The 121,896-nt window shown below is 39.6% G+C and overlaps 4 protein-coding genes across 7 annotated transcripts; 3 read left to right on the top strand and 1 right to left on the bottom strand.

Annotated features, from left to right (window-relative positions):
• The first annotated feature begins 8,068 nt into the window (after positions 1–8,068).
• On the top strand, positions 8,069–38,485 carry phf24 (PHD finger protein 24). Its single transcript, XM_056404361.1, has 8 exons — positions 8,069–8,691; positions 19,770–20,197; positions 21,973–22,158; positions 26,721–26,799; positions 28,626–28,828; positions 29,784–29,950; positions 35,038–35,115; positions 36,955–38,485. The coding sequence occupies exons 2-8, from the start codon at positions 19,772–19,774 to the stop codon at positions 37,049–37,051; spliced, it is 1,236 nt and encodes a 411-aa protein (XP_056260336.1). The 5' UTR covers positions 8,069–8,691; positions 19,770–19,771; the 3' UTR covers positions 37,052–38,485.
• A 5,907-nt stretch (positions 38,486–44,392) lies between these two features.
• prkab1a (protein kinase, AMP-activated, beta 1 non-catalytic subunit, a) lies at positions 44,393–53,077 on the top strand. Of its 4 annotated transcripts, none has more exons than XM_056404209.1 (8): positions 44,393–44,503; positions 46,849–47,031; positions 47,172–47,341; positions 47,670–47,763; positions 48,345–48,459; positions 48,809–48,942; positions 49,354–49,422; positions 51,154–53,077. In XM_056404209.1, the coding sequence occupies exons 2-8, from the start codon at positions 46,882–46,884 to the stop codon at positions 51,229–51,231; spliced, it is 810 nt and encodes a 269-aa protein (XP_056260184.1). In that variant the 5' UTR covers positions 44,393–44,503; positions 46,849–46,881; the 3' UTR covers positions 51,232–53,077. The 4 variants fall into 4 exon arrangements, with proteins under 4 accessions (XP_056260184.1, XP_056260183.1, XP_056260185.1 ...); XM_056404208.1 differs by having other exon boundaries at positions 44,413–44,521; XM_056404210.1 differs by having other exon boundaries at positions 44,453–44,503; positions 46,871–47,031.
• Positions 53,078–56,070: 2,993 nt separating this feature from the next.
• On the top strand, positions 56,071–57,404 carry LOC130186816 (phospholipase A2-like). The gene is made up of 4 exons (XM_056404107.1): positions 56,071–56,119; positions 56,225–56,372; positions 56,463–56,596; positions 56,832–57,404. The coding sequence occupies exons 1-4, from the start codon at positions 56,071–56,073 to the stop codon at positions 56,948–56,950; spliced, it is 450 nt and encodes a 149-aa protein (XP_056260082.1). The 3' UTR covers positions 56,951–57,404.
• A 1,392-nt stretch (positions 57,405–58,796) lies between these two features.
• ppp1r3c2a (protein phosphatase 1 regulatory subunit 3C2, duplicate a) lies at positions 58,797–62,727 on the bottom strand. Its single transcript, XM_056403809.1, has 3 exons — positions 62,565–62,727; positions 62,310–62,387; positions 58,797–62,144 (listed from the first exon to the last, which is right to left on the bottom strand). Exons 2-3 carry the CDS (start codon positions 62,321–62,323, stop codon positions 61,136–61,138), a joined length of 1,023 nt encoding a protein of 340 aa, XP_056259784.1. The 5' UTR covers positions 62,324–62,387; positions 62,565–62,727; the 3' UTR covers positions 58,797–61,135.
• Positions 62,728–121,896: the final 59,169 nt, after the last annotated feature.

Below are 121,896 nucleotides of genomic sequence, written 5' to 3'. Positions count from 1 at the left end.
ATGTGTAATTTTTCCAGCACAGATTGATTGTCGCTGCCAGAAAAGTTCATTTCATCACAAATGCTCAGACAAATCTAATATGGATCCATAAAGTCTCCCTCCGATTTATTAATGTCCGAGCAGCATTGTGGTACCATCACAAGACATCACAAATGTGTGACTTGGGTCGGTGGATTCGAGCTGTTTTTACTCACAAATATTAGCTCCAGATTTCTAGTTTAAGGGAATGTCTTATCTAAATCCATGAATTAAGTCATATCATTAAGTTTTTTAAAGAATAACAATATTGTTATTAGGAGCTGACAAGCAATACTCATCCTGCAAAGTGTGTTTTTTTTTATTGACCTTATCTCCTCTTGAACAATTCATTTCACGAGTCTGGCATGTTGTTAAAGCTCCAGCGCCAAGTGCTCACATTTTGAAAATATGTACGCAGCTCTCTGTTCACAGTGGGAGATAAATTAGGTAAATTTTCATGCTGCGCTCACTGGAGTTACAGCCTGTCCCTATTACTCCATCCAGGCCATAAATAGGCAGAAACCTGTGACACATTTAATTAAATTCAAAAGCTCAAGCTGTCAGACGTTGTGTTGGCCCTCCCTTCTTTTGGTCCTAATGGATGCTTGTGGTCCATTATACATCGGTGCCAGATTCACTGTGTCAGTTCTGGGGGGGTGGTACTAAATAATGGGGCTTTGTCAGATCTGGTAATCAATCTACATCGCCAGAAGAAGACGTCAAATTGTCTGAGGAAAAGACAGCATCTCCAAATGATTAATCAGGCCAAGAGGATTGAGGAAATGACCATATACGTGCAATTCAATTTAGAAAATGGCAAGCTTGTGTAACACATGACGGGTAATTTGCTAAACCAAAGGTAAACAATGCTCAGTCTGACAGAGCAAATCCTGTGATCCGCCTTGATGAGGCGGGGAAAGGACAGCGCTTCTATATAGGCTTTACTTAATAGGGAGCAGCATCAGTTGGCAGGTAGCATCTGGATAAAATCACACCAACTGTGCTTAGTCAGGAGGTAAGCCACATGGTGCTGAACGGGCTTCACGATGTGACAAAGAGCAGCTGTCCTCCAGAAGTAGCACTGACACCAGATTAGTCAGTGTTCTTCATCTCTAGCTTTGTCATACTGCTCTGCGGTGATGGACAGGTAGATAAGAGATTAACATTTGGCAGCAGTTTTATGGATTTCATCGCGAGGATGGAAATCCAATTACTTCATTCTATCATACCATGCAGGGGTGTACGAGTGTGGGATAAGCTACTCCAAGAGGAGAGATATTAGGAGTAGTCTTAAAGAGGGACAAACACAGTTTAAAGCTGCAATATGCAGTCACTTTCACATTTACATAATAAGAAATATAAATATTACATATAATCTGTAAAAGCTGGAATATCCCAACTTTCCTGACCTTGGCTTTCAAGGATGTTTTCATTATGGCTGTCAACTTAAAACCATAGTAAAATGGCAGATCGTCTTTAGCTTTAGACATATTTCTGAGTGAAACTGAGTGAGCTATAGATTAGGAGGGTTTTGATGAAATTGTTCAGGGATTTGATTTCCCTGCTTACTTACTGTTGCGACGTCTGTACCTTTTAGCTGGATTCCAAGAGTTTGTGTAAAACTATCGAGCCCATCACCATCTACACGATTAGATATGCAGTTAGCCAATGTGGCTATTTCAGGGTATCCTCTATGTTTTTACTTTCATCTTAGGGTAGAGGCTCCCCTCTACAAAATCACATTTGATTGGCTATTGTATGTTTATGCTGTCGACTGTAGGATGAATCAGCAGAAATATCGTTTCACAAAGATGAAAAATACAGAAACAAATATTTAGACATGGTTTTTATGACATACATGCATGCAGTACGTCTTTAACCCCACATTAAACAGATTTTGGCTCAAGCTATAAAACAAATTGGTTACAAACTGTCACCTTTTAAAGGTGCTATTTATAAATTTTGCTATTGCTACATAGCCAGCGTTAGCATTAACACTTGTTTACTTACCAGTCTAGAAGAGATGTTGTGACTGCAGCACTCCATCAACTCTTGAGGGAAATATTTGTCTCTTTCGCTGCTAAATGCGCCACTTCTCTCACCCGCTAGTCGCTACTTTATCTGCTCACCATTTCCCCCAGGATAGTTTGCAAACAGTCGATTTATACACTTTATATAGCGTACAGTCACTAATGACACTGGCGAGAGAGAAACCGAATAAAGCGGCCTTTCTAAAATCAAAATGACCTGAAAGACACTATAAAGCTCTGTAGAGTGGAGTGCAAACGCAGGCCTGTGTGTCTATTATGAGCAACCGCTTTCAATACAGGTAATGAAGAGCTAGTGTTAATGTAAAACAATATTGATTGTAGCTGGTTTGAGGCTAGAGGCCACAGTGCAGGAATCTATATTAACATATAAAATGAGAGAAAAAAACGCAATACAATAAAGAAACAAAACCAAATGGATTTTGAACAAGGCCTTTAAGCAAAATTTAGTTCATCATCATCATTGCTTCAATTTATTACAGACTTTCTTGACTATCAGACTGTCTGCTTCTTTAGCACATGGGTGACAATATATATTGTACGAAATGTGGTGTCTTGACCTGACCTAATTTGACTCCAATCAAAATCCTAGAAGGAAGGTTTTAATTACATCCTTTGTACACAAATATGAATGCCCTAAAGAAATCTGTTAAAATTTTAGAAAACAGTATAACTTCAAGTAACCTAGGGCAACCATGATCCTGAAATCTGTTATATCATGATAACCTGTATCCTTGATTTGTAGCTTTAAGGACAGGCTTTCTTTTCTTTCTAGTTACCACCATTGGGTGATGGTGAGTCTGATATTGTTCAATATTAAAATGCACAAAAAGTTGCATATTGGTAGTTTAGGGTCAGAATCAGCAGATCGTAATGTTTTTCTTCCCTTCCACTAAAATGGCTTCTACATGTGGACTATTACCATAGAAACAGAAATAAAAAAAACCCAAAATTGAGTGACTGATAATTAGCATGTTTGGAGTCCTGACAGTTGGAAAATGAGATAATGTCTGTTTGCAGATGCTGTATAAAATTCTTAAGCACCATAGTTTTAAATGGATGCTAAGCACCCCAAATAAATTCAGTGTAAGCATGTAAGCAGTGTAAGAACAAGTTATTTGGCAATAGTTTACTGTATAAGAACATATATCAGATGATAAAGGGAGATTTAATCCACACAAACTGAAATGTCTTTGGCTTTCACTGCTTGGCATGACTGCAACACTGTTATTCTTCTGAGACACAAAGCTGGACTGATTTGCAGTTTTTCTAAAAATCCTAAACTCACACTCTAAACTTCGCAACAGAAAATTGGCTGAATTTGAGTGAATTTAAATCAGCTGCGAGACTGATCAGTTGCCAGGCAACAGCTCTGGTATTGGCATCAACAGGTTTTTCCAGCCTACAGCCCTTTAAAGTCATGCTTAGGGAGGTTACATGACAATAGGTATAAAACATAGATTTCTGAATGAAAAAGAAATATTCCGTAGCATCATAACTATTTAATTTTTTATTAAATAATAATATTAAAGAAATTTGATTATGTTTCCCATCTATAGTGAAGGTCTGAAACATCCTTCCATCTTTCTTTTTCAAATCCACACTGTGTTCAGATGCAAGGCTGAGTCATCCTCCAGTTAATCTGATAATGATTAAACATCAAACAAAGCTGAGTTTCATCCTCAGCCTTCACTCTGGCTGATCCTAAACCCCTCCAGTCAAGAGATTTCTATATACTTTTGAATAAATGTTTCGATAATGTCACTTAAAAGTTTCCTTATCATTCCCACGAGGAAAGCAACTTCACCTTAATTTTGCCGTCGCAGCTGTTCCCACTCCCTCTGGGTAATAAGAGCGTTTGACCTCTGCACCTTTGACTTTCTGTGTTTGTTGCTTTCAGCGATGTGAGCTGAAAAACAAAAGACTCAGTCCAGAAATGAAAGCGATAAGAACTCTTTGAACGTGATGAATACACATCATTTTCTAACAATGTACTGTATGATGATTGGAACTATAAAAGAGAAGAGGAGAGAGGAGAAACCTGTAATGATGTATGAACTGACTGTATGAAATGACTCTTTGCCCCCTCAGTTAATTTTGCTACACTTGTCAAGCTCTCTGTTTCTCTTATGGCACATGCAGTTTACAATGATAATGGCGGCAAGTCACACTTCTAGATTGCAACCAATGATTTTATTGGCTCAAATGACAACTTTGTAAAAGCCTTCAACGGCTAAATGTTTAACATTACTATTTGTAACGAGAACCCTGTCCGTAGTTAATTAACACTTGATGGCTGCATACATTATATTGGGCTGAGAGACTGAGGCTGAAGCTGGTTTAGGAAGACATGGAAATAAAGAAACAGCATTGTTCTTGTATCATGGGTAAGGTAAGAAAAAATGTAAGTGTTATTTCATATTTATAATACTCTGGGTGCTTACTTTAGATACTTAGACAAACGAGATAGATTTCTGCTTTATTTTTCAAATTTTATGTTTCATGCATATATGTTCATATCCAATAAAACAGTGTGTACAGTACAGAACATTTTTACAATCTACTGCTGTCCCTGTTTTGTATACTTCCCATATAGCTGTCTTATGCTATAACTTGCAAAACTAATACACACATTGAATATGATTGATGATCTCAGGAAATTAATGCAAACCAAAGCAGTGCTTGGACAAGATCACCGCAATCCTCCTGTTTTTTTTCATCAGCGAGAAGAACGTGTCGAGAATCACATGAAAAGCACTTGGAGTACTTTCCATATTCTCTTCAGGCGTCTGACCAAAAGGAATAAAATGATGTTTGTTCCTGCAGTGTCCGGTAAGATATTCAAACCCTTTCATGCCAAGGCTCATGATCCAAGAGAATGTGTGAGAACCAACTAAGCCACACATTGTGTAGAAAACCATGAAGGTTTTCCATGAGTCTGAAAGACAAAGACGACTTTGTGAATACAGCGAGACACTGGTAATTCTGTGAAGAAAATACAGCAGGATGTGTACATGGTGTATGCACAAACTGACAATAATTCATGAATAATCCATGAGAAGACAGAAGGAAACAGAAGTGCTTGGAATAAAATAAAAGACTAGTGCATACAAACCTACGTATATTGGATTAGAAGCTAAACATATAGAGAAAGAGAGAAACCTGAGAATGGTGAGTGAATCATGAGATGGGCTGATGTTTACAGTAGATTTATATGTGATAATTTGAATTTAAACATAAGTGTGAAGGCTTTTTTCTGCATTCATTTCTTATTTTCTATTGTTTCTGATTCATATAAATGAACTTATAGTTATGCAGAATTGCTTTCAGGAACTTTACAGAAGCTACATCCATGTTTTGCCTATTGCATATTCCATATTGCCAAAATATTCCCTGCAGTGCTTCCACCATGTTTGACCTATTGATGTGATGGGAGATTAATAACGTGACTATTGAAGACCACTGAATCAGAGGTCATTTCTATAATTGGCGCTTTTGCCACAGAAACGGAGCAAGTGGCAGAAAATAAAGAGAAAGGTACAATTACCGGTCACTCAAAATGAGCCAATCAGGTGCCATCAGGTCCATTGTTCTCATTCCACAGGAAAAGTAATTCAGTGCTGAAAAGGCGTTGATTGCAGCGCTCCAAAATCCAACTCCAAATCCATGGGAATGCTATTAAGAATGCAACCGGACTGTGAATGGACTGTTAATAGTGACAGACTGCTCCACTGAGACCATTACAGCTATTCAGAAAGGGGAACTGAAGCCACTGCTATTTGCTTTCCCAGCCTAATTCTTCTTTTAAAAATGTTCCCAGCTTGGCTTTTCCTCTGCCCTTTTTCCTTCACTTAGAGCCAGTTTCTGTCTTTTAAAAAAACGAAGCAAAGTTTAAATAGTGAGCTGTACCACCATTTTCTCTTTTTCTAAAGACTTTAGCTGAAGTTCACGCCAAAGGTTTTTGATTTTAACATAAACGAAGAGAAAAAACTGTGCTTCCTGTGTGAAAGGAAAAGAGGAACACACATTCACACTGTAAATGAAAAGAAAAGTCATCATTATATTTCATGCATTTCTCAAGGTTACATCTTTTCTGTTAATGTCTGTAGTAGCCTAACACAATGTAACCAACATGAGAGAAGAAAAAAAATCCATATCCTATATGCTTTGTAAAGCGCTGAGGTGACCGTGAGGTGGTGGTGTCAGGTCTCCCTCTGTGACTTACTCCAGATGACCATTTCTTCCTCTGCCCTCCTGCTGAGAAAAGAGGCCAAGCACCTCAAGACCCACGGGTCAGTGTGCACTTACGTCCTCATCAATAATGCATGGGCCTCCATTTGAACCGGCAGGCCGTGGAACAAGTGGCACATGGTGCATAGAGTTGTTCATACATTAACCATACACCCTGCTGTGGCCAGGCTCTGGAGAAGCTGCCTTTTCATATACATGTGTTTTATCTAGGAACTGTATATAATTGTGCTTGGATTTTTATGTGCAAGCAGCAATTTATTTTTCCTGTAATATACTGTGTGGATGGATTTTCCATTATTTAAACATGACTGTATTAAAACATGCTGACATAGATGGATTTCAGGTTCTACTCTTCTTCATGTAAGGGATTATTATTTTTTCTGTACAAACTGTCACTATATGTAAATCAGTGTCATGTGAGACCGACACTGGAAGGAACCACATGAGGTTACAGCCCCGTAGCCTGAGAAGACTTCTTGGATGTTCATCCGAATTCTCTGGGTGGGCTCCTTTTTTGATAAATTTCTGAGGTTTTTTTCTGTTTGTTTTTTCCTACCGTTGCATTATAGTTTTTTTTCAGTTTTCTTGCAAATCCAGTGTGTACAGTGTATGTGCAATCCATACATACTTTGGTATTTTTTCTTCATAAATGGCTTGAACAATTAAGTATCAAACATTTGCCTCTTTGAATGACAGGTTTTGCCGTTTTTGTCTGCTTTATATCGTAAATTGCATGTCTGTGAGTTTTGAACTGTTGGTTCGACATAACAAGCAAGTTGAAGATGTCACTTTGGGCTCTGGGAAATTGTGATGGGCACCCCCCCCCCCCTATTTTCAAACTTTTTTGACAAAAAAATGAATTGAATAATGAAAAAAAATCATAATCATAATCTATAATGAAAATAATCTTTAATTACAACCCGCATATAGTATATGAGTGTTGGGCATGTTTAACTCACTATAAAGTGATAATGTTAACAAATGTCAAAAAATATGTCTGTAAAAAGACTAATTCTGATCTGGCCATTTGAAAAAAAAAAGGTTATAATAATAGTGATTGTCAAATCAAGAATAATTTAGATGTTTAATGCATCCTATCTGCTGTCATCTTGGTGAGTGGAAGTGCTTTCACATTCAAAGATAAATACGGTCCATTAAGGATAAAATAGCCACAGTTAGCATAAATAGTCATTGATTGCTCTGCCTGAACTAAATGTAGCCTTATTTCACTGGTCATTTTGAATCACATAATAGGAGGATGCCTCACTGATGAGGAGGTTCTTCTGGGCTTAACAGGAAGTTGTTTGGAGGTTGATGTAATTTCCAAATAAAAGTTGTGGAAAACATTTGACAACAATAAGCTGTTTTCTAAACTCATATATGATGAGTTGCTTATTGCGGTGTGGATCATTCAGCAAATAATAAAAAAAAAAGTTGGGATCAGTTATATCTGGCTTTTATGATAGATTTATCCTGGTCTGCATTACATCAGTGGCCCATATTTAATCTGCAGTGTGCAGACGCAGCTCTACATGCATATGATGCCTTCATGTCACACATCTGCTGAATCAAAATTCTGACTCCAGGCTTGCCCTGAAAACATACCGTCTCCTCTCCTCTCCCCTCCTCTGCTCTCCTCTCCTCTCCTATCCCGCCTCTTAATGCCAAAATGGGATTCAAATGGGATTCAAACCTTCAAGCTGCGCACCCATTCTCCAACTGAACCCCCTCTATATTACGTTTTAAATTTCTCCGTGTAATAATTGGCTGATGAAGAGAGCATCTCTCCTAACGTCATTGTTTGGATGAACTGTAGGGTCCTGGCCAATCAAGACGCTTGGTTCAAGACTAAAAGGAGCGCACAAGTTATTAACCTGACGCACACACTAACTCCCGGGGATCTTGGGAGAGGGGAGGGGGCAGCAAATATGACGGTCATAAATCCGTGATTGAACTTCAGTGGCTGGCTGTCTGCTCGTCCGCACCAAGGTCTCCTCTCCTGCCTCAGCTTACTGCACGTCTCCTCCGATGCCGAGGGAGTAGCTCACGGAGGAAGGAGGGTGGAAAGGAAAAAAAAAAAAAAAAAAGAAAAGAAAAAATTTCAGATTTCAGCACCGGAGCTGTCCGCGGCTCTTGGAGAAGTGTCCAGTCCTGCTGGAGAGAGAGAAGCTGCTCCCGACTGAACATTTGCTCCGTGGTACTGTGAGGGGGAAGGAATAATAAACTGCTGTGCCATTCATCTCTCTGCGGGGCGAGTAAAGGGCGCACACTCTTCATTTCCAGCAAAGTCCTGCCATGCTGGACGACCGGGCTTGAGACAGAAAGGATAAAGTCCCCAATAAGTCGCGGTGAACACCAGCCTTTACCCTTTAAGGTGAGTCCATACATACATATACATATACATATACATACACATATGGGCTGATTGGCTTTCCTCTGTAAAATGTTACATAACAAACTATGTGCTGCTGTAGATTCAGGTTTTGGTTACTGTTGCAAACATGGGGCAGTGACGGCTGGATTCTGCTGGGAAGCCTCGTTACAGATGCTTGTGTGAGAAGCACATTTAGGTCAGCAGACACACACACGCGCACACACACACACACACACACGGGTGTGGATGCGCGCTGTGGTTGCTACAGGAGTTCCCACTGCTGCGAATTGTGTGTGCCAGCTTTTGTATCCCTCTCATTTCATAGCAGTGAGCTGTGCGGAAAAAAAAAAAAGAATCTGCAGAAATCTGGAGTGAAGAGACCAAAATTGTGGGGAGTTCTCGGACTATACTTAGCTGCATGTACGTCATTGGGAGGATAGCTGTTAAAGCAATAGGCTGCTGCTGCTGCTGCTTGTTTTCTATGACCTTTTAAGTTGTCACAGTGAGAGATCCTGCAACTAAATGCATGGCTGGATCATTTCTGGATTGATGCTCCTGTCTGCAGCAGACACACTGTTGTTTACTCTGTCTCCAGCTGTCCACTTTTCCTCAGCTCTGTCCCACAGGGGAGTGCTGCTGTCCATTAGGCTCTCCATCAGTCTTTGTTTACAACCCTGTTATTGTTATCTTCTATAGGCCATATAGGCGCATAAAAAAACCCGGTTTCTGTGTTGACCTTGGACCGAGTCCTGCTCCTCGATCTGTGGCAGATCCCTGCAGCCTGAGCTGCTTCGCTGCCGCCTGCTATGTGCTTATTGTCAGACTCTCTCAGAGCGTTTGGCTGGCACAGGCTCTCCGGCTGGCAGCGCCTGAATGCCAACGTGATGTCTCCAGCCTAATGATGCACTGAGATTTACATTCCTCCTCCATTCTGGTACTTTTTTTTTTTTCCTTTTTTTGTTCTGTTCAGAAGTTGAATTTCAAAGCCTTCCATACGCATTTGTTGAGCCCTGAGCATATGATGCTTTTTGTGGTTGAGTGTTGTTCCTGTGCTCAGGTACAAACACACAGACAGGAGATGAGGTGATGAAATGCCAGAGGGAGAGTTGCTGTTTCATGCACATAGCAATATATTTCTTCTAGAGGCAATGATGGATCTGATCAGTGCAGGCCAGGGGCAGCAAGAGATCCTCAATCTCTCTGATCTGATTTATTTAGCCCTGTGTGTCCGAGTGCACGTCCATCTGCGTGTTTTAAATGGTTGTTAATGATTCCACTCACTCGCTATTACAGGGATCTGGGTGAACTCGTTAGTGTAATTAGTTCCAGGTCTTTGCTTCCCTGGTCGGTGGGTGAGATCTTTGGCTAAAGGGGGTTTCGTTCTCATGAAAAGGCATGCTTTGTGGTGCTTCCATTCAAAAAATCCCACCCCTCCCTCCCTCTCCACTGAAACAAGGAATGAAAAGAAGGGCTGGTTGGGATTCTAATCAGCACATACCAGTGACATCCAACAGCTTTGGAAAGAGAATCATACAGTTGGAGGAACACCACACCAACATAACATGAGAGCAAAGCCAGATACTGTTTAGCATCACTGTCGTGATATTATGATCTAAAATGCAAGAATACATAACAGTATGCTGGAATAGTGTGGCTTGAAAATTTGCTCTGATTTGTTTATGCGTAGGGAAAAAAAGAATCCAACACAACAGACGTGAAGCTGCTTTTGTTTGGGTGTGTTGTTCCAAACCTGAGGATAAGAACCTTTAAAAAAAGATAAATATAAGGGGTCACAAGATGGTAAAAGGGATAGTAAAAATTTTTTTTTCCCTTTTTTGTTGACTTCTCCAATTTTGATTGTTTTTTGTGAATCGTTACCTCACCAAGCTGATGGAAGGAAAAAATCTTAGAAGTAAAAATCACTCTTTGGTTGAACTGCTAACAACACACGTCCAGACTAGGGCTATAACCTGTGATGGATGTCTGCAAAATTGCTTGGTTTTAAGGGGTCACAAGTCAAAGGGCTGGGAGCCACTGAGGTTAAGTGTTGCGTTGATACAGATGATTAGAAATTCTCTGCCCCGTAAAAACACCTTCAAGTAGTTGAATAGACCAGTGGATTATGTTCATTTGAAATGTTTCTGTATTATTTTGATCACACACTGAATGAATCTGTCCTCAGAGAACATTTGCAGTAGTTGAACGCAGCCCTCTCACACTGACCTTCAAGTAATATCCTCTCAGGTTTTTCTCAGTAGCATCTGAACAGACCTGCTTCTATGACCAGTTCTGATTAAAAGCATAATCTATTTCAGCAGCCGTAGCTAAGCGTTGACACTGATATTCTATTTCCTAGCAGTGGTGTAGTTTTTTTTTTTCCTTAGACTGATAAATGGCAGTTACATGAGCTCTTGCAGATCTAAATAACTTCCTCATAGTGACACTGGGGCAGCAGAGGACTGAATACTAATATAGACCTTAAGTTGTCCCTGTTGGTCTCTAATACACTGCAGCGTATGGGAGAAAATGGATTCTTGTTCAGGGTAAAGATAAATGCACTCAGCTCTTGTCTCCAGACGAAAATAGATCCACTAACCATGATTCTTTTTTTTTTCTTGTCTGTAATGCGAAACATTCACAAAACGACTTAAGGTGGAATTGAGAATTTCATAAAACGCCAGTCCGCCGTGTTGTCGGCCGTTGTTTATGTTGCTGCTGTGAATTGAAGTTAGTGTGTTTTGCCCGACATGGTCTGGTAGTGTTCAATTGTGAGGTGTGGACGTACAAAAGCGTTACTCAGAGGAACAGAAGAAAATCCCAAAGACTTGAAGAGCTATTTGGTGCCACCTCCCTCTGAAATTATCAATATTTAATTAAACTGAGATTCTCCTGAGAGCTTCATCATGTGAGAGCCTGTCACGCTGATTTGAGTCAACAGCCTGGATGCATTTTGAATCTTAAATGTAGACTCCTTGTGAAAAAAAAAAAAAAAAAGAAGATATCAAGTATTAGAGAAAATGGGGAAACAAAATGAATGATTCACTTACCCCTCCAAGAAACTCGTGTTTTACTTTGGAACGAAAAGCCTTGATCCTGTCAGGTAACATAAGACATACAACCGAGTGAATGTCTGATTTACCTCACCATCTTGAGACTACTCTGTCGCAGTGCAGCTTGACAGAATAACATTTCTACAGCCATAGATGTCAGGTCTGCCTCTGGCCCCGTGGCCCTATTTTCTTTCCCTTCGTCCAGATCTTTTTTTTTTTTTTTTTATCTCGGGGCATTTAAATCATTCAGAAAGGTCCTGGAAAGAGAGCAGAGCAGTGGAGGCAGCTGCTCCTGCAGGAGTCAAGTGAACGTCAAGCCTGAGGGGGTTTTCATCCCTTCCTCCTCTGCTTGTATTACCCCCAGGTGGAATATGAAGGGTGAATTTGATTTGGGTGATTGCTGAGACTTAATGCCACCACTTTTTTTTTTTAAACAGTTGGTACTTGAAGGAAAATTTGTTTTTTTATCACCACTGGTTTGTTATTTGTGTTGTTTGGGCCATCATTACTACATGATAGCAGTGTATTCAGCAAAGTAATTGCTGAGATATGGGAGTGTGGTAGAACTTACTACAACATAGTCATGATCAAACTGGTTGTAAACAAGCCCATAATTCAGTTACATTATGCGAACAACTTTATTTGGAGGTGAGAGGGCACAAACTGTGTTCATCATTGTGCAGGAAATGTGTGTGCGCACAGGTCAAAGGTGATTTCAAAGCGCTTTTAAATAGCCTGCTTGCAACATTCGCCTGTTCGCTCATACATGTATACATCACACCCATACACACTCTCACACACTGATGGAACAGCCATCAGGGGCAATTTGGGGTTCAGTATCATGCCCAAGGACATGGAGGAGCCGGGGATCGAACCACTGAACCTCTGGTTAGTGGACAACTCGCTCTAGAACTGTTCAGAAGAAACAGAAAAGGTAATTTCTTATATTACCAAAAATATTTATTTACCATTTACCATTTACCAACAGCTAGCTTAACATTAGCATGCCAAGGTCCCGTCCTCAGTGAAGCTAGGCTTCACACATCTGTAATTCCTAATTCCTGAGCGTTACGAGGTGATACTCTCTGTTTTCAACCTATGGTGGATGTTTACAACATTGGTCTGCTTTGATTTTGTCTTCCACATGACATTATCTAACCTTCAGGATCATTTTTCTTTTTTTTTCTTTTGCATTATCATCGCGCTCCCGGATCACAGCAATTAACCTGGTGGGTATGTAATTATCGTGGAGAGGAATCATGACCGAAGCTACACATAGAGCCAAGTTGTAATAAACAGTTTGATTGGCATGGATTTATACGCACCCTCTTCAAAAATTATTCATCTATTTTGTTTATTTTTTGTACTGGCAAGCTTTCACGGATGAAAGACAAATACATCACCTTTGTCTTTTGTGAGTATGAAGCGCACGCAGGTGGCAGGCTGCACAAATGTCGCTGTCAGTCAGGCAGGAAAAGGGTTGAGCAGTTTGACAGGCCTGTGGTCAGAAGCTGTAGGATCTCAGACTTGCGAAGAAACCAAGTGGCAGGTTACTCAGCGCTATCTAATACACTGAGGTATCAAAGCCATGCACTGACCCACTTGTGTCAGAATCGACTTGTAAAAGGGAGGGGGAAAGAAAAAAACACAAAGCCCTCATTTAAAATTCATAAGTTAACCTGAAAATGACAAGGTCTTCTGCTCGCTCAGATATTTTCCTCATCAGTAGTGGCTTCATTCCCAGCTCTGTTTGAAGGATGCAAATGCTGAGAGGTACATGCTTCTCCAGCACCCTGTCTTCATTTTCCCTCTGGCGTCATATAATGTCTTGCTACATACAGTACATGAGTGTAGATTTCCATTACAAGCTGTTATTGAATTGTTTTGAGAAATGAGTTGAGGGATGGAATTTATTAATAATGCAGGTAAACAGCCAGTGTTTTTTATTTTCTTCTCTCCATATATTTTGCTCTATAATTGAGAAATGAGATTTGGACTTAGAGTTATGAGTGTTTGCCTTTCAATGGATATTGAAATGATATTCATGCTATTTCCTGCTGACATTGAAGTGATGGAGTGTACGAAGACCTTGGGGCTTGTAATAGCACTTAGTTTATCGTTATTGTTTCTTATTTTTCTCCCTGCTGTTTATGAAGCCGACTCACTTTGCTGGCCATTAAGGAACAATTTCTTTATTGTTGATTATCTCATTTAAAATGGCTGAGTCCATTATCAGCACTGCACAGTAATTGAGGATCCAGCTGTGGTAGCAGCATCTAACCACAATATATCAACCATGTCATTATTTTAATCCTTCCCTTTAAGCATGCAGAAGCTTTCAAAGTTTTTTTTTTAAATTTTAATTCTCCCTTGGGTTCATGTGAAAGAAGCAGCAGTTTACAAGCCGATCCATCGCAGGCATCTTTGGCATCTAAAGGCTGTCACTGTCTAATGTCTGCGCCAGCGCTGCTCTGAGCCCGAGTGGGAAGGTCACTTCAGTGGATAATTAAGTCGCTATAATAATCAGTGTACCATCCTGTATTGTGATCACCACTTCCTCTCATCGACAGTCCATGCATGAGCTGTTCAGGCGTCTGGTAAGAAGATTTTTACATATTCAAGTGTTTCAAATCATATCCAAGCTAATGCTATTGGGAGTTTTTTTTGTTTGCCTTGTTTGCCTTGTTGTGAGGTTGGTCATTGTCTGCTATGTTGTCAATATCCTCCAGTCTCCCTAGCCTGATTTCCTTCTTCTTATATCTATTCTGTTTTTCTACAGCCCACCTCTTTTTTTAAGCAAACAGGCAGGTGACTGCCCCGCCTTTTTTCCCTCAGTAGTTTTGATCACTGCTTCCTAATCTCTCTGGTTTGCGATCCTTTATAGCCAATTCAGGGGCTATTCATGACCTCAAGAGTGTGAATGTCGACCGCAGAGTGCTGCTACCTTGTTAAAATGTTTCATTTGTTTGTTTCTGAGTCTGAGGAAGATGAAACTGTATATGTTGTGATGTCTTGTGAGGTAGGGAGCTTTTCTCTTGAAGTTTTGAGGCGGGGATGCAGGAAATAAAGACAGCGAGGCGTTGTTTTTCAACTTAAATTCAGTAGATTCAGTCTTCTCAAAACAGGCCAACTCAATTCTGTTGAGCCTGAAGATCAAAAAAACAGGTCTAAATAAAAACTATTTCTCTGTCTTATTGTTGTAACAAAAGGTCTGATCCACTCACTCTTTTCTCAGCCTCTTATATACTGTCTCTCTTCAACTTTTCTTTTCCCTCACTGCAGGAATCAGCTCATATTATTTCACTGGGCAGCAACCATTGTTCTGGTTGCCCTGCTGACTATGGGTTTTGTAGTCTTTTGTTGAAAGCCAGGGGGGGGATGGGTTGTAGTACATGCTGCAGCCACCAGAAGGGAATGTATCTTCCCACCATTACACTACTTCTCATGACATCACAATTTCATAAGAAAAAGTACGCTTTAAAAAAATAAAGATATTTCATGTACCAGAGTAGCCTGGTGTCGCCAGACCAGTTTGCATTTGTGAAAGCGTGTGGAACCTCTGAGTTCATTTACGAGTTCCATGGTTTCATTTTCAATGGACGCAGAGCGACCAATCAGAGCACAGAGTGACTGAAAAATGTAAGTGCAGTAGTTCTTCTTTTAGAAAAAAAATATACTGTCCAGTTTGTTCAATAGTCGCAATAGTAGATTCATTCAACCTCCCAACATCAGCGGCATCCACCTCGGTTGTTCACGAAAATGCTTCAGCAACACTCCTGTCTCAGTCATCGACACATTTAAGATAAATGGTTGTGATTGGACAAACCAGTTTCTGGACAGATGGAGATCTGTTTGAATGGAAGAGGGGGGCAAGGCTAGTGCAGAGAAATACTTTCTCCTTTTCTTGCTTATCTTGTTAAACATGGGGCATCTTACACCGTGTTGGGAGGCCCTGACTTGGTGGACTAGGGCTGAACAATTAATCAAACTATTTTTGAATCAAGTGCAATATCCAAATCACAGAGGCTGAAATTTTTTGATCAAGGTAAAATGTGTCACAACATACCATATATGAAGCAACGTGTTGTTACAGAGATGACCTTGGCCTATGAATCATATTCTCCAGACGTAAGGGAACATGCTTGGTTGGTTCAGACCCCAGGAAAAATCACATTATGTGATTTTTTTTTCAGTGAAAGTGAAATGCAAAAATTACAATTCCCACTATAATTGTGACTCATATTGCACTCGCAATATCTGTCAAAATAATCATAATAAGATTTTTTTTTTATCGCATGTTGTTCAGCCCCGGTGCGGACAGAGGCTGCACAGACAGTTTTTTGCTGTACTACATTGCATGTCTGCATAAATAAGTGCGTCCCACCAGTTTTTATGCACATTTTCCATTTACACATGGAGAAACCTGAATGGAAATGCTCAAAATGAAGTGGTTATCTACCACATACAGGTACCGCAATGTCCCCGTTCCTCTTTTCTCTGTCATCCAAAATCCAGAACTACTCCTGCATCAAAATAATGGAACAGAGCATTTCAGCTTAAGCCCATCTGTGCTAAAAGACAACCCACTGAGCTGATTGTCATTCCAGCACTTAGGAAAACAGTCTAGCCAGTATTCCACAGGGCCTACATATGTGTATTTTAATCATTGTATATTCTCGGCGTGTCGCTGTCATTCATCAGACTGCAGGAGGGGTCGTTACGAGGAAGATTGACCATTTAATGAAGTGCTTGTCCTTGAGGAGGAGAGACCACAGAGCAAGGCTTGGTTATAAGTTTACAGGAATTTCATAAAAGCAGTTGCCTCTATGATTTTTCAAGTTCATTTCTTGTTTTCTAACCACTAACTGAAGGCATTTCACCATCAGCCTGCTAATTGTTCACTTTTCGTCCGACTCTGAGCACCCCTTCTTGTGCGGAACAATACAGTGCATCAACAACACACTCGAGCCATTTTAGTAAGTAGTTGGCATTTTGGAGTGTGCTTCATTTTGACATTTTACCAGCGTGGACATATGACATACTCAAAACACGATTCAATAAAATTAGTCAGAGGGGACACTTACCAGCTGCAGGAGTGCTATGCTTCAGCTACCTTGACCTTTGACCTCCCTTTAGAGAGATGCTAGGCAGAAGAGATATTCAGTGTAATGATCAATATAGTCTCACTTTGCTTATGATTTGTTTTAACTGAGCTGACATGGACTTTCACCGTGTGTGTGTGTGTTTTCGTTTGGGTGGTTAAAATGTATGAAAGCAGTGGATGATACAAATGAGCGTTGTATCGTCTGGAGTCTATGGAGCATAAGTCCACCAGCAGCCTGAGAACATAAGGCCTTGCTGGCTATTAGACACAGCCTGGGAGGAAGAGAGAGGGAATGACTCCCATTTCACGTCAAATAAATGCGATTGAATTTCACACAAGCACTTACGTGGAGCGTGGATGGATGGATGGGATTGCATTTCAGAGCCAAGACACATGTCCCATAAGTACCATGTAATCAACTTGAATCCACCACGGTGCCTTTTTTTCAATAATAGAATTCACGGTTGCATCTCACTTAAGTGGAAATGAGAGCTAAGTCAGTGCACGTTGTACCACATCTTACAGTGCGTTATGCAATCACTGCAATCGCGTTATTACTTTTTGCAGATTGTGGCACAAAAAGAAAAGAGTCATGTCTTTTGAACATTTCTAGTGCGACAGTTTTCACAAAAATCCATATCAGTCACGATTTCGTCAAGATTACGTCTCGTAATAAATAACTTATTTCATCTTTATATTGTGAATTGATAGACCATGCTTTTTTTTATTGCCAAAATCAAACAATAACTTTCACAGTAACACTGTCAAAAATCAAATTACCTTGGTCTTTCAGCAGCCTAAAGATGTTGGCAGGGAGGGAAGTTCATTTTCTCCTCTGGGATGAATGACGCTGATCTTACCTTATCTTACCTCGAGTCTTTTCATTTTGTGAACAGTCGGAGGTGAAGACAAGCAATGCCAGGCTTGACTGAGCTAAGCAAGTTGTGGCGATTGATGCCATGTGTGTGTATCCCACTGTGGGACCATTAAAAAAAGGCATGTCGTATACATATATACATGCTCGCAGGTTATTCTCTTCCTGAGCAAAATCTGGCCTCCTGAAATAATCATGGACCTAAAGCAGATGGTGATTCTTGTCGCTCCACAGGTTGAGGAGGGTGACCTTTGGGCAGAAGGTCACACAAGCATGAATCCCTGAACAATTTAGGTAATGTGGTTAGGAATATAGGACAGTCTGTGATACATGACGCTGAATATACAGTGGAGGTGAATGGAATTTGCTTTGCTGCTCAAAGCACCAAGAATCTGTCGACGGTAAACAGCAGCGGCGGTTCCAATGAAAACTGTTCACAGTGGACACTGTGGAGCTTCCAAAAATAACTGGGACATTATTTCTGGAAAGAAACATTGCTGTTTGACTTTCTAAGTTGTCCTTCATCATTGCTGCGAGCGGCACAGTTGAAATTCCCTTCACCTACATTTCACTTGGGTTGAAGGCATAGACCTCAGAGACGGATATCTGTAAATCTGGACTAATGAAACCACAACTACCTGCATGGCTTGATACCACTAGAGTGAATAAGAAAATATGTGTATTCAATTTCTCAACTCTGTAGAAAATGATTGGATTGCTGGCCAGTAGCAGCATGTTATTTACAGGCTGTGTGAGGTAATTTGAACTGTAGGGAGTTGTCTGTTATTTATTCTGTTATTGATTTATTATTTATCTTCATCCATATGTCAAGATGATGGAGATACATTTTCCAAACCTTCACAAATCATGATTTTTTTGTCTGGCAGTCGCTATGTTCAGCTTTGGATTTTTTTCACAGCGTTGATGAGCAGTTATTTATTGCTGTTCAGATCAACGTCATCTTTTACATGACGAGCTGCCTAGAACCACAGACACATAAAACAAGGTATAGATTTCTGCATCGATATGTACAGTGTCCCTTACTTTGCATGTGGAGGCATTGTAGACACGCTCTCTTGCTTGCTGTATATGAAGATATGCAAACTCCTGGGGCCTGCTTTCTTAGTCTGCACCCCCAAATATCCACATCTTCATGTGGATTGAACTACTATATGAAATAGGAGCAGTGAGCCAGGAGCAGATGGGCAGGCTTTATTAATAATAAGGAGGGGAGTTCAGGGACGTTGCTGCTGATAGAAAGAGATGTGGGAGATTTGGAGAGACCGAGCTGTTCAGGGTGTGCAGGAAACGTAAGCACAATCAGTAAAAAACAAGATCAGATGTGCAAGGAGAGTGAATGTTTTCAGCGGTTGATGATCTCATCTCTGTGCTTGACTGCAGAGAGTTCTCACAGTGTCCTGATTTTATTCCTCCATCCCTTACAAGAAAATTACGATTGCACCAGAGGGCTCTTCAGTGGGTTTACTGCCACTGCCATAGTGTATACCTCTGTCAGCTCCTCTTTAAATCTCTGTACCCTGAGTTTCGAGTCATTCTTCAAATGACTGATCTTGTCAGTACACATCCTTTTGACTGGGAAGTACCACCATATATGTATGCACTATGCATAAGTGGCAGGGGGAAAGTGGGGGTGGGTGGGTGAAGTCACTGTCACAGTTATCAGTTTCAGCTGGGAAAAAAGATGCTAAAGTTGTTCTTTAAAGGTTAAAGGTTATTTCACATGCGATTTTATGTTTTTCTCTGTGTATTTCTTACTAGTTTGAAGTGGGCGGAGCTTAGTCAGAAAGAACTGATGTCATTTACTTGCATACACCAATCAGAAGGGAGAAATATATGAAATAATCTCCCTGCTTGTTAAGTTATGAATATTTAACTACATATTGAAATGCTTATAATTTGAAACCTAGTTTTCAGGAGCTTTAATCTTGGATAATAGCTGTGCTGTTGTAGGTGATTGTTATGATGAATTGCAAATGCAGCACACTTGTGTAACTGTTCTTTGTTTCTTTGTCTCACCATCTGTCTGCAGCCATGGGAGTGCTCATGTCAAAGAAGCAGCAGGTGGAGAAGGTGCAGAAATGCAACGCCGTCGTCTCCGCCTTCCAGGCTGGCCTTAAGGATCGCCCTCCTCCAGCCAAACAGGCAGACGGAGAAGCGGAGGAAGCTGACGGGCCTGCCAAAACTTCAGCCAACCCTGAGGAGAAGAATACAGAGGAGTCGGAGAAAGAGGACACAGACAATAGCGCAGGTCCGTCCACCTCCCAGCAGGCCTCAGCTCCATCGAGGGACGAGTGTAAGGTCAACCAGGAGGCCTGGTCCAGGTTACGGGATGGGAAGGGAGTGGAGCCCGAAGATCTTGACAAGACCCATCAGCTCACACCGCCTGCTTTCGTGCGGCCCAAAAGGGAAGCCGATGACGACCAGCCTGTAGAGGTGGAGCTGGAAAAGAAAGAGCAGGTATAGCATGATGATCATAGTATATGTCATTGAATCATACATACATTAAAGAATATTAAAACACACTATAAATCCCCAAATCCTGGGATTAAATAGATGTCAAAGAATTTCCATGGCAAGAGCAGTACATTATGTCTTTTCCTCCCACAAGTTACACGTTATGATAAAGCAATTCGGCCAAGCTATAATGGAACTGTTACGCTTTTTTCTAAACACCCTTGTTGAAGGTGAGACAGTATGAGTTGTTTGGGAGATGTGTTGTTTTTGTATGCGAGGGCTCTTCACAGCGAGCATCTTGTGGGCAGGCTCCCAGAGGTGACCCCATCCAGGGCGACGCTGACTAACAGGGGACGGAGTTCACAGGAGCACTTGACACCATTAGGTTTTCTGTTTTGTAAAGAGTAAACAACGCATGGCAGCTTGTCTGTTCTGCCAGTGGTGCACTTTAACAAGAGGCACAGATATAAAAGCGTCTACCTTGCAATAATTATAGATACAGTATATCAGAATTTTGTAGGAAATAGGAAAGATTTGCTGTCGCAAGCTAATTACTAATCCATGGCCTTGCTAGACCACAGTGAGTAAGGCAATATTATGGGATGATTTGCCAGCAGGCTAATGCCTTTGGTGAGTGGGTTTATTTGGCAGTGAATTGGTTGAAATTGATTTCTGTCACATTGAAAGTTCTGTAGCAGTTCTGTTCCATTAGCAACCGTCTCTTTATTCTCTCCTGTCAAGTATGGTGTACCTCAAGGGTCAATTTTGGGCCTATTCTTTTGTTCCCCACATATTTTTTTTTTTAGACATTGCATCATTTCTCCATGATCTTACTTTCATTCATACCTTAGTGTGTCGATGTAAAAACCTGGATGTCATCTTAATATTAAAACATATTATATTGAGTTGTCTATTTATTTTATTGTAGTGGATTTTATCTTAGTCTTATTTTACACTCAGCGAGCTTTACCCTTGCACTACTACCAGGCTAGAATGTCAGCTGTGAACACAAGATGTCTCACACTTCAGTGGGTAGACTGCAAGGAAGGTCACTGAGCACAATCATGCTCCCATGGCGATGAACCCTCTGGATTTAATTGATCCCATGACCTTTCCTTTACTTCAATATTTTGGCCAAGAGTTCAACAACAACAACTGTCTACACTTAGTTTAAGAACAGCAAACGTCAGTATGTTGTTTGTTATGTGGGGGATTATTAAAACTGAAGCCTGCTGGGTCACTCTAGATGTTAGGCTTGATTTTTAGAGAAATGACCACATCTTAGAAGTCGATGAATGACCCTCTCCAGAGTTATTTTGACTGGAGCTTTGATGCAGGATTGTTGATGTAAACTAGGTCATCAGGTCACAAGAGATAAGCTGTGACTAAAAGATAAGCTGTGATGAAAAAACTAAATTTGACATGGTCTCATCTGTGATGTTACTACAGCCCTGAAGCTGGTGTAGGAGCACTGGAATAGAGATTAAAAAAAAAAAAAAAAAACAGCATAGCAAGGATAAAAACTGACAGTGTCTTCGTATGGAAAACCAGTTAAGCATCCTGCAGTCATTTTCCCTGCCTTGACATCTGAGTGTATATGGCCTATAAATGGAGTGTACAGGGAAGTCAGACAAAGACTTACAAAGAGCACATGTTAGACAAGGCCACAGATGCCGGTCTTCATGGTAAAATACACAAAACTGTTGCTGTTACATTACACAACACTCCTCCTATCATCAAACCACACTCTGATTCACACCTACTTGTTTTTACCTCAGCCACCAAATGACGAGATGTGTGACGTGTGTGAGGTGTGGACGGCCGACGACCTGTACCCCTGCAGGATCTGCACGCGGGTGTTTCACGACGGCTGCCTGAGGGAGCTGGGCTACCTGCGTGCCGAGGCCCTGCAGGAGATGAGAGATACAGCCCACACTGTTACCGGCTGGAGCTGCTACTATTGTGTAAGCCTGCACAGCTCACTGCCACCATCACATACAATCCTCTGTTTATCGTACTTCCTACTCTATTGTGCCCAGGTAATCTAAAGTAGTCTTTGCATTTGGCATCATGGACATGACAAAAGGTGCTACAGAGAACAAAGTTTATTGAGTCGTGTTTTTTTTCATGATTTTATACATAAACCTCAATTACTAAATCTAATTTAATTTCATGAAACTATTCATAGGTTGTTCTTCTGGTTGATTTATGTCATGCCTCTTCAGGGACTCATTTATTTGCTTGTTGTTGCCTTTAAAAAAAAGAAGCTCTTCTTGACTGCCTATTATGGGAATTAGCCAAACACCACACGTTATAATCCTGTCAGAGACACTTGGAGTCGTGTGAAAAATGAATGTTATTTCCAGAAAAACAACAGCGAAAAAGGTTTCATGACTGGTTGTGCTCATGAAGGCAATTGTTCCCTGAACTTAACAGTTTCAATTTTTCCTACTTTCGATTAAATTAAACTAGGGGCTTTATTTATGATGTACATGGTATTCAAAAAAATATTCTTATGCCAGGTATAACCATAAGCTTACCTTGTTTCTAGATCCAGAGAATCAGATAAAACACTGCATTTACATGTTATAGTTCTAAAACCAGTCAAAAAAAAAAGTCAACTTCTATGTTCTCACGGCGGACATTTTGACTTGTCATAGCAGGAAAAGCACATTTAGAATCAGTGACTCTCTTTCCTTTACGTATGGGTCACAGTAATTTAGGACAAGAATTAGGGTACAGCAGGTGAAATCAACTGTTGTTGCATTAAATATTTACCTGCTACAACTTGTTGATACACTGTTAATTATGAAAGTTATTAAAACTGCAGCTGTTGTAACGTGAAAGTTTCACTCTTTCAAATTGCAAATTTGTTTTAAATGTTTGAGAACTATTGGAAAGCGGACCATCCTTGTTGTGACAGGGATTCATGTTCTCTTTCGTGGAAAGATGAAGATCAAGCATCGTATAGAAGCATCAACGTTAGCATAAACAGCAGTTATCATACCGATCAACTGTAATGCTTTACTTTACTTTTGTGAAACTATTTCAACTTGAGTTGAAATAAAGTGAGGCAATGTTCTGGATGGGTTTTTTTTAGTGTGAAACAAAACGCCCAACTTCTCATCAGGAATTCAAGGCCAATGCCAAAACTGATGACTCTGGTGATCATCGCCCTGCGAGAGGCATAATGCAGTCTGTTTTAATTCTAGCATAAATAGCTGAAGGGTGTTTTTTCTGGAGGACCCTTCAGAGTGGAGTATAGGGGCTTTTGCTGTCTTCGCCAGCCTTGAGAAGCAAAACCACTTGCCAAAGTTGCGCTTAGAGGGAGATGTTTCACACAATCTGTGAGAGGACGCTGAAAGGTCCTCTTTCTTTGGCTCGCTCCTTCAGTGTGCGAAGAGTGGGGGCGGAAGGAGACAATTCAGTGAGGGAAGGAGAAAGACGTTTTTATTTAAATTGTTTTATTTAAACTCTAGTCTTTACAGTTAAAGAAACCAGCAAACTTGTTAGCATATGTCACTCAGCTGTTACAAATCCCCCCACCCCTTCTCTCACATCTAACATTTAATTTCACACAGCCCATCTGCCAGCAGCAGCCCTCCAGTGCCTGAGTTTCCTTGAAAGTGGATTTACAGTTAGCCTTCAAAGCAAGCGGCTGCGTGCACGGCTCAATGGCAGCCAATCAGACCGAGGATGGGTTCGTGAACATGAGCGACCCTTCTTTATAGCACTGACTTGTTTTTGGTGCTTGCCGCTAGCTCCGCAGGACCAAGGCAACGTGTTCAAGCTCGAGTCAAAGTGGAGTGCATTCATGTAGCAGACATGCTGGATGTGTAAATAAAACATTCATTTTCAGTTCTGTTTTTATCCACCACCATGAATCCAACTCCAATATTTTGTCTCTTTTTTAGCTCTGGGTGGTTTCACCAGCTCCTGAGAAAAATATCTGACTCTTAAGCCTCAGCATGTGTCAGGGAATCTAGTCTACAGGTTTATGAGAATGTCCTCACTTGGAACATCTGCTGTCAGATAAAAGTGACTAAAAGGCTCCACAGATATGAGGGGAATGGCAGGGTTGGCTGATTATGCTCTTATTTTACGACATAATCTACTGATTACGTCAGTGCTAGCAACACACTAATTTATTGTTAGCACAGAAAATTGATTCTTACAGCATCGGTAAGAGGAATTTATTTTTTTAAACTTCCTGCTCCGGCACTGAGTTTAATCACGAGTTATTTAAAGACCAACGCTGTCATTTTTCTGAACAGGACAGTCTCAAATAACCGTTGATGTGAGCTGCCAGAATAAAATTAGAATGTGTTGGTATTATTATACTTTTTTCTCTCGGGGCTTGATGAACAAAGAAGCTCTGCAGATTGGAAAAGCACAGTAATGATGTCAGGAGTTAACAAAAGAAGCAGTTTCTTGAAGACAGCATAATCATTTTTTTTATTGTTGTTGTTTCTTGATGTTGATTCACATCTCACTTTTTAAATTGAACTTTATGAATTCCTGTGGGAATTGTAGTTTAATTAGGAGCTTAATAAGACGCAGCACGCTGAGAGCAGCAAGAAATATAATAATGAAAAAAAAAAGAAAGAAAACAGGACAGATAGCAGAGATTATGTTGTGCATGCTGTAATTTTCCTACCTCCCACATGGCTTGGGAAAATTATATTTATTTTATTGGAGGTGGCATACATAAGTAATCTCACTTCATCACCTGTAGACAAGTGTGACATTCAATTTCAACAAGGCACTAAAAGCACCAAGCAGCTGAAGATGATCTGCTGCATTTTGAGGATGATATTTGATGTACTGATGTACAAGATAAAACTTTTAGCAAATTGTTTTCCATGCTTCCATGGAACTGCAGAGAGTTCCTCACTCATTGAAATAGCTGGTTGCTTCATTAGATGCTACTGCCGAGTTATACTGCTACAGCTCTATTCCACATATTTTATTCTGAACTATCTATCTGTCTTTTCTGGAAATGTATCCATGTTGGGCTTTTGAATGGCTGTGGTGATTGTGCAAAAACGGAAAACTGCAACAGCCACTATAGAGCATGTACAGTCAATGTGGAAAAAGCATGGAGGGTTTTTCAGTGCGATATCTGGCCCAGAGCTCTTTCATCAAGGGCACAGTGTCCCAGAATTTGTCTGCAAATTTTTTAGGGGTGTTGCAGGCAGGACGTGATCTTGGTGTAGGTGCCTTGTGCAGATTTCCTCGACCTTGGAATGGCTACCTCAGGCAGATATAGAGTAATCCTGAAGGAATGAGTGCATGGATTAATGGTTGGATGAAGGAATGAAGAATAAAAGTGAGTTTCTTCATGAGTGACATTTCTAGATCCATTAGGTGCTTAAAATATTAAGTAAGTTAAGCTGAACCACCCACTTGCACTCAGATAGTAGAAGGAAGATTTGGGTACTATTCAAAGCAGAGCAAATAAATAAATGAATCATTAAATACTCCTAGAGTACAGACTGTAGGTCTGTAGATGTTGCAGACAGTGAGCTAACAAGGTGTTGGCAGTTGCTGTCATCTAGATGACTTTATGAGAAAATGCAGGACACCATACAGTTAGTTGGCACACATGTACAGCTCACAGTGGGTGATATGATGAGGTCGTGTGGCGGTGTTCATTTGTGGTGGATTAAATTTTTGTGCATAGGAAAAACGGAGGGTGCAGTAGGTGGGGAGTAGAGTAGTAGTAGTAGCAGTTTTAATCAGCTTCCTTAACTTAACTACATACTACTCTTACTGTTATAATTCAAAGCATTTCTAATAGGTGTTGCTTGAAATTCACATATCCAACTTTTTTATCAATTTCCGTTTTTTGATTTTTCAGCATTAGCTGAGCTTGAGGGTTTTTTAGTTATTTATTTTTTGAGTTGGCTGTGCATTTTCATTTAGATTTCATGATGTGGCTTTTATAAAGCAGTGATGGACTGTAAAAGTGAAAAAACTGGAATTGATTACAATTTAAGGGTAATCTGCCAATTATCTGATAAATAATATAGAAAGAATTTACAAATCTAGGCTTAATATTCAAATCAGTTTCTCCTATGAGTTTCCTTGTCTGTGGATTTGCTGATGTCCTGTACAAGCACATGGAAGATTTTTGCAATTCAAGTTTTTTTTCATTACATGAAAATTTATGAAACATCCGTACCTAAATGTCTTAACTGCAATTAACCTGAAATCTTCCTTCTCTTTGTGGCTGTGTTTTACTAATGATGCAGTAATGTAGAGACTCAGAGATAGAACAGCATATCATGAGAATCACCTGGGAAACAGAATAGTTGGTGAAATGATCCACAATCCAATACTTTATATGCTTGTGGCTAATTGCAGGGGACCCATCTGGGACTAACTTCATATAATTAGAGCACACTGACTTATTAAACATCAAGTAATGCACCATTTTTCAATAAAAGAATCAGAATGAGCCTCACTTTTCTTTTCTTTTTTTACAAAGTGTAATTCTCTGCCCTCATTTCACCCTTTCATGCAGGATAATCTGAATCTACTTCTAACAGAGGAAGAGATGTACAGCCTCATGGAGACCTTTAAGCAGTGTAAGATCATCCCAGGTGAGTCACTGAATCAAGGTTAGGCGCAACATTTATTTAAACAGTGGCAGATGTTGGCAATTAAGGAATATTAGAAATGTGGTGAGTCCACCGCCAGACTAGAACTATCTTCAATGTATCTCTGGTCTGACCTTAATTGTAATAATGTCTGCTAAATATATGCTAAATAATAATAATGATAATAATATTAATCTTCATTTATGGAGCACTACTTCAAAATCTACGTTACAAAGTTGACAGAGGCAGCAGTAAAAAACAAAATCAATAAAATCAGACTAAGATGGTGAACACAATAAACTGAATACCTGCTAAAGATCAGCATGTTAGCATTGTCATTGTGAACATGTTAGCATGATGACTTGCCATTTAGCTCAAAGTACTGCAATATCTAACGACAGCCTCTGAGAACTGCTAGCATTGCTGTAGACTCATAAGCCTGATTTGCACCTGGTATTAACATGAGATATATATCTGTTTATTGACATATGTTCCATGTGTCTTTGCATTTACACCATGTAATAAAATGTGTGCCTGTTATCTCGACTGTGCCTGTATTGTGATCGGATCTCAATATGCAAATTAGGTATGCGGGCTGACTTGTGATAGACATGGTACATCCTAAGTCAAGTGAAGCAGTGCTAAAGAGCTGACATTATTCATTTCTAAATCACTTCTTTGAGGAAGAACTGCTAGCCATTAGCCTACGTCTAGCCTAATTGCTTAAACTAGCAGGAAGAAGCAGAGTCAGGCGACCTTTGAACTTGCTGTGCGGATGTTTTCTTAATGGCTGTGGTCAGACGGTATGAGCTACATTTACATATGGCTGGGAATATAAATGTGGTCTGCCCGATGTCAACACACTCCAATGCATTCTTTTACTCTTGGCATTATGTTTTTAGTGATGCCCTCACTTGTAAATTGCATTGGATAAAAGTGTCTGCCAAATGAGTAAACGTAAATGTTAATGTTTATCTTTACCCAGAACATGTGTGCAGATGCAGATCACATTTTAATGGTATAAATTGGGGACACATTTTGTTTTTATATTTCCAAAAAGTAATAAAAATTAAAAGATAATCACCTCTAATCCCACACTCTGATGTTATGCTCTGCTGTACCATTGCAGCCATCAGAGGCCTGCTCACTCCAAGTTTTATAAGTTCTATTCTCATTCCTCTTTTTTTACAAAACTTTGAAAAGAATCTCAACCAAAAACTAAAAAAGTGAGTGAAAGAAAAAAGTCCTCTCCCTGACATTTTTCTTTTTAATTCAGACCATATTTCTCAAAAGAAAAGATTTGTGAATGAAGCATTTTATATAGCAGAGCTGGCTTTCCCTCTTGTATTCTACTACCCAATACTGTACCTGTTGCCACATTGACTGGATTAACCTGTCAGGAGGCCCCAGGCAAAGAAATTGCTGTTTGCCACTACTAACCTACAATGCACCTTTTTATGTTCTTTGAACACCTGCCTTCTTCTACCATCTCTGCACATCCCTGCCTATGTAGCCACTGAACTTTCAAATAAGATCACTTGGTGAACACTGGACAGAAATGTATCCACTTTACAGAAAAGCCCACTGCATACACAAAATTTTCCCCTTGAATTCATTACTGGATTGCTCAGTCAAAGTTATTACATTATTTGCCCTCAACCCAGTCGACTTCCAATTGTGTGGTATTACTCCGCGGCTTGGATGGAGGGCAATCTGTGGGAGGTGGTCTTGCCATTGTAGAAAATGAGTCTCCATAAGTTAATTATATCTGGAAGACTTGTTGGTGACTAATTAGGTTTGATGTGATGAATTGTTCCTTGTTGCTCTAGAGTCATGCCTGGTGTCAGATGAGCTCCTGCAGTACCGCCACTTTGTATCCAAGCAGCAGTTTGATAAGGACCTGACTGATGAGCAAGAAGAGGAGGTCCTGGCCCAGTTTGCGGCTCTGGATCCTGAGAAGAAGGGTCACATCGAGTGGTCAGACTTCCTGTACTTTGAGTCACTGGCAATGTTAAGGAAGTTTCGCACAGAGGTAAAGTATACTAGACTGACAAAACGAGATGAATATATTCAAGGAATAATCATAAGGCGTTTTATAGTTCCTGATTTGTTACATAACCCAATGTCACTTCATCAAAAAAAAAAATCATAACGTTTCCTCCTCATTCTCGATGTCTTCATACTCAGTCATGAACTATGTTGTGTTATGCAGCAACAGTAAACTGGGAAGAAATGCTGAGGTTTTGGGGTTGGTATTGGGCACTATAAAGGTAGATTTACACTTACATGTACAGCAGTCTCACAATAAAAGCCTGTGACAAAGTCTGTTTTGTAGTTTGATTTGACTGGTTGACCTTGACTTTTCTTGATCACAAAATATGTCTATGGTTACAGAAAAGGAGAAGATTTTGGAGTCTTAACTTGCTTGATGTTGTCTTCACTATCAACAGTCTCTGCCAGTAAGAGAGAGAGAAGTGTTTTTGGCTGTTCATGTGCCTGGCAAAAGCATACCTTCCTCTGCTCAGCCAAAATACTCTCTAATCAGCCTTGTAAAGGATGGAGGAACATGGGTCAAATAGATTATGTTGAGTGAGGTTAGTTTGATGGAATTGCTCAGGGGGGCAAAAGCAACCAAAATTTTGGCCTGCACCCACCTGCCTTAATTACTCCCTTTTATTGTCACTTGATCACCAGACAGCAGTTTAAATATTGTGCTTTGTGTTTGGCTCGGGAGATTAAGTTTACAGTTTGTGGACTGTGTGTGGCTCTATGGTAGCACAGTGTAAATCAGTGCTTGCCGATTATATCAGACAGTGCTAATGTGATTGGGTATGATTAAGGCCAAAGAAATGAGCCCCAAAAATACCTTTGCCAGGCCCCTAAATTACAGCAAAGGAAAGCATAAAAGGGCAATGGAGTTATTATGAGAGATTTAAAGGAGTAGGTCCACCTAATCTCATAGAGTTGTTGGTTTTTATTTTTCCTAGAACTCAATGATGCGCCTGTTGACTGCCAAGGAGAGAGACAAAGCACGGTCAGTGTTCCTGGGTCTGGATCTGGATAAAGATGGTATGATCACAAGAGCAGAATGCCGCCAGGCCCAGCAGTCCTGGTTTCACAATCTCAACAAAGACTCGCAGTCCTGTAATGTGAGGTGAGTAGACCAAAGGAGAGCCCAGATATCCATTCCCAGTGCATAGAAAAATTACTCCCTTTAAATACTTTAAGGAAACAGAAGTATTCCATGTCAAGAGAGATAAAAAAGCACATAAGTCGATATATAAATTAGGCAGGAGTTTTGGGAGCCCTGGTCTCATCTGTACACTAACTGCAGCTTGAAGAGGGCACAAAGGGTTGGCTGCTAAGGGAATAGAGACCATGACAAATATAACTGGAAGTATAAGATACTTTTCTCATTAGATATGGTTCCTCCAGTCGACATAAGCCACAGTAACCGCTAAGAGTTGTCTCCAACAGTGGAAAGCAACGTCAATGCTAAATCTTGTTTCTACCACTTCTTCTCTTCTACTGAAGTTAGCATGCTAACCAGCTAACCCACTCGTCACTTTCCGATAGCAACTCACTGTGGCCTCCATTCTGCCCTGAAGACATAGTGCTGCTCAGAGGGTGTATTATAACCTCCCGTATTATAAAGACAATGATGGCTGAAGCTCTTGTGAAGTGACAATCAACACCACCTGCTACTGGCAATAAACCATGTTTGGTGTCAGAGAAAACTTACAAATAACCCTTTTAAATGGCCGACTCTTCATACTATGTATTTGATCATTTCTACACTAGTGCAGTATGAGATCAAAGCTACAGATAAATCTAACTCATCTAACTCATTAACCTTGATTTGTCAGCTTTGTGTGGGTTGGTGTCATGCCAGTGTCAAATTACATAATTTAACATAGTTACTTAGAGTTGGCTCTATTTAATTACATTTTTGCATGCTTTCTAGTTTGATTTCATATCTGTTTTCTAAAACACGTCCAGGAAAATACATGAATTATTCATTACACAAACTAATAATTCATGTAATTGTTTCATAATAGTTGACAGTCTCACAAAAGCATTATGTCTGATTTTATGTCTGTTGTCTATATATTTTGACTTTTTGAAGTTTCACCATCATATCACTAAAATAGTATGTTCATGCATCTGATTCAATGACTATATTGACACATTGTACCCATAAATTAGTGTTGTAGTGTTTACATCCCTGAAAAGTAAAATTCAAGTTAGTCCAAAGTCGGATGACATAATTAGCATACCACCATGCTTTCCTTCCAATATGGTAAAAAGGATTATATTGTTCATAAATCAAATAAGTAAACAAAACAATACAAAAAAACTCAAAAAGACTTTCAGCATAAATTAAACAGTGCTTAACATGGACTTAAAAAGTAAAACAAGAGTTTAACAACTGTCCTCCTTTAATGTTTGTACTAGCGTTAGCATTTATTATTTAACATGTCCTCTGGCCAGTGCGCCAAATCAAAAACCACAGCTATGACACTTTGGGGATTTGCTTTGACTAAGTTTCACCAATGTTGTGCAGCAAAAACAAACCCACAACACTCTGGAGCCTTTGGGAGATGTGGTTGCCATCCCCACAGTGACTTTCTGTTTACTTCTTTATCGTACATTGACACTGAAAATGTATGACTAACCAGTGCACCCTGGAACACTGGGACTGGCACATAACAATGTTGTTTCCCTGTCAAGCTGGAGCTTTCAGCTAAAACTGATAAGTGAGGAATCACAGCCATTGTTTCTGATTGGCACTTTGGCCTGTGCAGAATGCAATAAATGATTATATCAGTGCAACACTGATAAAGAACCAGCAAAGAGACATGACCTGAGCAACAAAAGGATTCTCAAATAAAGTGTTTCTGCCTTTATCAAGTCAAATACATTTAAATCCTATCCATGAGAATCATGGTAAAACAAGCTGAATTTCAAAAGCAAATCAAGCTTGCTACTCCCTGCATATTAAAAGGCACCAACATAATGTGTTTCATTCAATAATGTATTCTGTACTGCCACTCATGTTATTAGCAGGCTTTTAGCTGCCTGTCAGTTTGATGTTTAGTATTCTTGCTATTAATATATTGACGTGTTTTAGATGAATGAAGCTGTTTCTTCTCTTAGAGCTCACCTCACTTGAACTCAATACAGAGCTGTTTGTGCTTTGATCAGCTGAGATCAAGTAAAGTTTTACTCCTGAAATGGCTACAGGGTGTGGACACAGTAATATGAACAGTATATACAGTAAAGGGCAATTCAATACAACAACCCTGCAACTAATACTACCTTTTTGGGTTGTGACTAAGGAGAGACAAAATATTAGATACAGTTCACAGTAAACGCAATATAGTCACTGCAGAGTTCAGCCTCAAAAATGACTATTTAACTGAATGAGTTAACTGGGAGTAATAATGACAGAAAAATAAGCTCTGTCTGACTCTGATGAGGTTAAGTTTGTTTGTCCTCACTGTGTGACATTGTGTGTGTGTGTGTGTGTGTGTGTCAGTGGTTGAAGATCCTTTACTTTCGTAAAAGCAGTAATACAACAATGCAGAAGTACTCCATTACAAGTGAAACTCCTGTATGAAATAAAAGTATTACCAGAACTAGAATGGCACTCAATAGAGCGCATACCTCCATCAAGGCCAAACATTCATGTCTGTGAGATCTAGAATATTATCTGGATCTGTACCAGATGTTACAGAGTCTTAACACCATTTTCTCACATTAAGATCCACGCATTATTCCCTGACAAATTAACAAAAATGTTGATAAATACCCTGTCATGAAATGTTAAAGAAATGATTAAGTAAATGTTTTAAAAAATTCCTGGATCCATCCCTTTAACTGGATCAACACCAAGATTAAATGGATTCTTCGCTGGTCCATGCCACATCCCTCGATCAAGTTTGGTGCAAATCAGCTCATTATTTTTTGTGTAATCCTGCTGACAAGCAAAAAATAAAAAAATAAAACAAAAGAAAAAAAAAAAAAAACACAATAAAATAGAAAATGCTCTCAGCATATACCTTCACCAAGGCCAATGTGAAACAACCAGCACCAGATTTCAGTGGAAAAAATTCTAATTCATAGTAAATGATATAGATCTGTCCCAAAATGTAATGGGTTCATAATGGGCACATGTCCCATCCCTCAACCAAACTCGGTGTATATCAGTTCAGTGCTTTTTGCGTAATCCTGCTGCCAAACAGACAAACAAACAAACCAACAAACCAACAAGTGAACTGACATGGGTGAAAAGATAACCTCTGTGTTGGAGGTAAAAATACACTGAAGTATCAAAATGAATCTACTCATTATCATGAATGTCAGTATATTACTGAGCTATTGTTGCTGATTATTATTACTGATGCACGTAACATGAAAGCAGTATTTTAGTTGTTGTTTTTATTTTACTTTTAATGGTAGATATTTAGTTTTGTATATAAAATCAGAATCCTACGAGTAAGTATAAGAACTGCAAATAAATGTATAGGAGTGAAAAGTACAAGCTGTCCCTCTGAAAGGTGGTGAAAAATAGCATGTAAGGCTTGTACTGGAATAAATGTACTTCTCAGCATGGGGTGTGTGTGTGTGTGTGTGTGTGTGTGTGTGTGTGTGTACTGTATGTCTGTGCATGTGCTTGTTACTGCTTATAACCTCTTGTGCTGTCAAATCAATCTCCTATATGCTGTGCCATTCCATCCCTCTCACCTATTCAACATGCGGTATTCCCCACAGACTCATGGGACTCTGCTCTCCTATGAATTGTGGGTGAGTGTGACTCAGCACTGCATGGCTTGTCTTCTTCTCCTCACTTCAACAACCCTCAAGCACTCTGCAATCCTCAAGTATTCTCAGACAACTCCTCAGTTTAGATTTCATTTGTAATTTAACATTAAAAACAAGAAACAAGAAGAAGATAAGCCTCTTAACTCCAAAGTGGAACTCTTTCTAAACATATAGCAATCAAACACAAATGCATCCTTGAAAGAAGTTTAATGAGCAGAATGTGAGTCCTTCATTTCATTAGATCTTGTTATACTGACGCATGGATGCTGGCCTCTAATTATAGGGATCAAAAGAAAGCCTTTTGTTCTCTTCTTTTTAAAAGCCTCACTTATCCGTGTAAGAGGACAATCTGGGGCAAGAGGTTGTGAGTGCGCGCATCAGAACCACACATAGCACTAAAATGCAACTTCACTAATTCTCATTAAAAAGCAAATAAATATCAAATGAGGCAGAAAACGTCTGCTCCCTTTGATTACTGGATTAGAGACATTCACATTCGCTACAGTGTGAAAAGTGAGTTTTTTCAAGGAGCCATCAGTCAGAGGGTTAATCAGTGCAGCTTCTATTTGACTCTGAAATATCAGAAGCCGATGACTCATAGGTGTGGCAGACAGCCATTTAAGTGTGAAAAGGAAAGTGTCTTATATTCTTATGTAACCTATTTGATTTGGCATTGAAAAGAAAATCCACCCTTAAACAGAGCTTACATTAGGTGTTGGATATTAAAAAAGGTCCACCTTCTGCTTTTTTTTATTAGCCTAGTTTAAACTGAGCAAATGCCATCTGCTGAGGAAGACTGTGGCTCTAAGTGATGGGAAAAGCTATTAAATTGAGTTTGAATTTACATTGTGATAACCCTCTGATTTAGGGCAGTATAAGGTGGAAAAGAGAGCATCGAGAATATTGGTGGAAAGATTATCAATTAATCATGAAAGCCAATCCATCAAGCAGTGCTTTTTTTATGTTTTATGACATAGTGAGATGATTATCTTTTCTTATTTTTCCATTTAGGATTCTCAGTGACTCTTTTAACTGGAATGAAATGTTTAACTTTTATAGACTCTAACTTTTCAGTGGCATGTCATGACTATATTTCAAGCGTATAACTGGTTCTACAGGATCTGGATACTTTTCTGGGCAAAAGCACTTGGAAAGTGAATCCTCACATGCAATGCAATGTTATATGGTTTGTTTTAAGTTTTATTTGAGATTACAGATTGTGAACTAGAAATGTCCTCATCCCAGCGAAATAACTATGGGTGCTCTATTGTTTAAATAGATGGTATGATGTCATAATTTACATTGCATTTTTTATTATAAGTTTTTTTCAGCCCAAGGGGAAATGCCTTCTCCTTCACTGACTGATGTAGCAGCTAACTCATTCTGTCTGTTTTTATTCTTTGTTCTTTTGTTCAGTATAAGTCAAGTTGGCCCCATATGTGAGAGCAGTCCAGGCAGCTCTGACAGTGAAAGGAGCAAGGCTGGTGAAAGCAGGTTTGTCCTCTTACAGTATATATTTAGTGAATGTGTGTGAGGTAGTGTGGACACAATTACAATGTAATAACCCTGAAGTAAATATCAGTTCAGTGAAGCTCTATTCTCTCAGGATCTTTCTTCTAACGAGCATTACAGGCCCGCAGACTGCCTTTAGTGGGGGAATTTACATAACCTTGCTCCCCCTGCTCTCCACAGAGACTTTCCCACCAGACCAGCCCACACATGGCTGTTGTGACCCCACAGTGGTCCCCCTCTGTGCAAAGACAGTAAAGTATTTTGTGGGCAGCAGCTGAGGGATTCATTTTAGGAGAAACAATGCAACCCAGAGGAGTGCTGCGTGGACGGCAATGACCTTTTTTATTTCAGGCTCTGTTGTCCCTCCAAATTAAGATAAATCCCTTTTGGTATATCACGACTTTTGAGAGTTTCCTTCATGTCACATTAAAGGATTTTTAAATCATTGTAGCTAATGCACCAGCACTCCAGACAGCAACTACAGTGAACCACATTTACAAAGAAAACATCACATGAGTCATACTAAGTTGAACACTAATTAGCAGAACATGCTTAGACAGAGGTCTGGCAAACACTGTTTTTATGACTGAATTTCCACAGTGAATTATACTATTACCAAACTGTTTTTTATTGTTTGATGGTGTAAGCTGCATGGGATCGCGCCTGCACATGTAGCTATTTAGTGTGGTTATCATGAACGAGATACAAAAACCCAAAAATGAACATCAGAATCACATTTTTATGTGTAGCCAATAAATTGCTCATACTATTTTATGTTTTAATTTTTGTCAATAAATTACATGGTTCCTACTGAAGTTACTTTAAATTACTTACTAAAAAAACGCTGTAGTTTTTAGGAGATATTACCCAACCAAGAGGAAATACAGCATTTGTTGGGAAAAATTTGGGAAAAAAAAACTGTGGATTAATATTAATTTGGTTCATAGTGAGTATTTATGGCAGTGAGTGGGTTGGCTCTAAACAATAACTACAGTGGCCATGTTCTTTGAATGAAGGAGTGACTTTAATTTTAACTTTTAAAAAAAGGTACCATATTTTACACTTTTCCAGTGTTTTATTAGAAGTGTTGATATCCTTCCAAGATATATTTGTGATTTTAAGCACCAAAAATGATCTCAATATAGACTTACATCTTCTCTCTAAGGCTTCTCTCTGGAGCTCTAGCAACAACAGCTAGGTGTTGTTAAGGCTGTGAGCCTCTCCTATGATTGGCTGACTGTTTTTCTGAGTGATCAAATACGAATATTGCAGATTCAGGTAAACACTCAGAGAAGCCAAATCCTGCAAGGCTGGATGGTGGGTCTGGGTGGGCGGGTCTTCGGGCTGAGAGCGACTGCTTTGTTTTGACATAACAAAGTTACAGCAGTTCTGAAGGCTTGTTTTAAGGCTCAGTTTCTGAATACAGGCTGTGTGTATCTCTCTGTGGACTGAGCAGTTTGATACTTTCACGGTATTAATATAGAACCTAGACCTGCTTTATATTCAAAAATGACATGGAAATCTCACTTTATACTATAATGAATCTTTAATAATTTCTATAATAAAACATATCAGGCTTTGGCTGCACAGACAATACTTGTTATTATGATCAGTTCATTGTTGGCTTTTCATTTGGGGACAGTAAAAAAATATAGAAACTAGTCCTCAATAGTCTGCAGTTCATTGTGTTTCATGTTTCATGACCCCAGCCTTATCCCCAGTTTGTAACCGTATACATACATCGAATTTTGTCAGACTGAAAAGAAATGATTGCAAACAGTGATTTCAAACTAATACATTAAAAAAACCTCTCTTTAACAGGTCAGTGACCTGGGCAGACTTTTTAAAGGAGAGTGCCATCTATGTTTTGGCTGCGCGTCCCAATAGTTCTGCCATGCACATCCATCTGCCTCTATAGTCCAGGATCCTCCACTGCACCCAAGCAGAGAGAGGGACAGGGAGATAGAGGGTGTACCCTATAATATACAGATGAGCGGAGGAAGATAGACGTGATGACACGATGACACGAGGAAGGTGACTGAGTGAACTGGATGAAGCTCTGAGAGACAGCAGATCAGGCCATCGATGGAATCTCTCCTCCTCTGCTTCACCTCAATCCACTACACCGACAACACACATGCCGAATGACACGACGACGATGCAAGTGACAGCAGCTGTCACTGGTCCCAACTCCAAAACCTGACGGCTTCCAACAACAAATGTGAGAGATAGGACGAGGAAGACAAACAACCAACTCATGACTAGTCAGTCAGTCAGTGATATTCCTGAGCCCTTGTATGAAGAGATCATTCACACGAGCAGACAAGCTCCTAGTGTGCTCGCACTCCGTTGTAAATGACAGATACTACACTCTATGGCCATCCAGACTACAAAACACACCTCTTCATGCAGGTACATTAATTTGACAGGCTGTTACTCTTTCAAGTATCCATTCCTCTGGGCCTCATCATGTCCTAATAATAACTCCATCCTACTGTAATGGGATTGTGTTATTCACCAACAAAAGTGTTAATCGCTGTGCACAAAGGCCCATGCAAATTCATTACTGGTACTGCTTGACAAATGGATGCACTTCTGGGAGCAGATTAACCCTGGAGTTGCCATTATCAGAACATATACCAAACAGAAATGATAGCTATCCGCATACATATTATATCAAAACTGCTATAAATACCAGTATAAATTATTATTATGTATTAAAAATCCATATTTATTCCTGTATCCTCTGATATATCTGTTTTTTCCCCATTCTCATCCAAGGCTCTATATGTTCTCCTGAAGTACTACATGTGAAAAAGAATGTGAAGTGAACGTTAATGAAAGCTAAACCAGTAAGTGACTTGTATATACTGCCATATAGTACATTTTGTTCCTGTTGTGCTCACAGAGCTGCACTTTGACAAGGTGGAGACATCTGCCTTCCTGTTCCAGTGTCATTATTTGCACTGTGGGAATGAGATGTAGCTGGACCACTGTGTGAGATAATCATGTAATGAAATACTGAGAGACAGTGGGAGATCGGCTGCAAACATTTGTCATTTGTTAAATTAATATGCAGAAGCACTGATTAAAACTTGTTATGGAAGATGTGGTGGGAATTCTATAATGTTACAGGTTATACAACAATTTAAATGCACATGAAACTGCCCCTAGAATCACTGGAAACATACTGTAACAAATAGAACTTCATCTAGTGTTTATGCCATGAATTAAGGTTATCTGCCATGACCTTTTAGTGAATAAAGTATGGTTACGATATGAATGTTGATAGTCTGAGGGATTTGTCACAGTGCTGAAATAAACGCATGGCATTTACTCTCCTTCTTGAGAATCTTGGGTTTGTGTCTTTTTGTCCTTTTTTTAGGCAACAAAAAATAAACATGCTTAAACATTTACCATAGGGATGGACAATGGAAATGGTTGAAATCAGTACCACAAAATTTATACAAATATTTTTTCCATAATATGTGTATGTCAGGATACAGAAAATATATGTAAAATGTCATAAAATAATCTAATATTCAATTCAATGACCACAATTTGTATAAAATCATTAATTTGGACAAGATAAAATCAACAATATTGAACAGAATTGAACTGAATTAAATTTCAAAGCCTTTTCAAAACCAAAAAACACAAGAGCAAAAGTATAAGGAATGGATTTAACTGTGTGTGTATCTGCTCTAACATTATACAAACACTAGCATGTCCTGCCAACTACAGTAGCTTAGTCATTATTACTCATCTTCAAATTCTGTTTTCTTGTGAAAGGGAAGCAGTGTTTGGAAAATACAAACACAACCACTGCGTTGCTTGTATCCAAGCCATTTGAGGGTTACGCTATGTTAGAACAAATAGCATTTTAATTACATTTTTATAGGCTAATTAGCTGATGAGGATGCTGACTTTTTGCCTGTGGGGCAACTTTAACTTCAGTCTTTTAGCTTAGCCATCATGTCCAATTTAAGATTGTTCTTTTCTTGTTTAAAAAAACATCAAAAAGCCAGTCATGCCCCTCCACTGGTCAAAAAACACAGCAAGACCCGCCAACGTTGTGCTTTTGTTGGCAATTTACAGACAGTTAGAGACAGTGTTTTAAACAACCCACATAATTTGAGCATGAGCCCTAGTTTACTCTAGCTAGCTACCGCTGGTGATAAATCTGCCACATTTGTCATTATAATCAGCACCATGCAAAAATGTAAATGTAGTGTAGCAAGAGTAGTATTACATTTAAAATTCATCCATTTATCAGCTCCCTCAGCTTGATTACCCTCTGCACACTATTTCAAGTGGCAGGAACAGATAACATGGCGTGATTTAACTGTTGCTTCATCAAGTATGTATACACAGATTATACATTCCACAGAGCGCAAATGGCTTTCCCTGAGAATCTCACCCATAGCATCTCAAATATATCAATGTCAAGAGGATGGTAGCACAGGGACAGTAAAGTACCAATCGTGGAGCAGATCGTAGCTGAGTGTGTGCTCTAGCTTACATAAAGAGGACAGAGCCCTGGCTCTCAGAGTATCACGGCCACTGGACCTTTCACCTGGCAACCACTGACATGAAAAGGACTGTCTCTCATATCACCAAAAGATCACCTTCTCGCTAAGGGTTTTGCCAGAGATAGGGTGGGACAGAAACTGTTTTATGAACCATACTTTGCCTCAAAGGATTGTCATGGTAAATTGGAGAAAATAGAGAAGGAAAACAGACATGTAGTAGCTATGAACCCTCTGCTACCCTGAAGCTTCCTCTTTTTATCTGTCAGTAGAAGAAAGAATAGGGAGGAGTGCAGCAGTAGCATCTCCCCCCAAATGTTAAACTGAAGGTCACACAGTGAGAATGGGAGAGAGACACAGAAAGTAGAAAAAGAGAAAAAACAGAGAGAGAGAGAGAGAGAGACTAAACAGGAAATAGGGATAAAAGGACACAAAGAATGAGACAGCGTGTGTGGGAGAGAAATCGTTTAGATGAGGATATTATGTAACTGTTTCATAACAGATTCAATGATGATGGTCGTGACCAGGCTAATTGCCACATTAAATGCTGAGTCAAATGTGAAACTTGAGCTCTGAATTAGTCCAAGGTTATCCCACCCAAATAGCCTCACAAATTATCAGGCTAATGAGAAAGATTGTTTTAAGCCCTGTGATGCTGCCTTCATGCCATCTGAAATGTTTAGCTTATGAACAAGTTCTCTTTTCCAGTCAAAGGCCTGGTACACTTTACAGGGTTGAAACAAAAAATTTGTACATGCCAGTGTGAGTATAAACAACATCTCTGTCTTTTGGGTATGACAGCAGCAACACAGCAGCAGCAAAGGGCAGAATAGTGTGCCTGTATTTCCTTTTCTCGTGGTCAATCTTATTTAATCTATTTCTTTATAAGAGCTTACATCTTTATAAAAAAATGACTATTTACAATGAATGTTAAAGGCTTTACAGTGTCAAGCACACACTGGATGTGGACCCACAAAGCAGACTCAGATGAGGGTCAGGTTCAAAGTTTTAATCAGTCCAGAAATCCGAACACAGGTGATCAGTCAATGTGGCAAAAGTATCAAAATCGTCAGGTAAAACTCACTGGTCAAACAAACAGGTAAAAATCACACAAACACGAGGGGCTACACGAGAAACTGCTGGACCGCTCACACGGGGATAAAGACAATCAACACATGAGGGGAAGGCAAGGACTTAAATACTCTAAGGCAGGAGAGACAATGAGACACAGGTGAAACACATTAGGGCGGGGCAGGTAATCACACAGGAGGGAAACTTGACAGGACGTGGGCTCTGACATGAGACAAGACAATGGTTACCAAAATACAAGAGAGGGAAACATTAAAGACAAAGAACCATGAACTCAAGTAACTTGGTGGGTCATGACATTTAGAAGTTTAATAGATTAGAACATACAATACATCAGACTTCATTCCTTTACTCACCAATAGCTGTCTCCAGAGGTTGAAAGGAACCCTCTTGTTTTGCTTCTATTTCTATCATTTCTTCTCTAAAACTAAAATTGGCATGCTAACTAGCTAGCATGGTCGGCCCATCTTGTCACTTTCCAATACTGAGTCAGTGTAGCATCAGAAGTTCTGCCCTGAAGAAAAAAAGTGCTGTATTGTAAACACAACAGTGGCTGAAACTCTTAGCAAGTCTGGTAAGTTAACAGCTGTTAATGCTAATGTTGGCTATGCAGAAATAGCATACCTTACAAATAGCTCCTTTAAACTGCAATTACAGAGATGTTGATGTCATCAAAAGAGCAGACGCTTCTTCTACACATTCTGTATAAGAGAGTTTTTCACAGTCATGTAGTTAAACTGCAGTGACGTAATTTGATGGACTGTGTCAGTGGAACCATTCATTCAACAAAATTGTTCCAATTAATTCAAACTTCTAGTAGACCATAACAAATCATGACAAGATGTGAGGTCAATGAACAAATCAAACTTTCAGGTAGGCAGTGTGAAACAGCAGATAAAATAAAGGGAAACGTTTTGAAATTCCTGCTATAGAATAGTGTATATAGACCTTGTTGTTAAAGGATAAGGCTGACAATACTCAAGACATTACTTTTTCATGTTGTCAGGAAATACCATTAAAAGACCAAAATCTACAATGAAGTGATTCCACAAACCAATGATGCCAATGTGGCCAAAAAACTAAATGTGTATTAACTCTAGTCCTGACCAAAACTGACATAGGCCTATTTGAGTGACCTTTGTTAAAAACAGCAGTGCCCCGCTGTTTTGTAAAGCATTTTTAAAAGGAAACGATATATTTGTGACCTGTTTTTAAATGTTTATGTCTTCGGGGAAACAATGAGAATTCTATTTCATAATGTTAAGCTCTGAATGTTTAAATAAAACAAGTTTTCATTCAGTGTTTGACAAAGGAATAATCGCATGAATACAAATGTGTTGCATGAACAGATGTGAGCCTGTGAGAGTGCCACGGCAACAAGTATGAGTTTGTGAGTCATCGCCTCCCCACGAGTAGCTCAGTATAAAGGTTATCTGGCTTGTCCTATGGAGAGTGTATCAGGGCCAGCTGCTGGCTGAGGTGTTACGGAGTGGCTAGCTGCTGCTGTGTGATGGCTTCACTCAGCAGGGATGAGTAATGGTAAATAAGAGTGGCAGCCTGGTCATGGCTCTGGGGAAGCAGTTCCAGGATGGAGTCACGGTAAAATGTCAGCACATCAGTAACATCACGGAGTTAATCAGCAGGTTTGTGAGCCAACACAGGATTTTTGATGAGACTGTGAAAGCTCTCCCAGTTTGGGCTTTTGACTCTAGAGAGAAATTCTATCAAAGCAGGCATTCAGGTTGTAAATATTACAAAGACAAAAAATCTCCTAAAAGATGTTATGTCAGTTCTTCAGTTTAGATTTATAAACATTTAAATAAATGTATAATTCGCTCTCCTAAGCATTTGTCTTAATTTTGTATATTTGATATAAAGGGATGTCTACATAAACAGTCTGACTGACAGATAAGAAGAAATAAAGTAGGAGCCCTAATCACACAGGATAAATTACAAGAAAATAAGTCTTTAAATTATGTAATATCAAGGTTTACCCAATCCCACCTCTGTCCTTGTTCTACCATTGCCAACTGATTTTCAACACATCAAAACTAACAAAATGCCATACCATCCAACTCCATCCCTACAATCCATTTTTAGATCCACCTCCGCATACAAGCAAAAAAAAAAAAAAAAAACATCACATCCCACCTCCAGCAGCCAGGCCAACTTCTTCCTTGGAGCCCACTCAGTCTCCTCAGCTGACGTGAGCCAATTACAGCGGTCTGGTTCCAGGACAGTCGTCTAACATGCCTGGCTCTTGTTTTTCTTTTTAAAAGCTCATTTAATGAAATATTGAAGTGCTCTTGTGAAAGTGATGCATGGCACGCATCTCTCTTCTATTCTACCTGCACAAAAACATGCATATACATGTCTAAATCACACAATAACGGTCTTGTTGTTTTGAGATTTTCTAAATAATACATTCTCCCAGATAAGAATGAGAAGAAAGAAGAAGCCAACAATATTAAGTGGTAATAACAAGGCATAAAGGCTGTGAGGGGAAAAATTAAATCTCTGTAATTGAACACCCGGTGTGGACTGACATCTGTGTACTGCAATCAACCGTGACCATGCCTATAATTTGGGGCTGTGTCTGCTGTGACATTCTGGATAATAGGGCTTGGTGAAATGTAAATTCTGTTTTTAGATGGTCCAGTGAAATTTAACCCCCCCCTTCATTTCACACATCTCTGCTGGACACCTTTTTTTCTTTTTTACTTAGCTCCTCATTATGTGCCATAGACTGCAGTGTTTGCTGCCCCCTGTGTGCTGTATGGGGAGGTGAACATCATTATGTATTTTAAATCTGTCGATGTTTGAGGAAAAGAGAATAGGTGTAGTTGTAGGAATGGTGGTGAGGGGACTAAATAAAGATGAAAAGACACTTTCAGCTATTGCTGCAGCTCTACATGACTCCATTAACAGAAGAGAGTGTAAGAGACTGCCCCATGGGGTGAAAGAGATAAAGAACAATTAGCCCTATCTTGCTGGCATCAGAACAGCTAAGGGAGGCAATGCTGATGGCAAAAAATAAATTAGTAACATCCAAGAAAAACTGTTAAATTATACAAAATAAAAATATTAACAAATAGGAGACACTTTAAGCTGGTACAGCGGTGGTGTAACTAATTAACAATGATAATGGCTACTTTCCAGAGGCCTAGCATTATGCATGATAGCTCATTTGTATGGTTTATTGGTCTATCCATATTGGAACAGAGGCACCATTAATGTAATTCATCACACTTCTTCTGCTAAGAATAATCAAAAACACCCGCCGGAGCACTAGCACAACAGCAGTATAGGGACAACTGAACACAGGTGATGAGGTTTGGCACTGGCCTGGGATCAGGTTGTTCTGCCTGACATAGGAATTAGAGATTTGTTGCATGATCTCATCTCTAAATGGTTTCATGTTGTACATTGTCACTATACTTGATGCACGCTCCCATCTAGTGTTTATTACATACAATTACATCTCTCATTACACATTAGGAACAGAATTATAATGTGATAGTGATAGTTATATTCTGCAAGACAAACAGCTTCGGCGATGATACCTGCTTATGGGGAAATAAAATATTGCGGGATCATTTGATAGCTTTTAATGAGGCTTTTTTTTTATCTACTGCGCATGCGCAAACCGGAGGGGGCGGGTTTGTTTGCTGTGACTAATGTTTTGTTTTCTGCCCTGACGAGATGGTTGTGACGAGTTAACACCAACAGCTACGACGCTAAACACTGCTCAGGTAAAAAGCTAATCGCCGGTCAGTATTTATAGTCAGTTCTTTCAGTCCTTAAGGGGTGTCACTTCTATGTAGCAAGCAGTAGCACTGTTTGGGTTACAGGACCTCTAGTCGGCTACACAACACAATGATGCTAGCTTCTAACTGTTAGCTTTAGTAAATCATTTAGCTAACGTTGCATCTTATTGCACAGGTGCCACTGGCTGAAACTTAACTCACCTTCTGTCCTATAATCCCACAATAGTTAGTAATGTTGTTTCTTCTATTGCAGTCAGATTTTAAGATGAGCTAATGTCCGTTAGCCCTCTTCGGGGGTCACGGGGGGGGGGGGGGGGTCGCTAATGGAAGCGTCATTTTGCGTTACGTAAAACTGCTAAAAAACTCGTCCGTGGAACTGCATCATCCTAGAAAGATAACTACGTATAAGCTGCATGATATTGTATCCGTTTTATAGTATCACCCCACAGAAATGTTATAGTATAACGATCAGTGGTTGAAACAGTACTTTACTCAAAATGTTGATACTGTCATACAGTGGGAAAATGCCCCGCATCCATGATCAACATGCAATAGAAGCACAACCCTGGAAAAACAGATCTTAAATTGAACAAATTACTATAAAGTCACATGTGGTAGTAAAGGGATGATTTGACTCTAATGATCAGACCCCAACAGGGGAGTGACAGATTATTTTGGTGTGTTTTATCAGAGACAATTAGAGAATTTGATAAGCCCTGAGTCAGGCTGATACTTCACAGTGGAAAAAGTTGAACTACAGCAAAGCTCCCCTTGAGATAAGAAACTCAGAAAAAGTAGTTCAAACTATTTTGGAAAAAAAAACAAAAAACAAGATCAAATTGACAACACCTGAAACAAAATTATAACAAAGTCACATGTCAAAAGTGTTCACAGGTTAAACATTAACCAAAAATAAATACCCCACTATTCACAGGAAAGTGAAAAGATTGTCAGCTTTGGTTTGATATACAATAACTTCTTATGTGTGGCCATGGAGATTCCTTCTTAGGCTGAGATTTTGGAGGTTTAACCACAATAATGCTGTCACTGTGTGAGCATTGAGCAGTGCTTGCCCTTGGCTTTTGTACATGTATTACACAAAGAGTGTGATGTGTATGGACTGCCTGACAAATGCATTGCCTGGGCTTACCTTCATAGGATGAAAAGAGAGCAAAGAAATGGTAAAATTTAATGGCCCAACAGGGCCAAAAGTTTCAGTAGTTAACTACACAAAAATGGTTATGTCTTCTTAAATCTCTTTGCCTGATGTCTTCTTAAATACAAACCTTTTCTGTCACCATTTTGAATCGTCTTGATTATGTGGTAGTGACACTAACTGTAGTAATCACATCATGATAATAGAAATACTAAGAAATTCCTGAGTAATGTTAATTGAAAGAAATCAATGTATTTTCCAATTTTAAGCAATTTTGGCAGACGTTTTCATTATTACCACTAGTAGTATGTCAGAGTTTGGTTTCATTTGATTTCACACTGGTATGCAACTTAATTTTCACTGAGAGGCATCCTTGAAATAGGTAATCCATTACTGTAAATGCCATATTGCCTTTTGTTTGTCAAGGTCATGTTACCATTGCTTACTTCCAGCTGACAGTGAAAACTGATTTTTAAAACTCAGCACAACATTATTATCATGCAGCAGTAACTTACATAAGTAGAAATCAATGAAATAATTAATAAAAGCCAATATGTGTTGGGATGGATTTGTGAAGTATACTGCAGTAACTTTAATTGTCCCACAGAAACACTGGCCCTTTAAAGAGAGAAGGTAGCATACTGAAAGAAATGGCATGTTAGGTTCATACTGAGCCTAACAATAAAAAGGTAAACTCTAACATTTCAGGTGCCCAAGTGGTGTGTCGAACAATACCGCCCTGTGTTATTCAGTTCCCAGCAGCAGGGATTCTGCAATGATTATACAGTTTTGTTTGTACAGTCATACTGTGCAAAGAACAGATTGCTCCAGCTGTTCGATGAATACAGTAATACAGGCAACATGTTTTCTATGAAGTGGAGTAAAAGTCTGTCAAATCTTTCCACGTGATTCTGACCCACTGCTCTTTGTAATTTACGATCTATACATGTGAGTAAGCTTAATCTGCTGCTTCACTCATTCTAGAGAGGAACTTTAGCGCCTAAGGTGTAAAGAATTTTATCTGTCTCATTTGACGGATGTAGTCTTAAAAAGCAACACTTGCTGCAGGTAGCCCAGTACTGGCCACTAATGATTAATGACCTTATTTGAGAAATGTCACATCTTGTGGAGTCTTTTCTGAGTTGCTGTTTGGCCTTAAATCTCCTACTAACAGTGACCTTGTGTTGGCCTGCAAGAAGACAAAGCCATGGGGAATACAAGCAGTGAGAGGGCCGCGATGGGCCAGGGGGAGAAGGCTCAGCGCAGGGACAGCCGAGGTATCAAGGAGGGAGAGAGACCAAAGATCCTGATGGACAGCCCAGAAGATGCTGATATTTTTCATGGTGAAGATTTGAAAGTAAGTCACGCGGCTCACTCTCAGGCAGACTATCTGCTGCCAACATGGTAATTTGGTGCCCGTAGACCTTTTCAAACCCAACTCTTCACATGATGTAAATCAACAGCTAGTGATGTTTTTTTCTCCAAATGATGTTTCAGGCTCCTTTAGAGAAAGAGGAGTTCCTTGCATGGCAACAAGACTTAGAAGCAGACGACAAAGCCCCAACTTTAGACCGGCCAACGGTATTTCGCTGGACTGGAGATGGCAAGGAGGTCTACCTCTCTGGGTCCTTCAACAATTGGGCCAACAAGATTCCTCTTATTAGAAGGTGAGGATGTATCTTGAAAATTTGTGTCCTCATTTAAAGTTATTTGATAAGATAACATTTACCATTTCTCGCTGAATCTAGCTAGCACGCAAAGACAGTTGTTTTGAGTGTCTTTCATGAAACAGCTTGTTTTATGAATGAAACAGGTCGATACAATTGCTAGGTTGATATACATGATTTCACTGTACCACTGAAGTTTCTGGAAGTAAAGGATAAAGCCTTGTTGAAATTCAGTTCACTGGTTTAGAGGGCACACATATTATTAATGAGGTTGAAGACTCAAAGAGAAGTTACTGTGACAACTCACCTTACTTGTCATCTTTCAAAGTCAAAACACCTTTGTGGCCATTGTGGATCTGCCTGAGGGGGAGCATCAGTACAAGTTTTATGTGGACGGCCAGTGGACCCATGACCCAGCTGAGGTCAGCAGTTATTATTCTCTAATATACTCACTCATATGACCTTTTTGTCAAATAGGCTTTCATCGGTCACCATCCAACTAGAGAGGTTGTTGCAGCTGTGATTCAGCCCCACATTACACGTAGAGGCCTCCTAAAACATTATATACATTATTTATATTCTACCTGGAAATTTCCTGTACAACCTCCATCGGCATCTGTAAATAAAGCTATTACACCTCTGCTATGAGTGAAAGTCTGGAAAGACCGCTAAACCAACATTGTCATGACATAATGAATGGTTTTGCATTATTGTATGTTGTATCTTTGCCAGCATTACATAGTGTAACTGCAAGTGTATGTAATGAGTTTTTAATTTTGGCTGCAAGCAATAATCTGAGTGAGACCTATTATCCTGTTGAAACAACAATTATCATTTATCTGCAGCAAGGAAATAGAGTTTCACATATCTGAAAATAATTAATCACGTATCCTGTAAACTTGGCGAAATTGTGGAATGAAGGAAATATTGGACAGACGGGGTTGAACATCTTGCGCATTCAGTTATTGTACACTTGTAATTTGTCTTGTGTGTTCCCTCACAGCCGGTTGTGACCAGCCAGCTGGGCACAGTCAATAATGTCATCCAGGTGAAGAAAACAGACTTTGAGGTGTTTGATGCTTTAATGGTGGACTCACAGAAATGTTCTGACATGTCAGGTGAGTACTAATAACCCCTTTTCATGTCTGCTTTGTGAAAATTTAGTGAGGTAGCATACAGGTTTTTGGAAGCGGGTATGGAAAAGTGTACAAAAATATTCTATATATTCTAATATTTGGGCACTCAGTCCACCAAACATCAATAGACATCATAAAATATAAACCATGATTCATGAATTCAGTCAGAAATTAAAACATCATAGTATAATTTTAAAATTGAAATTTTGTGCTGTTGTGTGAACTGAGGCCAGGATTTCTACACAGCTTCTTCAGAAAATGTTTGAGAATGATGTTCTCTCTTACTCATACTCTCCCGCCCCTGCTCTGCTCTCCTCACTTCCTCAATTAGACCTCTCCAGCTCTCCTCCTGGACCATATCATCAGGACGCCTACATTCCGAAACAGGAAGAGAAGTTTAAGTCTCCACCCATACTCCCACCGCACTTGCTTCAGGTCATCCTCAACAAAGACACGGGGATATCTGTAAGTAGCTGTGTTGTAATTAAATCAGGCCTATTCCACACACAGTTATTTACATTGTGGATGTTCTTGATATAGTGAATTGCTTATTCTTTATTTCTCTCTATTTTGTATTGTAACTGTGTAACAAATTCCTTGAAATTAAAACGCAGTTAAAATATTGAAGGTTATAATAAAAAGCAACAACTTGCTCATTAATGTAATAAATAATAAATAAAAAAAAAAATCTGTCAAATAACACTGCCAGTAACTGATAAAACACATCTATAAAATGAGGCAAGTAATTATGAAGAGCTAATATGCATTTATGGAAATAGAGATTATAAAAATAGAAAGATGGAAAATAGAAATATAAACAGAATCTGTTCCAGTATTCTCAGTTGTTTCTGTTTCTTTTCATAATTCTTTTTCCAGTGTGACCCTGCGTTACTCCCAGAACCCAATCATGTCATGCTCAACCACCTCTATGCTCTTTCAATTAAGGTAAGGTCTGAAGCTGACTGCCTCACGCAAAAAATAAATTCAGTATTTGCTATTTTTCAGCTGCTGAAATGTGGGAAAACTCAGTGACACTTTAGTAATGACCAGATTTGATAGCATTTTTAATAGAAAGTGTGAGCTGTTGCTGCTGTAGCATGCACAGCTGATTCTATCTGTGGAATGCCAACAATGATAACAAGCTGCTATTAGAGGAGCTGAAGGACAGATGATTCAAAAATTATGACAGGAAAAACGAACACAATATACATGACAAGATATAAATACAAACAGCAGTGTCAGACTACATGGAGGAAAAGACAGAAAAAAAACTTCTGCCCTTCCCTTCCCTGCACTTCCCTTTCAATCCTGCACAGTTGAATGTCACGTGACTGAGTTGGAGTTTCCTCATTGGCCGCTTCTCTGACAAAATGAATTGAGACAAGAAGTTTCTATGCAGTGTTGCCAACATATCAGATTTTCTGAACGCTCCAAATGAACTCAGATGCCTCTGCATTGATCTCAGTTCGGTTGGCTTCATTTCCACGTTGTGGGTTGCTTAACCTGTGCATTGTGGACACAAAGTGCCTTTTTCTCACCTTCCCCATTGTATTTTAGCCCCGGCGTAGATGGATCACATGCTATTGCACTGGGACACACAAATAGATGGAACCATGGCCGCTGATAACGATAACAAGACAGGTGGTCGACAGACATAGAATGAACACATCAATCAGCAACTGTCTACTATGCACTCTCTCGCTCTCTTTCTCTCTCTCAGTTGTTTACAGCATTTCCACAACAGTTTTGACCTAGTCTTGTTTTCATATCAGTTGGCGGCTGGTCAATTGACCTTGTTTTTACTGTGTGTAGTTTATTTTTAAAGCTTTTTAAGGGGACTTTGCAACTGTGATCATAAAGTTATACAGGTGTTGGATAAAATGCGGCAGTATATACATGGGAAACAACATTTTCTTAAACTTTGAAGTTAATAAAGGAAACTGTCTTTTTAGGAAGGATTGCAAATTTTTCATATATTGGGTATTTGGAAAGAGTTTTTGTTGGTCAATAGCGCATTCACTTTCCGCTTCCTCAAGCTAGCAATGTGCCAACAATGCGTTTGACCACACTTCATTTTAAGCCCAATGCACCATGGGTGCTCAGGGCGCAAGTGCACTTGGTATTTAAATAATGTGGGGCGGGTGCTGCTTTGCGCTGGTTTGCCACTATCACTTTCATTGGAATCACATTAGAATGAGATCTCTTAATGGCCAACATGAAAACGAGGAATCATTACAGCAACCAAAAAGTCTTTGAATGTAAACACGGGCACCTGACTATTGTTTTAAGACAGATTTGAAAAGTTGTGAGCCTCCCCTGTAATGTAAAGCAACAAAAAAAAGTGTTTGGTTCCCTATAGTAGCAGGTTCACAGCAGTTTTGCAGCTTTTACACCACAACAAATGAGTCGCTCTGTGTCTCTGTGTGAAAATAAGAACCGGAATATAGTAGACATCATATTGCCTGATTGTTGATGGGGATTAGTGAGCGGCGGGTCTTCAAGATTAGTGGGTGGCCCTCCCACTAATCTCTACGGTAAAGGTGCACATGGTATGACCGATACCATTGTCCCCACAAGGCTCATATGTATCTAAGCTGCCAGCATGCATTTCATTGTTTTGAAAGCCTGTGTTTTTTTAAGTGAATTTTTCCTCCATGTTTTCTTTTTCTGTCACAGGATGGGGTGATGGTGCTCAGCGCGACACATCGCTACAAGAAGAAGTACGTCACCACCTTGCTATATAAGCCTATCTGATTGAAGACTCTCTTATCCCAGTGTGTTAACTGTACACTGAGTGTACAAAATATGAGCTCCACCTGTTTTTTTCCATAAAGCAGAGACCAGGTGAATGCAAGCTCATATCAGTCATGGGTTTCACCTGTTAGATCCGCAACTGGACTTGAAGAAGCAGCTCTGAGTGAGGTGGAGGAGATAGATTAAAGATTAGGAAAATAGATATTGTTAAATCGGTCAATTAAACTTTTATTTTAAGTAAAATTCAGGAATAATGTTTACTATAGGAATGCCCTGAAAATGAATAAACTAAATCAAGATGACATGATAGTGTTGAATGGGTGTGCACAGTAAAATGTCAACAGATTAATCATTTGTATCATTGTACAAATCTGCCTCAAGAGGCTGGTTAAATGATGACATTACTTTATCCATTCTGAGCTTTGAACACACAGCTCTGAGATTATATCTTGTACACTCACTGTACACCCAGTTGTTGTACACATCTGCTGAGGACCATCAATGCCACACAGTTACCACAATCCTTCATAATCTGCCTTTATTTTTTCACTGATTGCCCTCTGTAGTTTTCAACAACAGTAACTTTGTTCAGTAGACATAGAGAGGCACACAGCTATAATCAAAGCAGACATAAATGGAATGAGGAGAATTGGTAATGCTGGGGAAATTGGACTGAAGGACCTCAGATACGTGAGGTTGCTGTTGTCCTTCCTATGGTTGCAAAGACAACAGTGGTACAATCGAGAATGTGAATGTGAAGGTCAAAGAAGGAAAAAAATTGCACTGCAGTAGTTATCCACTGTTTTCTTTTGCCTTTTTATCTTAAAATAGTTGTATTTATTAGTTGTATTTTATTTAGTATGATCACAGAGCACACAGTAGTTATTTTTCTATTATTTGTGACGTATTTAGTTATATAATTTTTTTTCTACTTTGGTTGATGATGTGATTTGTTTTGTTGTCAAGAGTTTTCTCAGTATAGTTGCAGCGTTGCAGTCATTACCATTCCAGTCGAGTATCTCAGCAGATTGTTAGGACTAAGACGATGTAGTCGAGACCAAAACCATCTCATAAATGAATCTGGTCTAAATAACTCTTATTAGATTTGCACTACCATAATAAACATTTAATTTTATATAGAATATGTAGTGGTCTTCACACTGATATACCATTGCACAATAATAATTTCCTTCTTTTATACAGTGTTTATGCATTCCACACCATAGAGTTGATCCCTGCTGGCTTAGTCAATATGGGATCGTTAGGTTTGTGCCATGACACATTGCCAATCTTCAGTAGTAATGCAGAAAATTCAGATGGATCCATGGGTAATGAAGAAAGACCCAACAGGAACGTTATTTGACAATGACAACAAAGTGACCGACATTTGCTTGAAGAGCCACAACACTGACTAAGGGACCAGCATAGGATCAGACTGGAACTGTTACTGAAGAGGCGTTATAGTGAACATGTTTGTCTGCACTGTTAATGGTCAGTGTGTATTTCATGAGGTCTGAAAGACTGGACTGAATTTTAAGTTAAAAGGTAGCCTATGACTTGAACCATCAACATATCATTGCCAAGTTATGTTATCTAGGTGTAATTACCATAAACAAATGAGACCAGGATGTTGGTTACAGGCCACTGGATGCTGACACTCCTCAGTCATAGTCTCTTTTGTTTTATTGTCTCAGAACCAACATGGTAATGACTTATTGATGACAAGATGCTGGATATTCAAATACATTGCAGTATCATTAAAAATGTTGTTGAGCCTTTGAACCATGCTGGTGTGTATACATTTTCAAAGATATTTGTATTAAAGATAAGTTGCAGTAAAGATTCATATGCAGTTTGTTTTATTTGTGTGTGTATATCTGCCTATTGTCAGCCTCACTAAAACACTCATGAGTCCATGTGTAGAGGGCAATGGCTTGTTTTGACTCACAGTCATTGTAGGAAACCCTGCAGGGATTTTGAAAGCAATTTATTCTCTACTGGTCATTTTTATGATGAACCAAACAGTGTCATTTGACTTGTCCACAGTATTATTTTATTTTACATTTATTTCTTCTTCCCAATGAGGTTATCAAATCATTTGACATATTGTAGTGAGAGTATTCAAAGAGAGGAGGTTTTAAAGCTGCACAGAAAATGACTTTTAAAGCAGCTTTTCCTTAATGAATTTTTTATTTTTTATACACTAATAAAGCTAATTAAAAAAAAAAAAAAAAAAAATATATATATATATATATATATATATATATGTATATATATATACAGTACTTGAGAAAAATACAGAATGACCTTCAAGCAAACATGGTAAAAGTCAAAATAAGGATGAAGAAAGATCACTGTTATTACTTCACAGAACTGCCAGAGAAAACAGAAACATTCCACTTCACTGTTCCTGAGCCTCTGAGCACTTTGCTCTCAACCTTCGTCTGCTCTTTATGTAATCATAGGTGTGTTCTGGAAGTATGGGAGTTTCCATGTCCCCTTGCATATGGCAGAAAACCTGAAGTTGCTGTTTAAATTTAGTCTCATGTTTATCTCTCTATTTTGGGCATGAGGTTATTTATTACATAATTATGCAACAAACAGTGTCTACAGAAGGTTTTACTTAAGCATACCTTGTTTACAACAGTTTGACATATGACTATTTTTCTTACAGTAAGCCAAAAAAAAACCTAATTAAAATATGAAAGCTCATGTACGTTTACAGTGATGTTACACATAGAGTGATTCTATCAGTATGTCTTACTGCCTATTAAGAAATAATGATGCATTTTATAAATTGCCGACTTATGTGCAACAAGTGGCATTGAGTAATTATAATTTTTCCCTTGGTGTGTGGCAATGTAGCTACACTTATGACAAGGCATATAGGGCATATAGGACATTTATGGACATCCTGATGTGTCATGCACAGTCACACACAGATGACAAATGTCTGACCAGGGTTTGACCCATGATCAAGAGGATGGAGGGAGCCCAGATAGATTATACAGAGACTGGAAAATCACTAAGGGAGCATAAATCTCACCCAAAGCCACTTGGTCCGCTACATTATTTATTTTAATCACAGAAAATGTGTTGATGGTAAACATTTATTCTATATGTGGATTAAGATCTGCATGAAAATACACGTAGTGATAAACAATTTGGGGACCCATCAATTTTTTTTTATCATTTACTGGTTGAGATGGCCAAAAACATGTGGACATGTGAATTTTACACTGTTATTGGATTTTTGAGCATCTAATTCAAAAACCATGGGCATTAAAGGTTCAATATTATATAAAGTGAGATATCCATATATTTTTTGAATATAAAGCAGGTCTATGTTCCATATTAATACTGTGAAAGTACCAAAGTGGTCAGTCCACAGAGAAATACACACAGCCTGTGTTCGGAAACTGAGCCTTAAAATGAGCCGTCAGGACTAATGTAACATTGTGATGTCACAACATGTTGTCACCGACCTCAGCCAAGTCCCAAGCCCAGCTCACATGGATCCACCATCCAGCCATGCAGGATTTGGTTTCTTTGAGTTTTTACCTGAAATCTGCTATATTTTTATTCGATCACTCAGAAAACAGTCAGCCAATCAGAAGAGACGATCTGGTGTTACTAGAGCTCCAGAGAGAAGCCTGAGAGAGGAGATGCTAAACTACACTGAGATGGTTTTTGGTACTTAAAACCACAAATATATCTTCTTATGGATCAACACTTAAAATAAAACACTGGAAAAGTGTAAAATATGGGACGTTTAATCGCTTTCTCTTTCTTCTCCCTCGTCTCCTCTTCAAAAGTGTTTCAGGAGATTTTGAAGCCTGTTTGGGTGGATTTACTCCCACTGAGACACAAGGGCATTTGTGAGGTTGACACTGATGTTGAAGCTGGCTCACACTTTGTGTTCTAGTTCATCCCAAAAATGTTGAATGGGGTTTCTGTCAGGGAACACCATTTTTTGCATGGGGGTATAAATGTAGCATTAAGGTTTCTTTTGAAAATGTTCCAACATTGGCAAACATATTTAAGGGAAATTGTTTCAGATATGAACATGCTTTTGCTCGAAACAAGAAAATATGGCTGCTGTATCAAGGGATTGTCACTTGATAAGATTTTTTACAAATAAATCTGCCACAGGAATTCTTAATTAGTGTAGTTAGACTGACAGGTTGAAAAAAAAATGAAATTATGAGAAACAACCAACTAAAGCGTGAAATTAGATATTTTGTCCCTAAAGACAAGTTTAAAATATCCCTTGTGCAAGCCAAAAGAATAAAACTTGAAATAAGATGCTTTTGTTTTGAAACTTCACAGCTAAAAGTAAATGGTAAAGCATGCTGAAGGATCTGTAGCAGACGTGTCCCTTGTATTTAGCTAAACAATTAACAATTAAAACAAGGCAGGTGAGATTTACTTGAATCAAGTCAAACAGTGAGATTGAAAACAACGTTTTTGATGATATATTTCAAACCTTTTAAATGAATGAGTCTTAAACATGACTTATAACCCTGTCAGTATATTCAGTGCCTCCCACATGGGTCTTTCACGTAACAGCCTACCAAGTCTAGTCCAGAAAGAACATCAAACATATTTGACAACAAGACAGGGTTATGGAAAGTTCACAGAGTGTGGGAGTTTTGATTCACTTTTACACATGCTGGTCTGTGTTCAAACGTCAGATCCCGTGCACAGTGAGGTGTGCGACTCTGTGTCGTATGAACAGCTGACAGGGCAGGTCCCAAGGTCCTCATGGTTGCTATATAAAGAGGATCCTGATCTCAGAGTGAGAGCTACTACACTTTGGCAGAAATACTTATTTACAGGATGAATACCCTCCAGACTCTGTGTCTTTTGGTTGCGGGCCTCTCTGTTGGTGAGTTCAACTTAACACACAGCTGTTTGTCCGGCATACATGTTGGTTCTGAATATATGCATCCTCCAGTCGGATTCTGATTGTTCCCACTTTGCTGTGTTTCAGCCCAGTCCTTGGACTACAAGGCACTCAACCAGTTTAGGAGAATGATCCTCTGTGTGATGCCTGAGAGCTGGCCTGTTTTTGACTACGCTGACTACGGCTGCTTCTGTGGAAAAGGAGGCTCTGGCACACCTGTGGATGATCTGGACAGGTGATGATTCAGTTACTCTGTTTCATTCTAAAATGACTTTTAATAAAAGCCTATTCGGTCTGTTTTGAATATTTCTTTTTATATCTGTAGGTGCTGTCAAGTGCACGACCAGTGTTACAGCGATGCTATGCAGCACCCTGAGTGCTGGCCCATCATCGACAACCCTTACACCGAGTTCTATGACTACAGCTGTGATAAAAATAACAAGAAGGTCACCTGCACCGGTGAGTACACCAAAACAAAAAGCTTCTCCTGCTCATTTGTTCTTATAAACATGTTCATTTGTTCATAAAACCTGCAGTAAGATGCATTTTTACCCTCCTCTGTTGCTGTATTATTGTTATTGTCACATTGATGGGAACAAATTGTCTCTATTATAAAAGAATCTATAATGTTCTCAGTTCCTTTCATTTTTTTTTATTTGTAATCTCAACGTGTTCTCTGCTTGCTCTTCCTCAGACGAAAACAACGAATGTGAGATGTTCATCTGCGAGTGTGACAGGAAGGCCGCTGAGTGTTTTGCCAGGTCACATTGGAACCCCGATCACGAGCACCTGCCCAGCGACCAGTGTCATTAAAGATATCTGCAAATAGTTTTCAAAAGTGACAGTTTGTTTTGTTAATTTATTGAGAATCATTATCATGTTAAGATGTTTTCACATAAACCTTATGCTGTACAGCCACATTCAAAATATCATGATTTCTGTATGAGACAACGCATTTCTCATACTGTAATTTTACAAAACTATCACCATCCATCATTCACTCCATGTGGAACTGCAAAGTTCTCAACACAATAAACACAATTACATGTACATCTCTCATTTTACCTCACCTCACATTCTACTTATAGCCAGTCATTCCAGCGTGTAATGTTGAATGTGATTCCTGTCACTTATGTTGCCATTAGAGGGCACTATGGTCTACCTTTTTTTTGCCTGGCTTCCAGGATGAAGTCGGTAGTATACCTGTCATCCGATGCTTTGTTTTTTCATCTATCCTTCCATACTATCTGTAAAACTCCCATATCCAGTGTGTAATATTTGCATATAATCAGATAATAAAAATGTATTTACAGAAAAGGAGAGAAATAATATTCAAGTTTTCATTTTGCCTTTGTTTTACATTTTGTGGATATGAATGGGGGTTTGTGTCACGTAGGTTTCTTCAGTACATCGGCCAGTAAGTAGTTGTGACGGCACAGTCACCCTCCTTCCCCCATAGAGTCAGAGCAAATAAAACATGGCGTGACCTTTATAAACAGAATTTTCTTTATTGTAACTATAATATAATGCACACTTTTAAACTGCAAGTATTTTACACTTTAACTTTTATTATATAATAGACAGACACAATCTGAACAGACAGGTCTTCTGGCCTGACAAAATGCACAAACGTGTAGTTATACAATATGCAAAACAAACATGCAATGCACCTTTCTGCAGTTAAGGGTCACTCTTACTGAATTAATGAATTCATTTTGCCAGAAGCAGCTGTTAGCCACTTTTAGCCACTACAAATCACAGCAACAAACATTCACAAACAGTGTTGTCACAAACAATCTATCGTCAGCTCATTCTGTATCGCTAGTGACACTGGTTATTTCTATCACAGTTCTTACTTGTTATGTACAACTCCCAGGGCACCAGAGGGCTGCAGGTGAGATGTGGTTGCTTGTGAGATCATTTGGGACCAGAAAAAACAAAGAAAAAAACGAATCTAATCACTGAAGCCGAATGTGTTGGTTTCAGCTAGCCACCACTGTTAGCTCCCAGCAGCTCACTCTTTGTTTCAGTCTTCAGGGTATTGTTCAGACAACACTAAGCATCAGCACTGTAAGCAACAGCAGCTGGTAGCTGGCCGCTGGCCATCAGCCAGCTGTGGCTGCTGCTGGCTCGAAGATAAAATGAGACAAAATGGCAAATGCAAGGAGGAAAAAATAGATATTGACCACTTAGTAATATTATGAGTCATCTGCTGTTGTTACTGTAAGGTAGCTATAAGTGGCTAGTGCAGCTGGTTATGTCTTGGATTGACCAAGAAGCCTGTTGTGAGGGAAATGATGATTATGATGGTGTTTTCATCTTGTGCTGATTTGCTAATTGGAGATTTACACTGTTTACACTGTTGTTTGAAGCCAAGTCCAAATTGCTGAGAACATAATTTAACACCTTGACGCCGAAACAGTGTTAGCAGTGGAAGATGAGGCCAGTATCACCATGCATGTTACAAAACACAAGGCGTCCTCCAGTCTTCCAAACTGAGTGACAAAATTGATTGTTTGTCAGTGGCTTGAAAAATAACCCACGTGAGTGTTTTCTGATACCTGTTGTCAGGATGACATCATTTGTCAGAGTTGTTTTCAAATGACATAGAGTGTGTGTGTGTGTGTGTGTGTGTGTGTGTGTGTGTGTGTGTGTGTGTGTGAGTGTGTGAGAGTGAGAGAGAGAGGGAGACAGAGAGAAGGAGAAAACAAGTCAAACATTATTGTATTTTTTCTGTCACTCAACACCTACGAGTTCAGGCTCTGTTTCACTACCTTTATGCTCAGAACTGTTTTGTGCGTCACACTGATTGTCTGTGTAGAAACGAAGAAAAAAAAAACCCTCACACAACTCATACTCTTTACTAACCACACTGGATTATGGAGATATCCTTTGCGGTAAACCGCTGGATGTCATACACCACAGTGCCATTCAATTCATCACTGAAGATTGAGTGATTGCACTCACCACTCTGAACTGGGAAAGACTGGTTACAATATATTCATTCATTCGTTAGCCATACCCCTTATCCATATATTGGTGGGGGGTGGGGTGGGGGGGCCCTGGACAGGTCTCACAACTACAGGCAATTTAGAGTCACCAATTAACCTAAACCTGCATGTCTTTGGATTGTGGGAGGACTGGTTTCCAGTATCTTATAATATAGCTAATGGGATAGTAAGTTCACACAGTTCACTGAAGAAATGTACTTGTACCAGTGACTCTGGTTTCATGGTAGTAACTCTCTGCTCTTTTGTGAGATTATTTTGACTCTGACAGAGGAGTTTAAACAAGAGTGAATGTTGCAGCACAGCTAATTTGGACTTTCTGACTCATTGTGAAGATGGCATGCTATTGTTCCCCAGCACAAATGCACGGGTTAACATTTATCAAAGTTTGATGCAAAAAAATTTTGCAGATTAACGTTGCCCCTAATTGCAAACAATTCCATCGAAATGAAATAAATTGCCACTACTTTTAGCCATTTTAGATGCTGGTGTTACCATGGTGTTTACGTGCCTTACTTCTGGAATGAACTGAGTTTCTTTTTTACCTGGAGCATCAGAAACTTTTCTTGGCTCTGGCAAACAAATCATTGTTGGTTGACATAAAACACATCGCTTCCGGTACTCTGGCACGAAATGCCACTAGATTTAAAAATGCGGTGTACCATGAAATACAAAGAGATGAACCTGGCGCTTAATCAGCATCGTGCGAACTTAAAGTTCTGCTTGACACTGGAATCCAAGTTGCAAAATATTAGTAAAGATCATTAGAAACTTGGTTGTACTCTCAGATGAACTAGAAGTACATCCATTTACTAGCATTGATAATGTATCGTTCCTCTGGGGTTTTATTTAGCTTCTCATTCACTAGATGTCAGGAGGCCCCCCCCCCACATGTAACACCAGGTACCAACTCAACACTGCTGAGTCTAATAAATAGATAAGTGCTTCAAGATACAATGTGCGTAAACTTGCTACATGTGTCTACCGCTCACATGCGCCATGGAAACTCAGCTGTGACAATTCCCAAAGGCGGTACCCCTATGCCAGGAGGATATGAACCTGAGAGAAAAGTGAAAGACAAAGAAACAAGTCTAACAGAGAGGTGACTAAGAAGGAGTAGAACAGGAGAAGCAGCGAGAGAGACACTGTCTCACAGCAGTTGGCTGCCGCAGTGTCTAATAATGACCCCGCCCTTGCATGTAAACACAAGCCCACGCATTATCCAGAGTACTCGCTTGCTCTGATGCTGCCATGGTTACCCACTATTTACCATACCAATCATGTACAGTACAAGAAGTAACGATTTCCAGCATGTTATTCAACTTTTCACAGCAGGTAGGGGAGTGACTAGTGTCTGAGTGAAGGGACTCTCCTGTGCAAACCATCTGTGTTGAATTGTTGACTTATTCTGTCTGGTATGCGAGATGGAAATCTGAGCCTGAGTCGAGAGAATGGACGGCTGTGTGAAAGTACATCATGAGCATGGCCGTTCATTCACTATGCTTGGAGAAAATTGGGTTAGTACCTGCAAGTACAAAAGGTTCTCGGAGTAACCGCTTTGTCCATGTGACGTATGTTTTCTCCGAGACAAAAACAGGTTTCATGTTTTCACTTTTTCCTCTAGGGCCCAGGTATCTTAATCAAGGCTCATGTGTCATTCTACAATGTCTATTATTGCACAGTGCACTTTGTAAATGGACAGGTATAGAATGATTTGTTTGTATCTTCTACAGAGGGAAGAAAAGAGAAAGAAAAGCTTTTAAAAAACAATGGATTTTTAATCAGAACAAAAATGACGTATGTGCTGTTCACATTTCAGCAGGGTGGTTGGGCTGCTTTTTAAACAGTAGGCTATAGACCATCTAACACTGAGAATTGAGAAAGATCAAACATCTCTAGAAGCAGTCACTCTCTTTTAAATATTAGTTGATTAATATATTCACATTATTTACATATCCTCATAGCTCTGTGGAGAACGTATAGGCTAATTTCACTTGGCTGGACACAAAGTTTTCCACTCTGCCCTGACTCTCCTTGATAAACTCTTTTGAAGATACTGCAGATCAGCAGAGTTCTGCATACTGAGGGACACGTGCGAAGGCCAAGATGGTGACTGATGTTTTGATAGTGTCGGGTAGAAATGGTTAGCATCGCTTTGGTTAGCATTTGATGCATCCATGCACACCCTGTAATTCTTCCCTCTGTTGTCATCCCAGTGTGGTGTTACACCAGGTCCCGGCCTGAAGGACACACAAAACTCGATCCGCTCCTTTGGATCGATGTTCTGGGGTAAGCTTAAGTCGAAGGCAAAAACACCCATATCAGAACCCCCACAGCGCAGCTGCTGCAGGAATGTGCAGGGAATGTCATGATGGCTCCTCCAAGAGTCAAAGGTCACCCTTATATGCACAGCTTTCTCAATACTGACATGGGAGACACACACTTTGCCACTCAGAGAGCGTTCTGAAATGTTGCAGCTTTCCAGTTGTACATGCATCTCTCTCAAACGTGCAAGGAAGGCTTTAAAGTCCAGTGTCGGCTGAGGGAAGGCCAGCCTCAACTTGTAGCGCCGCAGGTTGTTTGGGGTTGACTGTTGGGCTTGCAGTTTGGCCGGCAAGGGTTTCATCAGCAGAGCAGGAGTGGTAGAGGAAGGTTCAGGGATGAATAGCCGCACAGCAGTGAGCGCCAATCCCTTCGCGTCTGCAAACACCACACGCTTTTTGTTCACAGTGCCGCTGTCTCTGCGGAAACAGCTCCGAGGCTCTGAGGGCACAGGTGAGGAGAGCAGCAAGGAGGATGAAGAAAAAGTGGAGAGATATGGAGATTGACGGCTGGTCTTCGGCAGGCTGTCGGTCGGCTGACAGGGACGCTTTGCCGGTTTCGTAGGGGACATGGAAAGCAGCTGGTAAAGAGGCTGGCGCTGACTGAGGCTCAGACACACAGCGAGGTCGACCGGCATCACAGCGGGCTTGGGGTGACTACCAAAGGCATGGAGAACTCTGAGGAGGAAGCCGTGATGGGGTTACAATGACATCTACTGTCACACAGAATGACTGCACATATTTCTGCTGTAGAAATTCTGCCTTTACAACTTGTTCTAATGACTGACACACAGGTACTGTTAGTTCTCACAAGAACAGTTAAATGAAAGCACATTAGCTTACCTTGTACAGTTCATTCTCAGATTTTACACTGTCAGTCAGTTGTCTTTGCTTGAGCAGCTGCAGCAAATTCAGAATAATCTGCAAGCGGGAAAACAGAGGTAAAGAATGAAGAAAACTTCTCAGTGAATTAAACAACTATGAGTCAAAAGATGACCTATCTGAGATGAGTTCAAACTACACTGAAGAACAGAGACAGCTAAGTGCCTAAAAACTGAAAATGTGGAGGCATATTTTAAAAATGCAGAACATACTTACATATTGTGTTTCAACAAATCAGAGAAAAAGAAAAGAGATGATCGTAGTCCAAGTCTGTCTCTCCTCTCTCTCTGGAGCTTATGTGAAGAGTTTGGGAATGAGGCTGGACCTTTGTGTGACAACACATTTGCATGTGGGTAGTTTAACCAATGAAGTGAAGCTCCTTTGTTTATGTCCTGCCCCTAAAGAAGTGTTGCATGAAAGTTAGGTGTCAGAGTTTTCCTTGCTGCTATATTTATCTTTCTGGTTTACTTAAAAATGTAGATATTTAAAACAATACCAAATGTTTCATGTTAGGTTTATTGTAGAACCCAGGAGTAAAGAAAAAAAATGAAACATGTGCACACTCATTAGAATATGTGTTTTTACACCAGTAGAGGTGTGAAAATGAAAAACATCAACAGATAGCCTTTTCAAATTACAGGCCTCTCTTTTTCCCTAGTGCCTGTTAAAGGGAGGCTGCAAGCACAATATCCAATTAAACGCTAAATCCAAAAGTTAGAATATAAAAATTTGTCCATTAAATGTGTGTAATGGTGGAGTTCTTCTTTTCCCTGTCCGCTTTTAAATTTAAATTGTAAATCATGCTGGCAGGCACAGTGCTCTCATTTTCAAATTAGGAAAGGGATGGACCTCAGGAGAAAATTGTAATGCTATCATAAAAAGAAGTCACATGACATTAAGCTTTGATGTAGCTGAGGGAGAGAATGACTGTCCACGGCTAAGTTGAAATAGTATATATTGAGGCTATTTAAAGATGGTAAATAATCAGTCAACAATATCAGATTGGCTAAACGGCTATTCTTCAACGTACAATATAATCTTTTAATATGGTACATAACTAGACTTTTTTGTTAGCATTCATTGTATGTCATCATCCTGCTTTGCATTTAGAATATATTAGATATAATATATGAAAATGAGCCTGACTCGAAAACTATTATGTAGTAAAATATAGTTTAACATTCTCGGAAACAGTCTTATTTGCTTTCTTGCCAATAGCTTGATGAGAACATTGATACCACCTATGTGTGCACAACTTCTTACATAAAAACAGGCTTACATAGAGATAGGCTGTTCAATATGTCTCATACTAGCCTACACTTGTGTTAGCAAGGAATAGTTTTAATCCTACTGGGCTGTTGCTTTTTGATTGCAACATGGTGAAATTCCTTGAAACAGGTTCAGACTAAGATCTGTCTGGGAGTTAACAGAATGCCGCCCCACAGAGTTATTACACAGCACTCCCTTGTTTTAGTATTACATTATGTTTGGTGGGTATCCAAACTTACACACTGCCTAGGGCTTGTCCCAGAAACTGGTTAATTCATGACAGACAGGCTCAAACAAAGCAAATTCTATGATGTGAATACATTCTTGCAAACAGGTTTTGGGTACCAACCACAGACTGGGGTGCAGCAGTTTCTTAAGTTATCAGGTTTATAGATTGTTGACTGTTTCAACTCGAAAGGAACCTTTTTCATAAACTCCTTCAAGACATTGATTTTTCTTTGAGTAGAATATTCAACAATCATATATTGCATGGCATGTGAACATGTGACCTCACAGTTAAATATTATAATAATTCAATCACCTCACACTATAATGTGTTATATAATGTCAGCTAAACTATAGAATATAGATGATTATTGGCTGGGTTGCAACAGCAGGGCCATCCCTATAACCTGGAATGTCGCTGACTGACTGACTGACTGACTGACAGACTGATCATATTTCCACCACTGGTCAGTCGAATGTCTCACTGAGTTGGAGTGCAGTGTTGCCAAATTAAGCGCATTGTTGCTAGATTTGGAGACTTTTTTTCAAACAAACTGGGTACAAACCTGGTACATGACTGAACTGTGTATGGATGCTAACTGGGGACTGAGGGCTACACCTCTTGTTTCAGGCAGTCTACTGAGCTGCTCTGGTTTGCAAGCTGCTTGGGAACTGCAGGGAAGCAGAGGAGCACTTCCAATACTCTGAGCCTCGCAAATAAACTACTTTCTTTACATGTACCATTATTACTAAAGGAAGCAGAGGAATAACTAAACTTAAGAAACACAGAGCAGAGGGAGCAGGAGCGACGGAGGGAGAGACAGAAGCCAATTCCAACTGCTAAAGAAACTAGAAGATCTGAATAGCATGTAAACAACAGTAACACCCTCAACTGGTAATGAGACAATATGACAATACAGCACAGCAATAAAAGTCCTGATGAGAAATAAAGGGTTTCTCTAGAGGACTTTATATTTGAAACGATCTCAATAAGTGTTGATTTTGTATTAACACATAATGCAATAACTTTTAACAGGACAGATGGGAGCGACTCAAAATGAGGCTTTGCACTGAAATACCACCATGGCCAATTCTATATATCAAACTGAGGGAACTAGACAAAAGCCCTGCCAAAAGTCTGTTATATTCTGGAGTTGGAAGTAAATAAGGGCTAAACTATTGTGGATCCCAGATGGACTCTGTGAGCTGTGTGACAGACAAGATAAGGAAGATAGTTTGTCTCAGGGCACCACGGTGGCTCACCTGGTGGAGTAGGTGCGATTTGGGCTTAGTCCTTACCCTGAAGACCCTTGCTTGAGTCTGACGTGTGGCCCTTAATAAAAAGAAAGATAGTCTGTCTCTCCTAACTTTCTGTCTGAGTGATCATTTTATAGGTAATTAAATAGTAAATAGGCTATAGTCGAAATCACAGCAACATCTTGTCTTTAAGTTATGTGTTTTGGTGATTTTGTCAGACAATGTCGCTGTTATAAAATCTGAATTTGACTATAAGCAGTCCAGCCATTTACTATAGGTTTTGACCTAGTCTACTAATATGTTAAAATGAATTGAATTGAATGAATTTAAAAAAATAAAATAGATATACTTTATGTGAAAAGGCCATCAGACTTGGTGCACTTCCTTATATGCTTAAAGTTGCCTACAGCTAATTTTTCACTTCTGGTGAGAGACAGCATAATCACAAAGGCTTCATACACTATCATCTCATGGGAAAGCCGATTGACTGGTGTTGTATTTGTGTAAAATTTTAAGCATGGGGTGAAGTCACACAATAAAGCACATGATTCAGGCTTTATTCATACCTTCCACATCATTCAGCACACATGTCTTCAGTCTCAGTTCATTGTCTGTCTTCTGGCAACAGCTGGCCATAGAACATGCCACAAAACCAAATCAGCGCCTGATGATGTCAGTCAGACTACATAAGCCTGTTGGTATGTGTGTGAAAGTAACTACTAACTGTATTGCTTATTTAGGACATTGTGAAGAAAGGGCTGGACTCCATAAACCATGTCCACCAGTCCAACAGGGTAGTTATGTAAGTTCATGAAGCTGTTGGGCTACTTGCACAAAAAGCAACAGATAGCCTTCTCCACACTACTTAAGGTCTCTAAACCATGATGAATTAATCCTTAATACAAACCTTATAGTAGATTATTTCACAACCAGAAGATGCTAAAAATATAAAAAGAAGATTTAAAAAAGATTTTGGGGCCATGAAAAAAAATTGTTTTTTAATGAACTCATCTGTTTACTACTAGTTTGGCTTTATAAACTTGCACCAAACTACTTTTGCACGTATATAGTTACAGCACTATGATTAAGTAGTTTATTTATTTATTTTTTTTACAATTGCACAGCTCATTTCAGAGTGTGACCCTTTTATGAAATCAGATTACACCAAAAAAGTATATTTGGAGCAACATGTGTTTAAAATGGAAACTTTGCATTGGCACTGAACATCTTTTTTTTACTTTAACAAGTAGTAATAGAAGCAAATAGAAGCAACACCCACATGCTAGTAATAAATAGTGGCAGTGAGAGCAGCTTGAGCTTAGATTTTGAATTCAGTGGATGTAAGAAGAATCAATTGTACATGTTTCAGAACTGCACTGTGAACTTCATTCTCTGTCATCTCCTTTTACTGTATTGAAATGAAATATATTCACATTGTAACACTGGATCATATTAACCTATAATTCCTCCAGCGTCACATTACTTGCATGCAGAATGTCAGGTTTGATACTGAGGTGACAGATTGACACACTTTCTCTTTCCGCTTCAGCACATGACAATCCACTTCAACAATCCACATCTTAGTAGGTAATACTGTTTAAAGGTTTGCATGTAAATACCACCATTATTATCATAATGGTTCAACAAGTCCAGTCATGTGAGTCACAATATATGGACCTACAGATCTACTGTATATTCATTATTCAGACATTATTATCATAATGAGAATAATTATTGACAAGTTTCAGGCAAAAGTTCACCACAGTTACACTGTTAATGTTCAGACCCCAGCTGTACACTATTATTAATCAATTGTAGTTATAGATTATATGTTGCCATTTGCTAATTTTTTCATCAGTGCCATATGAGTTACAAGGCACAGGTGGTTGTCTACAGATTCTTACTCCTTTATTTCACTGTCTGATTTTGGTTCACTCACCGTGCAAGTCTATTATATGACATGATGATATAATGTGACTGAGGCATAGGTGCCAAAAGTCATGATGCACACCAACTGCTCGCTTTCTGCTACATGCAGATGTTCAATGAGCTCACACCGAGTCATACAGCTTGGATCATTAATCTCTGTTTTTACAGCGTCTGTCTGCCTTTGTGCATTACTGCATGGTCTGTCTCTCTGTCTAGATTTCTTCCTCCAATCAGTGTCATTTCTATGGGCTCACGCAGATTTACAAAGGAAACTTGGGACTTTGTTGTTTTCCCGACAAGTGAGATCAAGTACAGTGCACTCTCATACATACACCTCCTGTCCCTAATGTCTCTATAACACATTAGGAATACATATTAGCCAAGCTGAGCTGTTGGTGCTAATGCAACAGGGGGCCGTCTGAGGATAGTTGTTTATGATTGTGACAAAACAAATTAGGACCCTATTTGCATGCTTTGAAAGATGTTTAAAAATTATATTATGCAAAAATCTTTGCTTGTTAAGGCAACAGTAATGCGAGTGGGGAAATTCAGCCAAGGCTCTGCTTATGAAGGAAAGAAAGAAAGAAAGAAAGAAAGAAATTTGTAAGTCTCATACGACTGTAATTATACTTTGCAGATTTGTTATGCATTAATACAATGTTACCCATAGATTAAACATAAAATTGAGTCATTAAAAAAAACAAAACAATTATACTCTTTACTTAGCAGAAATTCAACCTTTGTACATTATGCAGGTGACTCAACATAATTAAGTGAGATGCACTCCTTTAGTTTGGATTAGTACAATGTAACCACAACAACCAGTCCTCCAACCTGAAAAACCATACAGGTCATTCTCACGCTCTGACACGTCTCTGACACCTGTCACAATCTGACACAGCCCATAGGAGTGTCACCTGAAATAGTGCCCCATCCAGCGGTAGACATACCGAACCTACAGGATGTTGTCATGGTTACAACAATTAACATGCAATTAAGCTTATGTCCCAGTTTGGTTAGGTTATAGGCACACAAACTACTTTGTTAGGTTTTAGGGAAAGATTGTGGCTATGATGGGTTATTATTAGTGCTTCGTTAAGGTTGGAGGACCTTGAACTTCATCCATCCATCCATCCATCCATCCACTCCCTAGACTTTGTTGCTCTATATACTACGTCACTTGGCTTCCTCCTTTGGCTAGTAGAATAGAATAGAATATCTTTATTGTCAGTGAATCAGTACAACTGCACAAATGTAGAGATACATAATATATAGAGAGAGATTAAGTTTGTAACTTCTGTTCTTGAACAAAAAAATAAAATAGAGTAAACGCAAATAGTATAAAATATTGCAACAAAGCAGAAATAAAGTAACAAACAATGATATCAGTATCAGTGTCTGGTAGTTGGATGTGCAATGCAGAAACAGAACCAGCAGTATCGAAAAGAATCAAAGAACCAATTAGTATCAAACAACATGCACAGTACAAAGAGCAGATAAAAAACTGTTAATAGTCGAGGTCGTATATAAAATAAGACGGACCTACACATTGTAACAAGCTGCTTGTACCGATAACCTATACAGTGTTGTTTTAGGGGGGGGCAGTTTCATCCACACACATCTGTGCATTTCTGTCTGTCTTCTCATTTCATTCCTTATTTGTTTCCTCTTGCCAGCTCTGTGTTAAATTGTGCATGATGAACTAATGCTTGAGGGCGATCGATTTCCTCAATTTGCCCTTCAAGTCTTGACATGAAGGTGGAGTGCGGCATAATTATATGACTTCCACCCACATTGATATGGGTGTTCCCAACAGAACTTTATGACCTGAAAAGACTGACGAAAAAAAAAAAATTGTTAAACTTGTTATGTCACTGTGGTTTGATACTTCCATCACAGTTTCATTACGAATGTGTGTTACCATTATTAACCTTTTGTGGCCATCAAAAGTTTTATTCTCATACAGACAAACTCTGAACTCCACTCTGTGCAAAGGTGTCGCTAAATTGACATTATTTTATTTTATTTCTTATACCACACTAACAGGACAGCTCTTCATACCTGGACTTAAATCATAAAATACATATATACACATCAATCTCATCAAAGGTCTTTTTGCTTATGTTGTTTATACAAAAATGATTCACAGTTTGATTTTAATATATGAAATATTTTATTATATCTTCCATATCTATTACAGCTGAATATACTATATGTCTGGTTTACCTTCATATGACTTATTTAGTACCTAAACACACTGTTGCAAACCAATTTGTTGGCTATGCTGCTTAAAACACTTTTGAAGTTTTTAAATCTAAAATGCCTCAGACACTTTTTAAGACTCTAGTCCATTCTGGGGATTTTAAATAAATAAATATAACTATAATAATAGTATCTTCAAAGCCAAAACTTTATTTCTTTGGGGGGGAAAAATAACATCTTCAAAGCCAAAACTGTATTTCTGCTGGCAGAACGATTAAGATTCCCACTTTTAAGAGGAATGATGAGAGAGGCTGATGTAAGCTTGGAGGGGCAGAGCAGCAAATTGTACACTGTAACCCCATTACCACCCTTGGCTCAGTGAAGATAGCACCCTGCAGGACCTCCATCATCATTTGTGCTGACTCCCTACACAGCCAGAAGGGATAAGGGAGGAGCACCCTCCTGTGGGAAGAGAAGGGAGAACTCCTCTTCCACTGTGAGGGGCAGGCTCGCTGTGGTGTTCATGCAACTGGAAAAAGGAGTATGTGTCTAATTAGTACTGCTTGAGATGTCAGTGAGACAAGAGTAAAGCACGAGCATCTTCATTAGGTGTCCAAGCGGCGAAGGTGCAGTTATGTTTATCGGAATACATCCACGTTCTTTCTTTATTTGTCTCTCTTATTTCTTTAACACATTCTGACCTGAACTTTGTGGTTGAAAAAAAAAAAAAAAAAAAAGGAACACAAACATCAACAGGCATCAACTATAAGTGGGTGTTACACTGTAAAGAAAACCACAAATCCATCTGCAAATAAACTTTTATGTTAATAATGTCAATTTATTGTGTCTGTTGTGTCGATTTTGAATCAGTGTTTCAACCATGATTACATAAGGAAAGATAACAGAGTTTACCCCTACCTGGTTCCTTTTCTAATATAAATTGACTCATATAAATCACCATTTCATTGTATGACCAGTCTGACCTTTATAGCATTTCAAATTGTGGTTGCAACTAAAAAAATAAACATGCCCACATATAATAAAAAAACATCCATTCTACTCAACCAATGGATATTTGAATATCTCTACCTTGAATAAATGTAGTAATGCAGTGTAAGTGGATTATGTCTGGATAGTTGTCTTTTTATTTATTTATTTAGTTTTTTTTCGCAGTTTCCACTTTCATAATTGTATCACAAGGACAACACTGTATCCTTCTCTGCCTAGTTTGAAATAATGATATATATATATATATATATATATATATATATATATGTAGGCCTGGTGTATTTTCATCTTGTGTGTGTTATGATGTTATGCTCTTTTACAGTGTTATGTCATGGAGCTCAAAGAGCTATGTTCCCTTTAACCAGCTGTGCAATGGATGGTCCTCATTATTCTGTGATATCACTACTACTGCTACTTCTACTAATAGTAATAATAATACAAATAATATAATAATAACAACAACTACTATTATTATTGATATTTGTCATGTTATATATGTTGTTGTTAAAATCTTGCAGGTTGTACTGCAGCGATGTACCTGACTTTGATACAGTAATTCTTTCTTTCTTTCTTTCCAAACTGCCTAATGTAAGGAAAGAGATGTCAAGATTTTTCCTTATACCTTTGAAATGTGTAAATGCTTTGGCTGCAAAAATCAAATAGGCAGCCTCCACACAGGTACCCTGACAAGCACCAAATACACTAACAAGGAAAAGACTTGACAGTGACAGTGTTATTTACAGAGACAAAACAGCTAAATGTTTACTGTGATGTGTTAGTTGTCTGAGTGTGAAGGTCTTGGGAGGCTGAGTTTCACATCGCACTGACATGAAATGAAATAAGTTTCTCCCCGGAGTTTAGGAAATTTAAAAATCTCAGATCCTACGATGTGATTCTGCGTCATGAAAATGTAAAGCGTATCATATCGGTGATCATGGATACCTTACAGATGTGCAGCTGTGCATGGGATGTGACGTTTAGCAGACTGAATCAAACAGTGAAACCTAACACATCTTTTTTTTTTTTTTCTTCTTTTAGCTAAATGAGGTCAAGAGAATCAAGATTAGATTTGCACTTCTGTCTAACCACAATAGCTGAATGTCTTCTTAATTATTAGTGAAATCAAGATCTGGAATATTAAAATTGATCCAGCTGACATTTTAACCTTACAGGCTGCGGGCTGAGACTCAACAAAGAATGGAGCTGAGCTAAGCAAAGCCATGGGCTTGGCTCCTAGCTTTTTGCCAGAGGGAAGAGGGTGGCGGTGGTTGGGGAGGGAGGGGGCGGAGTCCTCAGCGTGGGTCGAGCCAGCAGCTGGGACACTCGAGTCCAACTCTGCTGTTGTCTCAGCAGGAGCTAATAGCGGGGAGTCAAGCTGATTGTCTTCCTAAATCTCATTCAGCAGTTTCCCATCTTGCTCTGTTATCGTCTTCATGTGGCATGCACAGTCATAGCTACGATCCGTTAATGACAATCGGGATCACCTACAGGACACCAGGTGCATACAGTACTGTGTGTGTGCCATCATGAGCAACAGCAAGGTAGAACTGACAGGTTTGCACAAGAGGTTGTGGGTCTTACATCACTGCAGCCTGTCCGTGTTTGTCTGGAATCAATTTGTATGAATCAAACACATGTCTGAGATGTGAAAAAAAGTGGTCTGCTGGTTTTGCCTTCCACTTCATCATCTTACATCATTATCTGTGACCTTCCGCCACGAAGCTCCTTATTTGCACAGAAAAGAGCAAAGTGTGTTGTGAAATATTGCCAAAATGGGTTTTTGAACGAGCCTAAAAATATTGTATCAGTCATGAGGCTGTCCTATCAAATGGAATTTTTTTTTTTTTGACAAACAAGTCAGAACGCTTTTATTGTTGGAAGTCAGAGGGGCACAAAGGGAAGATGGCAGATGGATCGTCTGACAGAGACACTCCCTTTAAAATTAATTAAAAATAATTAAAGGAAAACCGATTCAATGAAAATCCCACATTGAACCCTGTAAAGAAAAAAGAAACTATGGTTAATTACATTAATGACTGTCGTGTTAACATATGAAATAAAATATAAGATACATGTAATATCCATAGAGACACTCATCAAAGACCAATATACCCCTGGAACAAGCTTTCATATGTTAATGAGTTTCTATGGTACTTAAAATATGCATTTTTTTCTACATTTGCATCATCTTCTTACATCCTATACTGAGACTCGTGAGTGCGTGAGTGAAACAGCGAGAGTGTGCATATGTGCTACATGAAAGTAATTCCCATGTGGTCTGATCGTTTTTTAATGTACAGCCTATGATATACTGTAATGTGCTGTGCAGTGTTATTAATAATGTACGCTCATTGTTTTCAGTTGTGAAAACAGCAATATCTCTCAGTGAGCAGACACGCCTCAATGTCGTACAATCCCAATGAGAGCGACATGAAAGCATCTTACCACTGACATTGACAGCATGACTGTCACATGACCACTTTCAGCATAAAGAAAATTCATGTTTAGCCATTTTTGCTAGTCTAAGAAAGGGAAAAAGGTTAAGATAGTCTTTTTCCTAAGCGATCAGATCTTACTTCGCAGGCACATCATTATAAATGTGTCACCTTTAGCAAAGTCTTGGGACTGTGAAGACTTTGCTAAAGGAGAAAACTGCCATCAAACTGAAACAGCATTACTTAATCCTCCTGGACGTACATTATCATTAGAGGGAGGGTCTTGACTTTGACTACTTTGGCCTTGAAGGGTTGCACCCTTTTTTTTTTTTTCCCTGTACTCAAATCACCTTGTTCTTTGTCTGATGGTGTTAAAATTAACTGTTGCTCGTCTGGTTCAATGGCCGATGAGTTGTGTTTGGATAAGACGTTTAATGTAATGTAAATGGTTACTAGGGATGAGCAGTTGAAGAAAAAGTTGTTGCTCATCATGAGAACTTGAGTGCATTTTTCAGATGTGTCCTAATTTGCAGACTACAGGACCATTTTGCCTAACATCTGTGGGCAGTCAAACATTTTCTATTGGGTGCACTTTCACAGCTGGGGAGGAAATGGACCAGTCAGGTGAATCCACATGAAAGTTACTACCCCTTACGGCTTTCACCTATTAAATCCAAATGAATCCTGATGGAAGATAATTCAAAAACAAGCAAGGGTGAATCAGTTTTTACTCGTACAGTACAGGAGATAATAAAAATATGACCTTAAAAGCAGCAGTTAAAAATTTTTTTACATATTGTACATACTTTTCATTTTGCCATATTTGCTCTGAGTACAATTACAAACACATAGACATGTCTTTCATTCTGCAGTTCTAATATTAGTGATCACGTGTCTCGGATCTTGTATGAAGACACATCCAACATCTTTACGTGCATGATTCATCCATGGATTACACTGCACGCTTCAGCCAGTTTCTACCTGCGTACTTGCAGTCTTCTTGCAGCTCCACTTGATGGCAGTGGAGCTTCAGTGATACTGATTACAAACGCCTCCTTTTCATTCTGCGTCATTCAGTTCTCACACGAAAACATAAGCACAATAAAAAAAGAGAGAGAGAGAAAAAAAACAAAAAAACAAAACAAACAAACTGCACTGTACCTTCTTCATTATGAACAGCACAGCCACGCTGGCCTGTAGCCCACAGGTGCGTTTGTGGCTTTGGCTTTGGCTCAATCAGCCTGACAGAGCCTCATGAAATAATTTCCACAAACGCAAGCACTTCTGTAACCTTGGACAGAATATCAGCAAATGATGTATGTTGCTGAGAACTTTAACAACTGGAATAGGTCCTCTGCCAGGCAGCCGCACTCTGTGCAGCAGTCGAGGAACACAGGCCATGCACAAACACTGTTATGTTCTCAGTCATTCTCCGGATTAAGAAGATTCAGTGCTCTGTTTGTCTTTTTTCTTTCTTTCTTTTCTTTTCATTAATGTAGCCCACTCTTCTTGTGCTGGCTTTGCATATTAGAAAATATTAATTTAGTAAACTGAAAACATTAATGCATTATGCAAATAGACCCAGAGCATGTTTTATATATGCTACTAAGGTGGTAAGAGACATAGCCCCTGGTGCTATGGTAGAGTACACAGTCTCAGATGGATTTGTATCACACTCCACTGCTGCTGCACAGTGCATATGTCCAACGGTGAGAATGCACATACAGTATTTATTGTGTGAAGGAAAGTTCCCATGTGGTACAAACGATTACAAATAAATAATGGACTCTCATCTCATGGAGCACCAGGAGGACCGCAAAGTCTCAAGACCCATTTTCAATTGCATGATACAAGTATGTTGACCTTGGAGAGGGCATATTGGGATAGCTTATTTCCTATAATACATGTCATGATCCCACAGGAATTGCAAGTCTTGTAGCGATCCAGTGGGTGTCTGCATTATTGAAAAGCCTTAAATTACCAGAGCCTCAGTCTGAAGGAAAGTGAATGCTGTTAATTAAACACAGTTAACTCTGAGGGGCTTTGTAGTACAAGAGGTTAGCTGCACTGTCTTTGTGCAGCTAACCTCTTCTACCCACATATACATATGAATAAAGACAATAGTCTGTTTTTGAAAAGGAAAGAACAACAAAATACTTAATTATGCATGTTCTCACAGAAAGGAAAACGACTTAATCAAGAGTTTTGTGGCTCAACAAAGAATCATACAAAGATCTCAAGACTATAAATCTTGTGGCACAACCATGGCACAATGTCCAGCTGTGGCCTGTAGCACCTCAAGCCGCGCCCCCCTTTCAGTAGAGTCTGTTGTGATTGGTTGTGGTGTAAAATAACACCCACTTTTTCTCCTTGTCTATTTTGTTTTTTTTTCAAATTCTGACAGTTATTGTAATCTTTAAAATGATAATTAAGACCTCATGTTTATTTACACCGTCGAACTATGATTGAACATGAAACACAAGTTAATTTAATATTTCCACATGCGCACTCACGCACATGCTGGAGCGACTCTCCCAGCTGCTCTGGAAGGACCTGGGGATCTCCAGGGAGGAACCTGAGGAAGTTGCTTGCCCCTTTCCCACCATGAATCTTACTCAGATAATCAGCTAGAAAATGAATGGACAGGTTTTATTAAGTGTCTCAATCATGATAAATATCAACTATTTTACTCCATTAATCACAGACAATGATACTGTTTGGAGGATTGGGATTAGCATAAAGAGTGGAATTAAGTCTCAATTGCTTAATTTGTTCTGGTTTCCACAAGCTAAAAGTTGCAATAGATCCAATGCAATAGAATAGGGAAAGTATGATGAAAAAATTCGAATATACAGTTGACTTGAAAAAATATAAATACTGGACATTTCTTCCATTAATGCTTTTATATAAACGTCATGCTGTCACAAAGGTCTGGAAACATTTTTTAAATTAAAAAGACTAGCAGTATTAACAGTCAACTGTCCCAGGCTGTCAAAACATTGTATATTTTGACTGCAAATGCCCTTTGTAGCGTCGGTAGACATGAAAGGCAGACAGGAATCGCTGAGAAGGCCTTTTAAAATGTAACTACAGGTGTGTTCAGCTTCAAAATACAAAGGCATGTTGTTTTCTTCAGTCTTGAATGAAATATATTCATCGGTTCCTGAAGAGCCCGACACAAAGGTAATAGACACTGTAGTGGCAGAGATGCCAGTCACTGCAGAAGACACAGTAAGCTAACACTAGACTACTGTTGTTAGACTAACATTGACACTGCATCTAAACTGACAAATGCCATCTTCTTTTCTGATGAACTTTGTCCCAGATGTAATAGTGACATCACAGGTTTTACATTGTAGGTTAAGGGGTTTAACTGGAGGCTCTACAGGCCACAGACGGACCCTTCTCCAACTCCGTGAAGCATGTTACAGAGCGATGAAAGCAGCTGGGCACAAGTATGTTCTGAGCAGTAATGCAATCTGTTGAACTAATATATCTGATGTTGCTGCACTCCTTGTCAGTGTGAGTAACTCATCCTTCGCCTTGAAAAGACACAGTCACATTCGGTCTGCTTATAGCTGAAAGGATGGTGAGTGAATTAGCCACGCAGGCTGGCAGAACTATATTAAAAATTCCTCCTTACTTCCTCATTCCCTGTGATGCCGTTTGATCTCCTCCTTTTATTCTTTGTACGCTCGTTCATCACCTCCGTCACCCCCCCCCCCCCCCCCCCCCCCCCATTTTCTCTTTACACCTGAAAAAAAAAATCCTGAAACCCATAGCATTATTATGCAGTCCCAGAGATCTCAAATGGAGTTTAATCATTCAAGGATCACATCTCTGAGGTGAATTCCAGTCATACCTAGGCTCCTTTTGTTTGGTAATGGACAGGTAATTTATTCTTTGGGTGAGAAAAAAAAAACAGAATTGCATTTTTGCCTTCCCTTTAAAATTCTTGCGATGATGTTGATATAGAATTATAATATAGTTAGTAGTATAGTATAATACTTAAATGATTGAAAGGATTTATAGCATGTTGATATGAAAAAAATGTATTTTAGCAATCATCAACTGATCTACAATATAAAAAGCACTGCCCAGGAAGCATTATGCAGTATAAAACTGGTAAATATTATTTATATTTGCAAAGTCATAAAAAAAGAGTAACTCATTGTCTTACATACATTTATATCAAATTCCAAATACTATCGTAAAAGTGAGAAATCACTTCTTTTGCGAACTTATCTCCTTGGTGAAATATGTTTTTATAAAAATGTTATTAAATGATGAACTGCAGACAGTGGTTCTGACCTGGAGGAGTGTTTTTATAAGATAACACTGTTATCCTCTAAAAAAAATACTTTGTTGTGCCCGCCCTCATATCCGCTCAATCCAAACAAATTAACTGTGAACATCTGCGCTTACTGCCATCAAAGGATGAGTCATACTGCAAGCACCTCTGTGTCTGGGTTTGGACAACACACTTATGGATTGATAAGGATGTGAAATTTGAGATTGGAAAGCGCAGTGTTACTTAACCAACTTTCATGTGAAAGGAGGTAAGTTTTCAGTAAACTGGTGCTGAACTTGTTGCAACTTTCTGACTTCATCGCCCTGTTTGCCGAGCCTTTTTTATAGACTTTCAACCACATGTCATGCCCTTCATCAGTGACCGGAATCTACTCAGTCCTACATGTATGAATATACCACATGCACTGAATGTAGAGATTTGCATTTCTGCCATTGGTGCAGAGAAAGCAACAGCTTACAAAATCTGACAGCGTTTAAACGAATAGTTTCACATTTTGGGAAATACACATATTCTCTTTCTTGCTAAGAGTAGAGAAGATTGATACAACTCCCATATCTATATGCTAAATATAAAGCTACTGACAGGAGATGGTTGGCTTAGCTTAGCCCAAAGCTTAGCAAAGAAACAGGGAGAAACAGCTGGTCAGTCCAAAAATAAAAAACAAAAAAGCTGTGTGCTAAGCTAACTGGCTGCTGGCGGTTCATACTATTTACAGTGGTATTGATCTTTTCATCTATCTCTTGGCAAGAAAGGAACAAGAAATCAAAATAAAACTATTCCTAAATAAATATATATTTAATAATTTCCCTAGAGAAGCTTTGGTATATACAACATGGGATTAATAATAACAAGTTACCCATTTGTAAATCATTTTTAAAACATTTTCTTATAGTATTCAAGAAAACTCAGTTTTATTATTCATTACTTTTTGTTAAACAAAAATATGTTTTGAACTTTATGTGTTGGAAATATTATGAAGGAGCAAAGTCTTTCAGTCCATTCAAAGTGATGAAGAATCTTATTTTAGATGATGAGTACGATTCTTCATCCCTCTCAAACCTTCGTCACCCTGAACTCCCTGAAACCTCTTAAAAGCCATTGTATACTTTTGAAAAAGAAGCTCAAGTAGCATTTTGTCATTTCTGGTGAATCTCCTATTCATTTGAATGGACTATATTGAGACTACATTGAATAATGTATAAATTTCTGAGTTTCATGTGGTAAAATCTTGGAGCTGGGATTAGAAATGGGGTCAGGTTGAAATGACGCTGAGGTCAGACATACTGCATGTGTTTCTCTCGAGGGATGCAAAAAATAGTCAACTGAAAACTTTTATTGCCTTATTATCAACACAAAGTATTTTTCCAACAATGTGATTCATGGCAATTTATTCCAGTTGTCTGTTAAATAAAAGCATAAGGCCTAATTATAAAGAAGTTTAGTAAAGGTTTGGTTAATCTTGTGCTACTCAATGCAGCAAATTGGCTTGATATGACAAAACAGGACGAGCCCTCTATATAGGGGCTTTTCCTGAATCATAAAATCAAGCCTGAAAATCTTATCTGACTTTCAATTTTTCCACAGCATATTGGCATAAGTTAATTCCATGCCTTCTTCTCTTCTCCATCTGAATTTCATTGTGTCTGCCTAATCAGCCAGAAGCAGAAATGATCTGCTAACATTTCATTTCTCCATGAATATTTGATTGTCAAAAATTGCCCTAAGGGAATGAACTGGGCCCAAAGTTCGGCTTTGATTTGCGATTAAACTATCAAGAAATCAATTTCATCTGCTTTGAATAATTCAGGGTTTAATGGAATGAGAAATAGCAAAAAAATGGGGGGTGGGTTATGAGATGGTCTGACGGGTGTGTATATATATATATATATATATGTGTGTGTGTGTGTGTGTGTGTGTGTGTGTGTGTGTGTGTGTGTTGGGGGGTTGGTGGGTGATGCAGAATGGTTCTGCCACTCAAAATGAAAGCAGGGCCCTGTGGCCTGGGAGCTACTGTCCTTTCACCTGTACTGCTGGTGTGGCATTCTAATAAGGCGTCTGTGTCAGTAAGTTGTTGATAGCAGTGAGTCCAGTGGAAATACCTGAGATTAGTTGTTTGTTCAGTGTGTTACTACACTTATTGCCTTTTCTTAAAGAAAGTGGAATAGATCATGAGCAAAATGCAGAGGGAGCATTTTCTGTTAAATTTGTGCCGTAATTGGTGTCAAAAAAGCTTTCATGTTTTGCAGTCCACCAGTCACTGATATTTTTTTTCTCCCCTTGATGAATCTTAACTGGTGATTAGCCCCAAGCTAAGACTCTAATAAGGAAAACAAGAATGAAAGAAATATGCGGGAAGAGGAAGGAAAGAAAGGGGTTGAGTTACTTCGGGGACAGAGAGAGGTAAGGGCAAATTTTGCTCATCTCCCAAATGAGCATCTAATGGCAAAAGGTTCAGAGAGACTTTTTGATGTCATCTTCTCTCCGGATCCCTGGAACCGTCCCACAGTGACGTGCAGGCATATGTCATCGTCTGCTCCTGTCAGTTCAAAAAGGATGGCGGCGCTGGTGTTTCTTGACAAGACAGAAATAAATGGAGCTGCTGCTGCTGCTGACTGCATGCAGCCCGACCTGACAGTTGTTGAATTAAAGAGGTGGCTGTGTTGTCAAAAGGTTAAGACGGCTGGTACCAACCTGAAGCCAACAGCTGTAGCTCTGGTAGAGCTTGTCAAAAATGTTCTGTCTTTTATTTGAAAAAAGTAAGCAAGCTAACTTTATCTGCTGTTTGTCACTCATCTTTGCATTCAACTGATCTCTTGCTCACCTTTATTTTAGGATCTTACCTCTGAATCTTGTTTCAGGTTGGGTAAATTATTTTGATGTTAGGAAATGTAGGACGCTTTGAAAGAAATGATTCCCAAAGCATCTTATTTTTAGGACTAATCACTTGCTAGCTAGATAGCATGTCAACAGAAGTTGACATAGATAAAATATAGTTGAAGCGTCATCATTAGTGGCTTTCACTTTATATATAGGAAACATAAAAATCCTCCTTGAGCCTGTAAGCAATAGTAGTATAGACAAGGTTGTTTACAGGCAGCATGTCACAGTCAGTGCATGTACTTTACTTAAAGAAGACTTAAGGTAAATGACATCAACCTGGCTTTATGAAGCACCTATATGTCATCAACAGTGGCTGAAGCATGGTGCTTTGAGCTAAATATCAGAATTAGCATGCTAACAATGACAATGCTGATGTTTATCAGGTATATTGGTAACCATGTTCATTAGTTTGTCAGCATGCTAATTAGGACTGAGCACAAAGCATAGCTAAAGCTGAAGGGAATTTCATTAGGTTTGGTTTTCAAATATAAACCTGCTGGCGACACTAGAGAAAACATCAGGGGATCACCAGAGGATTCTTCGCCTGTGATCCATGAATATTGCCACCAGATATTGTGCACATCCAGTATTGTGACCGAAGTGGTGGACCATCTGACTGACATCGTCATGCTGCTAGCGTGGCAAAGGCTACATCCATGATATATTTTTCATTTTGAAACAGCATTTTAAAATGAAAACAACCACCATCCAGATGATCGTCTTAGCTCTGTATTAGAAACAATCCCTGCCCACACTAAAACACCTGAAAATGCATACATACATGACCATTCACGTACACTGGGCATGTGCGAGCCAGTGTAAACAGGAAGCAGATTTGTTTACTCTGCAGTTGATTATTCGGACAAAATACTGCGAATGAGTCAAAGGCAGAATTTAACTGCACGACAGCTGCTAGCAAAGATAATAAGGCCAGTAACACTTGTATTTCATTATCCATGTTGCTTTCACTACTGGTAGTTGAGGCTGTTAAGACCCAATCAGGGAGCGACCGTGTGTCATCGTGACATCATCATTTCCAAAGTTCAATGTTTCTGCCCGTCCACAATAAAATGCAACCCCAGAGTTTTCAAACTAAAATGGGTCTCAGTTTTAGGCGCTTGAAGACTCCACAGAAGTGTGGACGCCAGGTGTAAACGTAGCGAGAGAGATGCGTTTTACAGCTAAAACATGGTTTTGTGGCTGTAGCCCAAAAAAAACATAAAAACCCAAAGAAAACCATTAGAAAGCTGTGTGTGCTTTGCCATCTAACTCCCTTTCTATGGCTCCTTGTAATGTGTCCTTGAACAAGAGAGACTGCTGACAACTTTGCTACGCTGACCCCTGTGCTCCCTGTAGAGAAAGAGAAAGAAAGAATAGAAAGAAAGAGTATCACAAAAAGCTCATAACTCAGGTATTAACCCACATCTTGCTTTTCTCTGGTGACTACACTAGGAGTGGCAGATGGTCTAAACTTTTAAAAAGGACCAAACTTATGTCCTATTTTGACTCAAGTATGTTAGCTGTATATGTTATACCTGTATCCAGTTGTAGGAAAGCTGTTTAAATCCAATAGTTCAGATGCTCTCTCTCGTCTAAGAGGGATCTATAACTAAACCTTGGGTATTAAAACAGCAAGAACAGTAGTAATGCAATGACAATATCCTCAACATATTTCACACAATTATTAAATATATTGACTGCCTCTAAATGTTTCTTGTAGCCATCTAGAAGTTTCTTACACCTTTCTTCCTGTAGTCTGCCATGCTTCTTCCATTGCTATAAGTTCAAGCAGGAGTCTTTGTTGAAATGGCAGATTTCAGATCTCTCTAAAGGTTTTCAATGGCATTTAGGTCATGACTAATTGCTGGCCAGTTTAAACAGTCCATCCTTTCCCCTTCAACCATTCTTTTGTGCTGCTGGATGTGAGCTTTGGGTCGTTGTCCTGCTAAGAAGACCCAAGATTTCCCCTCAAACCTAGTTTTTTCTCATACTGGGCAACACGTTTTTGCTCTAAAATGTCTCAGTAATCTTCTGATTTCATCATTAATTTGATACATTCTGTGCCTCCAGTACCAGAGGCAGCATCGCACCCACACAGCACGACAGAGCCTCCACCGTGTTTTACTGTAGGTAGGGTGTTCGTTTCCTTATGGGCTTCATTTTACCTATAAACAAACTGATGCACTGCATTCCCCGCAAAATTCACTTTAGTTTCATCTGTCCATAGCACTTTATCCCACAGAGGCTGTGGCTTTTGCAAACATTAGTCTTGCCTTTTTGTGCCTTTCTTTCAATAGTGGTGTCCTCCTTGGCATTCGTCCATGAAGCACTACTTGGTTTCGAGAGTGGTGAGTGGTACGGACTGAAACCACCACCTCCACATAGCTCCAGGTCCGGCTGAAGCTATTTCAAATTTCTTGCGTTGTTTAATTTTCCACAATGCACACCAACCTTCACAGACTTCTCTCAATGAGTTTCTTCTTAGTGCCTTATAGCGTTTGGAATAGTTATGTTTTATGATAATGGCATTTCTCATGCTCTCAGACAGCAATTTATTTTCGCCATTGTGGAAAAGAAACTGGAAACATTCAGACCCACTGTCATGCAGCAAAACCATCATTCATTGGGTCATGTGGACCCTGAAAATTGAGCACAGGTGAGTTTTATTTGGTTTTTTTTATTGTGTGTTTTTAGGGACAAGCTCAAGTAAATTAATATGGTGCCAGTAATTGTGTGTGGGGTACATTTCGTGTTTGTATTATTTCATTATTAAGCAAGTTTTGTATTTTGTTATCTCTTCAGTTTGAGAACCTTGAACATTTTATTAAAATATTTTGGTAATACAAAATCTGTTCATTTGCAGTTATTCCTGAAGATATTCTGAATGATGTACTTGATATTCAAGAGCTCCAATAATTTTGACCAGGATGTATGTGTCACACTAATTTGCCCAAAAAAACAACTATTTGGCATACTATATATGCTCAATATGCCCTTTTTCACATTCCATTTGGAATATTATTGTGCTTTTTGACAGGTACTTTACTGTATATCACCTGTAGTTTATTTCCTTCTTTCCTCGTCTCATCCATGTCTATTTCCGTCTCCAAAATTTCTCCCCTGCTTTTAAATTGCTCTGCCTCCTCACCCATCGTGGTAAGGCGGCAATATGCATTTAAGTTGTCCATTTTGGGCATTTACTGTGGGAGGATAACTAGCAGAGTGGCTCATTTAAATTCCCACTTTTGTAATATTTCATAACTCGACTTCTGACCTCTTGTCAACAGTTTCCTTGCTCTTGATTGCAGAGACTACAATGATTAAAATTGAGGAGAGAGTGCAAGCTTTTATGGATGCTGAGTATGAATACAAAATTAGTGATACAGCTCAAGAACAGTTTGGGAAATAGCACTGACAAGGAGTGTTGACACATCATCAAACTGAGACTGATTGCTTGAATAATTGGTTTGTACCTAATTATATTAGAGTGCCCTCTTGGGTGTGTGTATGATTATGTGTGCAGAGCTTTCTGTGTTCCTTCGCTGCCTGTATTCTAGGATAGGGGCTGGCCGGGGGGAGCTCTGCTCCAAGGAAACTGGCGGATTTGCTTTCTAGCGGGGGCTTCGATCAAATTCACAGAGCAATTCTCCAACCACAATTAAATTTTAAAAGTTTACAATCACGTTAGGGAGCTGTAGAGAAAGGGGGAAGCGCTGGAAGGGCGACCTAGTGTTTTTGTTCTAAGCCTGTGATAAGAAGGCAGCCTCTAAGTGAGTTAAATGAGAAATAGCGTCGGCACAGCTGTTGTTCCATTAAAGGCCCCCTGAGGAGGCTTTAGAGGGGGTCCGAGAGGATCCGATATGGGCAGTGTGCCAGCAGGCCTCGCTGCATCTGTTACTGATTTTTCATATGGTGACAGAATCCCTCATTTGCTGTGTGACCATGACCTATTCGCTGAGATTTGTAAACATCTTACGGCCATTCACCACCACCGTGTATACAGACATGCCGTATATATATATATACACAGGTGTGACCATACAGTAGCTGATTTCTGTATTAGTGCATTCATTCATTTGGTAGACCGCCCTGGTCTTCTATGCATTTCTTTCTAAACTTTAACCCTACTCTCTGTATTTCAATGGACCTGAATAGTTAGGATGCAAAGTAATAGAATGTTGTAGAGGCAGAAAAAAAAAGAAATCTGTGGAGAGATTTCTATCTAGCTTTAGATTACAGGTGGATTTTATTTCCTTTCCTGTATGGAACTGTTGATCCCATATAAGTGCAAGCTCCTGCAGGAAAATTGGGAGCTTTGCATTTCTCAAACAAGAGCTGCACTGCAGAATGTGACCGGAATGGGAATGTTTAGTTTTATGTCCGCTATTCCCACACAGGACTATGAAGGTTGAATATTTAATGTGGCTATAATCAATGTTATTATATTAGAGTGCTGCAGGGATGATGTATGTTTGTAGGCCGACCCGCAAGTTAGCATCATCTTGGTTCCCACGACAAAAAGCAAGATTTTTCCGTTGGCTTTTGGAGTACTGCAGGAAATAAGCTCATGACAAACAAAAGTTTATGATACTTGCACATTTTGTTCAGTAAAATAATGGTCGCATGACTTCAACGTCACCACCATGAAGCTTCTAACTTTATTTGATCTGGTGCACTTACATCTTCAACATAAGCCTTTCCTCTTCAAAGCAGGTAGTAGTTTGTAGGGCGCGAGTAAAAAAACAATGAGGCTGTAAAAGTGGATTGATGAGTAGATCGACTTTAATGTTAGGAATGATTATCATCATCATCATCATCATCTTTTATTTATTTTCTCGGGATTGACCCTCAAGTGACCCTCATTTTCAATGATTACATAATTAAATTAGATTAGATTAGATTAGATTAGCTTTATTAATCCCACAACTGGGAAATTCATTTACCACAGCAGAAAAATAAACATCTATAGAATAAACATCTATGGATCAGAAAGAAAATAAAACCAGACAGCAAAAATACAAAAATCAATTCCTAATGAAAACAACTACATTCAAAGACATCAAGATGGAAAATATTTGAAATATGCTTTTAAATCTTTTCAAATGTTTTCAGCGAATCAATCTGTACACGTGTTGGTTAGGTAATTGTGTTATAGCTTATTCCATGAGTCTGGAGCACAACATCTAAAAAGCAGTCTTCCCAAGTTCTGAGTGGAGCCGAGGAACATACAATGTAATCCAGTCCTGAGAGCAGGTTTGATTGAGGTTTATTAGTGAAGTAAAGTAATTTGTTAATTTATTTAAGAGTGCTTTCTAAATAACTGCGTACCTTCCCATAAAGAGAGGGGACTCGTGTAATAAATCTAAAAGCAGAGTGCTATACAGCATCTAAGGGCTTGACGGTGGTATGATGATGTCCCCTTTTACATGTCTTTACGACATATAAAAGCTTACAAATATCAAGAGTGGGGGATTTATTGATGTAGTTTATGTCATGGAATAAAATGTGTGTCTTGAGCTTGTGTTAACTGCAGACCTTATTTTAGGCATCTAACCAAAAACCCATTTAGACAACTTAGTGTTTTTGCACCTCAGATTTCCTCGTCCCAAAGTCGATAACTTATTTAGGTTTTAGGACTCATTCCTGCAGCACTCGATAACACTGAATCGAAAGACTGTGTTTGTGACTATGTTCCTATGAAATCGGTTGCTCAGACAGTTATATTTAGGTTGTATAGGTAATTATCACCCAACTCTGCAGATCCTCCTCAGCTCTACTGAACATTTTATCTTGATTAATTCATTTCTACGGCACAGCTTTACTGTTGTGGTTTCCTCTCCCTGCTCTGGTATTGTTGCTTTGACCCCAGCAGGCAGCTGTTTTCAGCCAGGAAGCTCTGAAAACTTACTGTATAAAAGGTGTGTTCAGACAGAAAGCCAAGCAACCATCACCTCGCATTACTCACACAAATTTGAGCCCTAGACCTTTTGTGTTTATTGACCTCAAGAAGCTAATGTACCAACTTTTCAGACTTTAGCTGCAAGCTCCCCCTAGCAACAAACTCACCAACCGTGTCTGTGGGAGTGTGCCTGCTTGTGTGTTCAGCTCAGCCTCTGACTGAACACAAAACACACCAGAAACTCTGGTTCTTTCTATTATTGTTTTCATTTTTTCACTCGCCCTTTCCCTCTCCTCTCTTGTGTTGGATATTCATAAAGCCCAAGGATACATGCAAATCACCTCAGCTCACGTGGACGCCTCTATTCTGGCTAAAGCTGTGTAATCGCTTCTTTTCATTGTGAACACACGGTAACACACCTGTCCAGCGCTGACCAGCACACGATGTTAGTGAGCATCCAGCGGCTACAGAGCCAGATATACCCCTCTAATGGAAACCGAAAACAGAGCTCAAAAAGGAGAGCGAATATTGGACTAGCATTCATCAAGTGGCCTGAAACACAACTCCTAATCAATGCCAATGTTGCTCTTTATCTGTTGGGTGTGTAACTAGCCAATATTTTTTAACAAGTTCAGGATATAAGCTTAAAAGGTGATGATCAGCATTTGTTTTTACCTGGTTTCTGCTGCACCTAAGCATTGCAGGTTTAAGACTCATTACTCAAACTTAATTTACACACACACACACACACACACACACACACATACTGTATACTGTACTATATGTATGCATATTGCATCTCTATACCCTATACATATTGTTGTTTCCTGACCCCCCCCCAAAAAAAATGTAGCAAAATCTAAATAAAATGAATGATAAAATAAAAATGAATACAGACAAAAATACCAGAATTTTATGTTAGCAACGAGTTCAATGAATACAATATCTCTGTGATAAAAGGAAAAGTGTATGTTTTGAAAAGTTGCTTCTACTTCACTTCCATGTTCATGCACAACATTCTCCCTCGGGATCAACTGCACGGAGAAAGCCTTAAATCCAGGTCTTAGTCAGACTGCTAAAGATATCTATGTCAGGAGACACATTTATTTATCCACATACACATTCGTATCTTTGAGCCCGCATGACCATAAAACTGTTCCGGCATGTAACGGCAATATCTCCTTATGAGTAATTTCTTTGTGGGCTCCTTATCTTGATTTCCACTCATGTCTGAATAAAAAACTGAGCACAGTATAGACCATATCCTAATTGTAGAAATTATATCTGACTCTCTGCCTGAACTCCACTCCCTCTTTTATCCTTGAGCCTGTTTCTGAAAGTGATAAAACATTTTTTGGCTTCTCCCTCCTATTTCTGCTTCACTTTCATTATTTCAATGTTGCTTTATTAAATCCAAAATCATTTCCCTGTTGTGCCACGCAAACGAGCACACAGCCTAAAAAAACGGAGTGCAGTTTTGTCCACAGTGATCATTTGTTTTCCAGCTTTGGCATTGCCTCTGACACCAACGTAGCATTTTGGGCAACTACTGTGTCCATGCTTTCATTTGCAGACTTGCTTTCAGCATCAACAAGTCCACATTTCCACATTTCTCTGATTATGGTCAGTCTCTTGTCATGCAGACTGTATTTCTTATTTTCAATCAGACCTTTTTTACACCAAGGTAAAATCAGTTTAGATATATCTGGCAGAAGTGAGTCAAGCCGGCTCCAAATGTTCACTGTTTTTTTTTTTTTTCCCCTATTCTCTTCCTCCCTGTTTGTAGAACAACATTTGCCACGCATAAAGAATCATGTTTCTCATTATAATGTTTGTTTTCTGTACTTTTGTTACCATCGTCACACTTGCTCATAGCATGCGGCACCACATGTAGCATCCTGCTGTTCCATAAACCTCAGCAAACAAGCCCAATCAGCTTGTCTGTGACGATACCGGTAATTTATGGCCAAGCATAAGATCAAAACTTGAGAAAAAAGACCAAATGTATGCTCGGGAATATTTGACATGGGTTCAGTGGAAATGAAATCACTCAGTCTAACCATAATGCCTCCCAGAGCGAGGAGCGTGGAGTGTGCACTGCTGAGGATTAGCGTCTGTAATGGGGTTTTGAGGATAGTCAGGATTTCAGATCTGGAGCGATATGTTACCAGGGGGTAAACACCAGGCAGGGGACAAGAGGATTTAGCCGGCAAAGGCTTCCCTCTCCATGTGGAACGAGTATCACTGTGTTCTAAAGTACACTCATTTCCCACGTTCATTTACTCAAGCATCTCCAGTGGGGATTTGGTTATCCTCTCTAAAAGGGCACCGTAGTCTTATAATACTGCCCCTGCTCGAGCCCGGGTGACAGGGAGGGAGGAAATTAATGATTCATTGGGAGGGAGAGATGAACAGAGAGGCACTGAGAGAGCAAAATAGAAAAAAAAAATAGAATAAAAAAGAAGATTGAGTCGTCACATGGATGTTTGTGTGGAAGTTTTTAAAAGCAGAGTGTATAGTGCATTTACTCAGCTGCAACTATGCGGTATTCTACTTTATACCTCTAGTCCATTACATTTCAGAGAGCACTTCAAAAGGGACATATTGTGGTTTATACTGCAGGGCAGTTTAACAGCTACAGTTAACAGTTACTTTCTAGATATTTCTTTCAATATATGATGAACTTCCCAAATATGAAGCATTGTTATTAATGAAACTGCCCAACATTACATTAAAATCCTACTCAGGTGTTGGTAAATTAAAATTTGTTGCTATATAATGTTTTTTATATAATGTAATATTATTATCAGAGAAGCTCACAAGTCATTTTTTGCAAGTCCAAATCAAGTCTCAAGTCTCTTATGGTTGTAATGAGCTTTCTATCACCTGCTGTCTGCTTAGAACATTGCATTACCATAGCTAAGGAATTCAAAGCATGTGCAACATTATCATCACTCTTATATACACTCTATAAAGTAACGCATGGTAATACGGGAGAGAATGACATTCAGCTCGTCAGACGTTTTCTTAATGGTAATATGCCAAAAAGGAAAATGCGCGCAGTAGAGTGCAGAGCTCAACCAGGGCAAATATCAAACAACATACACCAGGGATGGAATAAAAATCAGACCAGGACTTTTGACTTGGACTAGGCCACCAAACCCATCTGGAGACACTATCACATGGGTTAAGGCCTGTCACACTTTACAAGACAGAGGGTAAATTCATTATAATGACTTTTTTCAATTTCCTCTATAAATTAGTATCTGTACAGAGTGAGAGATGAGAATTCAGACTGGACAGTAGAGCAATAAATGCAACACCAGACATATTTCAATTTCAGTCATTTTTCTCCCTACATTGGGTCTTTCTGTAAAAATAATTCAGTTGATCTGAGCTAATCACACGGGATTGAGTATTTTAATTACCTTTTTGGAATTTTCTGATGAAACGAGCAGCAATCGAAGCTATACAACATTATGCTGCTAAATAAACCAAATTCCTGTTGTCTTCTGCCTACCGCTAATCTGTAAAACTGGACTCACGGAGAGCTGTGGTCCCGTTGGTCTGCTCCTGTCTGTTGCCGTGCGGAACAGAAACCAAATATAGTTTGCTGGGAAGACAAACGTGACGCACATGACGGCCTCACAGAAGCACAGTGGGCTGTGCAGCCTGCTCCACTGGGCTGATCACCACAACACAAAGCTATCCATCTCTCTCCCTCTCGCTCCAACAGGAATCTTGGTGCCTCCCGAGTAGCCACTCTGTGCCCAACATACACTAGACTTCATAGAGAAAAAAAGTCATAGTAAATGATCCAGATCTGCCACAAAATTGAATGAGTTCTTTCCTGGCCCATGCCCCATCCCTCCACCAAGTTTGGCGCAAATCAGTTCAGTACTTTTTGCATAATCCTGCTGACAAATCAGTGAACACATAACCTCTTTGGTGGAGGGAGTAAAATAAAGATTGTTCAAATCTAGAGTCTGAGCTTTAAGTCCAAGTCGCAAACTCAAGTCCCTATCTCTGATTATTATAATGTTATATACCATAATACTGTGAAAGAGGGAACTCTGCATGAACCTCTGCTTATGACATTTTAAGTGGGCCTAGTTTACTGATAATTTTTTTGTATTTCTTTGCTGCACTTGTTTCAGCAGGTGCCAAGCAGCTGTTCTAATTAAGGAGGGAGCAAAGGAGGAAGTCAGGGGGCCATGTTCATCTCCTGTTGACTGACACACATTTTTATTTTTATTTTTTTTTACTTTAATCATGTGTTCTAAAGTTATTCAAGGTATATAGTAGAGGAGTACCAAGAACACAGATCATGCAGACACATGGTACATACACTATATGTGCAGCTAAATAAAAAGTGAAAAAAATAAAAATACGAGAGCAACTTTTCTTTAAGTGTAAAAGAAAACACTTATTCAACAAAACTAGATACCTCTAGTTGACCTTGTCGCCTACCAGCCGCATCACTATCCCCCAACTTCCCAGCCCCATTCCCCCCCTAGAGGAACCCCAAACAGATTTATTTTTCAGTAGTGATTTGTATCGGATTTGGAGGGCACAGACAAACAACGATGTCCTGCCCTATAGGAGTGTTAGATCAGAAAATGCTCCGATGTGTCATTCTAGAGGGCATGGACAAAACATATTCTGTGCTTGTCTCAAAGACTTTGGAGGACTGGAGGTTTTTTTTTTTCCCCCATTGAAAACATTTCTGCACTTCTGAACCCTAACAAAAATTGTGAGTGCAGGACTCTTAACTTGTAATAGAATAATATTTTTTACATTGGGGTTTTACTATTTTCATTGATTCATGCGCCATTTCATTTTCCCTCCATGCTATTTTACCTCTTGCCTAGAGTAATACAGATTTTACAGTTACATGGTTGGTAACTTACACTTACACAAAACATTCACCTTTACGCCTTTTTATTCACAATGTGCTATTTTTTTTTGTACTTGAAGTAAATTCTCTTCCGGCCTTTTTCTATATGGGACGCTTCAGCTTAGCCACACACACACACACACACACACACACACACACACAACTGACACCCCTTCTTTGTAAGCCTGGAGCACTATCCTTTCTACATTGTTTATTTCTACTTAAAGGATATATATATCTCTGATCTCACAACAATGACCACTTTTTGCTTCCACAGCAGGGGGCACACTCCTACCCCCTTGCCCTCAAGGTGCTAATGCTGTGTTTTATCCTCTGATTGGCTTAGGATCACTAAAATCACCGCTCCCTCTTACAGCACTCCAGCGATACAGCGGCTCACCAAGCGGACATGTTTGGAGACAGATGGAGTCAGAGAGCGTGTCAGGACTGTCTAAAATGAGCTTCACATCTGCCGCTCACAAGGAATCGGGCCACAGACGGTCGGGGGGATTACACGGTGGAAAAGAGGGAGTCAGGAAGAATCTCGGTTCAACTTTAACCTCTCTGACCCAGAGGTGTAAGAGAGCCGAGCGGCAGGGCAGAAAAGCCAGAGAGACAGGACAGGTTGTGAAATGAATGAATGCAACCGTGCAAGAAAGGTGAGATGAAAGGTGCAGTTGTTTTTCATAAGCCAGTATTTCATTAATTAAAACAATAACACACACACACTCTCAACAATTGTACATGAAGCATTATGCAAAAACATCTACTGTAATTAAAGTCAATTAACACACTGCACTTGATTAATTGGGAAGTGTGAGGTGTTGACAAACAGGAAAGTGAACATGTTTGTGCACATTGTCTAGAGAAAACATGTGCATGACATGTGAGAAGCACTCAGTAAGCTACTTTTAATTAGGCATAATGATGATGGGATGTTGGAAAATAAATGGAATAACTTGTGTGAGTCTTTTTTTTTCCTTTTTTTTGGGAATAGGGACTAAAGTATTTTTGATTAACAAACAGGAAAACTCGCTTCTTAAAGTGATGCTTCAGGTTATTTGATGTGGGGTTGTGTGAGGTAGTTATACATAGTCAATGTTTTACCAAGTGGAAACCTCCCAGGCTGAAAAATGAAGCCAACATTACAGTGCTAAAAACTGGAGTTCCTCAAATGAGTGAGTCAATCCCCACAGACTCCCATGTCAAAATGCCAAACTTTACAGCAGAAATTAACATGTTTACAGCCTGTTACACAAAATGGTTTTGGTCTCTATAGTTAATTTTCCCCTTTATGACAACTGTGCGGGGAGTGAATGTTTATATGTGTCATGCATTTAAATTTTATCAAGGCTTAAAGTTATGCATAGTTGAGGAATTGGCCGCTTTGAGTGACTTGCCTGTCACAAACCGGGATGAACCGAAGTCTCAGCTCCACACACACACACCCCACCTCTTTTCCCATTTTTGGAATTGCCGAGAGTTAGGTAGAGTCAGGCACTGCCAAGATGGTTACGGCAGAGCAGCTCACTCTGAGCTTCAAAACAGCTCTCCAGAAACCTATGGGTGATGTCACAGAGGCTACATCCATCTTTATATACAGTCTGTGTATGGATACAACCTTTACCTTTGGAACTACATTTTCTCAACTGATGAACTACTGTATTCCTACGAACGAGAGTACCTTCCGCACATGCTGTATTACACTGCAGATTAGCTGTTTAAGTCAGAAATGGCAATGTGTAGGTGTTGGCTATTTGACAGTAAGATAAAGCAGTGAAAATATTCAAAGTGAAGCGTACACATAACCTTTTTTTTTTTTGGTGGGCATTTCTGGCTAGAAAACGTTTTTCCGGCTGGCCCCGTCCACAGCAGCACATCATTTAGCTTCTGAGCCGGTACTCCCGGCTGCTTCTCTGAACTGGTAGGGTGCCGATCTGAATCTACTGCAGGTAATACACTGACTGCAGATAAGTACCTCACACAACCCAACCAACTATCACTTATTATAGTATATAAGTATCTTCACCAGAGAACTGACAAGAGAAAACTGTCGAATGTCCTTTAGGTGATACTGTCAACATTGTGGCCTCAGTTGCAGCTACAGTGACAGAAATTCACTACCAAACGTTGCCTTCTCTTGTGTCATCTGTCAGGCTTCATCTGGCATAACCTGCTATATCATAATTTTAATATCATTAATACAAATAAATTCTATCAATAAAAAAAACATTTATATCAATTTCTTTTCAAAAATAAATTTACAAAGTGCTTTAGATATAAAAAAGATGAAGAAAATATGATAATAAAAACTTGCAAGAGCAAGCCTTCAAGACAAGGTTATGCAAGGGTGTGCATGTATGACCTTGGTTTGCTGGTGATGCTGTTTCACTGTGACACATTGAAATGTTTGACACAAGAATGCCTGAGTTATCCAGTTTCTATTTGGGGCACCTGTGATCAAAAATGAAAGGGAATGAATCTTTCCCCCACACTTTTGTGAAAGGGTTGCTTTCCTGATGTTTGAGCTGCGTGCGACTCATTGACTTTGAATTTAAAATTGCCCCACATGCAGAGCTTTTCCTCAAAGCTACTTATGGTAAGCAACGGAAGCGGTCGACGTTGCGGCAGGAGGACTTGTTTGAAGAATGACAAGAATGCAACCCTGCAGATGTTCATACTGCAAAAGAAAAAAAAAAAAAAAAAAAACTGGTAGGGTGCATCTCCCCCATATCCGCTTTTTGCTGCTACCTAACACCCAGCACCCTTCAGACACCTTAAAGTTGCAAATCACTCTAATCTGATGAGCTACAGCACAAGTGGGCAGGCTTGTAGTGTGATCCGCTAACGGTATGTATTAACCAATAGAGGGTTACAGTGCTTGATAGCAGCAGAAAACGACATAAAGACAATTTTACCATTAGTAAAATTTCCTTTGCGTGTTGTCCACCCACTTACTGTGTTTTTAAAATTTAGCTGTTTCCTTTTAATTTTGTCTTTTGTATTCAGCTCACTTGTTATATTCACTCTTTCTACACTTGATCATGTTGTAGATTAAATCTTAAATGGATAAAATAGCATTTTTTGCCAATCCATCTACACACAATAACTCATGATGACAAAGTGGAAATATGCTTTTAGACATTTTCGCAAACTAATTAAAAATGAAAAATGGAAATCTTTCATTTACAAAAGTATTCAGAACCTTAATTTAGTACTGTGAAAAGCCCCTTTGGGACTTTACAAGCTTTACACAACTGGAATTGGGCAGTTTATGTAATTCTTCCTGGAAGATCCAGCTCCATCAGACTGGAAGTGCCTATGAACTGCTATCTTCTGGTCTCTTCCCAGATGTTCTATGGGCTTTAAGTCTGACTATCCTTGAGTGGCCCAGCCAAAGCCCAGAGACTTGATCTGAAGCCACTCCAATGTTCTCTTGGCTGTGTGCTTCAGCTCATTGTCGTGCTGAAAGGTAAACCGTGACTCCACTCTCAGGTCTAGTGCACTCAGGAGTAGGTTTTCTTCAAGAACCTCCCTGTATTTGCCTGCATTCATCCTTCCCTAAATTCTGACCAGTCAAACTCCAAGCAGGTTGTCATAAGTCTTTTACTTAAAGTGGCTTCTCTCTAGCTACGCAACCATAAAGGCCTGATTGATGGAGTGCTGCTAAGATGGCCTTCCTTCCAGCAGGTACTCCCATCTCAGTCTTCTGAAGCTCTGTCAGTGACCATAAGGCTCTTTGTCACCTCCCAGACCAAGGCCATTCTTGCCCAGTAACTCAGTTTGGTTGGACAACCAACTTAAAAGAAGGTGGTTCCAAACTTCTGCTTCACAATTATTGACAACACTATGTTCCTGGGAATACTCAAAGCTTTGAAAAATGGTTTCATACCCTTGTCCTGTATGCTTCCTTCGAGGGCTTCATGGCTTGGTTTTTGTCCTGATATGCAGTGATGTTATATACACTGGTGTGCACCTTTCTAAACTATGTCCAATCAATTCAATTTGCCTCAGATGGACAATCAGGTTCTAGTCACATCTCAAGGATAATTAAAGCAAATAGGACCACAGTATGGAGTATCATGCAGTAAAGGGTCTGAATACTCATGTATGTATGTGATTTCAGTTGTTGATCTTGAATAAATTTGTAAAACGTGTTTCCACTTCGTAATTATTGGTTATTTAGTGCAGAATGGCAATCTTATCCATTTAATCTGAATACTATCTGAAGAGAACGTGGCCTTTTGAACATGCATTTGTTTTCTTTGTAATATTAATTTAAAAAAAGAAAAAAAAAAAAGGAAAAAAAACAACCCTGCAGTTACAATTCATTTCTTAGGTTTACACATGTCAAATAGCATGGTTAACTACATACCTCATATTTAATACATTGACATGTTTTTGTTTTCTTTAAACATTCAAGACATTAAAATTAGTCCCAGCTTTCATTAGATTTCACCAAATGAGCTAAGCCTTTTTGATAAATTTGTATTCTGTCTGCATGCATGGAGCTAAAGGGGCATAAATGAGAATAATATGAAATAAGCAGAATTAGCAGGCAGTGTAGCCAACCACAAACACCTCAAAGCTCCCTATCCATATATCTTAACCCCTGGACAAACACCCTCATTACTGGATTTGAAAGATCCCAATGGTTCATTAACAACGGCATTAATAAGTAGGTTGTAGGTCAAGCGTTTGATACACTTCATCTTCTTAGAATGGACCTTTGATTTGCGGAGTCATGGGCACAAAGTCCCAGGCTTTTACGCTCATATGGATTGGCACTCTGCCAGATGAGCAAGCTCAGGACAGCGAGCTACACTGTGACCCATCACCCCAGAGCTCCCTGACCAGAGTCCCCTAATTGGCTGCTTTTCTCTCTCAGACTGCGTTACCCATTCCAATTACAGCCCGGTGTTTGCATGCTGCTGAGTTCATTGGAGGACTGCAGGCAGATCAGACAGAGATGGGGGGGATGAGACACTGGTGCAAAGGCACAGAGGGAAAGCAAGGAGACAGAGGGCATTTACTCAAGTATCACAACATTTATGGTACTATAAACTTCTACTACACTGAATTTAGTTAAGGGAAATAATGTACCTTTAAACGAAACTAGTTGCTGCCTACTTTCGAGAATATGTATAATTTATGTAACACACACACACACACACACACACACACACACACACACACAAAAAAAAAAAAAAAATCACCTTATAAAGTACCACCTCAATTGGGGCATAGTTTTAGCTTATGCAGATTATGATTACATGATATATATACATTAGCAGATTAGAATGAGCTGCTTAACTCATGCTTCACCAGCTGCTTTGCTACCACCTGATGAGTAACATCCAGTCATATGCACTGTAACCTGACACTGTTCAACAGTGCAGCTCCCTCCACCAACTTGACCTCCTCCTTGTAGTGGTTAAGCAAGCACGGCCTATATGTAACTATGGATCATAAAATGACCTAAAAAGAAAAACTCTAAAAAAAGGTTATTTATATTGACCATCAACTAATTGGTTCTAGACTACTTAGCGGTGAACTAGTCACATTAGGTTACCTGGCATTTCTCATATTTTCTACACAAACTCAGTGGCACTGCATAAGAGATCATGCGCAGGGGGAAGAGGGACAAGATACATGATACACCCCCACGTGGACTCAATTTGCGTGGTCATCAAATACAGTATGTTTAAATGATATTGTTGAAGACACCATCTTCTATGAGTAAGTTATGGCCCTGCAATTGCCACAGGAAAACAGTTTTTGCAACCAAATTACTGCCAATTGGCAACTGAAGGTGCTTTCAGATTTTCTGTTAGTCATGATCTGACTGGGACATCATAGTCCTCAGCTACCTCAACAGAGGCAGAAAAACCCATTTGTGGGAGCAGATTGGCCAGACACTGAATGGCGGTGGTGATATGTTGTCAAGATATTATTGCCATAGAAAAAAACTCACTTGCAGCATTTTTGACAGTAAGTAAGCAAGTGTTCCAGTATTAAGAGGGGAGGTCTGCTGCCTCCTTTTGTAACTATTTGTAACTTCTATGCCTGTGTGTCTTTTTAATAGTCTGGGAGGGAGAATAGTCTGGGAGAAATGGGCTAGTTTAGTAAGCGACAATTGCATCGTTTCCCTTATTGTATGATTACAGTGCAGTGTTTGAAAGAGTGCTGTGCCCGATTGTGTTGCTTTAAACTAGTAGTCTAGACTTGTGTGTGAGGGCATGCAGTGGTGTTTTATGGCTTACTGGAAGCTATTTATTGTCCTGGTGGATGTAGCTGATCTCCGGCTGTTGGGTCCCTCTTATTATGAATTATTGTGTATAATAAAGATTATTGTGTTTCTGTACTTTTAAGTCTCTCTGTGATTATTTAAAGGCCTTGACTTCAAAGGCAGTGCTTTCCTGCCAACAGCAAACCCCACATTTATTACATTATTATACTTTACACCTCCACCTGTCAGGTACAGTTGCAGCTGCAGTGGTGAAGGTTGAGGCTATAGCTCTAGAGAACCTCAAGAAGGGCTCGAAATCTTCCCACAACCTGAAGGCGTGCGTGTTGTTTGCAGAGTCAACAGAGAGCATGATGTGGGTTTGACTCAACAATGACCACCAATGGATCCTGCAATAATATAACAGAATCAAGATTGCATGTGGAAAGCGTTTTTTCAGTTCTTTCACAACAGCCTTGCAGATCTGCTTGGTGACCTTCATGCACGGGCAGGAGCCTTCAGGGACAGCGAATCCCTCCATCGTCTTCTACACCAGATGTTTGACATGGCTGACAAACTCCTCTGGACTGAGGTTTTTGGAATACTGTGTGTCCCAGCTGTGGCTTCACATCCAGAGGTAGTAGATAGATCAGCAGAAATAAGGGGACAGAGCTTGGCGCGCCGACACCCAAGGAAGGCAGGTAAAGCTTGATCGTGTGACAATATATCAGACTAGGCAGGCGCCTACTGACACTCTGCAGGTCTTTCACCACAGCCTCACAGACCTGCGTCATGTCCTTCATGTCTTCAGGGACAGTGAGTCCCTCCATCGTTTGGTACACCAGGCGATTGATATACATGACGACCTCCTCCACAGTTTTAAGAGGGTGGCAGCTGTCCAGCACTCTCATCATCAGCAGGTTGACAAATTTTTAGAGCTGGTCACTGTGTGTCTCAGCTGTGGCTGATGGTTCAGGATTGGAGGACATTTCTTGAATTTTTTAAGCGCAACAAAAGAGCTATATCTTCTCTAGGATTCTTGACTCTGTGTGTTCTGATAAGATGCTCCCAAGTTCGTGAATGGTTTATGATACTAAATGTTTTGCAGTCTCTGGTGGTGAGATATTATCTCCCCAGAGATTATATCAGTATTAATTATAATGATAAAGAAATGGAGAAACATTCAAACAGTTTGTGTGTGTGTGTGTGTGTGTGTGTGTGTGTGTGAGACAGAAGAGTCCAGGGTTCACAGCTCAGGTGTAATCACAGTCTTTGGTGGTGTTACTTTTTCTATATAAGCGACAATCAAATACCAATGCATAAGATAAGGTTCTATTTTTACATAACGGAGATTTTGGTTGTTTACGCCCATTTTGCATTGTGTCTACATAGCTGATATTCTGGAGCTGACCATATGACCCAAGAGCTGGTCGTACATCTCTCTGACATGCTAATAGCTGGCCTGTTTTTAGAAGTGTGAATCCCGCTGCCTCTGTCTCCTATCCAAGTGATAGTTTGATGTTGGGAAGGCAGGAAGAGTAAGGCCATAAAATCTACATGTCATTAGCATGAACTCTTCAATAACATGCGATTGATGCTAGGCCAGGGAATGTCTGCTACATCCTTCTCTAATGTTCATGTATGCATTGACTAAAGGGGGGATTCACTCTCCTAGTAGAATCCTTGTTGCTGCTCATATTCTTTGAGAGCTTCCTCAAAGAGCAGGGGCTTTTTGTTTTTGCCAAGTCTAAGCCTCCACTCACACTTGTCATTTCAAGTATCCAGATAAAATCCAGATGCATTCTATTAACGATGAATTTTGCCTGCAGTTCTTTAATGTGTGGGCCTGTTAGTCAGTGCAAGACTTCTACCAACTCTGTTCAGAATATCTGGCACGTAAAATGGATAAAACAAACACTGTCAAACTCACAGCCAGCATTAGCTTGCACAGCCAGCAACAATCATGCTAAAAGATTGGCTCACTTGCTGTAGTGCTAGCTTGGCTAAGACATGTCTTGGAATGCAGTTCATCTCTAATTCTGCTTCGTTGCATTTACACTTGACCTTTTGATATCAGGTCAACATCTGATTTTAATGGCGCTAAATGTATGGAGTATTACTTTTGATAGCTTTGATAACGTGGTATTTCTATTTTGACTTTGGTAAAAAATCTGATTACCTCTCACACCACTGGGAGAGAGATAGATGGCACATGAGGGAATGAGATGAAGCACAGAGGGAACAGCAAGGTTCAGAAGCCCTTCAGAATAGGGCAACATCTGTCCTCCACAAAAAAAAATTGGGCTAAGAGAGAAATGAAGGACAAAAAAGGTGGACGGAGGAGAAATGGAGAGCGTCATAGAAAGACAGACTGGTGGTGGATGAGCGCAAATGAGAAATCCCAACACAGAAAGGGGAAGATGGAAGTGGGAATGAATATATGCGGGCAGTCAGTGAGTCTTCTGATCAGGAGGATGGGCTCCTATCACACACATGCTGTCAGTGCAGGAAGGAGACAGGCCTGATGGATTGTATGATAGATGTGTGGACGCGTGGAGCCGCGGCCCCAGCTGCTGGGCTTAATGAAATGTGTCCCACTACAAGATGGAGCGCTGGGATTTAAACACATCCTGCCACGCTATTCCTCTTCTTCCTAATACAACCAGAAAGAGCCGACGCCGCCATCAGGCCCCTCTCTGTTTGTCTTTCTATTTGAAAGTCGGCTTTTTCATTTGGAACCAATCCGCTGTCTCTCGTCTCACCCCCGAAATGAATCACGCTTCTATTCTCTGCACCTGTAGATCATTGACAAAACAAACTTGATCTGAAACGTACTTTGTTGTTTTTGTTTTAAGCCCGAGCTTGATCTTCTGCTTCAGTGCACCTTCAGCATGTGTCAGGATTAAAGCTGTTTATTCTAAAATCAACATTTTAAATGAATGAATTGAGAGCATCAAATAAAATACAAGACAGCATGCTACTTTTTTTATTTATTTATTTTTTTAAATGTAGAAGGTATCAAGAGAAACCGAAAAAGAATCTTCCTTCAGTTTTATTGTTGGCTCTCATTTCTTCTCCCCTGTGGCATCCGTTGCTTCCCTGTTGCCTCCGCTCTTTCCCTGCTCATGTCCCCCCTCTGTCACTTCCTCCTCTGTGTATCTTGTCCCTTGAGGCACAGTAGTCCTGTTTCTCTGCGGGAGTTCAGGGCATAAGGCCAAGGAGAGTCTTCGTCAGCCAAGTGTTTACAAAGCTTTCTGCCATGTCAACAAGGACAAACCGTTTCTGTCTCCTACTTCCCAGATCCCAAATTCCAACATCGCTGCCCACCTTTTCACTTGAAGGCCGGCCTGCATCTCTACAATGCGTGTCCTTCGCCGCCTCATCTGTGTGTACATGGCATGTGTGAGTGAGTGCGTATGTGTGTGTTAGTGTGGACGGGCTCGCCGAAAGCCCCGCTTCCTCCCCGGAATAATTGATTTAACAAATTGCCGGCCATGTTTCATTCTGAGGAAGTGACAGGAGCAAAGCAGGGAGACGGAGCCAGGAGATTAATTAGGAAACAAAGTCATCTTTATGGAAATTAAATGCAGCCTCTGATGATAGCCTTCCTTTCCCATCAGTCTGCCGGGTTTCGTCCCTTGTGCATGATAAAAGACTGGGAGGCCTCCAAAACATCACAGAGAAGACTGTCAGCGCCAGAGCCCAGCGCCTACACAGCACCCCTTTGCAATGCCAACTCCAGCTCCCATTTTCATGGGTGATGGGTTTTGGGCTATATCATTGGAAAGCATTGAACCCAGAAAAAACAGCTGCTCTTGAAAACAATGCAGTACCCTCTTCCGGGGGAAAAAATGCAGTAAAACAGAGGCCTGCAAAAAAAGTCAACCACATATCTCTCATAGCCAGTCATAGCCCTGCATACTGTATGTGCATCGCTCTCTGTAGAGCTTTTGAGATAACAAGCTCCCAAGAGACAGTGCACAAGGGCACATGGTAAAACTTGTATCCATTAAGTTTAGTGCATACTTTCACATCACACCGTGCCCTTATGATTGTAGGTGTGTGATTAACTCGGCCCAGTGTGCAGCTCTTCAACAACCAGTCCTCCGGGTTGCTTGAAGCTGCACGTCTGACCCATTGGTGCTTGTTTGAGAGAATTCTGAATATGCATGACATACCTGACTGCACTGGTTGACCATGCATGTCCGTCTGAAAGCACATTGAATTAGTCAGAAAAAAGAGAAATTCAAACAACAACATCACCAGCAGAAAGCCCAGGGGATAAATATGTATCTGTCTGTCTGAATTGATCCGTGGTATCTCTTTTTTCTCTCTTTCTTCGTTTCTCATGATGTAGTTTGATAACAGCAGTCATCCAGCCACTCTCAGATTTCAAAATAGATGACACAAGGTAGGCCATTACCGGAGACAAAAATCAATGAATGATAGGGTAGATTCAGGCATGCTTGCAAGTGTGTCATCAAGCTGTATTTGATAGGAAGACCTTGTGGGACATTGATATGACACACAGACATCAGAACCAGTACATTTAACTGAAGATTACAGATATTGAAACTGCATCCTAATACTTTATATATACATACATATATATATATATATATATATATATACATACATATATACATATACTGTCTATACTTAAATAAAATGTTTTAAATCCATCAATGTCATCCAACAACAGCATGTTGCAAAAGTTCTCTAAAACAAGTCAAATGTTCTTTGAGTAAATGTCACTTCGTCCAGTTTTTACCCAGGCAATGGGAGAAAAATCTCCAACATGATTGCTCTGGTCATAGAAAAGAAAAAGAGAAAAAAAAACAAAAAACTTGTAATCACCAGAACTCCACTGAAGCCATTTGTTGCATATAAAAAAGGCAAAGAAAATGTTCTATGACCCTGGACTTGTCTGAGTGACTGTCACAGTGGATCCCAAAGACTTTAGCTAAGATATTCATATTTTCCTAAAGTGAAAATCAGAACATTTTCAGTGCACCATACACGATGTCTTGACCTCAAGGGTGTGAGAAACCATAGTAGAGTAGTAGCGTTTGCATGACTGTTATCTGTTATCCTTTTTTTTTTTGTATGTTAATGTTCCTCAGAGCTCATGTGATCATGCAACACTGAAGAAACAATGGGCCAATTACAACAACCATCATTACACTCTAATCATTTGGGGCCGCACACCGAGAAATGAAAATTATGATGGCGCCGAGTTTGCCCTTCCCCAGGGGTCCTGGAGCATCTCTGCTGCTCTGCCTCCCAAGCTGTTTTTGTGTCTCACTTTGCCATTTCTGCTCTTGCTTTCTCCCCCTTGCACCCCCCTTTTCCCCCCTCTACCTGTATCTATTTCATTTTTTTCCACCTTCTTTTTATTGTCCCTAGCCACCCAAGAGCTGTTCTGTGGTTTCCTTTTGGCAGATCTTTCAGGTGCAATTTCTCCCCTGGTAAATAAGTGTTGTGACAGGAGACAGGTTGGAGAAATACTCGAGCCCGATGAGAGGAGAAAAACATTGTGGAATTCCTCCTGCAGCAGTGTTCCAAGGCTTATTTTCCTGTGTGGCTGTGTCTGTCTTCGTGTGAGTGTGCATCTGTTGCCGTGTGTATTTCTCACTGGTTGTGCAACAGTCAAATAGCAGAGTTCAGGAAATTAATTTAATGGGAGTAATCACTTACTAATAATTAAATTAATCTAATGGACAACTATTGCTGTTATGGCCCTCACAGATCACAGGTCAAAGGAGTATTTCAGCTCCTGAGACCATGGGCACGTGGACAAATCTCTATATACAGCAAAATCAGATAAGCACTAGCACTTCATGATTTTCTAATACATGAAAATAATGGATGAGATGGAGGTGAAAGAAGTTTCCTCTGCTGAGTTAGGGTGTGTTATTGCTCTCGCATCATGTCCAGACGAAAAGAGAGACTGTATTGAAATCTTGAATCTGTCAAGGTTTAGGTGATAACAGCACAGGCAGAGAGGACCCAAATGCATAAAAGCACAAGAAACACAATGGCTTACAGGAAGGTGAGGCAGACAAGGGTCAAAACCAGAGACAGAAGTTCAAGACAAACAAACATATTCAGTCAGGAGCAGGCATGAATCTAAAGCCCAGGTAACAAGAACTCAGAGAAACCATTAGGAAACATGAACAGATGATCTGACGGGGGGTGCTGGTGACAATGGCAAGTTTAAATAGGCTGGGATGACGAGGTAAATGGGAACAGGTGTTTGAGTGGGAGGGGGAGCACAGGTGAATGAAGACAGAAAACAGGTGAGCAAGTGTAATAGTGAACAGGAAAAGGTACCTCCATGCATCCATTAGGGACATCTGGTGGATGGATGGAGAATGGCAGGTCTGGAGGGGAGAACATAGAGATTAAGGAAAATGACAGAATCCATGTTTTAAAGTTTGTTTGTAGCCAGTTTAATCCATAGTTTGAAGTTTGCTATGGGTACCTGCATAGGCTATGTAACAATGATTTGGTTCCAAAAAGCCACCATCTGTACCTACCACAACCAGAAACCCTGGGTCAGCCGGGAGACCACCCCCTTCAGATAGCCAGATATGACTTCCCATCCCATTTAAAAAGGCATCCACAATTTTCCCTGGCCCTAAGATACCAACAACTATTACTGTCACACTGACATCAGTCATTACGAAGGGCTTTGAACGACTAGTCATAATGTACAGCTACTGCTCTCTTTCTGACACAATGGACCCTTATTAGTCTATATACAGACTAAACCGGACCACGGATGACGCCATCGCCTTGGTGACACACACTACACTCACCCACCTGGACAAAGAGAATATGTGATAACACTCTTCAACGATTACAGCTCAGCGTTCAATGCCAAACAGTTCAATCTTGGGTTCAACAGACTAGAGAATCTTGTTTGTCATAGTCTGAGAGTCCTTTAGGTCCTTTTTGTTGCAAACTTTCACTGAGCAGACGCTTCCATCTGGCCACTCTGCCATAAAACCCAGATTGGTGGAGTGCTGCAGCAATGGTTGACTCGTGGAAGTTTCTCCCATCACCCCAGAGGATCGCTGGAGCTCAGCCAAAGTGACCATCAGGTTCTTGGTCATTTCTCTTACCAAGGCCCTTCTCCCGAGATAGCTCAGTTTGGCCAGGCGGCCAGCTCTAGGAAGAGTCCTGGTTGTTACAAACATCTTCTATTTAAGAATGATGAAGGCCTCTGTGCTCTTCAGTGCAGCACATTCTTTTTTGTAGCCACATCTGTGCCTTGACACAATCCTGTCTCTTAGCTCGGCTGGCAATTCCTTCCTCCTCATAGCTTGGTTTTTGCTCTCACATGCATTCCCAACCCTGAGACCTTAGATAGACATGCACCTTTCCAAATCAGGTCCAATCAGCTGGATTTACAACAGGTGTAGCAACATTTCAACAATGATCAAGAGAAATGAAGTGTCATAGCAAAGTGTCTGAATACTTATGCCAATGTGACATGTCAGTATTTCTATTAAGTTTTTGTGTAGATTGTTGAGGGAAAAAATGATCATATGCTTTTATTTTAGCATTAGGTTGCAACTTAACAAAATGTGAATAAATTGAAGGGATCTGAACACTTTCAGGCTGCAATGTACACCTACTTACCTACCACCTATTTTGAGACACTGTTAAGTAGAAAAGAATTGTGCTTAATTATATCTTTTTGTAATGATGACATGCTTTTTGAAAGTGTATGCGTCTAAGTATATTTATTAAATAATTAAATTAGGTAAACCAGCACGTGGAAAATGTGATCTTAGTAACTTTAAAATAAATTTCAAGGGTGTCTACATTAAGAGATGAGTCTACTCCTTAAGTAGAACAGAAACATTAGTAATGTCCTTGGACACCATCTCTTGGTCCCTTTCAGTGACAATGAGCGAGCCAACATCCATTTATAGCTTCCGAGACAAGCAATAATTTTCTCCAATTAAGTGTGCACATATCAACACATACTCAGATATTTAGATGCATTTACGCAAACATGTTTTAAATCAACAATATAAGTTCTTATCTAGTTCATACGACCCACTTTCTGACCTAGATTCTTTCCGCCTTTGCAGGTACTGACCATTAGGCTGTGGCTGATGAATGATCTAATACAATCACAGCATTCCCTGTGTTGATTAAGAAGTATTACGTTTTCTAGTTGTGTTAAAAATGCCCTCCTTCAGCTCGGTGTTTTCTGCCACCCCTCTCTGTCGTTGCTAGGTTAAAAGTTTCGAAGATTGACCACACTTTGAGGTCAAGGTGAAAGATCGAAGGAACACGTCTTTAGACGAAATTTCAATCCGCTTTCCCGAGTTAAGATGTGAAGTGTTGTTTTAACTTTCCACTCAAAAACGAAATGTCAGACCAGGGAGAGATGAGCATCTGAACAACAATTAATTTCTTCCAGAACAAGACAGCCATAAAATAAATAAAAAGAACTCTACATGAAAGACAACTTTTAGTGAATAACAGCCGCTCCAATGCACACACTAAAACTTGCAAACACACCCAGGGAGAGAGATAAAGAGACAGGAGGAGATGGACAGATGCTGAACCAGAAACAAGCTAAATAAGTGATGAAATGGTCTGCTCTCAGAGAGGAGATGAAATGGAAAATGTGTGCAGCAGTAGTTCCAGACTACACATTCTCTGCAAAATAAGCAATGTCCCGGTTAATACTGTCCCTTTTCATTTACAACCAAATGTCACTGAAAGCTAACGCTAACGTTTATGAACACAGTGTAAATCTCTTTGCTACTCATTAAATGACAAGCGTCTTTTAATGCCAACACACTCACTCACTGAGACACACAAATGCACACACATAAATTTTAATTTCAGGTTTTTACAGGTCGAAGGTCTGATCAGACGTCTTTAGCTGGTGGCTGCGTTAACACTTGTTCCTGCTCTTTTAGTTTGAATTGATTGAGTTGGTAATTTGATTTTATATAGTAGTAGCAAAGAGGAAACAACTACAAAATGTCAATGTAGGTACTTAAAGTGACACTGTCGACCAAGGACATCATCTTCCTCCTCTTTTTTTTTTTGTTGCAATTTTACACTTGTTCCTAACAGTATAACTCAGAAATGCACAGTGTAACTAATGTCAGCACACTATACGTCAAATTGAAAAGAATATGAAAATACTAACACTGGCTAAAGGTCACAATAATAACTATACAATATCTTTGAGCTACAGAGAGTTGTCATACCTAGACCCTGTGTGCTAAAAATTACTTTTGTGTACTACTAATGGTTTTTGCCACTTTTCCCACCTTTTATAAGGAAACATAAGTGCTGCCTAGTTTATGTTACCTGATAATGTCTTTTCTAACATAGGAGGCACTATATTTATGCGCTGCATGCAAGTTGTAGGCAGGGGGTCAGGTTGGTGGGTGTACACAGCTCTCGACTTTGACTCCATAGACTATGACTCATATCCTGAGTGCTGTCTACAGTTAAGGTTAGGGAGAGATTGTGGTTGCAGTTAAAGGTTAATTAACATGTTGAGTCTTGGGCTAAGTCACTTTTAACTTTTTTAATGTCAAAAGTAAGACTGCAATCTTTCCCAAACTTTCCCAAAAGTCAGAATCACAAAGACTGTCTTGAAATTAAATCCTGTGGCAGCGTCTACATTTCTGGCACATTCAGACATACTAAGGATTCACAGGAAACAATGCATGTATCCACTGTTACTGTTTTTAATTGAATCCACTGTTACTGTTTCATGATCAGGAATTTCAAACTTCTTCACTGTTCCCTGCTATGTTGTGGACTCCAGTGTGTGCATCAAGTCAGATGGTGGTTGCAATTATTTTCTGACATACCATTTTATCAAAACAGCATGAGTGGCTGTGCTGTGAACCGCTAAAGCAATACTCCTCTGTTGCATTTCTGACAAAGTAGCTGCTTAAAGGAGCTATTGTATGTTTTGCAATCGCCACAATTAGAATTTACAGCTGTTTTCTTACCAGTCCAGAGGAAATGTTGTGAGTCCAGCATCACAATTCATTCTTTTACTCACCAAAAGCTGTGTCCAGTGGCGGAGAGCAACGCCAATGTTAACCCTTGTTTCTATCATGTCTTTTTCTTCTACTGTAGTGAGCATGCTAACCAGCTATCCCCGGCCCGTATCAGCTTGTCACATTTCCTTAGCGACTCACTATAGACGTAGCACTGCTCAGAGGGCATATTATAACCTCGGTTCTTGTGAAGACAACGATGGCTGAATCTGCTGTCAAGCCACAATCACCACCACCCGCTACCGCTTTAAGGTTACCCCTTACCCCTTTGAGGAGTGTTTACACAGAGCGTTTACAGACCCTTAGTATGTGATGTGATGTGAAGTGAGGACTTGCGATTTCCCAACCATCCACCCTGGTCATCTTCCAAAAAACAACTCCTGTCTTTGCAGCCTACAGATTGCTTGTCAGATGAACACCACATACAGCACATCTAGTGTTGTACAGCATACAATAAAACTAAGTGCACCCCTGGTGAATATCACTAAAATGTAAAGTAATTACAAACCCTGTCCATTTAATACAGTTGTATTTGTTTTTTAAAGCCCAAGTAGAATGAAGCCAATTAATTAGAAAAAAACATAAATGTTTGACTAATTAAATTATAATGAAAGGCCCATATTAAAGAACCAACTGCAACAAAAGTCAGTACACCCTTCATTAAGGAGATTCCATTCTTTTTATATTTTGTATGTCCGCCTTTATTTTTGATAACAGAATCGATCCTCCTGGGCCTGGATGATACCAGTCTGGCACAAATACATGGAAAGATGTTCTTCCATTCTTTAGATTATTCTTTTCAGCTGCTCTTTGCTGGAGGGCTTTTGTTGCTCTACCTTCCACTTTAAACTACTCCAAAGATGTTCTATTGGATTCAAGTCAGGGCACATACTTGGCCAGGTCATAGTTTCCTCCCTTTTCTTCTTTAAAGGCTATTGTGTGTTTGGGATCATTGTCATGTTGGAAAATTCCTCTCCTGCCAAGCTCCATGAGACCAGGAGTCATCTTTTCATTTAACATTTGGGTATACAAACTTGTATTCATAGTGTTGCCTGTAAATGTCATCTGCCCTACAGCTTTTGTACTTATGCAGCCCCACAAAGGCTCACTCGCACCGCCATGTTTCACAGTCGCCACAATGCAATCACTGTGTTAGTCCTGGCCAGTTTCACCCCAAACAAATCATCTGATCCAAACTAATTTATTCTGGTTTCATCTGACCAAAGAATGTGCTTTCAATATTCATCAGGCTTCCTTTCATGCACTTTGGCCAAGTTTACCAAGTTTAATCTTGCAGTTTTGTATGTAATGGTTTTCTTCTTGGACACTGAGCGGCTGTGGCTCAGGAGGTAGAATGGATCACACCTCCACCACCACCACCACCACCTCCATTCTCAAGTGTCCTTGGGCAAGATACTGAACCCCTGATGTGTCGATGGTAGAAAAGCACTATTTGTGCAGGAAAAAGCACTGTTTGAAAGTGTGCGTGTCAATTGGTGAATGTGGCTTCCATTGTAAAGCGCTTTGAGTGGCCAATAAGACTAGAAAAGCAGTATACAGTAAGTGCAGTCCATTACAATCTGTTGACGTTAATGTCCTCTGCACTGTCTGATCAGTCACTCAAATACCATTTGCTACAGATAATCTTTGTGCCAAGTCAGAAGCACTCACCTCTTTTTGCCTGATTCAAGGTTGCGTAAATAGCTAATTGTGTTGTGGAGTCATTTCTTGAGGACTGTCAAATATGGTTTCTTGGTTTTTCCTTTTACCATGTGGAGCCACGTTGTAGTAGAGACAAGTCAGGCCTAAACTGAGGAACACTACTACACTGACTCTTGTTGCAGTGATCTGAGCTGTATCCATTTTTGTTGCTGTGAGGTTGTCTTTCATTCTAGTCTATTTAACCTGTTTGTCTTTAGTTATGCATAAGATCAAATACCCTGCACTTCAAAATAAAATAGCATTGATGAGGAAAAAATAAATAGAAAAAAAAAAACAATTATTGTAAGAACAGTTTCGAATCATTTAACATTTTAGTGATATTGCACAGGGCTGTTCTCACTTTTGTTTTGTTGTATGTGCGAAAAGCCAGACTTGGCAGCCGGTTCTCTGGCATTCGGTTTCAAATATAATGGAGCCTTAGGTTCACTATTTGCACCAGTGATCGAATCGTGTCAATGTAATGCAACAGTGAGAGTCAGGTAGAGTGACTATAATATTTAAAAGAACTTACAGAAAAAAAATAGAAATTGTGAAGAAGAAGGAAAAGCAGTCCTATTATCATAATAACCGAACATTTTTCTCCTATACTCCTTTGCAAATGAAAATTCTGCTGGACATATCTGGGAGAAAGAATCTCCTCTATTAATTTCATCCTGCTCCCTCTTTATTGGTCCACCCACAGAACCCAAATGAAATAACCCTGTCAGGTTTAATTCTAGTAAGACATTGCTCTCCCAGCGCAAAGGACACACACCCGTATGTTAGAGAGGAGCACCTCAGGATTTGCGCTTGGCATTTCTGCAAAGCTGCACAGTATGAACCATAAGCTTTGGAAAACTCACTCAATCCAAACAAAAGATTGTAAGTGCTGAAGTATCGATTAAGGCTTGCAATCAGAAGAATCAGCAGTAGACGTAAACACATATCAGTATTTAAGACCTCCAGTCCAAACGTATATGAGCTACAGTATGTGCTGTATGTGCACCCAAGGGTCAGAGTTTAGTCCCCACTGCTGAATGCAATATGAAACCTCCAAGACATATTATGTCTCTGAGTTCACTGGCACAGCTTGACTCAAGTGCATCTGTTGGGTGAAATTGAAGTTTTACCAACTCGTTAAAAGCATGCTTGTTTACCTCAGTCTATAGATGCCACAGAGTACATGTGGTATTTCTTTTCAATGTCAAGATTATTGATGTTTGTTGCAGTGGTGGAGCCTATAGGGATTCACTGGGTGGCTGAATGGGAGCTGTACTTTCATGCCCTTGGAAAAAAAGAAAAAAAACAATCTAAAGTGGTTTAAGAGCAAATGGTGATTTTGAAACTTTTCATTCTGCTCTTTATCTCTCTGTTTCCTTGTGTTGCCGTGGGTTGCAGTTATTCTACGCTCTGCTCGCACGTGGCTCTCCCTGTGCTTGGATGGCATGGAGGTGTGCAGGTGAGGGGTCAGCTTCTAAAATATCATGGCACGATTAACGTCACAATTACCCGATGACTGTAGCCAGTAATATCCTCCTCCTCTGTCTCCGTGACTGGAATGAGGGCAATCCTTATTATTGTTAGAAAAGTGCTACCTTTGGTAAAGCCCAGGGGTGGGTGCAAATCTCCTTTAGGCAGCTCTAGTGTCTCTAGGACAGACAGGAAGGTAAGTAGTGAGGAAAAACTGGGTCAGATTGAAATTCTTCTTCAGTAGTTATATTGTCAGCAAGGAAATTGTTTCTACTTAAACAATTGAAATTATTCAAAAAATATTGGATTTGATTCCATTACCTAACCAGTCTTAGAATGTTGTTAGTATGTATAATGAAGGGATCATTGTTTTTACTCACATCTTTGATTTTAACAAACCTAAATGCATCGATTTCCAGCCTGGTTTGCCAGTTTTGAGTTAGCTAAGTTGATTTGACTTTATATTTTCAGCTATCAACATTCAGTGATTCCAGAAAACAACAAATTGGCTCTCTTGTAAAGTTTTTTATTTAAATGTTTTAACTGGATTCAGCAGGTTGATGCTGAACCTCGGTAGAGTTGAGCTGACACCAAAAATTCACAATAACCATAAGTATCTTGCAAGTGTGTGATTATCCTGGTCTGACATGGAGAATAAAAGGACCTTTTTAGTAAACGAGGCACATTTTGAGTTTTCTCTGAATATATCACTTAAATATTTTGACTTTTAGTGTATTAAACTAAAAATGTCACTTCCAATCTATTCAGCATGTAATTCAATTTCACTCACATCCATTTCTCCATTATCTATTGCTTAAAGGTTTTAAGTCAATTAGATGCAAAATCTTTTCTTTTTTTGAGTAAAGCCAATTTGTCTGGGTTAACAGCGTTTTTGCATCTCTTTGAGTAAGGTTGTTTAGGTGTAACACATCCTATTTTGTGGTGTCTGATTTCGTAGTATCTGCTTCCTTTTGTCCTGGATCTACAGTACATGTAAATCCAGCAACGATTTTCATTCATAAGCATGTACATTCAAAAGGTCACTGATGGTATAAAGCCCGCTGAGAGAACCAGCACCCAGCTCTGCAGCTCTTTGACGCTCGTATGCTTTTGCCGCATTGTTTTGCTTCACTGGTCTGTATTCAGTGTATGGCTGCCTCCTAAAGGCTCCCGCCAACCTCCTCATATACAACTGTAGACAGCTGATTCCAGTAAACAAGCTCCGACAAAAACCAACAGTACCTGTCCTGCTGTACTGCCTGCTCAGCATGGAATGGCAGAGAACATCCGTTAACAAGTAGCTGGTGAAGTCAACCGTCCATTATGAGAGAAAAATGCAGCTTATAAACTGAGCGATTCTTAGGTGCATCTTTGAATCTTTTATCTGTTTGTGAGGCAAAACTCTGAGGATTTAGCTTTCAGTAGTTGCACTACTTGGCTTTTTTTTCTTTTCTTTTTTTTTTTTTATTCCCACGTCTCCCAAGTACTTTAAATCTGCTGATTTAGCAAAATTCTATTCTCCTGCAATCCATTACATTTCCTTTCTTGTATTGATTTCTAATATTGGGTCTCATGTTGCAGGAAGGAGTCGTTTGTTGTGATGACAGAATAGATATTGAGATCATAATTTGAACATGTGAAAAAGACATTGCTCACTGTACTTTCCACATCTGTGTGTTTATGTGTGGTTGCTTTACAGTCACATATTGTATCAACATGACCAGATCCCTGTCATTATCTATTAGGGGGTGTGAGCATTGTAGAATCCATTTTCTGTTTTTCCTGCTTTTCTCTGTTTATTTTGTCAGGGAATCTTTTATTCTTATTTATGTAATTTTACATATCTTTTTTGTTTCGTTGCTTATGTAAGATTTATGTCATTATGGGTTGGGGGAAATACTTGGCTTTTGCAATGGAGGCAAAAGCCCTGCATCTGTGGGCTTTTGCCTGCATTGCTCCTTCATTTGCGTTCTGGTGATGGCTCTAGATTTTCCCCTGCTCTTTCATCCTCTGCAGATCTTCTGTGCATGTTCAGTCCTCATTGTGTGAGCTGAGAGCTCACTGGAGGGAGTCGCTGTGTTTGCAGAGCGGTGGGGAGCAGGCTGCCCTTGGAGCTTTCTTCTCTCCCCAGAGTGTTGGGGTTTCTAGGGGTTTTTTCGAGTTGTGTTTTACATTGTGTTACTTATGAACTAGATTGGCGCTGGGAGTTATGAGCTCAGGGCAGTCAAGTGGTTACTTTATAACAACCTTAAGTGTCATGGAGACTGGGATCTGTTCTCAATTCTGACACTACTGAATGGGTGACACTATTTTTTTTTTTCCTTTTCTTTCTTTGAAGTGGAAATGTTGACATTGTGTGATGTCAAGGGCTGGATCCTTTGAATGGTGTTACCCAAAAAGAGCCAGAAGGTTCAACCTGTGCCACCTTCCCAAATGAGATAGTCTAGCCGTAAAAAGGCGAAACTAATGTTGCTGTTTATATCAATACAATTTACAACAACATATCCGGATTGCCAACATAACAACATAACAAGCAGGTAAGGCCCAGTCCCCATTATTATTTGCAGTGGCTTTTCTTAAAATTATCCAGGTCAAGGGGCAAATCAATCAATGACACATGGCTTTACAAGTTAACAGGGAATCCTTGAGAGGCACACAATGGATTGTAGAATAGTGTTGGCCACAGTCTTTGTGTAAACAAGCAGTGTTCTCCAACGTCTAACAACAGGAGACTGGATTTCTCAGACACATTTGAAGCTGCCTTTGAAATGTGGCAGCCTGCTGGACTTGTTTGGACATATTTAGTCTAGAAATGTGGACCTCGGAGAATCCAACAGCTGAATTGGGACACAGTGTCTCACTGGTCTTGAAACATTCAACACAGTCTGTCTGTCCATCTCTCTGCTCTGCCCCAATTCCATACATCTTTCTAATTGTGCACAGTATATACTACATGCTAATTTTCAGATTTTTGTCCAGTTAATATTCCAAGAAATAACATTTTGATACCAAAAAAAAAGAAAAGATACAATACTCACACCTTTGTATATGTCAAGCTGCAATTTTAAAATACCACTGCCAGTTAACTTGTGAAAGAAACAGAAATATGTTTCTAGAATAACCCGACCCTTTTTTTTTTCTGAGATGTTCCTGGAGCTCTTTTATTACCATACACAGTTAGTTTAATTTTCTTCCCAACTGTAAGCAGCTTCTCCTTTTCCGTTGTGAGGGGAGAATTTCCATTGAGGGAGAATAATGTACATCCACAGCCCACTCAAAAATCAAGTGTGTTTAGTATGCGTACTAATTGTTTTGAGGATACTTTATTTTGTCACTCTCCCCACTGTGAACGTGCTCAAAGCCTGCTTGAAACTGGTCTGTGATAATTGGGCTCAGCACCAGTCTCCCTTTATGTCTACCATCTCTGTGGTGCTGAAACATTTAAACACAGGCTGTGTCCCAAATCCACACTACACACTCGCAGTTAGTGTATAAAAAAATCAACATGAGCATTTTATTCTAACATTAAATTATACAATATGTGGAAGGTCAGGTGTCAATCAAACTGTGACTGGAATGTCACAGCCAGACATATAAATAAGTTTCCTAGAATTCAGTGCGTTCTTTTTTCTTTGCTTTCCTGTTCCCATCAAGAATTTATTTTATATTTCTTTCCAACTGTGAGCGGCTCCTCCATTTTCTTTTTGTGCATTGCATTGTGGGAGAATAGTATAACAGCACACTCAAAAGTCAACCATGTTCAGTAATGCATATTGCCTGGTTTGAGTGAACTTTATTCTGTCAGTTTCCAGTGTGAACACTATCCTGCTTCAACTAAAGGGCATGCCTGCAGTATTAACACGGTTATTGTGCCTCTGTCCGTGGTGCTGTAATGGTCAAATCCTGCTATTCATTTTGTCTCTTGCTCTTCACTTCAGTATTCTTTTTTCAATGATCATCATCAGTCATATCGTTCCACTGTGATTTTAGTACAACTTCTTTGAACAATTCAAACATGAAGCAACACCCCAACAACTATGAAAAACTTTGCAGAAGATCAGTTTGTTGAATTCACAATCATAGAGATTTTGCCTTATAGCCCCCCAGTGATAACAATGTATTCATCCATTTGTTGTATTTGGATACATCTTAAATGTATTCAAATACATGATTAACACTGTCATACCATTCATGTCTTTTTCCTTGTCTTCTAACCTTCCTTGTCTTTTTTTTTTTTTTTTTTTTTTTGTCTCATGACACTTCATTAACTGAACCCAGTGGAACCAGAACGTGAATTATAGACCATACTTTTAAATAGATTCATCGCATCAGCGTGCTGCATTTGAGTAGTGCAATTAAGTTGCTCATATGTATCAAAAGGAAAGGTTTTAAAATTTCAATTGCATTTTAACCGAATGGAAATGTGTGGATAATTGTCCAATGACTGGGAGTTGTTTGAGCTGCTTCATGTTCCCTTTCTATGGGAATAGCCATAGCATAAGCAAGATGAAGTGTACTTTTTAATGAGGAGAACCACATGATAAGCCCTCTGGGCTTTTCAGCTCTGTGAACACCCGCACTGGATCAGAAATGCTTTAAACTTATAACTTATCACCATGGCGGTTTAAACATTAGCAAAATAAGTGATTCAGTTGATAACAGCAGATGTGTTGCCTCCTTGTGCATAAAGCATCAGCTTCAAGATGGTTTGGATTTGATTTTGATGGCATTTTGTTGCAAGTGCAGCTTCAGGTAATGTTGCATTTGCAGATGTTAAACTGGCTAACATTGGATATTATTCTGAGACATAAAACAAGGGCAAGATCGAGAGCAGAAGACACAACTGATAAAAAGACACAACTGGTTGAATACAGCCTGTTCTAAATTCTTGCAATATCTTGGCGAAGTGCAGCTTTATGTGAAAATACTTCAAAAGTATAGCCTCAAGGTCATGTTTTGTAAATCTGGAAATGTTGTTTACTCAGACTGTATAAGAAGATAAATTGACAGAGGCAAAATACCAGATCTGCCTGCCTGTGAGGTATAGGCATCCTTGGCAACCCCTGCTCTCTTATGCTGTGCGTAGCACTCACCTGCAGCGTCCCATTGTCCCCTGTCAAATAATCGGGTGAACCTCCAAACATCCCTCCCAGATGGCTGCAGCAGCAGTCTTCTCCAAACCCGGAGGATCCCCTTTTTCTGCATTCTGCTCATGTGTGGCGTCCCACTGAACTGCCTCTTGCAACTTGCTAAATCATTCAGCAATCATTCAGCACAGACATTGGTGGAACTGCCCTGCCTGCTACTTTGAGCACCGGGTTTAAATTACTTGCAGCGAGGACGGATCCGCTGAAAAGCATCCTAGTATGGATTTGCTCTCTGGCCAGGTGTTTCTTTCAATCTGAACTATTGTGTTGCCCTCATCTTTTCCAACAGCTTCTTATAAATTTTTGTCTTGTCTCTTAGCTTCTGGAGAATGGAGATAAGTGAGGGCTTGTGTACCTGTAACCATACCATGTATCAAAATCTGTAACTGTAACAGGTAGAGCCAGCGGGAACAAAGTCAAATCAGGACAGAAGTGGCGCAAATTAATTGAATTTATCGGAGCTCTGGTGTCCATTTACTCAGCTTAACTGAGACTAGCTGGCTTCTGTGTAAGCCTGTGGAATTCTACTGTCTGAAAAACCACTCCTTTTCTGCAAAAAAAAAAGTACTGAAAAGATTTTTTTTTTATATCGTTAATCTCTGTCTACCTAATCAGTTAAATGTTAATCTAAAAACTGTCATTTTGACCTTAAAACAGAAACTTTGATAAACTGAAAAAAAATAATATACTGCCAGTACAGGTTCACATCCTTTCTGACTCTCTCCTCACCCACCCACACTCATGCACATCCAGTGTGACTGCACAGTCTCTCTGACACCTGATAGCTACTTGAAAATCAACACGGCACATTAAATCCAACTATTAGCTCATGTTTTTTTATTTAGTTTTTTCTTTTCAATAATTTGTTCTTTAGAACAAGATATGAAAAAGAAAAACAAACAACTTTATTTATTTTAATGAAGAACATCAAATCCACATCAATCTTCTTGCAGCTTCTTTTAACTTTGGTTGCATGCTGGTGGGCACAGTGTCTGATGAATTTGTCTAATAATCACAACATATCATTTAATGACAGACAGTTGCCATAAAGAAGCTGTGTCTTTAATAGCCTGTATTCACAAATAGAACAAAATCAGCAGTACATGACTGAATGCACTTGCTCCTCATTTATAATAATATTGGACATTACCTCAAAAAGTGTGTATGATGTTTTCTTTGTGTTGCTGTTTCATCTCGCTCATAGTCATACTTATAGTAATTTGTTCTCAGGTCTATTTTGCTAAACAGATCTTCATCTTGGTGAGACTTCCTGCATAAATAGAGCACAACATTAATGAACTGAACTGGTTGTTGTTGTGTATCAGGCTGCTTTATGCAGAACTGTACACTTATTCTGCCTACAGCAGTCTTTTCTGTTATTAACCTAATACTAGGGGCAACACCAAAACGAGGAATCATCACCTGCAAATGAGACGAATGCAGACAGACGCACTTTCTTTTGTATTGAAAAGGGAAATAAGCACGATGACTCACTTCTGAAAAATGCATTTCACTGAACAGTTGGCTGGTAAAATATTCAATGATGTTTCAAAAGAGCCAGAGCATTAGTTCAGGTCATTTTTAGAACTCGCTAATGAATATTGAATCTATTGAAGATCAATGGAACCCCGAAAAGTAAAACATTTTGGAAACTGCATTAAAATTTGACACTTTTAGTCATTAAGATCCTAATCAGACACACAAAGGGCTACTGAAATGAATTACACTTATCAGAGCAGACACTGATTAAGGTCCACCATACATGCCAATAGCTACAAGGTGTATGAAAGACATCAATGTGCAGCTCCTCAGTATGATGTCTTTTTTTTTTTTTTTTTACTGATGGCTGAATAAAGATGATTCTCCCTGTGGTGGAAAGAAACAGTTAACATTAAATCTTTACTAGGGAGCAACAGTGTCTATGGTTGCTCAGGCAACTGCTGGTTGCCAAGGTCAGTTTTTATGATATTCACGTTTCCTCTGGACACCTTTTAAGGACACGACATCAAAATCAAAATAACACCAACAGAGGGAAGTCTGTTTTAATATGAAACAAAGCGTTTCATCCAAAGTTGTTTTCCTTAATTGCAATCATCGTTTACAACGCTTTCTCTCTGCCACTTTGTGATCAATATTAAATTTGACATAAGTGAGGGTGGCAGAGGTCCATTCTCACTAAGTCTATTACAAAATCTTTGTCTTCTTGTAATTGGGAGGGTGACTCTGCAGTCACCCCTCTGTGTCACTCATTATAGGCCAATTTACAAACTAAAAGAAAAAAAAAAACACTTCTCATATCCACTTCAAAGGGCTGTTGTAATCCCTCAGAGTCCCAGGTGCTCAAACCTGTTTTCACATTAGCATTAATATGCCACTTGATAACTGTCAAGGCGACAATATGCAACCTGCACCTTTTTTTTTCCCACACGGGCACCTCCCAAAAGTCAAAGCTTGTGCAGTGACACACTGTTAGAGATCACAAACACGTTTTACAGTTTAACATTCCCACTGCACTTCCTGTTGAGAAATGTGAATTGTGAAAGGCAGGCAGTTTGAATCTCAGTTTGAATAGTGTTTTTCAGCTTTCAAAATGGCCTTTAAATATAAAAATTAGATGTCGAGATATTTTGTCCTTGCTAAGCAGCAGGTTATTGCGTATCACAAAAAGCCATCCTTGATGTGATTATCAGGTTCAAAATTCAAGTGTCTTCCGGCCCTGTAATGAGACCTGCACTTTTAATACTTAAAAATAATGTTCACAGCAATTTATTGCAGCAAGTCAGCTATACTAAATTTGTGTGTGCAGTGTTTTGTTCTGTCATGGTTGTGTATTGTGTTGCATGTTTACTACTCCTTATCAAAAATTAAACCCCCGTCCTTGGAGCTATAAAGGCACTGAATAAACTGAACTGGAGTCAGGTTTTTGATCGTCTTTGAGAAGGCATCTGTAGCTGGGGCCTATGGGACTATTTCCTCTTGTTTTTGATGGCAAAACATTTTTTTTAAGGAGAGGTTCTGTCTTAAAGTCCTTTTGAACCTGGTTTCAAATCTTAAGTATTTCTCTATAACATTAAATATTAATCATTTATTAAACCTGTAAGCAGCGTTGAGCGTGCCCTTGCACTGTTGTGCACCTCAGGGGTGCTGGGAGGAGACCACTTGACTCAGCCAACATGCAGCATGTCCCTGTATATTAAGTGTAAACCACACCATGAAAATTACATGTAAATCAAATGATGAATGATGGGGGCGCCTCAGTGGCTCACCTGGTAGAGCGCATACCACACAGGCTTAGCACTACAGCAGTGGCCATGGGTTTCAAACCTGACCCACGGCCGTTTGCTGCATGCCATCCTCCCCCTCTCTCTCTCTCCCTGACTTTCCTGTCTATCTCTCACTGTCCTGTCAGAATAAAGGCAAAAATGCCCCAGCACATGCAGATGTCTTCAGTGTGGGACTGTCATCACATGTGAAATTTGGAGCAGATTGGACAATGAATATTAGATTTAGATTAACTTCCTGTTTCAATGGCGAAACATCAACATTCGCAGCTTTGCCACAGCCACGCCGTCCAACGAGAACTCACAGTTTTCACAGTGAGACACCATCATCCATCCCCATCTTGAGCATTTAATGAGCAAATTTTAACACATGACATTTCCTGTCACCACAAGGGGGCGTTATGATTACAACTGGATATTGGCATGTCGATGTGTTCAGGCCAGGACTCTTATCAAACATATTTTATCAAACTTCCTGTTTCAATCTGTAGGAGGAATTTGTTAAAGTATGGCGCCCATTAATCGCAAAAACAGACCCAAAATTACAGAGGAAATTCAATATGATCATATTTGACTGAAGGGGTGATAACATAAGATAGCAGCCCAACAACTGCCCTCATATCTTGATCCTCTGATTGATGCACGGAGAAAAAAAGAACAAAAGAAGAAAAAAAAAAGAAATACAGAAATCTCTCATGTGAAATCACTAAAATACATGTAGATTCTTTTTCAGGGCCTTTGATATTCACACTTATATGTCCACTTATACAGCATGTACACTGACATTTTCATCAGTCCATACTGGCCCTGAGACCAGGTCCCTGTGTGAGTACAAAGGAGGCTGGGGACAAGAGCCACAGTATAAAATTCTTCCCTTTTTATGTTACTATCTTTATCTTTCTAACACAGCTCAGCAATGAAACACAAGGACAGAGGTAGGATCATGCAGTGCTTAAACTCCAGCCTCTACGATGAAAAAATATTCATATTGATGTGGATGATAGATAATGTGTCATAAAAATAAAATGGCTATTTGAGGACAAAAACAACCATTATTATGGCTTATAGTGCGCAAAGTGTCTGCAGTTATCATTGGATTTGGCCAGTTTTAAATGTTACTCCACCCTCCCTATACACTTAACTAAGTTGGTCCGCATTAACATATCAGTCTTAGGATACCTGTGTTTGGATCAGTCCCTTTACTTCAGTTGACCTCCGTAAAAGAGACCGCTACCTGAACATTACCTTAATGCTCAGCTGGTAATCAGAAATGACTCCCTTTTTCTTTCTTTAACATGAAGGATTTTGCAGATATTTCATCCTCCATTAGGTGAAAAACCAAACAGCAATGGCTTTTGTCAGCCCCGAGGTTATCGCCACAATAAAGAGACAGGTTGTGAATGCGGCGCACACAGGCTTATGAATGTGATAACGTGAAACGACAGGTCAGGGAGTTTATCTGGGCAAGTTAATGCTATCAGCCTTGTTGGTGGCAGAATGGGAAAAGAAACATGCTCCACAGGATTCAGACTGTTTTGAATATCCTTTACCAATCAATTTTTTTTTCTTTAATTCCTCGGTTATACTGGAGCTATATCTTTTGTTTATATGGCGCATCCAAAACATTCCCATCATTGCAATCATGCATAGAAAAAACGGCTCATAATCTAGAAGGTTAGCATAAATTAAATAAAGATAAAATAATTAATTAGTCCAGGAATGCTCCGAAGAAATACAAAATGAATTGATTAAAGTAGAGGGATTTTCTACTCTAATTGCTTTAAATGACAGGAGACATTGTTTATCTGTCATTACCATAATGACAAACAATTTTAATCTTTGAACATAACATTCAAATCTGTGTGTGTGTGTGTGTGTGTGTGTGTGTGTGTGTGTGTGTGTGTGTATGTGTGTGTGTGTGTGTGAGGCAGGGGCTTCAAAGTGAGCATGTGTTTGCATATTTGTGTGCGTGTGTGGGGGGGACCACAAAAGTAGTAAAACAGACATCTACTGTATTTACATGAAAATATTGCAGATTATAGAAATCCTAATGCTTTCGGATTGTCAATCATCCGCACGCTAACATTGGTTGTAACCCGTCGTTGCACGTAATCTGATGATGTTTCACATGACATTGTTATGACAAGGAAGGAAGAAGCTTATTATAAGAATGTTTCTTTGTGATACTCGGGAGAGCACAATTAACAAGCTCAAATATAGACTAACAATTGAGGACAAGCTATTTTTAAAATGATAGATAGATGTGCACAACAGCCGTCTCTCTGATAAAAAAGTCTGACATGACAAATGGCGGGCGCCGGCGAGACGGGTTATTGGAATATTTCTGATGTGCTTCCCGAGCTCCGAGGTAAAGCAGCGGCACATCTGGATATGGGCAACTTCATCATGTATCTTTCATCTGAGGAAAGTACCCGTGTGAGCAAAGTTTGCCAACTCTGATCAAAATCCTAAGTGCACGGATGAAAGAGATGCAATGCAGAAGAGTTGGGGGGGGGGGGGGGTGAGGGGTGGGGTGGGGGTGTTGGTGCAAGAGGAGGAAGTAAGAGCCTCCCCCATTCTGAGCTGTAGAGTGTCAGACACTAATGCCTCTGGATAGAGGCTCTACTCTAGGGTATTAACTCAAACATGGACGACTAATGCCATGGGATAAAGCGTTCAGCCTCACTTACAGGGGCACAGGCACTCCCACGGGATCATACGGCCTGGGCAGCAAGCATTAAATTACCACAGACTTGCGTGTGCCTGTGCCAAGGGATAGACTGGAGGCACGCCCGCACAGCTCGAACCAGTATCCACAGCCTGGACACTTTTGATTTTAAGATATATAGCATGGGCAAGGTGCCAATACAAATATACAAATGAGGAGGCGCAATATATTGAGTTTGTTTTATTGGTGAGTTCTGCACATCTGGGAGTGAGCCAGATAATCACCAACTTAATGTTTCCACAAATACCCAAACAGGTCACCATGTGGAACGCATGAAGCTGATGTGTCCCCGTTTGCCTTTACAGGACCATAACAGTGTGTTTGCAGGGTTTACCTCTGTAACTGCACATGTACTGAACAGTTTCGCAGCCATTGGTTTCCATTCAACTCCTTATGGTATGAAACACACAAAGCCTGTCTGAGTTGCGTAACCAATTACCATGTCAATCATTGCTTGGTAGTGAACTTTAAAGGGAGGAGTTATTTGATATTTTTCCTCTTGTCAACAAATCCCCGTTAAAGACCGAAACTCTCTCAATTCTTACCAACACCTGTACCCTGTCTGTGGCACCGTCAGATCCAACTCAGGATATGAATCTTTACAAAACAGACATTCATATTTGAAAA

This window comes from Seriola aureovittata, chromosome 18 (assembly GCF_021018895.1).
Source record: "Seriola aureovittata isolate HTS-2021-v1 ecotype China chromosome 18, ASM2101889v1, whole genome shotgun sequence".
Taxonomy (NCBI): domain Eukaryota; kingdom Metazoa; phylum Chordata; class Actinopteri; order Carangiformes; family Carangidae; genus Seriola; species Seriola aureovittata.
This window is presented reverse-complemented; position numbering and strand designations above follow the sequence as displayed.

What these genes read in the sequence shown, in the direction of transcription:
- phf24 (XM_056404361.1), top strand. Translation starts at nt 19,772, where the DNA reads ATGGGAGTGCTCATGTCAAAGAAGCAGCAGGTGGAGAAGGTGCAGAAA. An exon ending in GCAGTGTAAGATCATCCCAG is followed by an intron (nt 26,800 to 28,625) that starts GTGAGTCACTGA and finishes TTGTTGCTCTAG; the next exon opens with AGTCATGCCTGGTGTCAGAT. An exon ending in AGCAAGGCTGGTGAAAGCAG is followed by an intron (nt 35,116 to 36,954) that starts GTTTGTCCTCTT and finishes TCTCTTTAACAG; the next exon opens with GTCAGTGACCTGGGCAGACT.
- LOC130186816 (XM_056404107.1), top strand. Translation starts at nt 56,071, where the DNA reads ATGAATACCCTCCAGACTCTGTGTCTTTTGGTTGCGGGCCTCTCTGTT. An exon ending in GGTTGCGGGCCTCTCTGTTG is followed by an intron (nt 56,120 to 56,224) that starts GTGAGTTCAACT and finishes GCTGTGTTTCAG; the next exon opens with CCCAGTCCTTGGACTACAAG. An exon ending in CAAGAAGGTCACCTGCACCG is followed by an intron (nt 56,597 to 56,831) that starts GTGAGTACACCA and finishes GCTCTTCCTCAG; the next exon opens with ACGAAAACAACGAATGTGAG.
- prkab1a (XM_056404209.1), top strand. Translation starts at nt 46,882, where the DNA reads ATGGGGAATACAAGCAGTGAGAGGGCCGCGATGGGCCAGGGGGAGAAG. An exon ending in ACAAAGACACGGGGATATCT is followed by an intron (nt 48,943 to 49,353) that starts GTAAGTAGCTGT and finishes TTCTTTTTCCAG; the next exon opens with TGTGACCCTGCGTTACTCCC. An exon ending in TCTATGCTCTTTCAATTAAG is followed by an intron (nt 49,423 to 51,153) that starts GTAAGGTCTGAA and finishes TTTCTGTCACAG; the next exon opens with GATGGGGTGATGGTGCTCAG.